This window comes from Dreissena polymorpha, chromosome 10 (genome assembly GCF_020536995.1).
Source record: "Dreissena polymorpha isolate Duluth1 chromosome 10, UMN_Dpol_1.0, whole genome shotgun sequence".
NCBI lineage: Eukaryota > Metazoa > Mollusca > Bivalvia > Myida > Dreissenidae > Dreissena > Dreissena polymorpha.
In genome coordinates, this window is record NC_068364.1 from 83,718,622 (window position 1) to 83,862,800 (window position 144,179).

The 144,179-nt window shown below is 36.9% G+C and overlaps 3 protein-coding genes across 3 annotated transcripts; all 3 read left to right on the forward strand.

Moving 5' to 3' along the window:
* The first annotated feature begins 28,816 nt into the window (after positions 1 to 28,816).
* On the forward strand, positions 28,817 to 31,297 carry LOC127849288 (uncharacterized protein K02A2.6-like). Its single transcript, XM_052382008.1, has one exon. It carries the CDS (start codon positions 28,817 to 28,819, stop codon positions 31,295 to 31,297), a length of 2,481 nt encoding a protein of 826 aa, XP_052237968.1.
* Positions 31,298 to 32,089: 792 nt separating this feature from the next.
* On the forward strand, positions 32,090 to 75,064 carry LOC127847787 (ligand-gated ion channel 4-like). The gene is made up of 9 exons (XM_052379928.1): positions 32,090 to 32,678; positions 53,362 to 53,497; positions 55,228 to 55,373; positions 63,102 to 63,256; positions 66,434 to 66,645; positions 69,907 to 70,136; positions 71,390 to 71,486; positions 71,811 to 72,001; positions 72,265 to 75,064. The coding sequence occupies exons 2-9, from the start codon at positions 53,449 to 53,451 to the stop codon at positions 72,622 to 72,624; spliced, it is 1,440 nt and encodes a 479-aa protein (XP_052235888.1). The 5' UTR covers positions 32,090 to 32,678; positions 53,362 to 53,448; the 3' UTR covers positions 72,625 to 75,064.
* A 24,512-nt stretch (positions 75,065 to 99,576) lies between these two features.
* On the forward strand, positions 99,577 to 104,131 carry LOC127849289 (BTB/POZ domain-containing protein KCTD7-like). The gene is made up of 3 exons (XM_052382009.1): positions 99,577 to 99,733; positions 99,951 to 100,186; positions 104,026 to 104,131. Exons 1-3 carry the CDS (start codon positions 99,722 to 99,724, stop codon positions 104,129 to 104,131), a joined length of 354 nt encoding a protein of 117 aa, XP_052237969.1. The 5' UTR covers positions 99,577 to 99,721.
* Positions 104,132 to 144,179: the final 40,048 nt, after the last annotated feature.

Here is a 144,179-nt window from a genome sequence, read left to right on the forward strand (position 1 = left end):
TGTAATTGGTGTATCTTAATCGAGTAAGTATATTATAACTTAATCGAGTAAGTATGTTGTGGCTTAATCGAGTAAGTATAGTGTAGCTTAATCGAGTAAATATGTTTTAGCTTAATCGCATTAGTATATTATACCTTTATCGAGTAAGTATATTGTAGCTTAATCGAGTAAGTAAATTTTAGCTTAATCGATTTAGTATATTGTAGCTTAATAGAGTAAGTATATTGTAGCTTAATAGAGTAAGTATATTGTAGCTTAATCGAGTAATTATATTGTAGCCTAATCGAGTGAGTATATTGTAGCTTTATCGAGTGAGTATATTGAATCTTAATCGAGTAAGTATATTATACCTTAATCGAGTAAGTATGTTGTTGCCTAATTGAGTAAGTATAGTGCAGCTTAATCGAGTAAGTATATTTTAGCATAATCGAGAAAGTTTATTCTACCGTAATCGAGTTTGTATATTTTAGCTTTATCGAGTAAGCATATTGAAGCGTAATCGAGTTAGTATATTGTAGCTTTATCGAGTAAGTATATTGTAGCTTAATCGAGTAAGTGTATTGAAGCTTAATTGAGTGAATATATTGTAGCTTAACCGAGTAAGTATAGTGTAGCTTAATCGAGTAAGTGTATTGTGGCTTAATCGAGTAAGTATATTGTAGCTTAATCGAGTAAGTGTATTGAAGCTTTATTGAGTGAATATATTGTAGCTTAACCGAGTAAGTATATTGTAGCTTAATCGAGTAAGTGTATTGTGGCTTAATCGAGTAAGTATATTGTAGCTTAATCGAGTAAGTATACTGTAGCTTAATCGAGTAAATATAGTGTAGCTGAATGTTGATGTCATGTATCTATTTCGTTACAAGAGTCAATGAGTCGCGTTGGTAAATGTCAAGTTAAATTGTTCGTTTCGGAGTGTGGTTGAGATTTTTCCAGGTCCCTCCGTGCAATTATGGCATCATATACATGGAAACCTTATTTCATGTATTATTATTAGTTTCGTAAGTTAAATAATGTGCATTTATATTATAGAATGCATTATTCCAAGATTTATTACTTATTTTCGTTCAGATTATTAAAAAAAGTACAATATTTTACCTAAAATATTGTTCATTAATAAACAGGAACAGAAAGAAACATAGCATTTATGGTTAGTCTTTCGATAAGTGCATTCATTCAACAACATTATTTTGCTTGAAACAGTGCAGATAAAACTAAAAAGTGGCTGATGTTTGATTCACACATCTAGGAAATGGACTGTGTTTATGGCATATATTTTCTTTTTCTTATGCAACTTTAGACTCGCCTGTTTGATCTACAATTACACTTTATATTGATTTAGAACCATACCTGATGTTTTTAAGATTTGACCACTTATTTACTTAATGAGATCTGGAAAGAAAACCTCTACGCACAGGACAGGAATTTTTTTAATTCACTCACATATTCTGGCAGACTGATTATATGGTATCGAAAAAAATATTTTAATTTGAAACTAGAGTCATTTATGGAGACAGATTCGGGTTGTGACGATTGTGTCTTTCGACGCGTGATTTTATTCGAGATTGGCACATAAAGATGAAACGGAGAGCTTTAGATAAAGCCTCGCTCTGGGAAAACGGGGCTTAATGCACGTATATAAAGTATCATCCAGGATCAGCTTTAAAAGTCCGCACATGCTAATAAGAGACGACAGTTTCCGTATAGACTTAAACTTTGTTCAGAGGAGACATCCTTTAAACTAAAAGTTCCATAAAAGCACATGCACTATGCACAATTTTGCCTGAACGAGTGTCCAGGAAAAATCAGGCATAGAGCCAGCCAGCAAATAAAACTTAGTAACCTTTCCAAATCTTAACGAGGAGAGAAAATATCCACATTTGGAGGGTATCGGGATCGTAAACAGAATGCTGATACATATTGAATCGTACATCAAGGTATTTGCGTTGATAGCAGTTGGTGCATAGTGTGGTTGTTGGTTCAAAGGATAATGACATAATTTCAGAATTGTCCGTGCCAGGGAAACCTTTCTTGTTTGGCAAACGATTTCCACAGTTCGGTTTACCTCCATATTGATAGTGTTGCTTTAAAATCACTTGTTTTAATTGTTTATAGTTCAATTGTGAGCCGAATTAAAGTAAATATGATGTTGTATTTGCAATAACAATTCAATAACGCATCTCTCAACCGCGTTGTTCAAGGTAATGTTCTCAATGTCATTAGTTATAAAAACTGTTTGTGCAATAACTATTCAATTAATGAGTCTCAACAATTATTTCATGGACATGTTTATAATTACCGCGATGGTATTTTACCGGTAACAGTATACCAAATAACTGATATGAGTAATTATTTTATTTTAAAATGTCGTCGTGTCGATAAAATCTTATTTTAAATTTCAAAAACATTAACGGCATTAATTTATTGTATTCGCTTTGTTCCTTTATGGGGCAGTGATGTGGTGTATGTCTATTGTTTGCCTGACGTTCTTTACCAACTAGTAGCTAGACCTACACATACATTAATTTCAGGCCCGTTCTGTGAAAACGGGGCTTAATACATACGTAAAGTGTTTGCAATCCGCAAGGGTCAATACGGGGCGACACTTTCAGCAAAAACTGGTTTTATTGTTAAGAATAGACTTCCTAAAAACGATAATTTCCGTAAATCTTATTTTGAATTTCCAACTACATGAACGGTATTCAATTATTATTTTTGCTTGCTTCCTTTATGTGACAGATTAGTATTGTATGTCTATTGTTTGCCTGACGTTCTTTTCCAACTAGGAACTAGGCCTATACCTACATATCAGGCATGTTCTGTGAAAACGGGGCTTAATACATACGTAAAATGTTCGCAATCCGCAGGGGTCAATATGGGACGACTCTTTCCGCAAAAACTGGTTTAATTGTTAAGAAGAGACTAACTTAAAACGATAATTTCCGAAAAAACGGAAAGTGTCGTCACATATTAGCCTGTTCAAACTGCAGTCTGATATAGGACGACGCTTAAATTGCATGCATTAAGCCCTGTTTTTCCAAAAAAAATGCTCATTTTATAAACCGGGTCTCTTCTTTTTCGGGCTATTAAATTGTCACATCCAGCCAGTTATTTGCATTTACAAGTTATTTGCTCCTAGGGGATGAATCTATACGCAAACTTGGTTAAGAAACAATAAATTACCGCGTCGTCCTGATTTGAATTGTTATTCGGATCATATTCGTCAAAACTTAGAATAAATAAATAATACATAATACAAGGATTTAAATGCGACCAAATTGCCAAACGGTGAATTTACACGAGTATAAATGAGGACGTCGACAATATACTTAAATATAATAATAATATATCCGCGCCGGTTATACAGCCAAACCTGCATACTTGCATGCGCAAACGAAATACAAATTCTTTTCTACGGCAATTCCGTTGGACTTATCTAAATTACACGGGGATGTTTTGGGATAAAGAAAGGATCATTCTTATGAATTCATTCTAATTCGTAGTCGGTCATCGTATGTCGTTGTGTCGACACAAGTCTATTTTAAATTTCCAAATACATAAAACGGTATTCAATTGTTTTCGCTCGCGTCCTTGATCTGGCTTCATTTATGGGGCAGAGTTGTGTTGTATGTCTATTGTTTGCCTGACGTTCTTTTCCAACTAGGAACTAGGCCTACACATACATTAAAGGCTCTTTCTGTGAAAACGGGGCTTAATACATCCGCACAGGTCAATATGGGACGACTCTTTCCGCACAGGTCAATATGGGACGACTTTTTCCGCACAGGTCAATATGGGACGACTCTTTCCGCACAGGTCAATATGGGACGACTCTTTCCGCACAGGTCAATATGGGACGACTCTTTCCGCACAGGTCAATATGGGACGACTCTTTCCGCACAGGTCAATATGGGACGACTCTTTCCGCACATGTCAATATGGGACGACTCTTTCCGCACATGTCAATATGGGACGACTCTTTCCGCACAGGTCAATATGGGACGACTCTTTCCGCACAGGTCAATATGGGACGACTCTTTCCGCACAGGTCAATATGGGACGACTCTTTCCGCATAAACTGGATTTTTGTTTAGAAGAGTCTTCCTTAAAACGATAATTTCCGTAAAAGCGGAAAGTGTCGTCCCAGATTAGCCTGTTCAAACTGCAGGCTAATATGGGACGACGCTTAAGTTACATGCATTAAGCCCAGTTTTTCCAAAAGAAGTCTCATTAAAAAAAAACGGGTATCTTCTTTATCGTGCTATTGAATTGTCATATCCAGATATTCGTCCTGATTTGAATTGTTATTTCGATCTTATTCGACAAAATTTAGAGAGACCAAACGAAATGGGTAGTGTGCTGAACAATTAATAAAACAACAACAACAACAAGCACCATTAGATAAGATCATGACATCTTTGCTTTTCCTTTGGAATTGTAATAATCGAGCGATACATTCTTTAGAATAAGTAGCATTTTCAGAATCATTTTATAATTTATTTTCAGATCCATTAAGCCCCGTTTTCCCAGAGCGCGGCTCAAATAAATGTGACAGATCGTTCACTTATTCACACTGTTTCCGTTTATTTAACTGATGATATGATTACATATTACAACAGCATCTGACTTGTGGAAGATTTTGGCTCATTGATGGAGTTTACAGACATCATAAGATGAACGAAATGTTTATTGTGGTGTTGTAATGTATCTGTGATGTTCGATTGAGAATGCAATTATGATTCGGCATGCAATCATGCCATTGTTCTTGTAAAACTATGAGTGTTGCTCCCACATTGGATTCAACAACAATTGAAGTAGAATTCCGCCAAAACAATGCTCATCATGTTAAGCAATTTATTATATACTAAAAAACGGATATGATGTCAATGCCGATATATTGAACGATCTTTTCAAAAATCAAGTGATAAAAGTTAGAGCTAATTAAAGGGACCTTTTCACGTTTTGGTAAATTGACAAAATAAAAAAAATGTTTCTGTTAGGTAACAGTAATAGTGAACATTTACCATGCTCTAAAATACCCGTTGTATTCATCTTTTGACGATTTAAACACCTCATAATTATAAAGCGTTGCAACGCGAAACAATTGAACATTTTTGGAGAGTTCTGTTGTTGTCGTTATTTTTTGTGATACTACGAGTATTCCTTATATACAGTATAAAATACATCACTAATTGTATGAGCAAGGATGGCCGAGTGGTCCAAGCGTTATACTTTTACTCCAGGGGTCACATATGCTATTCCACATGTTTTATTGTATGCAACACACAACTTTCAATCGAAACTAGAGTCTTATATCGAGACATATTTTGCTGAGACGTGAGTGTTTTGACACGAATTCAAGACTGGAGCATAAAGATGGGTCGGATAGCTATATAATGAGCAATGTTCTGAAAACAACTTGGTTTCATACATGTGCGTCAAGTGTCGTCAACAACTTGGTGTCATACATGTGCGTCAAGTGTCGTCAACAACTTGGTGTCATACATGTGCGTCAAGTGTCGTCAACAACTTGGTGTCATACATGTGCGTCAAGTGTCGTCAACAACTTGGTGTCATACATGTGCGTCAAGTGTCGTCAACAACTTGGTGTCATACATGTGCGTCAAGTGTCGTCAACAACTTGGTGTCATACATGTGCGTCAAGTGTCGTCAACAACTTGGTGTCATACATGTGCGTCAAGTGTCGTCAACAACTTGGTGTCATACATGTGCGTCAAGTGTCGTCAACAACTTGGTGTCATACATGTGCGTCAAGTGTCGTCAACAACTTGGTTTCATATATGTGCGTCAAGTGTCGTCAACAACTTGGTGTCATACATGTGCGTCAAGTGTCGTCAACAACTTGGTGTCATACATGTGCGTCAAGTGTCGTCAACAACTTGGTGTCATACATGTGCGTCAAGTGTCGTCAACAACTTGGTGTCATACATGTGCGTCAAGTGTCGTCAACAACTTGGTGTCATACATGTGCGTCAAGTGTCGTCAACAACTTGGTGTCATACATGTGCGTCAAGTGTCGTCAACAACTTGGTGTCATACATGTGCGTCAAGTGTCGTCAACAACTTGGTGTCATACATGTGCGTCAAGTGTCGTCAACAACTTGGTTTCATACATGTGCGTCAAGTGTCGTCAACAACTTGGTGTCATACATGTGCGTCAAGTGTCGTCAACAACTTGGTGTCATACATGTGCGTCAAGTGTCGTCAACAACTTGGTGTCATACATGTGCGTCAAGTGTCGTCAACAACTTGGTGTCATACATGTGCGTCAAGTGTCGTCAACAACTTGGTGTCATACATGTGCGTCAAGTGTCGTCAACAACTTGGTGTCATATATGTGCGTCAAGTGTCGTCAACAACTTGGTGTCATACATGTGCGTCAAGTGTCGTCAACAACTTGGTGTCATACATGTGCGTCAAGTGTCGTCAACAACTTGGTGTCATACATGTGCGTCAAGTGTCGTCAACAACTTGGTGTCATACATGTGCGTCAAGTGTCGTCAACAACTTGGTGTCATATATGTGCGTCAAGTGTCGTCAACAACTTGGTGTCATACATGTGCGTCAAGTGTCGTCAACAACTTGGTGTCATACATGTGCGTCAAGTGTCGTCAACAACTTGGTGTCATACATGTGCGTCAAGTGTCGTCAACAACTTGGTGTCATATATGTGCGTCAAGTGTCGTCAACAACTTGGTGTCATACATGTGCGTCAAGTGTCGTCAACAACTTGGTGTCATACATGTGCGTCAAGTGTCGTCAACAACTTGGTGTCATACATGTGCGTCAAGTGTCGTCAACAACTTGGTGTCATACATGTGCGTCAAGTGTCGTCAACAACTTGGTGTCATACATGTGCGTCAAGTGTCGTCAACAACTTGGTGTCATACATGTGCGTCAAGTGTCGTCAACAACTTGGTGTCATACATGTGCGTCAAGTGTCGTCAACAACTTGGTGTCATACATGTGCGTCAAGTGTCGTCAACAACTTGGTGTCATACATGTGCGTCAAGTGTCGTCAACAACTTGGTGTCATACATGTGCGTCAAGTGTCGTCAACAACTTGGTGTCATACATGTGCGTCAAGTGTCGTCAACAACTTGGTGTCATACATGTGCGTCAAGTGTCGTCAACAACTTGGTGTCATACATGTGCGTCAAGTGTCGTCAACAACTTGGTGTCATATATGTGCGTCAAGTGTCGTCAACAACTTGGTGTCATACATGTGCGTCAAGTGTCGTCAACAACTTGGTGTCATACATGTGCGTCAAGTGTCGTCAACAACTTGGTGTCATACATGTGCGTCAAGTGTCGTCAACAACTTGGTGTCATACATGTGCGTCAAGTGTCGTCAACAACTTGGTGTAATACATGTGCGTCAAGTGTCGTCAACAACTTGGTGTCATACATGTGCGTCAAGTGTCGTCAACAACTTGGTGTCATACATGTGCGTCAAGTGTCGTCAACAACTTGGTGTCATACATGTGCGTCAAGTGTCGTCAACAACTTGGTGTCATACATGTGCGTCAAGTGTCGTCAACAACTTGGTATCATACATGTGCGTCAAGTGTCGTCAACAACTTGGTGTCATACATGTGCGTCAAGTGTCGTCAACAACTTGGTTTCATATATGTGCGTCAAGTGTCGTCAACAACTTGGTGTCATACATGTGCGTCAAGTGTCGTCAACAACTTGGTGTCATACATGTGCGTCAAGTGTCGTCAACAACTTGGTGTCATATATGTGCGTCAAGTGTCGTCAACAACTTGGTGTCATACATGTGCGTCAAGTGTCGTCAACAACTTGGTGTCATACATGTGCGTCAAGTGTCGTCAACAACTTGGTGTCATACATGTGCGTCAAGTGTCGTCAACAACTTGGTGTCATACATGTGCGTCTAGTGTCGTCAACAACTTGGTGTCATACATGTGCGGCAAGTGTCGTCAACAACTTGGTGTCATACATGTGCGTCAAGTGTCGTCAACAACTTGGTGTCATACATGTGCGTCAAGTGTCGTCAACAACTTGGTGTCATACATGTGCGTCAAGTGTCGTCAACAACTTGGTGTCATATATGTGCGTCAAGTGTCGTCAACAACTTGGTGTCATACATGTGCGTCAAGTGTCGTCAACAACTTGGTGTAATACATGTGCGTCAAGTGTCGTCAACAACTTGGTGTCATACATGTGCGTCAAGTGTCGTCAACAACTTGGTGTCATATATGTGCGTCAAGTGTCGTCAACAACTTGGTGTCATACATGTGCGTCAAGTGTCGTCAACAACTTGGTGTCATACATGTGCGTCAAGTGTCGTCAACAACTTGGTTTCATATATGTGCGTCAAGTGTCGTCAACAACTTGGTGTCATACATGTGCGTCAAGTGTCGTCAACAACTTGGTGTCATACATGTGCGTCAAGTGTCGTCAACAACTTGGTGTCATATATGTGCGTCAAGTGTCGTCAACAACTTGGTGTCATACATGTGCGTCAAGTGTCGTCAACAACTTGGTGTCATACATGTGCGTCAAGTGTCGTCAACAACTTGGTGTCATACATGTGCGTCAAGTGTCGTCAACAACTTGGTGTCATACATGTGCGTCAAGTGTCGTCAACAACTTGGTGTCATACATGTGCGGCAAGTGTCTTCCCGGATAAGCCTGTGTATAACCAAGGACGAGACTGAGCGAGTATTTCCGTCTTCTCTGGATTATTGTTAAGAAGCAAAATACAATACAAGCTGAAAGTATCGTCCCTGGATATCCTGTGCGGACTGCACGGGCTAATCTATGAAGAAATTCACATTCATTAAGAAGCTTTTCCCAGACTGCATAAAGCCGCCAACCAGCAAAACAACAAAACTGTGTAACCTTGCCGACTAGGGACGAAAATATTCACTTTTGGCAGATTTGGGATTCGTGAACCAATTGCTGATATAGTTTTCAATATTCTTTGATCTTGTAAGCCACAAAAACCAATAGTGTGAAACAAGTCGTCAACACTCGCGTGTTAATCCCTTTTTCCGAATCTCCAATACAGACTTCACATCTCGGTCGGACTATAAGTAAGCAACACGCACCACACTTCAACGAAACACTTCCAAAGTAACGTATTATAACTTTTTATAACGTATTTCTGGTTGTAGTGGTAAACTGGGAGCTACTAAGTTTTGATGTATAAACTATTTGTGTAAGTGTTTTATCGGTTGGAATTACTCTCAATTTCGGAACCAATCTGCAACTGTAAGTACAAAGTTATATTTGGTTATCGCTCAAATAACTGACGAAAGATGTATGCGTTTTATTCAAATTATGATTATTAAGAATTCTTATTTACAATGCCATTTGTATTAATATTGAATTACAGTGTCCTAATTTGATATTTAATGCATCTTTAAATATTCTTTGCTGAAGCCTTCGTTTGCGGATGGCACATAGCCTCGTTTTGGGAAAAGCGGACCAAATGGATGTGCTTAAAATATCTTCTCAGACGAGCCAATGAAATCCGCACAGGATAAGCAAGAGCGGCACTTTGTTCCTACACTGCTTTTCGATTAGTAGCGAATTCCTTTAAGATTGAAAGGATTCGAAACGTGTCGTCCCTGATTAGACTGTGCGAAACCTGACTGATCAGGGACGACACTTTACGCACATGCATTAAGCACAGTTTTCACAGAGCGAGTCTCACACACATCTTTCAACAGTTATGAACATTGACAAAATCATCATCAAACAGCGACATTTGCTTTCCATACTACTGGAAAGCATGGGCACTAATTCAAATGAAAAAACAAACATTTGTTGATCAATGGAACAGGAAAATAAAAATGTGTTGTAAAATATAAGAGCCTGGTGGAAACGGTGATGAAATTAAACATAAGCCTCTGTCGTCCGCCACTTCAAGATTTTATTATATTTTCCGTTACTCGAAAGTCTTTCCTTAACGAAAATCTAGTCTTAGCGTAGAATTGTGTCTGTGATTTGCCTATGCGGACTGCAAAAGCATATCAGGAACGACACTTTACGCACATGCATAAAGCTCGGTTTTCCAAAGTGAGGCTAAAGTACAAAACTAGTAGATGTTTAACTGAGGATAATGTGTGTTCAACATTTTGCCTTCATTATACAATTCTCACATTAAATCGAACCCATTTCGTTTGCGACGTAATGATGGATTTAAAAGCTCATATCCCGTTTTTACAGACAATAATGAGACGTGATTGTCATCCGCCAATGTCTCGTCATATTTATGTATGCCTTTCTTTACTGATCATTTTCTAGAACATTTCCAAATCGTTCTAACACGAACATGATTTTATTAGAATAGTTCCATTCAGAAGCAAAGTCTTTTATCGTCTAATTTGTAGACGACATTATTGTCTATGTTTTATGTGAGCGACTACTTCACAAATGGCCGATGGTTCCATTACGGAAATGGTAGTGTATTGCCCATTTAGCCGATACCAATAAAATTGAATAAAGATTCGACAAATTAACGTTGAGTTTTATGTGAGAATTGATGTATCTTTTGTAAAACGCACGGGTCCTTATTTTTGGTAGATTATGCTCCATGCTAGAAAGAATTTAGTGAGGATCAGTGTTGTTAGAAAACAATACAAAAAACTGTGTTCAAAACATAAATCAGATTTGACCCGTCCAAAAAGAATCAGATGCCGCGAAAAGAAGTCTTCAAGCTGACAAAAATGGGAATCCGTCATATTAAGAGTTTTCTTTCTTATTAATTATTTGCAATATTTTGTGATTAGATATGTGCAAATAACCCTTAATGCACAAGAAACAAAAACATAAAGCACTTTTCTTGATATATTAAGTATGATTGAACCATAAATAATTATACAATTAACTTAATTTCTATTTTGATTTACATTGATTACCGAGTATCTTCAAGATCATAATTGCCTTTCTACTGAGCGTCTTAGACGTTTGCCCTTTACTCATTCAGAAAATTCAACTATCGTGCTACGCAAAAATGCCAATAATGCAATATCGCCGTCGATGTGTAGAAACACCACGTCATTGGGGACACAGTTAAGAGAACTGACTGTTTAAAAACGTTTTCCTAGATTTAAAAAATAACTAGTGAAATAACACTCCTGACGAAGATAAGGATTAAAATATTGGTTCATTAATGGATACGCATCATCCGAAATCGGTTAAATAATGATGCGTTGTTAACGTTTTTCCGAGATATACATTGAAATATACTTGTATAGCTAACATAGCGTTTATAATTCGCCTACTTATACTATAGCGTGCGCGGTATCGCTCTTGCTTTTCCTTCCATATGTCACAAGTCCGAATTCCGGTTGAGGAACGAGTTTTTCTTAAATTTTGTCGTCTTGATATTGTAATTAGTTTAGCCTATCAAAACATTATACACTTTTAAGTTGACATATTTACTGATATTTTCAAAAATACTAAAATTTCTTTAAACCGAATTTTTGAAGGTGCACTTGAACATCTTCCTATCAGAAACAAGAAACAAACAACACATAATTATAAAGTCTTTTAATTCAACACCCTCAGAAAGCCCATGTATACAAAGTTTTAATGACGGTCTCTGATATCTACAAACCCCAGCACGTCATTTCAACTGATATCTGATATCTACAAACCTCAGCACGTCATTTGAACTGATATCTGATATCTACAAACCTCAGCACGTCATTTGAACTGATATGAGAAAACGTCAACATCAACATTTCTATCCGCACATTATCAGGATATATTACTATTAAACGACCACTGCACTGAAATTTTCGCAAACTTAAGTAATGTTTCATTTAAGATATTCATATTTTAGATAAAGTTGCCATTAAATGCTTCTTCGAGATCATTTATTGATGGTTCTTATATAATATTCCGATATGTTTCACTATTTTGTGTTCAAACTTGCCTTTACAATGGGCTTTTTTGTTTCCACATGGATTGTTTTCAATGGAATTTTTTGTAATTAATATACAAAGAATACTTTATTTTGTATTGGAAACAGCTTTCGGGCAAACAATATACGAAATGAACATTCAACAATTAAAACATGTTGTGTGGCATTCTCTTTATTAGCAAGTACGCTCCTAAGGGTTTCACTTTACATGACACGGTCTTTCTGACTGCAAACTAACACCATCATAGAATTTCGTAGCCTCCTAAAGGAAATGAGTTAAAATAAGTCACGGGTGATCATTGCGCATCGTGCCACATAAAATAGCAGTTACTTGTCTCTTGTTCTTATATCATTTTGCGATATGTGAAGGTCGGCGTAATGTAAACATCGCCTCGTAGTTTCAATTATTTAATTGATTTTAACGCCATATAGAAATGTAATTAAAAAACGTCCAGCGAAAGTACCGATAGAGATTGACGTCCAAAGAAATTGTTTTTCTACAAAACTTGATCGAGATTTAAAAACATGTTAGCCTCCCTCTGTGAAACGGGGTTTTATACACATGGGTACAGTGTCGTATCAGATAAGTCTGAGCAGGCCGCACAGGATAATAAACGACCTCACTTTCAACTCAGACCAGAGTTTTCGTTTAGACAATATTCCCATTTAACAAAAACATTCTATACATGCGGAAAGTGTCTTCCCATATCAGCCTGTGCGGACTGCAAAGGTTAATGTGGGACAATACTTTACCCACTTGAATTAATCCGACTTTTATCCCAGAGAGGCTCATGTCAGGTTAACAAGTCAATGAAAGGACGTAATGACGTACATATTGTACATGGGATATAGATTTCAGTGCATCAATATCCACTCTGTATCCCACCGTTTCCGGTTGTGTTGAAAATGGGTGTTTGTTCCTGGTAAACATATTTACAATGATGACAATTAAGTAAATAATCTCGCTGGTATATTACTCGTTACAGTATACAACAGAGATATGCAGTTCTATACTCTTAAAAAAATCGATTTTTTGTAAGGCATTGTTTTGTAAATTACACTCGCTTTGTTATATTTCTCTCGACATTTATGCAGGGAAATCAGTGATGTACACCAAGCAATCATTGTTGTGTTTTCATAATGGAAACTAATTCAAAAAGCATCGAAGCCTCTAAATGAAGAATGTTGACTAAAAGCATATGGATTTGAAATAGTATAGTGTGACCATACTGCCCAGTAATACGGATATGAACGAGGCGGTCGATACAATATCACAACTGTATTAGACCTCCGCAGCTAATATTTGCACCAGTAATACAGCTAAACGTTCGCACTCGCATCCGCAATGGTGGGAAAAGTTCATGAGAAAACAAAATAAATACATGTGATCTTTTGCATTATATATACATATGAATTATATTTCGAGCTAGAGGCTTATATTTGCACATAACAATTGTGTGTGTATATTACATTTTTGTAAGCAGACGTGGCAACTGACTTATTTGTTCACGCATACAATAACCACCAAAGCGAAAATCAAAAACTTGTGTTACGTGTTATGTTCTTGTGTCATTCTTATCTATGGTCGTTCATCAAATGTCGTCGTATCGATAATATAATTATATAATTTTGTATTTCATAAACATAAAACTATATTAAATTACCTTATTCTTTAGCTTCCTTTCTTGGACAGAGTTACGTTGCATGTCAATTGTTCACTAACCTTTCTTCTCCCATTTGGAGTTAGGCCATGAACTACATTCATATGAACCTCGCTATGGGAAAACTGAGCTGTATGCATATGAGTAAAGTCTCCTCTCACGGTATCTTAGTGTAGTTTCGAAACCGCGCACCAAAAAGGGGATCCGACTTGTTTGCCTTGATCATTCATTTTTTGGCGAAATGGATGTACCATTTTGTGTGTGTGAACGTGCTTGTTCTACTGCAATGAGTTGTGTTTATCTGATGTTAATTGGCTCACTTTAACATGAAAACGCTTAGATAAAAGCTACACATTAAGGTGGTGGTTGCATTAGAAAATCAGAACCGCTCTGAGAAAACCGGGCTTAGTGCATGTGCACTCTATACAACATTATCATTAGACTTGGACAAGATTTGCTTTCAGAAGTGTCCGTGTATCCGTTAAACGAAAAATTGCATTAAAAGCGAAAAGTGTCGTCTCCAATCATCCTGTTCGAACTGCATAACATGGGATATCACTTTACGAAAATGCATTTAGCACTGTTTTCCGAATGCGAGGCTAAACTGCTTTTCTTGAGAAAGAAGGCACATTTATTTTAGCTGTGAAGTAAGGTATATCTGCAGTTTACGGACAATGTGGGACAACAGTTTTTGCGTTCGATCTTTCGTTCCATATATTATATTGGCATAAACAAAACCAAAATAAGTTATATTATTTTTTCAAACATCAGATTCATTCAATTCTATGTATGGTATCAAATCACAGGAACGTGTTTTTTTATAGTTCAGATTTTATCCCACTTTTACAGCGATTTCGGTTGATTAAAGTCCCGTCGATTAAATTTCTGCTATAATCAACGGCACGAAATGACGTCATTTTTTCGACAAAATGACGTCATTAATCTAGCGAAGTCATCCAGCTAAACTATAATAATAATAATAATAATAATAATAATAATAAAATCTTTATTTAAAGAAGATAGACTTGTTAAGAAATACATCAGATGAAATTACATAATATGCAATTTATATAATACATTTCTTATTTTCAACAAGGTCTTCTAACAAGAAACAATTTACAACAAATACATCATATTTCATCTTGAGCAATAAGAACAAAACATAAAGAATCATATATGCATACACATATAATGATATATATTATAATTAAAAACAAAATGACAGACATAAAACTACAATAACCATTTATGCAAGAACAGTATTTAAACATTAAACTAATGTTATTTACTAAAACAACATGAAGCATGTTCAGTTTATTTCATAAAGTGTGGAAGAAAGATAAGCTTTTAATTTTTTCTTAAATGTAATTAAATTGTTTGTTTGACGTATAGATTGGGGTAACGAATTCCAAATTGTTTTGCTAGAAAATTCAAACGATTGTTTGAAATAGTTTGTTTTTGGTATTCGCACTAGCTTTAAATCCCCCTTTTCGCAAGATCGCAAGTTATAGTGAATATTTTGTGATGGTGTCAAAAGGTCACGTATGTATGTTGGGGTTTGATTGTGAAATGCTTTAAATACAATAACTGACGTGAAATAGTGATTACGCTGTTCGAAAGTCAACCATTTTAGATCTTTAAATAGTGTTTTTGAATTTGTGCTGTACTTTTTATTTAAAATATGTGCACCACAACGCTTTTGTATTTTGACTATTCTATTAATTTCCGTTTTGGCCGCTGAACTCCAGGTAACGCATGCGTAGTCGGATATAGGTGAGATATAACCATTATAGAAGAGCTTACGCATTTCAAGGGTTAAATATGGTTTTATTTTTTGCAAAAGAAACATTCGTGATGACATTTTTGAACAAACGCTGTTAATGTGTAGTTTCCAAGATAGAGTATTGTCAATATAAAGGCCAAGAAGTTTTTGACAATTTACTGTTTTGATCACTGTATCTGAAATTTTAAGTTTTAGATCTCTCATGTTTTGAGCTTTCCGTTTTGACCCTAATACCATACAAGTAGTTTTTAGTGGATTAATAATCATGTTATTAGTTTGGCACCAATCATTTACAATTGAAAGATTTGTTTGTAGCTTATTTTGAAGTGTTTGAATATTTGTTCCCACAGTGTGCAATGTTGTATTATCAGCATACATTGCAGAATCACATGTAAGATCTAGCGAAAGATCATTAACGTAAATAAGAAATAGAAGAGGTCCTAAAATAGATCCTTGGGGAACACCAGCAATGATGCTTTTACAAGTAGAGGTAGTGTTTTCTGCTTTGATAAACTGAAATCGATTGCGGAGATATGAAGAAAATAGGTCGCATGAACTATCATTAAAATGATAAAGTTTTAATTTGTGTAAAAGAACCCTATGGTCCACAAGATCAAATGCTTTTTTAAAATCCAAGAAAATTGTACCTACCAGATTTCCATTATCAATTTGTTTAAGCCATGAATCAACTATATTAATCAATGCTGTTTGACAAGAATGATATTTGCGAAAACCCGACTGGGTTTTGTTTAATAGACCTGTAGATTCTAGATATATATGCAATTGTTTAGCTATATGCTTTTCAAATATTTTAGATATGGTAGGTAAAAGTGATATTGGTCTATAATTATTGGGATCTTCTACCGATCCACCCTTGTATAAAGGTATTACGTTTGCAATTTTAAGCATGTCGGGAAAGGTTCCATGTGATATACAGTTATTTATAAGAGCAGTGATTGGTTGTATAATGAAATCTTTGCAAAGTTTAATAATGCTGGGTCCTATACCATCAGCCCCAGCAGATTTGTTTGAATGAAGTTGATTAATTAAAGTACTAACTTCTGATGTGGTAATAAACTGAACAGAGAAATGCTTAGACTCTAGCTTAGCATCCAGATATGTTTTTAGTGAGTGGAAATCGTGTTCAGCAAATTTAGTCTTTTTAATAAGTTTCGAGATGTCAACAAAGTGATCATTAAGTGCATTAGCTACATTTGTTTTACCAGATATTATCCGATCATCCTTCCTTATTACATTTGGCAAAATAGAGGATTCTGTGTGTTCATTTGATGCTAATTTAATAGTTTTCCAGAGCGATTTCGCACTTGTTTTGTTTTGTACCGCATTCGAAAAATATTCTTTTTTAGCCATTTTGATTGCACTGTTACATTTATTACGCCACAACTTATATTGTGGCCAATTAGATTCACGTTTATATTTATCCCTTAAAGACCTTGCTTGTTTTACGTTTTCGTTGTACCAACCAGGTTGTTGTAATCTCTTCACTTTTTTATATTTGATAGGGGCATTCTTATTAAGGACTGAGTTTAATATGTTATAAAATACTTCAAATGCCTCATTAGCATCCTCTATTGTTTCAACCATATCAAAATTAGCATTTGCTAAGTCATTTTGAAAATTGATTTCATTGAATTTGTTAAAACATCTGTACTTAATAATTTTATGATCATCTGTTTTAACAATTTTACCTTTGACGCTTAATGTAAAAACTACTGGGTAATGGTCACTTATGCCTATTTTTGGTATGATTATCTCAGAAATGTTGTCATATTTTGAATACAAATGGTCTAATATTGATGATGAACGTTCCGTAACCCTTGTTGGAAAAGACACGTGTTGTTTTAAATTAAAATCAGTGATAAGTTTTTCCCATTTCTTATTGTTAAATATGTTTTGGCTTAAACAATGAAAATTAAAATCCCCGGTTGAATACATATTACAATCTTCCATGTCTGCCTTATTTATCTGTAATTCAAATGAGTCAATCCAAGATTGAGGGCTATTTGGTGGGCGATAAACAAAGTTAATTAGATATGGTTTGTACTTTACAATGTTGATTTGTAGCCAAATAGATTCAATATCGTCACTTTCTAAATCATGTCTACGTACAAAAGAGATGCTATCTTTTATATAAACTATTATACCGCCTCCAGCAGAAATAGCCCTATCACGTCTTACAATGCTGTAACCGGAAATGGATATTGTATTAATCTCCGTTTTATCATTTAAAAATGTTTCACAAAAGCCTACTATATCTAAAGAACTATTTTCGTGTAAGTAAACACGAATTTCATCCAATTTAGGCAATAAATGTTGGATATTCAAATGCATAATATGCAAACCTTTATATGTAAATGGAATATAATAATCATTATTTATGTTACATTTTAAAGTAGATTGTATGTGAGATTCCATAAGAACGTTACTATCCAGGGATGATATATCAGTGTCTAAATTATTTATTGTGCTACATTTAATATTATTCAATCTTAAGCAATGTGGTTTATGTTGATTTGTATCATCATTAGCAATAATTAAACTACACTTACATTTGTGCGAGTCACATTGGTTACATACCGACGAAAGAATGTCAAATTTATTTGTGCTATATAACGATGTAGTACGTCTGTCATCAGTAACCTATTGTCTTTTGGGTAGTCTGCAGTCACGTGTAACATGATTTTGACGTCCACAGTTCGTGCAGTGTCGACTGTTTTCATGATTGACGTGTCGACGAACGTACCGGAAGTCACGATTTTCATTATGACAATCCTGATATTCACTCCGGGTGTCCAGGTGTGCGTTCCTTAGATCATGCTGCCTGAAGAAGTTATGGTGCCCATTACGGAAGTCATGATGCCCTTTCCGGAAGTCATGATAACCGTTCCGGAAGTCACGATGCCCGTTCCTAAAGCCATGAAGCCCGTATTGGAAGTTCGGTTTAGCGCTCCGGTATTCACGATGCCCGTTTTTGAAGTCACCGTTAGAAGTTCGCCTCCGCTGATTTTGATCAAGTTGACGATGTTGTTGTTGTTGCTGCTGCATTCTTTTCTTAGTTATATGCACTACTTCATTGATTGCTGCCACAAGTGAACTTGATCCATAATTACTTGGGTGAATTCCATCAGGTCTGAATAGTCGATTCGCCAATTGTCCGTTTCCGTACACAAAACAATTATAACAATCGATCAGCTTTACCGGAAGTTCGCTTGATACATCTTCTAGCATTGAGTTGAAATCGCGTACATCAACATCACGTCGAGGACTTATTTTACAAATAAATATTTCACAATTTGTTTGATCTTGAATGCATTGCGAAGTCTGCAAGATTACATCTTTGATTATTGAAATTGGCTGGCCATTCGAGACATCATTCCCACCAGCAAATATTATTATTTTTGATAAGTCAAAGATATTCATTTTTCGCAGCTTTTCACAGATATCCAGCATTGTCTTCCCTGGCAAAGTGCATATGTCCACAGATTCGCATAATCCTCGCTTATTTATGCCTCTCAAAATTGAATCTCCAATCAGTAACGTCTTTGACGTTTGTGGCGTAATGTTCGATCTATGCTCGCCTTTATTGGTTTCTTCTTCAAAATGCACAGTACTTTCTTGTATATCGGAGATCGCTTGTGGGCTAGGCTCAAGTGTCATTTGTTCGGTTTCTAGTAATGTGTCAAATAAATTTGTTTAAATAAAAAGGTTAACTGAATAAAACGTGGGATAAATAGAATAATAGATTAGTGTTGATTATAGATCAGGTTTATCCTGCTCGTGCTTTTTGTTTTCTAAGCCTCGCATGATAAGCCTGATCTATAATCAATACTAACCTATTATTCTCTATATATGCCCACTCGTATACAACTAAAAAAATGCAATATCCTATGCCAACTTCGATTCAAATTATCTTGTAAAGTTTATATTTGACTATAATGTTTCATTTCGAACATATACCTTTTACAATTAACTTAATATTCAAACGTAATTAGAACAGCAGGAGGAACACAAATCACTTGATATGAAAGTACATTTATATAAAAAGCATCAAGCAAGAGATAACTGTCGCCTGGTAATGAAAAGTCTGCAGACAGTACGGAACTTGAACCCGGGACCTTTCGCATACAATGTGAGTTTTCTGCCGAGTAAGCTTACCGGGTCGCTTACACAGCTTAGTCCCTAGCCAAGTTGGAATTCGTCCTCGAATTCGAGTTCCGGACTGGGTGCACACATTTCACCAACCGGCGACAATAGTGCCAAAGTAAAGCGGGATTGGTAAATATCGGTGCAAGCGGCCCGGCGAGCTTACTCGGTAGAGCACAATGTAAGCGGGTGGTCCCGGGTTCGATTCTCGGACTTGCTGAAAACTTTTCACCACCTGGAGACATAAGTATTGTTTGCAATATCGGAAGCGCTTAAATCACCGACCAAAATCCCCCTTTAGTTTACATATAATAGCGAGATGAATATATATGCGGATTGCACGGGCTAATGCAGGACGAAATATTAGGCGCATTCATTAAGAAGCTGTTCCAGACAGATTAAAGCCGCCAACCAGCAAAAGAACAAAACTGTGTTACCTTTCCGACTATGAACGAAAATATCCATTTTTAGCGGATTTGTGATTCGTGAACTGATTGCTGATATAGTTTTCAATATTCTTTGATCTTGTTTGCCACAAAAACCAATAGCGTGAAACAAGTCGTCAACACTCGCGTTGTAATCCCTTCTGCCGAATCGCCAATACAGACTTCACATCTCGGTCGGACTATAAGTAAGCAACACGCAACATTTTTAAACGAAACACTTTCAACGTAACGTATTATAACGTTTTAATACGTCTTTCTGGTTGTAGTGGTAAACTTGGAGCTAATAAGTATTGATGTATAAACTATTTTTGTTAGTGTTTTATCGGTTTGAATTACTCTCAATTTCGGAACCAATCTGCAACTGTAAGTACAAAGTTATTTTTGGTCTGCACATTATAATTTTCCTAAAATAAAGGAAAAACGTGTATGCGTTTCATTTAAATTATGATTATTAAGAATTCTTATCTACAATGCCATTTGTATTTATATCAAATTACATTGTCCTTATTTGATATTTAATGTACCTGTAATTATTCTATGTTTGGACCCTTCGTTTAATAATTTCACAGGGCCTCGTTTTGGGAAAACCGGGCTAAATACATGTGCTTAAAGTGTATTCTCTTATAGGCCTTTGATATCCAGGGACCACACTTTGCTCTTACACTGCTTTTCGATTAGAAGCGACTTCCTTTAAGATTAAATGCATTAAAAAAGTGTCGTTCCTGATTAAACTGTGCGAAACTTGGCTGATCCAGGACGACATTTTACGCACATGCATTAAACACAGTTTTCTCACACATATCTTACAACAGTTATGAAAATTGACAAAATCATCATCAAACAGCGACATGTTCTTTCCGTTTAACAAGAAAGCATGGAAGCAATTTTAAATATTAAAAAAAACATAAGTTGATCAATAAAACATAAAAATAAAAATATGTTGTAAAATATACCAGAATGGTGAAAACGGTGATAAAATTAAACATAAGCCTCTGTTGTCCGCCACTTTAAGATTTTATTATATTTTCGTTACACGGAAGTCTTTCCTTAACTAAAATCCAGTCTGGGTGGAATTTTGTCCGTGATAAGCCTGTGCGGACTTTAAAAGCTTATCTGGGACGACACTTTACGCACATGCATAAAGCTCGGTTTTCCTAAGTGAGGCTAAAGTACATACTATTAGACGTTTAACCGAGTCTTATGTGTGCTTATCATTTTGCCTTCATTATACAATTCTCACATTAACTCGAACCTATTTCGTATGCGACGTAATGATGGATTTGAAAGCTCATATCCCGTTTTTTTTTCAGACAATAATGAGACGTGATTGTCATTCGCCAATTTCTCGTCATATGTATGTATGCCTTTCTTTGCTGATGATTTTCTAGAATCCAAATCGTTCCTATACGTACATGATTTTATTTGAATAGTTCCCTTGAAGAACAAAGTCTTTTATCGTCTAATTTTGAGACGACATTATTGTCTATGTTTTAAGTGAGCGACTATTTGACAAATTGCCGATGATTCCATTACGGAAATGCTACAGTTTATTGCCGATTTATCTGATACCAATAGACTTGAATAAAGGTTGGACAAATTGACGTTGAGTTTCATGTATTGATATATCTTTTGTGAAACGCACGGTTCCTGATTTTGGTAGATTATGCTCCATGCTAGAGAGAATTTCAGAAGATAAGTGTTGTAAGAAAACAATAAAAAAAAAACATTGTTCAAAACATAGATCAGATTGGACCCGTCCAAACATTATCGTAGGCCGCGAAAGTCTTCAAGCTGACAAAAATGAGAATCCGTCATATTTAGAGTTTTCTTGCTTATAACTCATTTGCAATATTTTGTGTTATATAATTACATACTTACATGCTTGCAAATTTCCTTTCATGAACAAACAATACAACAGCAACATAAACCTAAAGCAATTTTCTTGACATATGAAGTATGAATAAACAATATATAATGCTACAATCAACAAAATTTCTATTTAGATTTACATTCAATACCGAGTATCTCCAAGATCATATATGCCTTTCTTATGGACGTCTTAGATGTTTCCCCTTTACTCATTCAGAAAATTCACCAATAGCGCAATATCGCCGTAGATGGGAAAAATACTAAAATCTCTTTAAACCGCATTTTTGACTGTGCACTTGAAAATCTTCCTATCAGAAACAAGAAACAAACAACAAATAATTCTGCATTCTTTTAATTCTGCACTCGCAGAAAGTCGAACGATACGAAAGATAGAAGAATTATGCTTCACTGATTATCTACAAACCTAAGTGTTCTTTTCCTTTTATATAATCATATTTTAGATAAAGTCGTGATCATTTATTGACCGATAATTTTTACGATTTTGTGTTTAAACTCGCCATAATAATAGAATTTTGTGTTTCGACATGGAGTTTTTTTCCATGGAATTGTTTGTAATTAATATACAAAGAATAGTGTATTTGTGTGTAAAAACAGCTTTTGGGCAAACCACATAGTGAACATTCAACAATAAATACATGTTGTGTGGCATTCTCTATAGTTGTAAGTACCCTCCTAAGCATTTCGCTAAACATAGCATGGTGCTTCTGACTGCAAATTTACACCATCGTAGAATTTCGTGGCCTCCAAACGGAAATGAGTAAAATCAGTTACGAGTAGTCATGACATAACGTGCCAGATAAAGATTTCATTTACTTTTCTTGTTCTCACATCATTCTGTACTATGTGAAAATCGGCTTTATGTAAACATCGCCTAGTAGTTTCATTTATTGGTTTGATCAAAAATGCCATATTGATAAAAAAAAGTTATTTAAAAAAATCCAGCGAAAGTACCGATGGAGATTGACGTTCAAAGAAATTATAAATATACAAAACTTGCTCGAGATTAAAAATATACAAAACTTGCTCGAGATTATAAATATACACAACTTGCTCGAGATTATAAAACACGTTAGCCTCCCTCTGGGAAACGGTGTTTTATGCGCATGCGTAAAGTGTCGTACAAGATAAGCCTGTGCGAACACCAAGAAATCATGGTTATGTTCAATATTGGAGACTATGGCGGCAAACTTGCGCAAAGACTATTAAAATAGTGTAAAGTTGTGGGGTTCCTTAATGAAGAATGTTGACTTTATTTTTGTAATAACATTTAAGGTGTTATAATAAGTAACATAAGGATTTGAAATAGTATAGTGTGACCTTACTGTCCATTTACACAAATATGAAAGAGGCGGTCGATACAATACCACACCTGTATTATACTTCCGCAGCTAATATTCGCGCCAGTATTACAGCTTAGCGTTCACGGACGCAGCCGCAATGGTGAAATGAGTTCATGACCTAACGCAATAAATAAATGTTAAATTTCGTATTATATATACATATGTACTATAATTCGAGCCAGAGGCTTATATGTACACTTTACACATGTGTAAAAATGGCATATATGTAAGCAAATGTTGAAACTGACTTATTTGTTTACGCGTACAATAACCACCAAAGCGAAAAATTACACTAGTTTTACATTGTTGTGTCCTCGGATCATTATAATTCATAGTCGTTCATCAAATATCGTCGTATCGACACTAAACATATTAATGTCATTGTAAAGAATTAAACTAAATAAAATAAAATAATTGTATTCGCCCGCTTCGTTTTTGGTAAAGAGTTTCGTTGTATGTCGATTGTATGGTATGCCTTCCATTCTTCTCAGACTTGGAGTTCGGCTATTCATATAAGCCTCGCTATGGGAAAACGGAGCTTAATGCATTTGTGTTAAGTGTCATCTCACTATCTGTAAAAATTGAATTTTCGCTAAGATAAGACTTTTTCAAACGAAAACTTCCATCAAGGCCCAAAGGGTCCTCCTTGATAAGCGGACTGCACATGCTAAGCTGGGACGTCACTATACGTTTCCCTATAGCGAGTCTCATATATGGTGAATTATGTTACTGCTGTTTGTGTTTTTGCCATCGTATAGTCAACATAATGTTAACATAGGCTGTTTAATTCGCGTCAATGTACTTAGACTTTCAATAAACGCACATGCATATGTCACAAAAAAATTATGTTACATGTACTGATAAACATTTTACAACAGCGACAAAAACATTTTTTTGCTCTTCAATCAGGATGCATATATAAGCTGTATCATTGACGACGTGCATTTTGTTTGCATGATTTTATAAACTAATCCTGTCTTTTCTTTGTTTTGAATTGTCATAGTCAGTGATTTGCATTTACAAGCTATTATGTGCTTCCAGGGGTTGAATCGATACTTGGTTAAGATACAATACATTACCGAGTCTCCCAAATTCGAAATGTTATTCGGATCGTATTCATCAGTACATAAACCAAATAAAATGGGTATTGTGCTCTACAATTAACAAGACAGAACCCGCAAAAACAAAAAAATTGCATTATTTTGGATAATGACATCTGTGCTTTTCATTCGTAATTGTAATACGTGAGCGATCCATGCTTTAGATGCGCAGTATTTTCAGAATTATTTCATAACCTTATTTCAGATCCATTACGCACCGTTTTCACAGAGCGCGCCTTAAATGAATGTGACAGAGCGTTTATTTATTCACACTGTTTGCGTTTATTTAACTGAAAACATGATTGCATAACAAACATGTTCTGACGTTAAGAAGTCATTGCCTCATTGATGGATTTTACAGACAATATTGTAATCGCGGTCTCTTGGTGTAGTTTTGAAACAGCGCCCCAGTGAAGGGATCCGACTTGTTTATCTTGAACATTCATTATTTGCGAGATGGATGTTGCTAACACATTTTGTATTGTGGACGCGCATGTAACGGGGATATGACCCTGTTCGTCTGATGTTAATTGGGTTATGCAACATGAAAACACTCCGATAAAAGCTACAAATTAAAGAGGCTTTTGCATAAGATCTTAAGCCGCGCTCTGGTAAAACCAGGGTTAGTGATTGTATACACAAATACACAAATACACAAAACATCACCAGGGACGAATCATTAGGCTTTGACTGGATTTTCGTTTAGAAAAAAAATCCGTAAAAGCGGAAAATATCGGCCTGTTCGGACTGCATAATCTGGGATAATATTTAATGCATTAAACCCTGTTTTCCCAACACAAGGCTCAAGTGCATTTCTATATATATATAAGTTGTGTGGTAAGTTACATCTGCAGATGACGGACAATCTTTTGTTGCATTAATCATCCGAAATTGCATTAAGTTGATTTGATTATAAGTTGTAATTGAATCTCACGTTTCATTCCAAACATTTAGCTTTTACATTTAACGTTATATTCAAACGCAATTAGAACAGCATTAGGAAACAAATCACTTGATATGAAAGTTAATGTATATAAAAAGCATTAAATTGCAGATAAGTGTCGCCGGGTGTTGAAATGTATGGAGACAGTCCGGAACTCGAACCCGGGACCTCCCGCTTATAAAGTGAGTGCCTTACCGAGGAAAGCTAACCGAGTCGCTTGCACAGATAATCGCCAATCCCGCTTAAGTTCGGTACCGTGACAATCTCTCCTGACAAGTTGGATTTTTTTGTCGAATTCGAGTGACATAGAACAGTGAAAAACTGAACCCGACGAACCCACGGACAGGTTCTATTGCGCCATGGTCCCCGTTTGACTCAATTGTCTCCGGGTTGTGAAAAGTGTTCAGCCAGTCCGGAGTCGTACCCGGGGCATACCGCTTACAAGGCGAGTGCTCTACCGAGTGAGATAACCGGGTCGCTTACACAGCTTTTCACAAATTCCGTTTAGTTTCGGTACCTTGACATTCATCCTTGCCAAGTTGGAATTCGTCCTCGAATTCGAGTTCTGGACTGGCTGCACGCATTTCACCAACTGGCGACAACGGTACAAAAGTTAAGCGGGATTGTTTATTATCGGAGCAAGCGGCCCGGTTAGCTTACTCATATTGTAAGCGGGAGATCAAGGGTTCAATTGCCGAATTTGCTTCACACATTTCACCACCCGGAGACATAAGTATTGTTTGCGATATTGGAATCGCTTAAATCACAGACCTAAATCATCGTTTAGTATACATATATCAATGAGATGCACATATATATTGTAGCTCTTCCTGGTTGTCGATTTGTCTACATATGCCTTCGGTTTGTTGATTCGATTATTTGGACTTCGCTGTTGTTGACATTTGTTTCAGAATGACATTCATTGACGTGTAACTTTCACAACCTCATTGGGAATATTGTCTTATGGATATTCCCATGTCTTGTTGCTGTAAACGGTATAATGCACACATTGCGCGCCTTCAAATTGTATCTGATATGTTTTATTAATAAAACACACGTAGATGAAGAAAAGGTTTTTGTGGTTTTTTAATGTGTCTGTAATGTTCGATTGAGAATGCAATTATAATTGAGGATGCAAATATGCAATTGTACTTATAACATGAGTATTACTAAAATATCCCGATCAACATTTGAGCGAACATGTCAAGTAAAATTTCGTTTAAACGCCGCTCATCATATTTTATAATTACGTATATAGTAAAATGTATATGATTTCAATGCCCATATATTGAACGATCTTGAATAATCTAGTTACACAAGTAAGAGGCTATTAAAAGTAAGGTGTGGAGATTAATCTCTCAAATAATGATACAAAGAGTAGCACATACACACTGATAAACTGAGTAGTGTTGTTGAAAAGTTTCATTATAAGGATTGCGTTACAAAATGAGATCTATAAAGAAAGCCTCTACGCACAAGACCAATAGATTATTCCGACAGATTCGACGAAAATATAAAATATTGGCATAAACCAATAACTTGCCAAAGCTGTGCAATCTTTATTTATGTGCCAAACACTCATCTATTTATTAATTAATTCACACATGCTATCAAACATGTTTTATTGTATGCAACTTACAACTTTCAATCGAAACTAGAGTTTTCTATCGAGACATATTTTGCCGTGACATGAGTGTTTTGACACCAAGTCGAGATTGGCACATACACGTTATGACGGACAACTTGAGAATGAGCCTCGTTTTGAAAAAAACTGGGCTTAATACATGTGCTTACTTCATGTGTGTAGTGTTGTGTGTAAATGAATAGTTGAATGTAACCTGTGGTGTTTTGTACGACTAAGAGTTTTGGTAATGAACGCTTTCTGAGTAGCATGGTCTTGTTGTCTTTAAAACCCGTAATTGGCCATTTATAACGTGCTTGTACGAGCTACAACACTAAACTGGCGACGAGGATGGCCAACCTTCCTCCATTTCCTTCGTTCAACATCCATGACAGCGGCGACACGTCAAATTCTTCGTCAAATTCAGCCGGCGTACGGTGGCGTAAGTGGACGGAAAAATTAGACAATTTAATCTGTGCACTGGACATTGATATTGACAAGCGCAAAAAGGCTCTCCTTCTGCATTACTGTGGCGAAGAGTGTTTCGACATATATGACTCGTTCACTGATGAACAAAAAGGGGTAGGTTCTACTAAAACTGTACAGAATGAAAACGGTGATAACATAGAAACCCCTGACGAATATGGAAAATTGTGTTCCTCATTCAAAAACTATTTCACTCCGAAACAGAATCTTACCTACGAAATCTATAAGTTTAGGCAGTCGAAACAAGAATCTGGTGAGTCGATCGACACCTTTTACACAAGGCTAAGAACCCTTGCAGCGACATGTGAATTTCACAACAAGGACACTGAGATCCTTAACCAAGTTATACAAGGATGCACGTCTACACGCATCAGACGTCGAGCTCTGCGAGATAACTTTACTCTTGACAGACTTATTGAAGAGGCTCGCGCATTGGAGGTTTCCGAGGTTAGAGCGTCTGACATGGAGGGACGGCAAGCAGCTAACGCTATCCACACTATCCCTGGTGGTTCGCGTGGTCGTGGTGTATCTTCGCGTGGTCGTGGTGTGTCTTCGCGTGGTCGTGGTGTGTCTTCGAGTGGTCGTAGTGTATCTTCACGAGGTCGTGGTTCCTACAACAACCCATCCCAGGCATCAAGAACTGGCACTGACTGTCGTGACTGTGGTGGCAAACATGTAGACCGGAAGTGTCCGGCATTTGGGAAGAAGTGTCATCATTGTGGCAAATTAAATCATTTTCAAACAGTTTGCAGATCAAGATTACAACATGTGAACTATACAGAAGCCAGTACTTCAGAAGCTACACAAAATAGTTCTAGTGATGAATCTGTATTTAACCTTTGTTGTACAAATTCTAGCATACCCTCTGTTTGTGTTAATATTTTTAACAGTGATGTTAAATTTTTGATTGATACTGGTTCTAGTGTAAATATAATGAATGAAAATATTTACAATAACATGGGCAGCAAACCTTCTCTTCAACAGCCTGTACCATTGATTTTTGCATACGGTGCATCTCAACCTTTAGATGTTAAGGGTTATTTTAGAACAACCATCAATTATAAGGGTAAAACAGTTACTGCTGACATGTATGTTGTAGGTAACACTGACTCTAGGCAGTCCAGCTGTCTCCTTGGGGCCAAAACTGCTCAAGCTCTGGATATGGTTCAGTTTGCATTTTCTTCGTTTGCAGCTTCAAGTTCTATTCCAGATCAGTACCCTTCTCTGTTTGATGGCAAGATGGGCAAGATAGAGGGCATCTCTGTGAAACTGCACATTGATCATGATGTTCCCCCAGTGACACAGGCGAATTCCATTCCATGTACGCAAAGATGTTGAGGCTGAACTCAAGCGTCTTGAAGACCTTGATGTTATTGAGCCTATTTCAGGTCCCACACCCTGGGTAAGCCCCGTTGTAGTTGTCCCCAAAAAGTCAAAAGGTGTTCGTGTTTGCATTGACATGCGTGAGGCTAACAAGGCTATCTCTAGGGAGAAACACCCTATGCCAACTGTGGAAGAACTTATGTCAGATTTGAATAGTTCTACAATATTCAGCAAACTTGATCTGTCCAACGCATATCACCAACTTGAACTTGATGAGTCCAGCAGATACATCACTACTTTTGTCACTCATGTTGGTTTACGGCGCTACAAACGTCTATTGTTTGGTGTGAATGCTGCATCTGAAATTTTCCAGAAGACGGTTGCAGACCTCCTTGCTGACATCCCTGGTGCAAAGAACTTGGCAGACGACATCATTATTCATGGTAAATCTCAGTCAGATCATGATCGAGCACTTAGCCTTACATTGGAGCGACTGAACAGATGTGGTGCCAAACTCAACAGAGATAAATGTGTCTTTTCTGTAAACAAAATCTCTTTCTTTGGCCATGTTTTCAGCGATACAGGTGTTTCGGCTGATCCAGAAAAAATTAAGGCTATTGTAGGTCACTCAGCTCCTCAAAACCCAGCTGAAGTAAGATCTTTCCTTGGCATGACGCAGTATGTTTCTCGATACATACCTCACTATGCAACCATGACTGAGCCACTCAGACGTCTCACTAGGCAAGATGTTCCTTGGGATTGGTCAAGTGATGCCCAAAATGCTTTTGATAGTTTGCGATCTGCTCTGTCTAGTACTAAGGTGATGGCTTACTTTGACCAGAACAAGTCAACTGAGGTTCTCGTTGATGCATCCCCTGTTGGAGTCGGAGCGATTCTCACTCAGGAAGGTAGAGTTATATGTTACGGAAGCCGTGCACTCACAGACGTGGAACAGCGATATTCACAAACAGATCGTGAGATGTTAGCTGTTGTTTATGGTGTTGAGCACTTCCATCTGTATCTCTTTGCTTCTGAATTCAAGGTGATCACAGATCACAAACCCCTTCTAGGTCTTGTGAACAGTCGTAAACCTGCTTCTGCGCGCATTGAGAGATGGCGTCTTCGGTTGATGCCGTATCAGTTCACACTCGAGTATCGTCCAGGTAAAGATGACCTGAATCCTGCTGACTATATGAGCAGGCACCCATTCACGAAGCCAAAACGTGATAATGCAGCTGAGGCTCATGTTGCTTTCATTGTCCAGAAGGCAGTACCGAAAGCTATGTCCTTACAGGAGATTCAAACCGCAACCAGAGAGGATGCTACACTGCAGAAAGTTATGACAGCCATTCAGTCCGGCAACTGGTCTCACTCCGATTGTACGTCCTTTGTCAGGTTTCGAGATGAGTTTTCGATAGTAGATGGTGTTATTTTGCGTGACCACCGCATTGTTGTTCCCACTTCCTTGCAGCAGCATGTTGTCGAAATTGCTCACCATACCCACCAAGGCATGGTTAAGACAAAGCAACTAGTTAGGGAGAAGGTGTGGTTCCCCGGCATTGATAAGATGGTTGAGGATGCGGTTAGATCTTGTATCCCATGTCAGGCTTCATATCCCGGTCCAAACAAACGAGAACCTATCTGTCCTACAAAGCTTCCTTCTAAGCCATGGGAAGAAGTTGCTGTTGACTTTGCAGGTCCTTTCCCATCTGGCCAATACTTGCTTGTTGTAATGGATGAACACAGCCGGTTCCCAGAAGTGGAGATTGTTTATTCGACAGCTGCCAGAGTTGTTGTACCTAGATTGAAGTCTATCTTTGCTCGACAAGGATTTCCCTCTGTCCTGAAGTCAGACAATGGTCCTCCATTTCAGGGACAGGAATTTGCAGAGTTTGCTTCTACCTGTGGGTTCAAACACCGAAGAATTACTCCTCTTTGGCCTGAGGCCAACGGAACTGTAGAAAGGTTTATGGCCACACTTAACAAGTTTGTTAGGGCTGCAGTTGCTGCGAACCGTGATTGGAGAGATGAACTTCATGATTTTCTCATGCACTATAGAGCAACTCCCCATACATCCACTCAGATATCCCCCTTTGAAGCCCTTGTTGGGAGAAAGATGAGTATGGGACTACCTGAAATCTCAAAGCCTGTCTATCCTGTTTCTGTCTCTACTCGTTTGGCGATAAATGATGCAAACAGTAAGCAAAAGATGAAACAGTATGCAGACAGCAGACGTCACACAAGTCCGTGTACATTGATAGCAGGTGACCAGGTGCTGGTCAAACAGCGTAAGGTTGACAAACTTACACCTCCATATAACCCTGACCCTTACACAGTCAAAGAGAGACGTGGAAGCATGGTTATCGCTGATAGGAATGGTCATACCATTACTCGCAATTCCTCACATTTCAGACCTGTTAATGCTAGTATTCCTGATCCTGATCCTGATCCTGAGGGTGAACCTGAAAGCATTGTTGAATGTCCAGTCCCTCAGTTACCTGACCTTGGTTCGAGTCAATCTGATTTGTCTCCTACAATGACTCCTGTTCCCTTGCGCAGAAATCCACCTAGAGCAGCGGGAATGCCTAAGAGACTCTGTGATTTTGAACTGACATAGGTTAGCAGTGTCTGTTTTATTCAAGATCATGGTATTTGAAAAACCATTGGAAGTTTTGATATAAGTTTAATTTTTGTTTAAATTGTTAACATTGTTAAATGATTGTTTTATCAATGTAAAATAATAATCATTTTACGCCATGATCATTTATAGGCAATGACAAGCTATTAAACTTAAGACATTAGGACTAAGTTAATAACATTATATTGTTGTATAATAATTAAACAAAGTATCAAAAGGATTTCCCATTAAGCATATGGCTGCTAATGTTTATTGTCTAGTCAAGTAATCTTTGATTATATGCCTGAACCATGAGTGTATGTTGAATGTGAGTTGTTTATTATTACCATTATGACTTACCTCCCACATAAATACTTATGCTTTGAACAATTGTGTGAAACTTTAGATTTCCTTGATATGTTTAAGTAAAGAAACTTTTATCAGAGTTATTATGAGAGTGGAGATTTGATTAATCTATAAGGACTGTGAAGTTTTGTGTTTTATTTACATGGACATTGAAACAAATTACTTTGATTACTTATTCTTTTAAAATGTTGCTCAGTAATTTGTTTAATTTAACTTTATGCAGTTTTTCTTTAAAGGTGGGGAGGAATGTAGTGTTGTGTGTAAATGAATAGTTGAATGTAACCTGTGGTGTTTTGTACGACTAAGAGTTTTGGTAATGAACGCTTTCTGAGTAGCATGGTCTTGTTGTCTTTAAAACCCGTAATTGGCCATTTATAACGTGCTTGTACGAGCTACAACACTAAAATGTGCGTCAAATGTCGTCCCGGATAGGTCTTAGCATAATCAAGGACGAGACTGAGCGATTCTTTCCTTCTACTCTGGATTTTGGATAAGAAGCAAAATAAATAAAATCTGAACTTATCGTCCCTGGATATCCTGTGCGGGCTGTATGTGCTAATCTAGGGAGAATTGCTCATTGATTAAGAACCTTTTTCCAACCCGAAGAAAGCCGCCAACCAGCAAAACAACAAAACTGTGTAACCTTTCCGACGAGGTACGAAAATATCCACTTTGAGGCGGATTTGGGATTCTTGAACCTATTGCTGATATGGTTTTCAATATTCTTTGATCGTGTTAGCCACAGAAACCAATAGCGTGAAACAAGTCGTCAACACTCGCGCTGTAATCCCTTTTGCCGAATCTCCAATACTGACTTCACATCTCGGTCGGTTGTGTGTAAGCAACAGGCAATCCTGTTCAACGAAACACTTCCAACGTAACATATTATACCGTTTTAATACGTCTTTCTGGTTGTAGTGGTAAACTTGGAGCTAATAAGTATTGATGTATAAACTATTTTTGTTAGTGTTTTAATTGTTGGAATTACTCTCAATTTCGGAACCAATCTGCAACTGTAAGTACAAAGTCATATTTCGTCTGCACTCAAATAACTGGCAAAGTTGTATGCGTTTTATTCAAATTTCGATTATTAAGAATTATTATCTACAATGCTATTGGTATTAATATTTAATTACAGTGTCCTAATTTGAGATTTCATGTATCTGTAATTATTTTATTTTTGAACCATTCGTTTGATGATGACACAGAGCCTCGTTTTGGGAAAACCGGGCTAAAGGCAAGTGCATTAAGTGTTCTCAGATAGGCCTTTTAAATCCGCGCAGTCTAAGTAGAGACGACACTTTCTTTAAGATTCGGTGTATTCGAAAAGTGTCGTCCCTGATGAGACTGTGCGAAATCTGGCTGATTTGGGACGACACTTAACACACATGCGTTAAGCACAGTTTTCGCAGAGCGAAAGTATGATTTCTAGACGTATACGTCCATTCTTTTCGACAAATGCGATTATGTTTAAGTTTTAAAGCGCAAAAAGACGGATTTCTACATTGTAACCACCAGATACATTCTAACTGGCATAGATAAAATTAAATATATAGCCTATTTAATCATTTCGACAAACGCGATTATTTTTAAGTTTTAAAGCGCAACAAAGACGGATTTCTACCTTGTAATCACCGTATATATTCTAATAGGCATGGATAAAATATGTTTCTTATTTATACTTAAATGTGTTATGCCAAATAAGGTGTGTCGCTGTAATGACATATAAAAATATGAAAATCACTTTAAACCGCATTCTTGAAGGTGCACTTGGAAATCTTTCTATCAGAAACAAGAAACAAACAACAGATAATTCTGCATTCTTTTAACTCAACACTCGCAGAAAGCCCAAGTATATAAAGATAGAAGTTTTTAATGACGTTTTCTGATATGTACAAACCTCAGCACGCAATGCGAACTGATATGAGAAAACACATCAACATCAACACTACTATCGGCACATTATCAGGATATTCACTATTAAACGACCACCGAAAATACTTTGTTAAACGGAAATTTCGCAAACATAAGTAATCTTTCCGTTAATATATTGATACTTTATACAAAGTTGCCGTTAAATGTTTCTTTATGATCATTTATTGAAGGTTCTTATATAATAGTCCGATATTTTTTAATATTTGTCGTTTAAACTTGCCTTTACAATGGGATTTTTTATTTCCACGAGGATGTTTTTCCCATGAATTTTATTTTGTAATTCGTATACAAAAAAATCTGTATTTTGTGTCAGGAACAGCTTTCGGGGAAACGATATACGAAGTGATCATTCAACAATGAATATATGTTTGTATTCTGTATATTTGCTAGTACCCTCCTAAGCATTTTGCTTAATATGACACGGTCCTTGTGACTGCAAATTTACATCAAAGAATTTCTTAGCCTCCAAACGGAAATGAGTTAAAATAAGTCACGAGTGGTCATTGCACAACGTGCAAGATAAAACTGAATTAACTTGCCTTGTTCTTACATCTGCGCTATGTAAACATCGGCTTTATGTAAACATCGCCCCGTAGTTTTAATTATTGGTTTGATTACAAATGCCATATAGAAATTAATTTTTTTTTAACAGCGAAAGTACCGATAGAGATTGACGTGCACACATATTGTTATTGTTCAAAACTTGATCGATATTTAAAAACACGTTGGCCTTCCTCTGGAAAACAGGGTGATAAACACATGGGTCGTACCAGATTAGCTTAGGCAGTCCGGAAATGGGTCGTACCAGATTAGCTTGTGCAGTCCGGACATGGGTCGTACCAGATTAGCCTGTGCAGTCCGGACATGGGTCGTACCAGATTAGCCTATGCAGTCCGCGCATGGGTCGTACCAGATTAGACTGTGCAGTCTGCACATTTGTCGTACCAGATAAGCCTGTGCAGTCCGCACATGGGTCGTACCAGATAAGCCTGTGCAGTCCGCACATGGGTCGTACCAGATTAGCCTGTGCAGTCCGCACATGGGTCGTACCAGATAGACCTGTGCAGTCCGCACATGGGTCGTACCAGATAAGCCTGTGCAGTCCGCACATGGGTCGTACCAGATTAGCCTGTGCAGTCCGCACATGGGTTTTACCAGATAAGCCTGTGCAGTCCGCACATGGGTCGTACCAGATAGCATGTGCAGTCCGCACATGGGTCGTACCAGATTAGCCTGTGCATTCCGCACATGGGTCGTACCAGATTAGCCTGTGCAGTCCGCACATGGGTCGTACCAGATTAGCCTGTGCAATCCGCACATGGGTCGTACCAGAGTAGCCTGTGCAGTCCGCACATGGGTCGTACCAGATTAGCCTGTGCAGTCCGCACATGGGTCGTACCAGATTAGCCTGTGCAGTCCGCGCAGAATAATAAGGGACCACGATTTTAACTCAGACTAGACTTTCGTTTAGATAAGATTTCCATTTAACAAAAACATTTCATACATGCGGAAAGTGTTTTTCCTGATCAGCCTGTGCGGACTGCACAGGTTAATGTGGGACAATACTTGACCCACTTGAATTAACCCGAGCTTTAACACAGGGAGGCTCATTTCAGGCTCACAGTGATGGGACATAATGTCGTACATATTGTACATGGGATATAGACTTTAATGAATCAATGTCCGCTCTGTATTCCACCGTTTCCGGTTGGACAGTAAACGGGTGTTTGTTCCTTGTATACATATTGACTCCCACGTAAAGTTATTTGGAATGTTTGCAGTTTGTATACAGTGTGGGTGTTCGTATATATGAGATATTGGCAGAACGTTCGGTGACAGGGAACTGTTTGGTATGTAGCAACGATTGTGACAGCGTGGTTTTACTACCATATTGATGCATCAGAATTATGTAACTGATTTCATAGTTAAAGTTTCTATAACGCTCAAAATCAACGAACATTTCGTTAAGTATTTCGTAAAATAAAGTTAACACCTTAACAATCAGTGTTCCTTATAGCAATATCCAAAATTTCAACGCTAGATGTGATATGATTACATAGATTTTTGTAGATACAAAATGCTCGTGTTTATTTATTTGTGGCCACAATTAATTCCCGCGAATATATCTATTCATACGACACACGAACACCATTTTAGTGTCCATGTGTCGTATGAATAGATATGCAAAACATAATGAAAACGAGCATTTGGTATCTACAAACATCTATTTTACCAGTCCACATCTGACGTTGAAATTTCGGCAATTGCCAAAAAGAACACTGATTTTTAATTGGTTAAGTTTATTTTACGAATTATTGTATGAAATGTTCTTTGATTTTGAGTAGTAATGTTACTTGAGTTTAATAATGTGACGACACTGATCACTTTCCGTTGTGTTTGCTATACAAATTATGCACCTCCTTTAACAAGCGAAGTAGATGTCCCCAAAGTAATTAATTATGAACGCTTGGCTGGGATAATTGTAAAGGTAATGCGTTTCAAGAACGATTGCATGACAATGTTGATAATAACCTCGCTGGTACTTTACTCGTACATTATACTAGTATATACAAGTACTAAACAACTGAAATGTGCAGTGCAAAACTCATACAAATCATCTCGAGTTTTACTAAGACATTTGTTTTTGTTAATTACGCTCGCTGTGTTATATTTGTCATCCCCTTTGTGCAGGCAAAGCAGATATGTACATCAAGAAATCATTGTTATGTTTTAATATTGGAGATAACAGCTGCACAATTAAGCGAAGGCGGTTGCAATCAAGAAACTTTGCCGGAAAAAATCAGCCTTGATGAACAGTGAAGATTGATTCGTGTCAAAGGTCTTTTACATACCGCTTGACATACATTTTTAAATATATTATATGCATTCACCTCAGAAATCTCTGAGTAAGGTCGTGGGTCCCTAAATTAAGAATGTGGACTAAAATTGAAGGTTGTAATTTAAATAGCATACAGATTTGAAATAGTATAGTGTGACCTTACTGTCCAGTAATACGGATATGAACGAGGCGGTCGATACAATACCACAACTGTATAAGACCTCCGCAGCTAATATTTCAGACTCGCAGCCGCAATGGTGGGATAAGTTCATGAGAAAACGAAATAAATACATGTGATATTTTGTATATGGCATCAACGTGCAAGAATATAGAGAATACTATGTTAGTGTGATTGTGTACTTAAATTTATCCCACGAGTGAAGAAAGGTTTACATGGCGAGGCTAAACACACTAACATAGTATTCTATTTATCCTACAAAATAATTTTAAAAATGTTACGAATCTATATGAAACGATAATGTAACAAAAATCGGGGCTGTACCTTTAAGTTTTTAACCTATGTTTACTCGCGTATTAATTTACAAACATGTCGATCTTCTTGCGCAGGAACGCGAAATAGTTCGAAAGTTAAACGTACGATTGCTGAAAAATAAAGGGATTAAACATCATATACCTCTCAAATTTATTCAATTTATTGCAATACAAATTTGTATTATTAAATATTAAGTATTAAATGAAAATTAACAAATAATTTTCCGTCATAAAAGGTGAAGGTCGCCATTTGCAATCATAAATGAATCATGTACAGCATATGTGGCAGTGTTACTACACAACGAATGGAACTGGAACGAAAAATTAAATAAATATCACGCGAATTACACAGAGAAGTTGAAATTGGTAACATTGAAAACTGCCCCATGAAACTGAGAGTGTGTCTGGAGATTCATCGAAGATGAGACGGACACGTGATTCTGTTCCGAGTGGGTGGGGAAAGAATGGACATCAATGTTTGGAATATTGACGGGCCGGGGTTCGGGTGTTGGTTTGAAAGCGCTAGACGTGAGAGATGGTGCTACATCGCGATCATCGTGATTTTCAAGCCTTGATGGTGATGGTGGGGACGTTACAGTTGCAGTGACTGGATACCGTCGTTTCCCAGACAGGATGTGTGATCCGGCCTTCTGTGTAGATTCAGAAATCGCACTGTAATTCAATACAGATTGGATGTTTTTGTGGCCAGTGAAATGCATAATGTCAGTTGGTGCGACGTTTTCGTCCCTGAGCACTTGGACCATTCGCTTGCGAACAGAGTGGTTAGTCAGGCGCTGACGGTTCAGCCCGCACTGCTCAGCCATCCTTTGAACCATGTGTCCAAGTTTATTGAGGCCGACCCTCTGCATAATAAACCACTGGTCATCTGGTCCTGTCAAAGCCCGAGTCCTAGGCGCAATGTAGAATGGACTTCCTGGTTGACAATATCCTCTGGGTCGCTTGGAGGCAAACAACTTGTAGGCTGCGATGGGGCATCTGTCGTCTTGTGTCGCATACATCCTAGGTGGCACTTTCCTGATGTTTGAAATGTCACCCCCTTTCCTTGTTTTGGTCTGGCGCTCATCCAGTTCAAGGAACTCTGTGCCATCTGGTAACGTCTTCCCAGCTAAAAATAATGAACATTGGAAACCTTGAAAAGTGAGACAATTTAGTTTTTTAAGAAATAAAAACAAATGGCAAGCCTCGCCATGTAAACCTTTCTTCACTCGTGGGATAAATTTAAGTACACAATCACACTAACATAGTTTTCTCTATATATGTTATATTATTAATATTATCTGACATTTTTATTTTTCTGTTTAGAATTTTCACTTGCTCAATACTTTTTTGAAGCAGACAACAGTACTTCTGTGTGTAATAGTGATTGATTTATTTATTTTATTCTTATGATTATTGTCATTGATAACAATTTAATAAAATAAAAACAAATTCTACATTTTTTTTTTTAATTGGTCAATATAATGATAATTAAATATGATACATTTAACAAGTAAAATCGTCTACTAGTCTTAACTGCATTTGACCTTTAACCAGGGGTGAAAGGCCAAAAAAGTAGTCCCTGTGTTCTAAAAATAACTGCTATAAACCGGATCTAAAAATAGCAATAAAAAAACTTATCTTTTCTTTATGAGTCGTATTTGTTCTATAAAATCATTTAGCTGTAGGATAAAAACGTTAATAAAAAGGCGCGTAAACAACGTTGACGCCGGAAATGCACGACGTCATTTCCGTTCATAATAAAACATCTGAAAATAAAAAATGGCCGCTGAAGAAGACCGTGAGGTTGAAATCTTCGGCAAAAAATAAATACAGCGTTTTTGTTTGAATACAACAAGGCTAATAGAGACTTTGTTATATATATAACAATGATGATGGACACTGTGTTGGAAAACAACACCTTCTCATTCAACGACGAACACTTTATACAGACAGAAGGGACGGCTATTGGCTCACGCCTCGGGCTGAACTATGCATCAACGTACATGGGTGCTTGGGAAGAGGAACTCTTCCGGCGGTCAGAAAAGCAACCATTCGCATACTTCCGGTTTGTGGATGATGTGTGGGGCTTATGGACGCATGGTATCGAGGCACTTAAAACTTTCCACACACAAGGAAATGGAATCAACCCTCGCATTAAACTCGAGCTCCGCTATTCTTCAGAAAAACTAGAGTTCCTGTACACGGTGACATCAATACGGAACGGGCGCCTTCAAACCGACCTATATACTAAGCCTACCGATAAACACCTGTACCTACACAGTAATTCTTCGCACCCGGAGTCAACAAAAAAAGCTATACCGTATGGTCTGGGTGTGCGTGCGAAAAGAATCTGTTCAGAGGAGGTTGCCTACCGGAAGCACAGACAGGCGGTGAAAACACAGCTCGTGAACCGTGGATATGACGGGACGTTTGTAGAGACCGAATTGATAAAGGTCGACAATAAAAATAGAGAGGACCTTTTGCGCGAAAAGACAAACTCGGAGCATAATACAAGGATTCCGCTGGTGATAACGTTTTCGCGCGCACTACCCAACATCGGCCGTATCATCCGTAGACACCTACACACGCTGCACACGTCTGATAGAATGAAGGAAGTGTTCTCTGAGCCCCCATTAGTAGCCGTCAGACGGGATTGCAACCTGCAAGACATCCTAGTGCACAAAAAACACAATAGGATGTTCTTCCGAAAACCCAATATGAGCGGGCCCTGTGGGGCGCAGAGATGCGCCATTTGCCCGTACATGATGAAGGCGGAATATTTCACAGATCCCAGCGGCAGAAAGTACATCGTCAGAAACAATGTTGATTGCAAATCATCCAATGTTGTGTACGCGGTCAACTGTCGTCGCTGTCGCAGGTTCGTGTATGTGGGAGAGACCGGCGGAACTCTGTACCAGCGACATCTATTGAATCTGTCGCGTATTCGCACACAGCACAGTGACCCGGTAGCTGAACATTTCTACACCGACGGACATTCCATGGATGATTTCCAAATAATGGGACTCGAAAAACTCAGCGGGTCGGACGAGTACCGCAAAACCATGGAACAATTGTGGAAGTCAAAACTAAGGACATACCGACCATATGGCATCAACGTGCAAGAATAAAGGTTACTAAAAGGGCGCGTAAACAACGTTGACGCCGGAAAAGCACGACGTCATTTCCGTTCATAACAAAACATCTGAAAATAAATAATGGCCGCTGATGAAGACCGTGAGGTCGAAAGCTTCGGCAAAACATAATACAGCGTTTTTGTTTATATATATATATATATATATATATATATGTATATATATATATATATATATATATATATATATATATATATATATATATATATATATATATATATATATATATATATATACCAATACATAGTGCCAGTTACGCGGTCTCTGTAGTTTTCAGACTGTACTTACGAGGTCAATATAAAAAACGGGGTCTATATACAACCCCGCAATCTAGGCTCCTTTAATTACTATGAGGGGGGTGTAGGGGAGGTAATGCAATCAAATCTCACAATAAGGTCTTAAATCGAAAACCACAATCAGGTCTGAAATTGAAATTGTATATACCTCGCAAATAAGTTCGCTATATATTTCCTTGTATAAGACGTTAAATAAATGACGTATTTATATACAATAATAATAGTAGGTACCCCTATATACCTTAATTCGTGTTTATATCGGATAAAAAAGGGTATGGAGATACATGTATTTAAAGTGGGAACCCCATAACCTATTTCTAAATCAGAGACCCCGTAACTGGCCATATGTGTGAATATATATATATATATATATATATATATATACATATGTACTATAATTCGAGCCAGAGGCTCATATGTACACATTACAATTGTGTGTAAATGACATCTATGTAAGCAAATGTTGCAACTGACTTATTTGTTCACGCGTACAATAACCACCAAAGCGAAAACTTACTCTAGTTTTCAGTGTTCTCGGAACATTATAATTCCATGTCGTTCATCAAATATCATCGTATCGACACTGTATAATATTTATGTAATTGTACAAACATTTAACTTCATAAAATAATTGTATTCGCTCGAATCATTTGTGGTAAAGAGTTTCGTTGTATGTCGATTGTATGGTATGCCTTCCATTCTTTTCCAACTTGGAGTTACGCAACGAACTACATTCATATGGGCCTTGTTATGGGAAAACGGAGCTTAATGCAGTTGCGCAGAATCCTCTTACTCGATTATTGATCAGAAGAGACTTCCTTGCAACGAAAACTTCCATAAAGGCGGAAAGTGTCGTCCTTGATAAGCGGACTACACAGGCTAAGCCGGGACGTCACTATACATTCGTTCATGTCGATGTTCTGGATAAGCGGACTTCACAGGCTAAGCCGGGACGTCACTATACTTTTGTTCATGTCGATGTTCTAGATAAGCGGACTGCACAGGCTAAGCCGGGACGTCACTATACTTTTGTTCATGTCGATGTTCTAGATAAGCGGACTTCACAGGCTAAGCCGGGACGTCACTATACACTTGTTCATGTCGATGTTCTGGATAAGCGGACTACACAGGCTAAGCCGGGACGTCACTATACTTTTGTTCATGTCGATGTTCTGGATAAGCGGACTACACAGACTAAGCCGGGACGTCACTATACTTTTGTTCATGTCGATGTTCTGGATAAGCGGACTTCACAGGCTAAGCCGGGACGTCACGATACATTTGTTCATGTCGATGTTCTAGATAAGCGGACTTCACAGGCTAAGCCGGGACGTCACTATACTTTTGTTCATGTCGATGTTCTGGATAAGCGGACTTCACAGGCTAAGCCGGGACATCACTATACTTTTGTTCATGTCGATGTTCTGGATAAGCGGACTTCACAGGCTAAGCCGGGACGTCACTATACATTTGTTCATGTCGATGTTCTAGATAAGCGGACTTCACAGGCTAAGCCGGGATGTCACTATACTTTTGTTCATGTCGATGTTCTGGATAAGCGGACTTCACAGGCTAAGCCGGGACGTCACTATACTTTTGTTCATGTCGATGTTCTAGATAAGCGGACAACACAGGCTAAGCCGGGACGTCACTATACTTTTGTTCATGTCGATGTTCTGGATAAGCGGACTTCACAGGCTAAGCCGGGACGTCACTATACACTTGTTCATGTCGATGTTCTGGATAAGCGGACTACACAGGCTAAGCCGGAACGTCACTATACATTTGTTCATGTCGATGTTCTGGATAAGCGGACTTCACAGGCTACGCCGGGACGTCACTATACTTTTGTTCATGTCGATGTTCTGGATAAGCGGACTTCACAGGCTAAGCCGGGACGTCACTATACACTTGTTCATGTCGATGTTCTGGATAAGCGGACTACACAGGCTAAGCCGAAACGTCACTATACATTTGTTCATGTCGATGTTCTGGATAAGCGGACTTCACAGGCTAAGCCGGGACGTCACTATACTTTTGTTCATGTCGATGTTCTAGATAAGCGGACTGCACAGGCTAAGCCGGGACGTCACTATACTTTTGTTCATGTCGATGTTCTAGATAAGCGGACTACACAGGCTAAGCCGGGACGTCACTATACTTTTTTCATGTCGATGTTCATATCAATCTTTGATGAAACATGTTACTGCTGAGTGTGTTTTGCTCGTTTAGTCAACAATGACACCTGTGCTTTTCATTCGTAATTGTAATACGTTAGCGGTCCTTCTTTAGATGCGCATTATTTTCAGAATTATTTCATAACCTTATTTCAGATCCATTAAGCCCCGTGTTACCAGAGGGCGACTAAAATGAATGTGACAGATCGTTTATTTATTTACTCTGTTTCCGTTTATTTAAGTGAAGACATGATTGAATATTACAACAGCATCTGACGTCTGGAAGCCATTGGCTGATTGATGGAGTTTACAGACATTGTTGTATTCGCCGGTCTCTTGGTGTAGTTTTGAAACAGCGCACCAGTATTGGATCGGAATTGTTTATCTTGAGCTTTCAGTGTTTTGCGATATGAATGTTCCAAACACATGTTGTTTTGTAAACGTGCTTGTTCAACTAGTCGTGTTCATCTGATGTTAATTCGCCTCATGCAACATGAACACGCTCAGATACAAGCTAATAATTAAGCTGCTTATCAGAAAATAAGCCGCGCTCTGGGAAAACCAGGCTTAGTTCATGGGCGATCCACACAGGATAATCAGGGACGAATCATTACACTTAGACTAGATTTGCGTTCATAATAGACATCTTTTATACGAAAACATTCCGTACAAGCGGAAAATGTGTACCCTCATTATCCTGTGCGGACTGCATAATCTTGGACAATACTTTACGCACATGCATTAAGCCCTGTTTTCCCATAGCGAGGCTCAAATACATATCTTGAAAAAGAAATCTAGTTTCTACTTGTTAATTAAGTGGTTAGTTACAGCTGTAGTTAGCATACACTGTTTGATTGAAGTATTTACATACGATCGTTCGTCGCACACATTATTTTGGCGTAAACAACAATAAGGTATGTTAAATTATTATTCAAACCCTAAGACCGACAGTATTGTTCATTTTTTTGACCGCTTTTCAATCACAACAGCGTGTTTGAGGTACATATCAGTTCTCCTTTATAATGCATTCAATCACAACAGCGTGTTGGAGGTACAGATCAGTATTCTTTCATAATGCATTCAATCACAAATAATGCATCAAATAATACAATATCTGATTCCAACGTTAATTCATAATTATTATCTTTTAAAGTGGTTTTGTCCCGATGACTCGAAACTCGCCGGGACAAAACAACAAAAGTTCGAGCTATCCGGAATTCGAGCCAACCGATTTTGAATATATTTATGTCAACTAACATGAATCTGCAATACATTTAATTTTCCAGTTGAAGAGTATTCGTAGTGTCTTAACTCCGTACTACTGCTTTTTAATTAATAAGAAACAAATATATATACTGAATGTGTTTATTAATCAATTTTTTAAACAGTTACACAAACAATCAAACAATATCATACATGTATATAAGATCAGCCCTTTTTTACGTAGCGCACTTACGGGTACATGTAGAGCACAGCACTGAGAAACAAAACATAGATAAGCATTATATGCACATCTACAAACAACGCCAGATTGTATGCAAATGTCATCTTTTACTCAAATCAAGAGAGCCATCAGACAACCATTTATATGAATATATAGCAATACAAAATCTGTGCTTCGGGGGAGAGTTCGAGCTATCCGGAAAATCGAAGAAGCGAGTTCGAGCCATCGGGTTTCGACTGCATACAAATTGTCTCGTAAGAATATGAGTATTACTTAAATATTCAAATGCACATTGGAGTGAGTGTAACATTTTATGAGACGCGTGAGGTACATTATGATTGTGCTGGTATTTTCCGCGGCGAATTCAAACGAAAAATTCAATAACAGCGGACAGTGTCGTCCCAATCTACTCTGTGCGGACTGCACTAGCCAAGATGGGACGACATTTTACGCACATGAATTAAGCCCGTTTTTCCAGAACGATGCTCATTTCATAAACTGGTCGCATCTTTCCCCGGATATTGAATTGTCATAACCAGTGATTTGCATTTACAAGCCATTTGCTCCCAGGGGATGAATCAATACGTTAACTTGGTTGAGAAACAATAAATTACAGAGTCGTCCAAATTCATATTGTCATTCTGATCAAATTAGGTTGAAAAATACAGATACCAAACGAGATGGATAAAGTGCTTAACAATTAACAAAACAACAAACACACATTACTTCTGTGCTTTGCATTCCTTACTGTAACATGTTTAAGATCCATTCTGTAAAATACACAACCTGTTCATTATTATTGTACAACTATATTTAAGAATTATATACATAAGCATAATTCTAGGAAAACGGGCCTGCATGTGTGTCAAGTACCAGCCAAGATTAGCCTTTGTAGTCTGTACATGCCTATATGGGGCGACATGTTCCGCTTTTATGCAATTTTCATCTTAAGTAAGTCCCTTCTTTGGTTTCATTTCTGATTGGACTGTGCGGACTACAGTGGCTATTTTTGGAAGACAGTTAAGGCAGAAAATTTCACCCCTGATAAGCCCGTGCAGTCGACTGCACAAGCTAATCTGAGACGACCCTTTCCGCCCATGCATTAAGCACCGTTGTCACAGAGCGCGGCTGGTACATGCATTAAGCACCGTTGTCACAGAGCGCGGCTGGTACATGCATTAAGCACCGTTGTCACAGAGCGCGGCTGGTACATGCATTAAGCACCGTTGTCACAGAGCGCGGCTGGTACATGCATTAAGCACCGTTGTCACAGAGCGCGGCTGGTACATGCATTAAGCACCGTTGTCACAGAGCGCGGCTGGTACATGCATTAAGCACCGTTGTCACAGAGCGCGGCTGATACGACTGCGATTGAGCCTTTACATGTTCACACTGCTTACATTTATTTGATTCGCGTTCTGAGAAAACTGGGCATATGCATGTGTGTAAAGTGTCGTCCCAGATTAGCTTGTGCAGTCCGCACAGGGTAATCTGGGACGACACTTTCCCCTTTTATGACATATTTCGTTGAAATGAAGTCTCTTCTTAGCGAAAATCCAATTTAGGCGGAAACGATCCGTGCTTTAGGGCGCGGTTTCAAAATTGAACCTAGCCATCTCGAATACAATAATGTCTGTATAATTCATCCAAAAGGAATGGTTCCCACACATTAGATGACTCTTTATTACGTAATCTTTTTGTGTGCAGTCCGCACAGGCTAATCAGGGACGACACTTAACGCACATGCATTATAGCCAGTTTTCTGAGAACATGACTCATTTTATTGAAAAAAAAGATAACGTTATAAAGAGTCATCTGATGTGTGGAAATCATTCATTTTGGATGAATTTTACAGACGTTATTGTATTCGAGATCGCTAGGTTTAGTTTTGAAACCGCGCCCTAAAGCACGGATCTTGCCTTATTTTCTTGCGCTTTCATTTTAAGAGATAGATGTATCTAACAAATGTTGTTTTGTGAACGTACATATTCCAATGATATGACTCTTGTTCATCTGATGTTAATTGGCGTTATGCAACATGAAAACGCTATGTAAAATGCTGCAAATCAAGGTGGTTATTGCATTAGAAAACTAGAAATGGCGCGGCCGCGGCCGACGCGTATCCCCACACCGCAGCTTTTGACCCAGGCGTCAGATCAAAATTCCACAAAGTGCACTGTCGCACATATACTGATAGCTACCATGTGTTTAAGTTTCAAGGTTCTAGTGCTGATAATGTAGAAGGAGATAGTGGCCAGGACGGATGGACGGACGGACAGACAGCGGAGATAACCACATAATCCCCCGCTCCAAATCGGAGCGTGGGGATAATCAGACGTGCACTGGGAAACCCGGGCTTAATGCATGTGCGTTAAGTTTTGTTGAGATTATCTTTTGCAGTCCGTACAGCAGTGCAATCATGGACGAATCTTTTATCCCTGACTAGCCTGTATTGACTGCACGGGCTGATCTGGGACGCAACTTTACGCATATTCATTAAGCCCTATTTACCTAGAGTGCGTCTAAAATACGTTACTTGGAAAATAAGGCTTAGAAGCGTTGTTAGTTACAGCTGCAGTTGACGGACAATGTTTGATTTGTAAACGATATTGGGTCGCTCATATGATAGTGGTCCAATCAAAACTTGTATATGTTGTGCTATTATTTGAACGCTTAGAACTTTTCTTTCAATGTTTCGACCGGTTTTCAATCACATGAATGTGTTAGGCGTTCGGTTAAGATCCCTGTTCATGCCTACTACTTATGTGTGTCGTTAAACACAACTCAAAGAAACGATGCAGTATCTGATACCAACGTGATTATTTTTTAAAGTTTTTGTTGCTGCTTTTCTCATCGGATTTATATAATAATCTAATGTATTGATGTTTATGGCGGATTCAATATAAGAATGAATTACGCTGAAAACGTCATTTATACGTATAAAACTAAAATGTTCCATTATTTAGTTTTTCTCAGTTAAATTAAATTAAATGGACAAAATTTTTATTTTATAAGTACATTCTAAATATAGCATTTAGTTGATTCGATAGTAGCTTGTATTTTAATCGTATGTTTCATTTCAAACATGTAGCATTTACTTCTGCCGTATTTTACTTCAAACGCAGTTTGAACAGCAGGGAAATGACTAGTAATTTTATATCAAAAACATCAAACAGACGGAGATATGCATCTATTTGCAATTTTGGAAGCACTTAAATAACAGACCTAAATCGACGTTAATTATACATACAATAATGGGAGACATCATAAACAATGTCTTCATGATAATTATTTGAACAGGAAACTCGAGGTCTTGTTTTATTTCATTGCTAGGCGTCACTTAGATGTTGTACACGCTTGCTGTCTATTTATTTACATATGCCTTCGTAATGTTTGTTGATTCGATTGAGTGGGCATCGATGTTGTTGACAGTTTGTTCACAGTGGCATTCAACGGCGTGCTACTCCTACAACGTCATTTGTAATATTAGTTGCGTTCTGGAAACGCTGGGCTTAATCCATGTGCGTAAAATATCTTCCAAGATTAGCCTGTGTAATCTGCACAGGCTAATCAGGGACGGCATTTTCCGCTTTTGTGGTATTTTTAGTTTCAAGGAAGTCCCTGCTTACCGAAAATCAAGTTTACGCACATGCATAAAGCCCAGTTTTCTCAGAACACGACTCATATTCTTAAAGAAATTTCCAACTTATGTTGGACCGAACTTACACCGAAGGGAATACTGCACACATTGCGTGCCTTCAAATTTTATCTTATAAGTTATATTGATAAAACATACGTGGATGAACGACATGTTTATTGTGGTGTTGTATCTGTTATGTTCGATTGGGGATGGAAATATGATTGAGGATGTTCTTATGAAATTGTAATTGTACACATATGAGTGCTGCAAACAAATCAAAATTACAATTTGACTGATTCTTATGAGAGACCAAGAAAAGAAGAATACCGCTAAAATAATACTTACCATATTAGGCAATTTACTAAACATGCACATTGATATCAATGCGAATATGTTAAACGATGTTAGAAAAATCTAGCGACAAATGTAAAAATTAAATGTGCAAATTAATATTTGAAACATTAATATTAATAGTAGCACATACATGTTGATGCATTGCTGAACTAATCTATTTATGAACAACGTAGCACATACATTCTGATACACATTGTAGCACATACATATTTAACACATATCAACATATACATATTGATGCACACATTGGCACACACAAATTGATGCACACAGTAAGACATACATACTGATACATAGAGTAGCACATACATAGTGGTACAGAGAGTAGCACATACATAGTGGTACAGAGAGTAGCACAAACATAGTGGTACAGAGAGTAGCACATACATAGTGGTACAGAGAGTAGCACATACATAGTAGTACATAGAGTAGCACATACATAGTGGTACAGAGAGTAGCAAATACATGTACATAGTGATACACAGAGAAGCACACACATAGTGATACACATAGTAACACATACATAGTGATTCACAGAATTGCACATACAAAGTGATACACAGAGTTGCACATACATAGTGATGCACAGAGTAGCACATACATAGTGGTACAGAGAGTAGCACATACATATTGATACACAGAGTAGCACATACATAGTGATACACAGAGTAGCACATACATAGTGTTACAGAGAGTAGCAAATACATATTGATACACAGAGTAGCACATATATAGTGGTACAGAGAGTTGAGACATACATATTGATACACAGAGTAGCACATACATATTGATACACATAGTAGCACATACATATTGATACATAGAGTAGCACATACATAGTGATACACAGAGTAACATATGCATAGTGATACAGAAAGTATCACATACATATTGATACACAGAGTTGCACATACATATTGATGCACAAAATAACACATACATATTGGTTCACAGAGTAGCACATACGTAATGATACACCGTTTCAACAATGTCCAAGTATTACAATGTGACGTTTTCAGACAATCATAACTTGAAGTCACTATTCTAACACTGAATTCGTCATATTGGAATCATTGTGTTCATAATTGCAACTGAAAGGCCTGTTGCAAATTTCGAATATTTAGGCTAGGCGCGCGTATTCGATGGATGATCATCACAATTTAAAACAAAATCACTTATTTGTCTATCAAAACAAATTTATTTTACACCGATGATTTAAGCAATGAGTTGTCTATATAAGAACATTTAAACATTAATACATACTGATCTAGATAGGAATAATGTTATTGGTTCAAAACTAACATATTTTAGCATAATTTTATCTAGTTAAGAGAGTTTTTAAGAACAATAAATCACAGTTTAACTTATTGGTCATGTCAAAACGTATTATTATAATGTCACTGTATTAGTCATTAAACTCGTGCGATGATGTGTGTGCTGGTCGCAGCTGACATGCCACCCACGATATAAAGTGTGTGCTTGTCGCAGCTGACATGCCACCCACGATATAAAGTGTGTGCTAGTCGCAGCTGACATGCCAACCACGATATAAAGTGTGTGCTTGTCGCAGCTGACATGCCACCCACGATATAAAGTGTGTGCTGGTCGCAGCTAACATGCCACCCACGATATAAAGTGTGTGGTGGTCGCAGCTGACATGCCACCCACGATATAAAGTGTGTGCTGGTCGCAGCTGGCATGCCCACTACGATATAAAGTGTGGGCTGGTCACAGCTTACTTGCCACCTACGATATTAAGTGTGTGCTGGTCGCAGCTGACATGCCACCCACGATATAAAGTGTGTGCTTGTCGCAGCTGACATGCCACCCACGATATAAAGTGTGTGCTGGTCGCAGCTAACATGCCACCCACGATATAAAGTGTGTGGTGGTCGCAGCTGACATGCCACCCACGATATAAAGTGTGTGCTGGTCGCAGCTGGCATGCCCACTACGATATAAAGTGTGGGCTGGTCACAGCTTACTTGCCACCTACGATATTAAGTGTGTGCTGGTCGCAGCTGACATGCCATCCACGATATAAAGTGTGTGCTGGTCGCAGCTAACATGCCACCCACGATATTAAGTGTGTGCTGGTCGCAGCTAACATGCCACCCACGATATTAAGTGTGTACTGGTCGCAGCTGACATGCCACCCACGATATAAGTGTGTGCTGGTCGCAGCTGACATGCCACCCACGATATAAAGTGTGTGCTGGTCGCAGCTAACACGCCCCCACGATATAAAGTGCGTGCTGGTCGTAGATGACATGACACACACGATATAAAGTGTGTGCTGGTCGCAGCTGACATGACACCCACGATATAAAGTGTGTGCTAGTCGTAGCTGACATGCCACCCACGATATAAAGTGTGTGGTGGTCGCAGCTAACATGCCACCCACGATATAAAGTGTGTGCTGGTCGCAGCTTACATGCCACCCACGATATAAAGTGTGTGGTGGTCGCAGCTAACATGCCACCCACGATATAAAATGCGTGCTGCTCGCAGCTAACATGCCACCCACGATATAAAGTGTGTGCTGGTCGCCTCTGACATCTCACCCACGATATAAAGTGTGTGCTGGTCGCAGCTGACATGCCACCCACGATATAAAGTGTGTGCTGGTAGCCACTTACATGCCACACACGATGTAAAGTGTGAACTGGTCGCAGCTGACATACCACCCACGATATTAAGTGTGTGCTGGTCGCAGCTTACATGCCATTCACGATAAGATATGTGTGCTGGTCGCAGCTAACATGCCACACACGATATTGTATGTGTGCTGGTCGAACCTGACATACCACCCACGATATTAAGTGTGTGCTGGTCGCAGCTAACATGCCATACACGATAACATATGTGTGCTGGTCGCAGCTAACATGCAACACACGATATTGTATGTGTGCTGGTCGCAGCTGACAAATTCACCCAGCGTTCGATCCATTTGTATAATAATATTTTAAGAACCGATGTTTTATTTTCGCAGTGCATTTGTTTGTGTAAACACTACGAATATTCGCTTATTGTATGCTGTTATCTATCTGAACAAATAACTGGTGGAAACAGACGTGAACGTTAGAAATCTACATAATTCAATATCTTTTCCAGATCCTTTATTTCAAAAACTTTCACTTAGCAGAAAGTTAAACATTTCAAAAAGAAAGGAAACGATATAACTAAAATACCCAGCCACTCTGCAATGTGTTTGGTTCATGCAAATAGTTAATTGCATCAATTATAGGCTCCAGTCGGCGATTAGTTGACTTGAATCTGAGAAATAATTCACCAATATATTAGCGCAAAACTTTCGGAGCGATTCGTAGCTATTTGGCAAAACTCGTAATCATCTAACGATTTATTGATAAAAAGTCATCGTGCATTCGCAAGCATTATAAGCGAGTTAGCTCACCTGAGCACGAGGAGCCCATGATGAGCTCTTGTGGTAGGTCGCCCTCCGGCAGCCGTCTTCGTGTGTCTTCGTGTGTCTTCGTGTGTCTTCGTGTGTCGTGTGTCGTGTGTCGTCAACAATATGCTCTATTACATAATTATATTAATTTTAATTAAATATTTTATATTAAGCATGAAATACATAAAACAAACACCTACAATGAACTGTTTTATCAATTATTTAAAACTCAAGATTCAAATTGAAAAAGAAATTGCCCTAAACAATAATACACTTCATATATTTGAACAAAAATGGAAACACATTAAACTTTCATAACTAAATCCAGTATGCTTTCAACCTACTTTATGCAACTCATCCTTATTTATAACTATGCTGTTTTTTACAAACAACCAAAAAAATACATATTAACCTTTTTATTTATTTTTAATCAAAAGGAAACCACAAGAACAAAAAGTATATATTAGCATGGTCATATACATGCATACATTGTAGTTATTTTATTCAATAAAAAAAGGCTGCAATACATTTGCACCTGTTGAAGAGTAAAACAAACAAACAAACAATATGCTATATAGCTCCTCTTGAACCGTTTGGCGGATTTTCACGAAATTTAACAGGACTGATTTGTGTTGACCCGCATTTCAATGTGTTCAAATTGTCCCGCTCTGCCGCGTACGTAGACCGCAGGAGCTTTAAATATATGAGTCGCGTTCTGAGAAAACTGGGCATAATGCATGAGCGTAAAGTGTCGTCCCAGATTAGCCTGTGCGGTCCGCACAGGCTAATTAGGGACGACACTTTCCGCCTAAATTGGATTTAGAAGGGACTTCATTTAACTGAAAAATGTCATACAAGCGGAAAGTGTCGTCCCTGATTAGCCTGTGCGGACTGCACAGGCTAATCTAGGATAACACTTTACGCACATACATTAAGCCCTGTTTCTTAGAACGCGTCTCATATATGTGTTCATTGGAAAGATATAAAAAAAACACTGATCACGCTCCTGATTTCACAAGATTTATACAAACTTTTATAAAGTAAATAACTAAAGAAAATCATCTCTGGAACTGTAAGGAACACTGTTAAATATTTGGTGTGTAACATTGTCTACTGTACGTGAACTAGGCTTGTTCAAATCATACCGCATGATGCGGCGTCTCATCAGGGTCTGCGCTGTTTGTTTAAAGAAATTTCTTTAAGAAATATTCTAAATATAGAATTAAAAATACTAGACATCCCTAATTTTGGAAATAAATTGATCCAATTTAGAAGGATGGGAGAGTCCACTAGGCATAAATGGGTTAAATTAACTGTTCGTCAAACTGATGTTGGTATTGTATACAGTTCAAACGCATGTTGTTAGTGCATTAGAATGTTCATGTCGACGAGCTGAATACATTTAACCAGCTCCGCAATTCAGTCTTACCCGTTTAAAATAGTTCCCATCAAGCAAATTATAGAACATGTTTATGAAAATTTACAACAAACATATGGAATTATTGCACACAAATATGAAAGTTGAAACACACAAGTACTTCGAAAATATTACAACACAAATATCATAATTATATATAAAAAATACAGGACAACAGTGGTCGTTATTATAAGAGCATAAATTTGAAACCGTGGGCTTATAACTTGGCTCCAGATATCTCTCCTTGAATATGGTTTCCTTCAATTGTGTAGTTTAAATACAATTGCCGTAATTTGTTAAGGTTTCTGGGATGCATTTACACCGCCTTTAACATTTCCGTGACCTAAATGGATAATATAAATTAGAATCTGCAATCTGATATCAATCCTTTTCCAAGCTTTTACGCTTCAGTAGCCCTCATCCAAAATCAGGACACTATCAGACAATATAATGCTCTGAGCGTGACAGACGCTTCTCTCCACGCGATATTAACTCGACATTTCAGAGAGCTGCGTCTCAATTTTGTCTGTTTACTTTCAGAGACCGGCGTTTCTCCACTAATCTCATATCCTTGCTTCGGAAAAGCTAACATGACACGACCGGAAATTGATTGACCGGGCTCTCCTTATGGAAGATATAATGGACTGCTCCGTATTGGTGATCTTAATATTACAAGGTAGAGTCCACTTTGATTCTCGGGTAATGTTCACGCGCAGCTTGATGGCAGCAGTTATAGCGATGACGAGGCGAAAGTCTCGTAATCAATCGTCTAGATGATCTAGATGTCATTGCCAATCGTCTAGATGATCGAGATGTCATTGTCATTCGTCTAGATGATCGAGATGTTATAATCAATCGTCTGGATAATCAAAATTTCGTGCACCTAAAGCGTCTTAGACGCGTTGAAAGGCAGTTGTTTGTTTAAACGATTACGAGAAACGTGCAAAAAAACGATAAGAAGTTTTAATTTTGAAAGGGATTGTTTTTTCGATTTAACCAACTGTTATTTGAAACTTTAGAATTCATATAAGCGGGCGAAGTACATGTGCGCAAAGTGTCGTCTAAAAATAGCCTGTGCAGTCCGCTTACCAGGGACAACACTTTCCGCTGTAGGTTTCGTTTATAGGAAAGTGTCGTCTCTTATTATGACCACACAGGCTAATCTGGGACGACACTTACGGACCTGCATTTCGCCCAGTTTTACCAGCACGAGGCTTCAATAGGGGAATTATTAACATAACATTCTGAGATGCAAGTGAGTATAGGCTCCATTCAAAAGCTAAACAATAATTATGGAATATTTGTCCATTTAATAAACTTGAATAAAAAACAAGTTCTCAAATGTGACGCGTTCTGCGAAAACGCGGCTTTGTGCATGTGCGAAAAGTGTCATCCAAGATTAGCCTGTGCAGTCCGCGCAGGCTAATCCGAGACGACACTTTCCGCTTTTCTGGTATTTTTCGTTTAAAGGAAGTCTCTTCTACACGAAAATCCAGTTAAGGTGGAAAGTGTCGTCCCTGATTAGCCTGTGCGGACTTCACACGTTTTCTCAGAACGCGACTCTTACAGATCTGCAGGCACATAACATTATAATTTTTTATAAAAAATGAAGGGTAATACATGTTCACTGATTGCTTTTTGTGTAACAATATTTAAATAAGTTTTAAGAACATATTATTTTACTTTGAAAGAACAAAGTTTCCTACTACTACTATAATTATTCAACGCAAATGATAAAACTAAATATATCATTTTATTTTAACTTGGTATCGGCATCGAAGTTGCGATTTTGGGAACATTTCCATTATGCGTCATATGTAACCGCGCGTAACCCTGCTTACCCTCGTATATGCCAACATGTCGCCGTTTTTTGTGTGTGAGAGAATTAAAATTTCGTGACACTAGTACATGTACATGCCTTTGAGCGTCGCTCTGTAGAGATGGGGATTATGCATGTACGTAAAGTGTCGTCCCAGATTAGCCTTTGAAGTCCGCACAGGCTTATCGGGAACGACACTTTTCGCCTTAACTAGATTTCTGCAAAGAAGAAACTTTCTGTACAATATCATACATTTAGCAGCGTAAAGTGTTGTCCTTGTATAGCCTCTGAGGACTGCACAGGCTTATCTGGGACGACACTTTACGCACATAATTAACTCATTTATGCCTAGCGTAAAGAAATAAGGCCTTGGCAAACATCATGATGCGGCGTCTCATCGGGGTCTGCGCTGTTTGCTTAAAGGAATTTCCGTAAGAAATATTCGAAATATAGAAATTAATACACTAGACATCTCTAATTTTGCAAATAAATTGATCCAATTTAGACGGATGGGAGAGTCCACTAGGCATAAATGGGTTAAGTCCCCTTTTAATCAGAAAGAGGCTCATGTCTGTATTTTTTTCCAGTGTGTGCAGTATTATGTGACGAAAACGAGTACAGGCTGGTCAGGGATCTGTTCGTGGCGTACGACAAAAGGGTACGACCTGCCGTTCACTGGAGCCAGTCTGTTAACACTACGTACGGGGTGGCACTCGCCCAAATCATCGATGTCGTAAGTCAAATCATTGACGTCGTACGTCAAGTCATAGATATCGTAGGTCACATCTACGCAGTCGTTAGTCAAATAATCGATATCGTAAGTCAAATAATTGATGTTGTAAGTCAAATCATTGACGCTGTACGTCAAGTCATCGATATCGTTGGTCAAATCTAAGCTGTCGAAAGTCAAATAATCGATATCGTAAGTCAAAAAATCGATGTTGTTAGTCAGATAATCGATATCGTAGGCTAACTCATCGATAGCGTAAGTCAAATAATCGATATCGTAAGTCAAATCATCGATATCGTAGGTCAAATCGACGCTGTCGTTAGTCAAATAATCGATATCGTTAGTCAAATAATCGATGTCGTTAGTCAAATAATCGATGTCGTGAGTCAAATAATCGATATCGTAAGTAAGATAATCGATATCGTAGGTCAAATTATCAATGTCGTTATTTAAAAAATCGATTTCGTAAGTCAAATTACTGTGTCGTTAGTCAGATAATCGATATCGTAGGTTAAATTATCGGTGTCGTTCGTCAAATAATCGATATCGTTAGTCAAATAATCGGTGACGTTAGTCAAATAATCGATATCGTAAGTCAAATCATCGGTGTCGTAAGTATAATAATCGATCTCGTAGGTTAAATCATCGATGTCGTTAGTCAGATAATCGATGTCGTAGGTCAAACCATCGATGTCGTTAGTAAATTCATCGATATCGTAGGCCAAATCATTATCGTCGTACGTCAAGTCATCGATTTCGTAGGTCAAATCTGCGTTGTCGTTAGTCAAATAATCGATATCGTTAGTCAAAAAATCGTTGTCGTTTATCAGGCTAATCAGGGACGACACTTTCCGCCTAAATTGGATTTTCGTGTAGAAGAGACTTCCTTAACACGAAAAATACCATAAACCGGAAAGTGTCGTCCCTGATTAGCCTGTTCGGACTGCACAGGCTAATCTGGGACGACACTTTACGCACATGAATTAAGCCCAGTTGTCTTAGAACTCGACTCTTATAACTTACGTAGGTTCGAGATCACTTAGTTGACGCAAGCGTGTTTATATTTATAATAATATAGCGTTTACCTGTTTGTAAGTCAGTTATTCTGGACCAGAGAGTCAGGCTTCAAACTTATTTTAAAGCTTGTTTATTCCTGTATTTATAGACCCATGAAACTTTAGTCTATAGCACAACGGTTTGTTTTAGAACGGTTAATACGCTACATGTGAAGTGACATTTGTCGTACAAGACCAGCAGCTGGAGTTTCACTTCTTTATATTGTGAAACAAACTCAAATAAACATGGTTTGCGTTTTTCGCAAACGCCGTATTATAAGTAGAATATGCACACTTTCCTATAATTGGAAACACGAATTCGGCGTCTGGTGAATAAGCGTTTGACGCCTTTCAAGGTAATTTGCTTTTTTCTGGCGTGGCAACTATGGCTCGCACAATATGAGTCTTGTTATGAGAAAACTTGTCGTAATGCAAGTGCGTAACGTGTCGTCCCAGATTAGCCTGTGCAGTCCGCACAGGCTAATCAGGGACGACACTTTTCGCTTTTATGACATTTTTCGTTTGAATGAAATCTCTTCTTAGCAAAAAACAATTTTAGGCGGAAAGTGTCGTTCCTGATTAGCCTGTGCGGACTGCAAAGGCTAATCTGGAACGACACTTTACGCACATACATTATGCCCAGGTCTCTCAGAACTAGACACAATAATTGTGAATAGTCGTTTATAAACAAACTATTATGGTAATGTGTTGGGAGGCTTGTATACAGAAATGTTGTGAAATACCAAAGTGTCGTCCTTGATAAGCCTGAGCAGAATGCACAGGTTAATATCAAATGACATTATACTCAAATGCATTAAGCCTCCTTTTCCCAGAATGCGACTCAATCATATGCGGCCTGAATGACCAACAATCTGACCCAAACAATGACTCCAATATACCACGTCTCAAACAATAAAATACCATAAAAGCGGAGAGGATCGTCCCTGATTAACTCTGGGTGCCACTGTACACACATAAATACAGCTCCTTGTTTCTCAGAGCGAGGCTCGTGTTTATATCGTACATACATACGATGTCACATCTTGTATAAGCAATCAGTCACGTCCTTGTTCGCTATCGTACACACATGCGATGTCACATCCTGTATAAGCGATCAGTCACGTCCCTACTCGCTATCTTACACACATGCGATGTCACATCTTGTATAAGCAATCAGTCACGTCCCTGTTCGCTATCGTACACACATGCGATGGCACATCCTGTATTAGCGATCAGTCACGTCCCTACTCGCTATCGTACATACATGCGATGTCACATGTTGTATAAGCAATCAGTCACATCCCTGTTCGCTATCGTACACACATGCGATGCCACATCCTGTATAAGCAATCAGTCACGTCCCTACTCGCTATCGTACACACGTCCCTACTCGCTATCGTACACACATGCGATGTCACATCCTGTGTAAGCAATCAGTCACGTCCCTACTTGCTATCGTACACACATACGATGTCACATCCTGTATAAGCAATCAGTCATGTCCCTACTCGCTATCGTACACACAAGCGATGTCACATTCTGTATAAGCAATCAGTCACGTCCCTATTCACTATCGTACACACATGCGATGTCACATCTTGTATATGCAATCAGTCACGTCCCTAGTCGCTATCGTACACACATGGGATGTCACATCCTGTATAAGCAATCAGTCACGTCCCTATTTGCTATCGTACACACATGCGATGTCACATCTTGTATAAGCAATCAGTCACGTCCCTGTTCGCTATCGTACACACATGAGATGTCACATCTTGTATATCAATCAGTCACGTACATACTCGCTATCGTACACACATGCGATGTCACATTTTGTATAAGCAATCAGTCACGTCCCTACTCGCTATCGTACACACATGCGATGTCACATCTTGTATATCAATCAGTCACGTCCCTAGTCGCTATTGTACACACATGAGATGTCACACCTTGTATATCAATCAGTCACGTCCCCACTCGCTATTCGTACACACATGCGATGTCACATCTTGTATATCAATCAGTCACGTCCCTATTCGCAATCGTACACACATGCGATGTCACATCTTGTATAAGCAATCAGGCACGTCCCTACTCGCTATCGTACACACATGCGATGTCACATCTTATATAAGCAATTAGTCACGTCACTAGTCGCTATCGTACACATATGCGATGTCACATCTTGTATATCAATCAGTCACGTCCCCACTCGCTATCGTACACACATGCGATGTCACATCTTGTATAAGCAATCAGGCACGTCCCTACTCGCTATCGTACACACATGCGATGTCACCTCTTATATAAGCAATTAGTCACGTCACTAGTCGCTATCGTACACATATGAGATGTCACACCTTGTATATCAATCAGTCACGTCCCCACTCGCTATCGTACACACATGCGATGTCACATCTTGTATATCAATCAGTCACGTCCCTAGTCGCTATCGTACACACATGCGATGTCACATCTTGTATACGCATTCGGTCACGTCCCTACTCGCTATCGTACACACATGCGATGTCACATCTTATATAAGCAATGACGCACGTCCCTACTCGCTATCGTACACACATGCGATGTCACATCTTGTATAAGCAATCAGTCATGTCCCTATTCGCTATCGTACACACATGCGATGTCACATCTTGTATAAGCAATCAGTCATGTCCCTATTCGCTATCGTACACACATGCGATGTCACCTCTTGTATAAGCGATCAGTCACGTCCCTACTCGCTATCGTACATACATACGATATCACATCTTGTATAAGCAATCAGTCACGTCCCTACTCGCTATCGTACATACATACGATGTCACATCTTGTATAAGCGATCAGTCACGTCCCTACTCGCTATCATACACACATGATATGTCACATCTTGTATAAGCAATCATTCACGTCCCTATTCGCTATCGTACACACATGCGATTTTACATCTTACAAGTATAAGCGGTCAGTCACGTCCCTACTCGCTATCGTACATATATGCGATGTCACATCTTGTATAAGCAATCAGTCACGTCCCTGTTCGCTATCATACATACATGCGATGTCACATCTTGTATAAGCGGTCAGTCACGTCCCTCAAAACACTGGACCTTTGGTTGTAGACAAGATGTACACTTGTTTGCTCCTTTTTTATTTTGTTATATTTCACAGTATGGTTTCGTTTTTTTTTCAGATATGGTAATCGCCAGTTATGCAATTAGGCAAAGTAAATACGCGGTCGTGCAGAGTACAAAATGTAAATTCCCGCCTTTGCAATCAACGATCTTTGTCAAACCTAAAGCAGAGATTATTTGTGTCTTGTTCTGAGAAAATTGGTCTTAATGCATGTGCATCAACACCCAAGAAGTCCCTCCTTATCGAAAATCAAGTTAAAGCGGAAAGTGTCGTCCCAGATTAGCCTGTGCGGACTGCACAGGCTAATCTGGGACGACACTTTACGAACATGAATTATGCCAAGTGTCCCAGAACACGACTCATTTTGTCAATACTCAACAACATTCAGCTTTAAAGATTTTTATTCTGTACTATTCTTGTTTCGTTCACGCCAACCTTGCGTCCTATTGTGCGCGCTGTATCTTTCAAAAGATGTCGTTGTATCCGCCAATACAGTTCGCTGACAGCTGGCCTTGGTGTTTGATAACTGGCGATAAAGCGATGTTCGAGATAGGACAGAAAGAAAGCAATCAATCAATGGCAGCTATTGTTGATGAGATGAATTATGATTCACGAATTTGATAGCGCTTTACAAATCGCGTAATTTGTATTGGGGGCACCATTGAAGTAATTACAGTGCTGGTTGAATTCATGTAGGAAAACGCACACTTTAAGATCATACCACGAAACATATACCTTATTTCATTAAAACATATAAAGAAATAAAAAAATACATATAAAGTATAAAAAAAACAATGCAATAATCAATATTTACTATAAAAAAGCACTAGAAATTTAAAACAAGACAGAAATGGAAAAACAAAATTATTCATTTTTTTAAATAATATTAACCCAGACCAGAGGGAACAGGTTTAAGTAGGTTCTACTTGAGTAAGTGAAAAGTGGTTGACGTTTGAGTAAATGACACATATTTTTGGTTTAAGTATGCGACCACTAATTGAGGTATGAGAAAATAAAAAGAAGTTGACGTTTGAGAAAGTTACAAGTAGTTGACGTTTAGGTACATGAACAATGGTGGACGTGATAGTATTTAAAAAGTATTTGATGTTTGAAAAAGTTACAAGCAGTTGATGTTTGAGTACATTAACAATGGTGGACGTGATAGTATTTGAAAAGTAGTTGAAGTTTGAGTACATGAACAATGGTGGACGTGATAGTATTTGAAAAGTAGTTGATGTTTGAGTACATGAACAATGGTGGACGTGATAATATTTGAAAAGTAATTGATGTTTGAGTACATAAACAATGGTGGACGTGATAATATTTGAAGAGTAGTTGAAGTTTGAGTACATAAACAATGGTGGACGTGATAATATTTGAAAAGTAGTTGATGTTTGAGTACATAAACAATGGTGGACGTGATAATATTTGAAAAGTAGTTGACGTTTGAGTACATGAACAATGGTGGACGTGATAATATTTGAAAAGTAGTTAACATTGAGTGCATGAAAAATGGTGGACGTGATAATATTTGAAAAGAAGTTGATGTTTGAGTACATGAACAATGGTGGACGTGATAATATTTGAAAAGTAGTTAACATTGAGTGCATGAACAATGGTGGACGTGATAATATTTAAAAAGTATTTGATGTTTGAGAAAGTTACAAGCAGTTGATGTTTGAGTACATGAACAATGGTGGACGTGATAGTATTTGAAAAGTAGTTGACATTGAGTGCATGAAAAATGGTGGACGTGATAGTATTTGAAAAATAGTGGACGTTTGAGTATTTGAATAATGGTGGACGTGATAATATTTGAAAAGTAGTTGATATCTGAGTACATAAACAATGGTGGGCGTAATAATATTTGAAAAGTAGTTGATGTTTTAGTACATGAACAATGGTGGACGTGATAATATTTGAAGAGTAGTTGAAGTTTGAGTACATAAACAATGGTGGACGTGATAATATTTGAAAAGTAGTTGATATCTGAGTTCATAAACAATGGTGGGCGTAATAATATTTGAAAAGTAGTTGATGTTTGAGTACATGAACAATGTTGGACGTGATACTATTTGAAAAGTAGTTGATGTTTGAGTACATAAACAATGGTGGGCGTAATAATATTTGAAAAGTAGTTGATGTTTGAGTACATAAACAATGGTGGACGTGATAATATTTGAAAAGTAGTTGATGTTTGATTACATGAACAATGGTGGACGTGATAATATTTAAAAAGTAGTTGCTGTTTGAGTACACGAACAATGGTGGACGTAATAGTATTTGAATATAGTTGATGTTTGATTACATGAACAATGGTGGACGTGATAATATTTAAAAAGTAGTTGCTGTTTGAGTACACGAACAATGGTGGACGTAATAGTATTTGAAAAGTAGTTGAAGTTTGAGTACATGAATAATGGTGGACGTGATAACATTTGAAAAGTAGTTGATGTTTGAGTACATGAACAATGGTGGACGTGATAATATTTGAAAAGTAGTTGAAGTTTGAGTACATAAACAATGGTGGACGTGATAATATTTGAAAAGTAGTTGATGTTTGAGTGCATAAAAAATGGTGGACGTGATAATATTTAAAAAGTTGTTGGCGTTTTAATACATGAATGATGGTGGACGTGATAACATTTGAAAAGTAGTTGATGTTTGAGTACATGGACAATGGTGGACGTGATAATATTTGAAAAGTAGTTGATGTTTGAGTACATCAACAATGGTGGGCGTGATACTATTTGAAAAGTAGTTGACGTTTTAGAAAGTGACAGGCAGCTGATGTTCGAGTAAGTAATATAACTAAAAACTTGTTAGCATTTAAAAAGAACGTTTGAGTTTGAGTAGGTGAAAAGTAGTGAACGTATAAATGTATGAAAGCTAGTTGAAGTTTGACTAAGTGAAAACTAGTGGACGTGTAAGTACATATGTATATGGGTAGCTGACGTTTGAAAAAGTGACAAGTAGTTAACTTAACGTTCGAGAAAGTAACAAGACGCTTGCGCTTGTTAAAGTAAAACATTATGTCCGTGTTCTCATTTATAAAAGAGTTTACTTTTAAGTAGGTGAAAATTATTGCCTGTTAGTATATGAAACGTCGTTAAAAAGATAGTTACAAGTAGTTGACTTTTGAGTAGGTATAAACAGTGCATGTGAGAGTTTTTGAAAAGTAGGTGACGTTTGACAAAGTGAAAGTAAGTCGACGTTACAATAATATGAGTCGTATTCGGAGAAAACTTGGCATAATGCATGTGCGTAAAGCGTCGTCCCAGATTAGTCTGTGCAGTCCGCACAGGCTAATCAGGGCCGAAACTTCCCCCCTTAATTGGATTTTTGCTAAGAAGAGACTTTATTTAAACGACAAATGTCATAAAAACGGAAAATGTCGTCCCTGATTAGCCTACGCGGACTGCACAGGCTAATCTGGGACAACACTTTACGCTGATGCATTAAGCCAATTTTCTCAGAACGCGACTGCTATAATATTTCAAAATTCTTTATTGTTTGCTTTATCACGTACGTTTTCTCTCAGGACGAGAAGAATCAAATCATCACGACAAACTGCTGGCTCAACCAGAACTGGCTCGACCCGAAGCTACGCTGGGAGCCCCACAAGTACGGCAACATCACCGTCATAGGGGTGCCTTTTACAGACGTTTGGAGGCCCGACGTCGTCTTATATAACAAGTACGTATATCACGTGAACATGTGTTGTTGTCGCTGTGTTTTGTTTTTTTTTAACCCATTTATGCCTAGTGAACTCTCCCATTCTTCTAAATAGGATCAATTTATTTCCCAAATTAGGGATGTTTAGTATTTGTATTTCTATATTTAGAATATTTCTTACAGAAGTTCATTAAAGCAAGCAGCGCAGACCCTGATGAGACGCCGTATCATGCGGCGTCTTATCTGGGTCAACGCTGTCAAGGCCTTTTTTCTAGACGTTAGGCATACATTGGTTAATAATTTTGGTTTCCTGTGTTTTCGTTGTGATTTTTATCGCGAGATGCTTGCTATTGAGTGCGTTGGAATGAAACTAGTACAGTGTGTATGCACTGTTTCGTTTTTTTAAAATTGAGACTTCTATAAACTGGTTGGAATGATTAAGTTCGTGTGGTAAAATACGTTAACTGTCTTCACGTATGCATTAAATACAAAAACTAATGTATAATTTCCATTAAAAAGATACAATTAGCAGACTTGACAATGATTTCCTATGGTTCCAATGTGGCATGGTTCCAATGTGGCTTTGTTGGAATCCGTCTCTTCATGAATGTGAATTAACTATTTACTGAAGCATCCAGACATATTGTCTATTAAATATACACGGTAAAGAACGATTCTTAAAGAAAGAAAATTACAATATCAATTTAAAGTTTGATTTACTACACGATATTTTGTGCGTTCCATGTTTTTTTTTCCATTTGAAATCAACTGCGCACAACAATTTCCTTGTTCTTATTGGTTAGATCGATACAAGTGGAATAAGTAATCACAAACTTGACAATTCAATTCAAATATTTTATTTAAGTCTCACTCACATTGCATGTTCATGCTACAATTTGCACATACAATATAACACAATGGCATGAATGTAACCAGTGCACATACAATAAAACACAATGGCATGAATGTAACCAGTCATAAATGACTTATTAGAGGCTGTACATTGTAAAAAACTTTACATTTAACATGACTACAACATTTATAAAAACCAAGTTTTCAATCTTATTTAAAACATTTTTACCATTAAAACATACTTAATTATATTCTAACTAAGACTCTGTATATTACAGTAAAAGTATGATTATGTCCTAGAGAATAAAAATTGTTTGCGTTCGTATACAATCTTAAAGCAGGTTTTGGCCGCAACGTATGCGTTATTATCATTTTAAAAAGTCGCAAGTAATTTTTCATCTGACACATTTTCATAACTGACACTTCGCATATTATTTATTACAGAAATAAATTCTGTTCTACACTAATTGAACAATGGGCAATGGTATCGTACGTGCTTTTCATCTTCTACAACATTCTGGAAATAAAAACAACATCTACAATATCGTACTTATATTTGGCGACATGTTCACATAAAACAGTATCGTACCTATATTGGGCGAAATGTTAACGCAAAACAAAATCGTACTTATATTTGACAACATATTAACGTAACACAAAACCGTGCCTATATTTGGCGAAATGTTTACACAACACAATATCGTACCTATATTGGGCGAAATATTAAGTCAACACAATATCGTACCTAAATTGGGCGACATTTTCACACAACAAAATATCGTACCTATATTTGGCGACATGTCCACACAGCACAATACCGTACCTATATTGGGCTACGGTTAAGGAAAGAGGATCTAAAGAAATAATACATCGGTCCGTCTTCACTTTAAATAATATTGTTGATCACCTTTAAAAGCAGTCAGATTTGTCAACTTTAATTAGTAATAAAGTAAAATAGAATTTAAATACTCTTTTCCCACGTCATGATGATGCACTTGATGGAGACAAATGTAGATTTGAGTCGCGTTCTAAGAAAACTGGGCAAAATGCATGTGCGTAAAGTGTTGTCCCAGATTAGCCTGTGCAGTTCGCACAGGCTTATCAATGACGACACTTTCCGCCTTAATTGGATTTTTGCTAAGAAGAGACTTCATTTAAACGAAAAATGTCGTAAAAGCGGAAAGTGTCGACCCTGATTAGCCTGTGCGAACTGCACAGGCTAATCTGGGACGACACTTTATGCACATGCATTAAGTCCAGTTTTGTCAGAACGCGACTCATTATTGAAATTTATCCTCCCATATTTAGTTCAGGAATAGTTTCTTTTTTCACAGGCCATATGTTAATATAGTTTAAATCGATGGAATGCTAGCATTTTGCTCGTTTCATTTGTGTAATAACTGACTTGAAAAAGAAACAGAAACGCCTATAAAAATAAAACACAAGATCCCTATAGTTCAGAGTAAGTTTGTTCTATTAAGTTTAGATACAATTTCTATCTTAAAGGCAATACCTGTTATGTTGTTGATGACGTTTATATATATATATATATATATATATATATATATATATATATATATATATATATATATATATATATATATATATATATATATATATATATATATTTATTTATTTATTTTATGCTTTCCGGTGGTTTATAGAGAAATATCAGTGAAATAAAATTGGTATTCCATTGTTTTAAACAGTGAAAAATAACAATGAAAAATATCGATATTTTTCACTGTTTTACTGTGAAATGACGTCATTTTTTCGACGAAATGACGTCATTAATCCAGCGAAATCATCCAGTTAAACTCATTTACAATGTAAATAAACGGTAAAAAAGCATAAAATAAAAAGAAAATTTGTTGGATTCGATGGAATATCGATTTTATTTCACCCGTGATCATAGAAAATATATATTTTCACTCGTGGCTTCGCCACTCGTGAAAATATTGTTTTCTATGATCACTCGTGAAATAAAATCGATATTCCACCGAATCCAACAAATATCCTCTATATATATATGCGATGACGTTGATATATACTCGATGACGATGATATGTAAGTAATGGCGTTGAAATATACTCGATGACGTTGATATGTAGATGATGAGGTTGATATATAATCGATGACGTTCATATGTAGGTGATGACGTAAGAATCCCGTTCTCATGCCGTTGTCATTGTTTTTCGAACGGTAAATCACAGCTTGAAAGGATGGGCAAATGGAAATTATTTATGTATATGGAGAAACATACAATTGTTCTTTGATTAAGTATTGCTAAGATTTAGCAGCAGGAATTCCAGACGGATTTCACAGCAGTTTGTTCTCACATTTCAGCGCGGACTCCACGTCGACGTTAACGTCCGTCAGCTCGAACGTTATCATCAAGTACGACGGCAACGTGACGTGGCTCTCCATGTCCATCTTCCGGTCCTCGTGCACCATCGACGTCAAATACTTCCCGTATGACGTACAGAACTGCACGATGCGTTTCGCCTCCTGGTCGTTCGGTATCGACCAGCTCAATATCCTCAGTCACTCGGACGAGGGTAAGTAGAGCCAACTGTCTCAAATAACTCGCATATTTAGAGGGGGGTCGGTGGGTAACTGGTCTTCGATCATACAAACGTTTCGCCCACCAGCATGTTCGTAAGGCTCTCTAGATTGCGAAATGAAAAATCGTTTTGTTGAAAGTGATGTTGGACTGAGAAATCTAAGATGGCGTCTAAGAATGCCGCAAAAATAGGATATAACTACTAAAAATACAATATTATTTTTATAAGATGTCTGTTTGTAATTTGTTTCTGTTTAAACTGGCATACCGTAATTACTCTAGGTTTTCGGACACTCTTAGTTTTCGGACATCCCCTTTTGAGGCCAAAATGATCATTTTTCGCGACTCTTAATTTTCGGACATGTACGTTTTCGTCCATCATTAATGACTCTTAATGTTCGGACAGTTTATTTTACAGCGCTATTTTATCAGATTTCGGCACTGTATTCACCTATCTTTTGACGCTTTGATCATTGGCGTCGCACTGGAGTGCGGCGACTATATATGTAATGCATTTTTTTCGCTTATGGGAGGAGAAGTTATTTTACGGATCAATGTATATATTTTTGTTTTAAGAATATCTTGCATAGTGGTGATTTTTTGTGTAAATTAGTGTAAATAAGGACTTCATTTGTGCCTATTACATTTATTACAACATTTATTGCCAATAATGCAAAGCTAATTGTTTTAATTAATAACTGATCCACAACTGATCACAGGGGAAAGATCACAGGGACTGAGCAAATGCGCGAAACTTTCTGGTTTTGTATAAAAACAAAAGATGTTTTGTATAAAAACAAAACATAATAAAAATATACTTATTCTGTGTTTTTTTTAATTTGCTTATTTAGTGGAGAATCAATGTAGTACGATATTTGACGACCTATCGCGCAAGCAAGTTTATTGGAAGGCGTAGTGGTACGAAAACGTACAATGTATAAGTTTATTAAGATACATATAATAACGATCGCTATACACAATTTCACCAAATAGCAGTACATAAGTTAATGTCAGCCGGTAGAGCGTTAGACGCAACAGTCATCTAAAGGCCCCCGGTTCAATCCCGGGTTCCGGTACGAACGGAACAGTTCGGCGGATGAGAATATTTTCAGTCAGGTTAATAAATATAATAAAGCTTTATTTTATGTAGACATTTTAAAATCCATTTTACTACAATTGGACATTTTTATTTAAATGAATGGATGCAACGTGGTGACAACGTTAATAAAAATTTCTTACATCACTTAAATATCTTATAAAAAATACATGTGTTTTTATATAAACAAATAAATGCAAACAACACATTTATTATCCATGTATTTTTATGGTCGTCTATCATAGGCCCTAAGTACTATCCCTACCACATATAGAGCGCGAAGCGCGACACGTATTATTGATTGTAACAATGAGGTGCGACAAAGGAAGCAGCCGCTTATCAAGGAGGCTGTGTCCCAGCAACCCGTTCCCTAGAGTCAAGCACTCCTCGGAGTTTTTTTTAGAACCACATATAGAGCGCGAAGCGCGACACATATTACTATCCAGGTGGTATGGGCCCTTTAGCATTATCCGACCATTACGTCCATAGTTATCTTCCTTAGAATTTGAGAAATTTTGAAATCGTTGTTCGAAGTCCAAAATTTTCATCCGATTGTTCCCAAACTTGCACAGGTTTTTTTTATAAATGAGGACCCAACCCAAACTCTATATGAGCAATATCGGACCATAAGTCCAGAATTATGTCTCTTTGAATTTAAAAATAAAAATGAAAAACTGCTTGGTTAGGTGATTTTGTCAACATTTTTCATCAGATTCTTTCCAAACTAACAGTGTCTTCATATCAGTAGGCATTTTTACCTCATTTAAAATGAGAAACATCGGGACAAAAGTCCAGAATTTTTTTCTAATAAATTTGACAAAAAAAACAATTTCCACTTGTTTAAAAGATTTCACAACTTTCGTCTGAATCTTTCCAAACTTGTTAAGTGTTTTTATATCAGTATTACTCGAACCCTATTGAAAATGATGAATATCGAAGCAATAAATCTATTATGATCTTTTACTGAATTTCAAAGTATTGTGGAATGCAGCTTCTTTATACAATTTACAGTTGTCATTCAATTTTTTTCCAAACTTTTACAATGTTTTCATATCAATGAGTACTCAACCCCTATCGTAAATAAGCAACGTAAGAATAAATTCAGAATCATCTCCCCTTGAAGTTGAGAAACATATGAAATTACGCTGAAAAGATGAAGCAGATTTTTTAAAACCTTCACAGTTCTGTTCCATTAATGAAAACTGCACACGGATGCCAGTAAAAAAAGAAAACCAATGTAAATAAAATGAACAATGAAATATTTGGGGGTTACAACACAAAATGACAGATAATGGTTATTTGGGGGTTAGAACACAACATCTAAATAATGGTTATTTGGGGGTTATACCACAAAATCATAGATAATTGTTATACCAGTATCTTTTTCTATTTTGTTTAAAATAATCGGCCAATATATTAATATTTACAGTAGAAAAAAAATCGTTCCATGTAACTTCATTGAGTGCCTTTTAAACTGAATTTCCCGACGCCCTTTGATGCTTTGCATCAATACTTATCTTGTAGGGTTTTACAAACGAATTAAGGTCATAAAACCTGGGAGACGCATGTCTGAGGGCCATGGACCATAACATTTTCGTAATTGGGTAAATAACCATGTATATCGGTAGAAAACAATCGCTTCATCCAACAGCATTTAAAATGATATCTTCCTATTAAGGAAGCAGTATGTTTAATGTTTTTACTTTTGTGTTCTGTATCATTTCAGACAAGAGTTAGCAAAGCTGTGAAGTTGTTTTAATTTAAAATAGAAACTATAGTGCGCATTGCTTTATTGCTTTTATTTCAATATAATTATAATTCTCGGGCATTTTATTTGTTTCTAAATTTTCGGACACTGGAATTTTTTTAATTACGTATCTAAATTTTCGGTCACGAAAAAAAATAAAAAATTTAAGTTTCCTTAAACTTAGGGTAATTACGGTATATATTAGGTATAGTATTTGCATTGTGATTAAATGTAAACATTTTTATAAACTAAGAGTTATTATACATTGTGTTCATAAAATGTTTGCTCAAAAAGGCAAACAGTTATTTAAATGTTGAACAAAATATACGTTCACATGCAATACCTGAGATAAAAAATGCATTATTTTTAAATGTGAGATATAATTAACAAACAAGAATAAAACCTACTAACAGGTGACATCTCTAACTACGTGCCCAGCTCGGAGTGGGCGCTCGTCCAGTACAGGCCGCGGCGACAGCTGGAGAAGTTCTCGTGCTGCCCGGACCTCGTGCCTTTCATGAAGTACGACATCGTCATAAAGCGGCGCCCGCTGTTCTACCTGTTCAACATGGTGATGCCGTGCGTGCTCATCACACTGGTGGCGCTGCTGGGGTTTTACATGCCGCCAGAGAGCGGCGAGAAAGTACGGCTATTGTCGCTATGTCTGGCGGAGAGAAAGTACGGCTAGTGTCACTGTGTCTGGTGGAGAGAAAGTACGGATTGTGTCACTGTGTCTGGCAGAGAGAAAGTACGGCTAGTTTCACTATGTCTGACCTGGCTTTTTCAGTACGATGCAAATAAATCATGAGTAGGCACAAAGTTTGTATTTAGTTTATTTTAACCTATTCATTTTAGCTCGATTGCATCGAAAGCCTAAGTCCTATAAAAAATTCTCTTGAATCCGCTTCCTCTGTAGAACCAGTGCTAGGTTTCTAGTGGGGTCATTTAAAGAACGCCTCCAAAGTTGGGATCGAACCCGTGACCTCTCAGACGCTTGGAGGACACAATATCCAGAACTCGATGGGAACTTATGGTATTTCGTATAACATTAATTGACTCGCCTTTCTAAGGACAATATAAGGTCATTATGAGTTGAAACATAACAGTTCAGTCAAATAGTGTTACTCGGATTTCCCGTATGTATTGTTTAACTCTATTTGGTACATATACATACAAAACAGTTTTGCAACATATTGGGTACTCAATAATTTTCCCCATATGTTTTGTTTAACTGTATTTGGTGCACATTCATATGTTTTCGTATGTCTTGTCTAACTGTGCTTGGTACAACTGCAGTTGTTTTGTATGTTTCGTATAACTGTACACGTTACATATTGAGGTATTTCGTATATCTAGTAACACTGTTCACATGTATATGGCACCAATTCAGATGTCTTTGTTTGTCTTATATAACTGTATAGGCTCAATATGCATGTGTCTTTGTATGTCTTGTCTAACCGTTTTTGTAGATATTCAGGTGTCTCGTTTGTCTCGTATAACTGTTTGTGGTAAATATTTAGTTGTCTTCGTATGTCTCGTTTGTCTTTAAAATCTGTTTATGGAACATATTCAGGTGTCTCGTATGTCTCGTGTGCCTCATTTGGGTCATATTCAGGTGTCTTCGTATGTCTTCTATAACTGTCCATTCTACATACTCAGGTGACGGAGGCTTGTCTTACTGTCTATGAAAGATATGCAGGTGTCCAAATCTGTTTTGTAGCTGCCTATGGTACATATTCAGGTGTCTTCGTATGTCCTTTAAAATAGTATACTGCACATTTTCATGTGCCTAGAAGGTCTTGTATAACTGTTAACGGTCAATATTCATGCGTATCTGTATGTTTTGTATAACTTTTCTTGGTAGAAAATCAAGAGTCATGTATGTTATCTATTCAGGTGTCCATGGGTATCACGACGCTGTTGTCTATTGTCGTATTCCTTATGATAGTCTCCGAGAGTCTACCGCCAACCTCGGACGTTGTGCCGCTCATCGGTAGGATCATACTCGGCAATAAATGTTCCCAGTTCTAGGAAAAGGGGCTTATAGCATGTTCGTAATTGATTTAAGTTTAAAAGAGATTCACTTTAAACTAAAACTTCAAGAAAATCACAGAATGCACAGACTAATCTAGGATGACAGTTTTCGCACATCCATTAAGCCCAGTTTTCACAAAACGAGGCCCAAACATGCAACATGCATTAAATTGCCATGTTCACATAAAGACCGAATAAAATGTATTCTTACACATTCCAGACATGACAGAAGTATATAGACTATGGTGTATATTACAGATTTCTATTATAGTGTTTATTGCAGGCCTCTACTACGGTGTTACTATCGCCATCGTGTCCTCAGCCACGGCTATGACGGTGCTCACGGTGAACATCTACCACAAGGGCACGCGCGGCATTGAGGTCCCCGTCACCGTAAAGAGGCTCTTCTTCGGTCTGGTCGCCAGGATTCTCTGCATCAAACTTGACCTTCCATCTCCGCCTTACTCGGGACTGGTACACTTAGCACTTTAATATTGAACCTAGCTTTGTAAAAAACGAGTAGCAATGCATGTGCTTAAAGTATAAGATTAGCCTGTCCGGATTGCACATGCTTATCAGGGACGTTACATTCCTATTTATCTATGATGGATTGTATATGTTCAATAAATTATGGATATTAGAAAACAAAGTATTTCTCTTTTGTATGCAATATATTGTTTATATTCACAAATTGAAACTAGGTATATGTATGTATGTACGTGCTGTGTATACTGCAGACGCGGATCCCCTCACACGACCACTGCGTGTATGAGCGCTCTTCGGACACTGACATGGGAACGCAGAACGGCGGCCTGCACGCGCGGTTCCCGGCCTCGGTGGTGCCCCCGGACGGCGGGCCGAGAACCTGCTCCACAGACGCCCACGAGCAGCAGCTAGTGCGGGTCCTGAGGAAGGTCTACCAGACAATAGAGCGCAACGAGATCCGGATATCCGAGCAAGACCGGCGTGACGTCATCCGCCAGGAGTGGCAGCAACTGGCTCTCGTCATCGACAGACTCATGCTGATCATTTTTATTTTTGCGACCGTCACTGTGACGCTGGTTGTAATGGTTCCGCAGGAATACGACAAAGATTGAGCCGCGTTCTGGGAAAATTGAGCTTAATGCATTTACGTAAAGTGTTGTCCCAGATAAGCCTGTGCAGTCCGCCTAAAGTAGATTTTCGTTTAGAAGACACTTTTCTCGTAAAGCAATCAATCCGTAACTGCGGAGTGTGACGTCCCTGATAAACCGATGTGGACTGCAAAGGCTTATATGTGATGACGCTTTTCGCACTTGCATTAAGCCCAATTTTTCCACGGAAGTACTTCACTATATTCAGTAGGTTGAATATCCCCGGTGCTGTGATACGCGAGTTGGCAAGTGCACACACACACACACATTTCGACAGTGTGAAGAAATCAGAATTTTGTCGGGCTACGTTTTGAAAACAAAATGTCTGTGATGTAAGGAGATGTAATCCGTGCATGTATGACATGACACGTGGTATGTCTTACATGACACGTGGTATATATGACATGATACGTGGTATGTATGACATGACACGTGGTTTTGAGAATGACCAAATAACGAAACTAAGCAATAATGCTTGCACGAAAACAATATAAAAACAAAAGAAAAGAAAAGAACTATAGTATTATTATTGATCATTTCAAGGAAATGAGAATTGAAGATACGAAAGATTTGTCAAAATTGAGTTTCCTACGTAGTTTAAATTAGACAATTAAAGCAACAGAAGACGGAATAACAATTGGTTAGGTTATATACATCTATTAGTATTCTGTGGTTTTAGCAGTATACAAAAGATTTAAAAAAACAAACACACACAAACAAATAGACGATTCTGTATATAGTTGTATAGGTTGCAGTATTAGTTTTTTTACTCTCCAAACTATCTATGATAAGGGAAGACTTTTTGGTAATTACTGAAATAAACAACACAATATAACTTTTGCATTTTAATCTTGAAACCTTTCCAACAAAATATTCGAACTAATCTAAAGTAAAACGTAGCCAAAGTAATTCTTGGCAGCTTTTACCAAGCTTCCATGTATTTTAAAGAACCAGACAATACGCACGCACTGGCGAAGTGAAATAACCCTCTCGTCGATTTAAGTGATGTATTTATTCGGACAGTAGTAAGTGTCGGACAATAAAATACCAAATGATAAACACACTTGTCTTATTGAATAATGCGTGTTAGATAGGCTCAAAACCAGACATTGGAATACATCAAAGGAATAATGAAAATATTGCAGCGCAAGCATTCGATTGGCAGCAATAACAGTATTGTATGTGTCATATGTGTGATAGAAAGCTGGCACGTGTACTAGCTCTGTTTTTGAAAAGTTGTACAAGCAAGCCTAGTGTGCTCGCTTACAATATGGATGGTGTCTGACAATTACTACGAAGGACATGTTAACACCCGACAAGCGGTTCTACTTAGGCGCCACAGTTAGACGAAATCGACACGACAGAAGTGTTATTTTTAAATGACAGGGCTATTATAACATGAATTGCTAAGTTATTCGAGTTACTTTGTATGTCAAGGCGTGAACATTATCGCGTTAGTGGGTATACTGTAGCTCATTGGGTCATTGTCGACCCCGGATGACTAGAATCGACTTAATGTCACCCCAGGGTGACATGAATCGGCTTCTAGTCATCCCCGGGTGACAAGAATGGGCTTCTAGTCACCCGTGTATTTTTTATCAAACGGCACCGCATTCAGGTGTCTGTTATAGGCTATTGTGGCTTTTGAATATTTTAGTTAATTTATTGTTTTTTTTAGACATTTAGCTCTACTTTCGTTTTTGTAGTATTTTTACTCAAATTCCCTCGCATATGAACGACCAAATCATGTATTTTTTGTTGAAAAAAGTAAAATTGTTGCCGATGATGACTTATTGCTGATTTCGAGGGTGACTAGAACCGGCTTGAAGTCAACCCGGGTGACTAGAATCGGCTTGAAGTCACCCCCGGGTGACAAGAATCGGCTTCATGTCACCCCCGGGTGACTTGTGGGCCATTTCAGGTCGACAATGACCCATTGAGCGATATTGTGTGGCGGCCTGGTTGACTCATGAGACAGAGCACTCGATTGTGTTGATTTATCGACAGCAAAGTTATCACCAGAAGTTGATATTAGTATTTTTAAATAGAACTGTATAGTACATGTATCTTTGTACAATTCAACATATTGATAATGTTGTCATTTTCTTATTTTATAGTGCAATTGTTATGCACTAATGATGTCTATTAATTTTACCCAATGTAACGATTATATATTGTATGTTTTATGTACACCTTTTAAAATGTGATGGAAGGTGGGTTGGTGTTTACTGATTGTACGTTCGTATGAGCTTCGCTCTGTAAAAACAGGACTTAATGCATGTGCGTAAAGTGTTGTCCCAGATAGCCCGTGCTGTCCACTCCGGGAATTTAGCACTGTTTGAATATGAAGGGTAAGGAATGAATTATCATGTAAAATATACAGTCTTTGCATGTAGTTACAGTGTTTTTTATGGGAATTTTGGGGCCGAAATATCGGCCCCATTCCCCTCCAGAAAAGTATATAGTTTCCCCAATTTTGTAGAAAAAAATCCCCTCCAGAAGATATTTTTTTTGAAGAACTGTTTAATGATAAATATATCTCAAATCGAGTCAACGATTGTCAATACAATATTAAAATTAAAACGCACACTTTGTGCGGTAACGAATCTTATAAAATCATATTTGAAGCATCTATATAAACAAGCTATGGTATGTAAGAAGTTAGAAGTAGGTAATAATCCGTGTTTATTTTAATTTTGAGTTGTACTAATATTGCATGAAACAGGTTAATACGAACTCAATTTACATGTCTTATGAACATTAAAGTTATTACAGTCGCCAAAATTACTTTTAGGTTATTCATAAACAGTGCATCACCTATTTGTGAACATGTATTGTTGCTAATTTGTATTCCCCATTTATATTATCCTCTTTCTAATAAATGTGCATAAAGTGTCTTCCCAGTTCGCAGAGGCTAATCAGGGACGACCCTTTCCGATTAAATTTGAATTTTTGCATTTAGACGAAAAATACCATAAAAGCTGTCTGCAGAGGCTATTCTGGGACTATACTTACGAGCATGCAGCAAGCATCGTTTAGCGAAAGCGATTCTCAAATGTTCCTGCTTTGTACTTTTCTTTAGACCACAGTTCATCAAACTCATGCCGTCTTTAGAAGTGACTTACCAAAATATAATGCATACTTAAATTTCCGTCCATAAGAATGAAATACCGACATTTTCAACAACCGAACAGTGACATATTGAGGAGCGCTTAAATCAGTTGCGACATATGAAATTGGCCAAATGTATGCATCCGTATTAAATCATGAAACCAAAACTTAAACGTTTTAGTTGTCAGAAATTGTTTGAGTTAAAGCAAATTATCGAGATTTGTGGAAATAGTAAATAACCGGAATCAAACCTCCAGAGCAATCATTTTATGACATGCCATACCATGTTTACCATGTAATATAACCATTACGAATATTTTTATCTTACACACGTGTAATATACTTTTTAAGCGTTTTTATTGGCTTAGCTTTCGTACGATTGACCAATCGCATTTTGTTATTTTGCTGAAATTACGTTGCAACGTCAAATGACGTCACGAAATGTAAACAACATTCGGGATTTATCATTATGTTTACGTAAATATTTATTTAATTTGCTCATTTAAAAGCATGTGATAAGAAAGACCTGACACTCGTTGTCATATCATACCATAATTTATTAAACTCATCCAGGAAATTCGTAAGTAGGCTCGCCAAAGGCTCGCTAATTAACAAAATTCATGGACTCGTTTAATAAAATATGGTATGATATGACAACTTCGTGCCAGATCCTATATATATATCATCAAATAATTTAATCCGCAAAAGTATGATTGTAATTAAAAATTGCAGAGGTCCTGCCGTGCTTGAAACTGCGTTATGCGAGGACACATCCCAGCACTCGTACCTAAATTACTAGCAATATTCACGAAAGTTGGGAGAAATTTTTAATTATGGCTGTTAATGTTTTAGATACGAATTACATATATTTTACCTTTTAACGGCCGTGTATCTTTATTGCAGAGTGTCAACAATACAAACAACACTAGATCTTAAAAGTATATATTTTACATTTTGAAACTTAATTTGCACATTGCAATTGCAAGCAATTAACAAAACAATAATACACATTAAATATAAAAACAACGCAATTACAATAAGACTCCAAATATATATCCCCATAATCACATTAACATTTTGTTATCAATATCATAACCGTCAAAGCAGAAATATGTAAACAACTTATAATATAATATAAATCAAAACATCATTTTAGCAGTTACACCGTTTTAATCATGAATTCATTTACGGTTGTCATTAATTTCCGCCTGTTTCATGATAATGCTGATTGAAAGTTGATATGGTGTGCTATAAAAGATAAAAGAGCCTCGCTCTGGGAAAACGGGGCTAAATGCGAGCGCGTAAAGCCTGTGCAGTCCAAAAGGCTTATCAGGGACGACACTTGCCGCTTTCATGGATTTGTTTGTTTAAAGGAATTATCATCTTATGGAAACATATTTTAGGCTGAAAGTATCGTCCCTGATTAGTCCCTGATTAGTCCGTGAAGACTACACTGGCTTACCTTGGACGACGTTTTACGAACGTGCATTACGCCCCGTTTTCCTACAGCAAGGCTTATGCATATTAAGGAATAAATTACCGAACGAATAATTGCGATCCGTTATAGTACATTGCGATCCGTTATAGTACATTGTGAGCCGTTATACTATAACGCCGATTTCTAACGGCAGCTTAATTTCCTGCTGTACAAATATGCGCATATAAATCCCGGTTGGTATTTATACTCAATAGAAATTCGTCTTGAAGTATTTACCCAGCGTTCACTCAATTTGGACTGGTATTGACAGCCGAATACAGCGAAACAATTAAACCAAGACATGCATGTTTTCTTTGCCGATTAATTCTAGACACTTGAACAAGCCTTAAATTGTTTTTATAGATTACTTTTAAGGATACTGAATCGTAAACGACCCCCCACAACCTACTGTCTGGGTGCGTCTGATGTAATTCGCAGATTTCAAATTGATAATAGTTTCCTTTATCAATTGATCTGTCAATAGCTGACAAACTCGACTGTCCAAATACAAATGATGGCATTATATTACAGAGGAAAATCGCAAACACTTTATAATTCACATACTCCATTAACGAGAAAAACATTAATTTGGCAAAAGGAGAATCACTACAAAACGTTAAAGATATAATCCGAGGTTCGCATTGAAAGCTCTTATAAAAACGAGACACAGGGCCGTACCCAGGATTTTTTTACTGGGGGCCCAACCGGGGAGGGTTTGGGAGGGGTCCCCCTCCCTGTATATATACTTTTTTTAATTTGGCACATTGCAAGGTGAATTTTAATGCTTATAAAAACCGTATTTTGTGATATGAATTAATGGAATATAACAAGTAAATCAGCACATTTCGGAAGTCTTAAGCTTTAAACATTGGTGTGAATTCACAACAATATTAAAAGCTTTAGATTTCCGAAACTTACAGGTTTAAACTGACGATTATCGACATCAACTCTTGCTTCCACCATTTTTTTCTCAGATCAATATCGTCTCAGGTTTTATTTAATCTGATTTTTTTGGAAAGACCTTGCCATTTTTGAGAAAAAAAATGCGCGAAACGGCTTATTTTTGGGGGAAATAATGAAAGTCTTAAATAATCAATTTATCATGTTTTACTGTTTTCAAACAAATTCAAGCAAAGGGATAATTTAATTATACAATATTTATCTACACTGGATGAGGTTAACTTATATAATGAGACCAATTTGTTGTTTCAATTTTCATGCTTTTACCAATGAGCCATTAATAGGCTAGTATTACTCAATTCTCGGTACTCAATTATTTTAAATACTGAATTCTGCCAAATTCTGTTGCTTGGCAAATTTATGAATCTGTTTTTCTTTTAAACAAACATGTTAACTATCTCATCGAAGTCTTTTTCAGTGATTTCCTTTCAAAAATTATAAATACTCAGTTTTAATACCTTTGTCAGTGTTTTTGTTCCGGTTCAAATTCAGTGCCCTATTCTCAATGCAAAAAGTATATATTGGGACCTAAAAATTCCCAATAAAAGGTTTCACAAAAAAAAACTTTTAGAAGGGAAAAATACGTCTAGGGCATTCTCAAAGAAGGAAAAAAACCTGCGTCGGCAATTATCAGACCATAGTCTACGACCTCCTGTAGCATTTGCTTCCATTCGCTACACTTATCAAAATACATGTTTCATCCACCATCGATAGATGAAGCATTCATGATCACAATGGGGGACTGATCGGGGATGTGTGTACAAGGCGATAAGAAAACATTGCCTAGAGGCTTATCTCGATTGGCTTATTTAACTTAATTTAACTTTAACTTATTTAACAGTTGTTAAACATTATTATATATACTGTAAACACTGTATTTTGTATGATCGTTATGATTTAATAAAATAAGAATAAATATGAGTCAACTATGCGTGTATTGTAACAGAAACCTGTATGTACCTTTCATATTTGTTGGAAGAACAGGCCCGTCTAAATTTGGTATGTTGATTCGCTTTGATACGGTAAAGATCGAGTCAATTATTGTTTCTCAAGCACTTCGTCAGATTAACAATAGATTGGAAAGCCCAAATGTTACAATTCTTAATATAATCTGCGGGAGATTGATACAGTAGACGTTATGTAATAAAGAAGGATCGTGATCATTTAATAAATATAAACCGCATTATTGGAAAACGGGGCTTAATGCATTTGCGTTAAGTGTAGTGCCGTCAGTTGTAAAGAAGAAAGTGTCCTCACTGGTAAGCCTATGAACACTGCTAGAGCTAATCTGGGACGACACTTAAGGCAGTTGCATTAAGCCAGATTTTCCACAGAGCGAGGCTGTTAAAACAGTCGTATGAATTACTGAGTTGATTTGTTTAGAATTAATTAATGAGTATGTAAAGTATACAGTTAAGTGTCAAAACTTGAAATCATATACGATACACAGAGATAAGTAGTGCAGGAACCATAACTTCTTCTATAGGTTTAAAGGGGCCTTTTCACGTTTGGGTAAATTGACAAAATTGAACAAAGTTGTTTCAGATTCGCAAATTTTTGTTTCAATTATGATATTTGTGAGGGAACAGTGATACTGAACATTTACCTTGCTCTAAAATAGCCATTATATGCATCTTTTGACGATTTAAAAAACTGAAATTATAAAGCGTTGCAACGCGAAACGAATTAATAATTTGGAGAGTTCTGTTGTTGTCATTATATTTTGTGAAACTACAAGGATTACTTATATAGAGTATAAAATACAATTGTGAAATTGTCTGGAAGGATGGCCGAGTGGTCTCGGTCGTAGACTTTTTACTTCTGGGGTCAGTGGTTCGAGCCCTGCTGAGGTTTTCTTTTTTTATTTTTTTAATTTTATTCTTGATTTTTTTACTGGAACGTTTTAGATGCAATGTTTACATTTATCAATATAAAGCATTTAATGACAAACTTCAAAACATGCCAAAATCTGTGAAAAGGCCCCTTTAAGATAAGGATTTCTAAAAGAAGTTACTTATTGGATACAATTTTATGTGGGAAAGAATTAAAGTTAGCCAAACAAAAATAACCCGAAATGCACTTTTTATCTGGTTCCAGTAAAGACGCTTTCGCGGAAAGTGTCATTTCAGACGACAACGCCTTGTATCTTAAACAATGGCCGAAACGATGCGTTAGAAAAGATCGGTAAACTTTTCATATTAAGAGGAAATGGCCATTATTCGTGAAGAGGTAGTTCGTCAACGTTTTGGATGTGTTTTGATTAGTTATTTAAACAAAATTGAGCGTAAACAATTGCGTTTTATAAAAATGAGGCTTTCTGAATTAGTACAATTTTTTTTCAGAACACGCCACATATGTTACTAATTGGTTATCATATCCAGTACAAATCGGTGCCATGTTAAAACTGACCAGACATAATCCCATCCCATCGAACTGACCAGACATAATCCCATCCCATCGAACTGACCAGACATAATCCCATCCCATCGAACTGAGTGTGGATTCCTCACGTGTTGTAATCAAATATAAGCATGTAGACATACCTTGTCCAATACGTATGCGTTATTATTATCAATCTCAATTCATAATTGTAGGAAGTTATTAATGTAATAAAAATCTGCATGATACATTTACGTAAGACTTGCCACACAACAACGGCATCCCGATGGAAACATGATTATGAAAGATGTTTCTGTAATGCTGTGATGCTGCATGTCTGATTTACGATTGACAGGTTTACTCAAGCACATTGAGATTCCAGAAATCTTCATTGCTTAACGTAATGCTGTTTAGGCAGTTGTGGAATTTATTTGGAAAGAAAACCTAGATACACACGCTAAACAATTAAATGGCGAATACAATTTAGTTCACATACTTTTTTAAAACCAGCATTAAACTACCGTCACCAGCATTAAGTGGTTCCATAACTTAACCTTATAAATAAGCATTTTACTTCCAGAGATTTCCAGAGATTTACTAGTGGGCATTAACACTAGCTCCATTCAGGAAACAAACCGGGCTTAATACTTGTGCGTTAAGTGTTGTCCCAGATTAGCCTGTGCAGGCCGCACAGGAACGACACTTTACGCCTCAACTGGATTTTCGTTAAAAAGAGACTTCCTTTAAACAACAACTCAAAAATGAACCAAAAGTATGGACTGCACATGCTAATCTAAGACGACAATTTCCTCTCGTATTGATTTTTCGCTTAAATGTCTTAACAAAAATCCAGTCGTCTCCGATTAGCCTGTGTGGACTGCACTTGCTAATCGTGAAGACCCTTTACGTAGATGCTTTAAGCACACTTTTCCCATTACGAGATTCAATTATATGCTCACTTATTATTCTTGGTATTGAATCTCTGTTGATTTTATCGCACCAAATACATGGTGCATGAATATCATTCGGAAATTTAGGAGCATATTTGTGGGAAGGAATGCAATAATGGTCTCCAAAACGCGACATTCAATTAAACCCGTTTGTCCATTTGCGGTATCTGTCAGCGAAAGCGTATTCTTAAATCGATCGCAAAAATATATGAAATTGTGCATGATAATTCAGTAAGGTACGGTGGCGTAAAGAGGACTCATTTACGTTCGCTCGCGATATCTATGACGTCATCAAGCGATAGCTAGTACGTGTGCACGCGATAGTTATCACGTGCGAACGCATTATTCTGATAAAGAAACTTGCCGAAATATCAACACTTTTAATTCAAGTTCATCGTTAAATGTGTCCATTTTTTCGGTAATCATTGACCTGACATATGTTATAATTGTTCAGCTATCGCGTGCGCACGTTATAGGAATCGCGTTTGCAAGTCATCGCTATCGCGTGAACACGTTATATATATCGCGTGCGCACGTCATAGAGATATGTTCCCTTTATACCACCGTAGTAACTTAGTAAGGGTATGCTTTTGTATGGCATAATTGCAATTTCTTCAATAAAATGGTTTAACAGCAGTTCATTTAGAACGTTGCTTAGGTACATGTATAAAACCCGTTTGGGAATTGATTTAAAACGTGTTTCTTGTAAAAAAAGGATGTTTGAATGTTAAATGTCAAACTTTTTAAAGTAACTAGACGAATCTTTAACCCAATTTTGTAGTAATTTGTATATTTACTAGAATACAAACTTGTAAAACTCAAAATTAAAAAAGAATCAATTGATTATATTATTATAATCCAAAACATAGATATGTTTATGCATGTTCAATGTTTGGCATGCACGAATGTTTATAGGAATTGGTAAATAATAAATATTACGCTCTACAGTTATTTTTTCACGTCTGTTGATATATTTTTTATGTTAGAATAACTGAAAATTATTAAACAGTTTTACTCGTATACGAAAATGCATGTTCAGTACGAGTCAATGTCATACGTGCTATTATGCTCCCAGAAGTACGTCTTTTTTTTTAAATCTGTGACACAAAGTAAAAAACTTCTCATTTGGCAATCTTTGAAAAAGTCTCTCTATATGAAAATGAAATGAATACTCGGTTATTTCATTCTTATGAACGAATTTCGACAATTGAGGAAAGGCGTTTTCATGTCAACGAAAAGCGCCTCCCCCCGTTTCTGTATCTGGACTGCGAAACATACGCAGGATGTGTGCATGTATTACGTTGGTATTTAAAGGGATCTTTTCACGGTTTGGTAAATTGACAAAACTGAAAAAAGTTGTTTCAGATTCGCAAATTTTCGATTTAGTTATGATATTTGTGAGGAAACAGTATTACTGAACATTTACCATAGTCCAATATAGCCATCATATGTATCTTTTGACGATTTGAAAACCTAAAAATTATAAAGCGTTGCAACGCGAAACGATTGAATAATTTGGAGAGTTCTGTTGTTGTCGTTTAAATTTACGAAACTACGAAGATTGCTTATATAAGGTATTAAATACTTCTTTTGTGTATACTCGGCGGAATAGCCGAGATGGCTAATGCGTTTTTACTTCAGACTAACTCCAGGACTCCGGGGATCACTGGTTCGAGCCCTAGTACCGGCTCCTTTTTTTTCCCTTGTTTTAATTTTATTCTTGATTTTTTACTGGAGCTTTTAAGATCCAATAATTACATTTATCAATATAAAGCATTTAACGACAAACTTCAAAATATGCCAAAATCTGTGAAACGGCCCCTTTAAGGTCTTTCATGTTGACGGTAATTCTGTCATAAAAATTAAACATTTGAAATTCGTCTTAAAACCGTGGATAGGTCTTAGCATGAAATCCCACGAATACTAACTCAATGAATACACATTATTTTACAGAAAACATAACACATGTGTAAAGTTGCGAATACATAAATCTCAGAAATTATATTTAAAAAGTAATACTAAAAAAGAAATAATATTGTTTAAATATTTTTTTTTAAACTCAGCAGGTATTCCATCTAAGCCGCTGCCTTTCATATTTATTATATAACGAATTCGAAATTTGACTCCTGTGAGTGTAAAAGTCTCATTTATCGAATTCACATCACCGTTTATGGTATCTGTACTATTGTTTAAGCAATATTCTGCGCATGATCACTGCATAATAAACTACTGTAGTAGTCGTGCTCTTCATTAGCCCCGAAACTAGTAGTCATGGTGTGTTTCGGCATGGCTAGCTTAATTGATTTTATCCACATGAAATGCGTTAATTTTGTTCGAGTCTGGATGGGTTCCTCTCTTTTTGTTTTAACTCTTAAATTTAAGTACGTGTATTGCAATACTTGTTAAATATATTGCTGCAATTTTTATACTCCTTGCAATAAGATGTTTAATTTGAGGGTCGAAAACTACGTTTATATATGTGTGTGTGTGTGTGTTTTTAAAAAAATATCACAATGTTTATCCACCAAAGTGGCTGTAATGATCGTTTGTATTAGGTAACAATAACATATTTTTTGCTAATGGGTTTGCAGTATTTTTATTTATATCTACACGATCATTGACAACATTGGAATTGATAAAGGGTCAACGTTGTTTTGTTTAAAGGTTTATTCACGTGTTGTGGCACAGATTAAATGCACTTTCACCAACGACCCTGAAGTGATGACATAACCGCTATTACTGTAAAATATATGTTTGCGATAATATATGATCAAATTCTCTAGTTCTATTTATAAAAGTCAAGGAACATCAACTTACCGCGAATCAGTGACTTTTGATCTGGTGACAAACATGATCTGAAATCGTACGAATAAAGTTCAGCATCAAAATGTGTGAAAATAGCGTCTATAATTGTGTATGATTACAGCCGTCAGACGCAGTGACAGAGGAATCTCCTCTCGACTGACGGCTCATCATATTCTGTGAGAAGGACAACGAAAATGGGTTTTCTCAAATAAGACACATATCAAACACGTCTGAGACATAACGATATCTCTAATTTTAATATAAAAAAAAACATTTAAAATCAAAATGCACTTTACCCTGTCTCTGTAAAAATACTTAATAACCTTATAATATAGCATGTATATGTATTTTTATTATATGTATCTAATATATATAACGTATCATTAGATTATTTCGGGAACACGGGACTTTATACATGTGCGTAAAGTGTCTTACAGGAATAGCCTGTGTAGTCCGCACAGGCTAATCAGGAACGACACTTTGAGCCAAAACTGTTTTTTCGTAATAAAAGAACCTTTACACAAGCAATTCCATAAAAGCGAAGCGTCGTCTCTGATCAGGCTGAACCTGCATTAAGTCACGTTTTCCCATAGCGGTGCCCGTACAACATATGATGCGCAAGGATTAGTACCGGACATCGCAGGACCGAGGGGCTTTTGCAATCAAACAAACGATGGCAGCAAGTCCGGACGGTGTCTTGGTAAATTATCAAAACCATATGCATACATCTTTTTAGTAATAATTCCCATGGTGTTGAGTAATAATTATCATGGTGTGGAGTCAATGAGCAAGTGTGAAAAAGTGTTACCTTAGCATGCCTCAAGATTGTATGGCTTTAAGCAACGCAACATGTTCCTTTCCGAAAAACAGTGTTTTATTAGCAAGAGGTAGCAAAGCATTTTTTCGGTCTGTTAAACGGAGTAAAAGTTGCGATACAAATTAATTTATTTTGTCAGACTTGTGTTAACATTGTTCAGTATGCTTACCCGAAGTTGCCTTTTTATACAGCTTTATAACTTGCACATCAGACCATAAAATGCATAATCATCCTTTACACAAATACTTATTTGGTTTTCAATGCGAATCAACCAACTTGGCATGGAAATGTTCAAATGAAAACTCATAAAACGCCACTGAATTATCGTCCAGGACCCTTCTTAGGAATCCTTAATGTCGTCAAATTATTACAATATCTTCGTACTGGTTACCATAACGACCATGTTCATTGAAGTGTAAGTGCCGGCGTTCAGAAGAGGCGTGATTGATGGGCCACTCTTTGCAGAGATCTCGGCGTGCTATTGAATCTTTATTATCAGTTAATTGAGCTAAGATCCATTTCGAGCTATGAATGAATGCTATTTGTCAAGGACGGCTTTCTATTTAGCGCACTGCAAAAATAATTAACAGTGGCCCTGTGAAACCTTTCATATAAACAGTGTGTAACTTCACACACAAAGGACAAAATTGAGAGAACTTGTTTAATATTTGTAGTAAGCCATTCAATTATCTGAACGAGACATGTGTCTACAGGGCGTGGATACAATATATGGCTAAGCTATGAGACAGTAATTTTCAAACCGTTGTATGACCACATTTTACTTCTGACAGCGATCAGACCCGATCTTAGACTGAAATCTTCATGGAGTAAAGAGCATTTTTCTTGCACAGTTCACGGATCCGATACCATAATTCAATACACCGTAAGAAAAAAAAAACATTCTTACCGTGCACGCCGTTACAATATGCATCAAAACTAACTGTCCAGTGGCGTTTGAAACCTTTATTTACATACATATTAACTAACCGACATTTTAAGCACACGAGTGATTTCATTGGTCCAATAAGTGGCGTGTCTTTACATGAATCGGGTCTCATCGCTGTCAAGTAGGTCACGCGAGTTGCGTATCGTGTTATTTATTAACATTTGACCCAGCATTTGTAAAAATATAACAAGATATGTACATTTCCAGAAATGAAATTCATTTTTGCGTTGAATAAGACTGGATTCATGGAAATCGCTGCAAAATTGATGAAGTAATGGCTGTTCAAAGCGATGCATCCCGTTTTCGGGTCATTTTGAGTTGAATACCTTGTTATATTTTTTTTTTTTCAGAAAAGTTATAATTTGATTATTTATCATTCAAAATGTGTTGTTTTTTTCTAATTAATATCATAGCCACACGCTAACCACCTGTGGTTCCTGACAATGCATAAACTAAAAAGTATAAGAATTGGCTGATATCACATTATATAAAATGTCAGCAAACATATTTGTTCTTAAATAGTTTATAACTGTATCGATGTTGTTTTCGTCGTAGCTGTTTTAGATGGTGTGACTTAAATTTTGTTCGCCGATTTTATGCTACTCAAAAATTAGCTGCCAATATACATACGCAAATGCGCGCGTTTAGAAAATGTAAAACTACAACAACGTATTGATGTATAAATCGAATTATTTTATAAATAAGCTATAGATATAAACGTAAAATAATGCAATGTTTAAGATTGACAAGTATGTAATGATCAGAATGCCGTATTTATTGACAAAAAGAAATAATACTTGTATGCACACTACAAAAGTCAACACTTTATCGTTGTAACTCTATCATAGTAACTCAAAATAAGTGTGGGTGTGACAGCTTAATGTGTATGTGTATAAATATGGAAACACATCAATATGTGATAATATTTCATGAACAAAAATATATGTGATGTTTAATTAATAGAGACATGCATGTAACGCACATCAAAAGTTAAGAATATCATTTTATACTACACTGTTATTTACATCGTCAAGCTTGTCCGTATCACACGAGGTATTTCAGTGAAATAGGGCTTAAAGCATGTGCGTAAAGTGCAGAAGGCACAGGCTAATCAGGGACGACACTTTTCGCTTAAACCGGTTTTTCGTTTAGAATAGACTTGCTTTAAAACGATCAATACACGCGTAAAGTATCGTCTCTTAATCGCCTGTGCGGACTGTACATGGTCAACAGGGATATCATAGACGCACATGTTATAAGCCAAGTGTTCCCAGAACGCGGCTAAAATAATTCGAAGCACAGAAGGCAATGTCAATGTATGACGCCATGACAGGGACCGTTATACTTTCCTCACAGTGCGTATTATCAGAACAATTACCATTCCGTGGTACATCTTGGACTGACGGCGTCTTAGAGACCATATATATATATATATATATATATATATATATATAGAAGAGAAGAGAGAGAGAGAGAGGAGAGAGAAAGAGAGAGAAGAGAGAGAGAGAGCGGGAGGAAGAGAGGAGAGAGAGAGTAGAGAGATAGAGAGAGAGAGAGAAAGAGAGAGAGAGAGAGAGAGAGAGAGAAAGAGAGAGAGAGAAGAGAGAGAGAGAGAGAGAGAGAGAGGAGACGAGAGAGAGAGAGAGAGAGAAATAATAAGAAAATATTTCTTTGGCTCTAAACGTTTAAAGAAATTTAAAGTTTATCATAATGACATTGTACCTTTCATTGTCACATTGACACTGAGGTGAACAAGGGATTGTATGCGACATATACAATTATATTTGAGAAGCGCTCTGTGAAAAAGGTGTTTAATGCATGTGCGTAAAGTGTCGTCCCAGATTAGCCTGCGTCGTCCGCACATGCTTATCAAGGACGACACTATCCGCCTAAACTGGATTTTCGCTGAGAAGAGACTTTCTGTAAGCGAAAAATACCATAAAAGCACATACACTTAACGCACATGCCTTAAACCCTGTTTTCCCAGAGCGCGACACAAACATATGTTCATTGATGCCATGCTAGATACCGCTTTTATGATTGCAATAAGTCTTAGAAAACATCTCTGGCTAACGTCTCCCTCTATATTCCGAGTGATCCACGTGGAATTCATGCTTTTACTGAGTGCCTTCATTGTTTGCATGACGCACTAATTCGGCTTGGATTCCAAACATATTTCATGATGTTTGAAAATATATTTCCATTAGGAACAATCTGAACCATAAACAAATACTACATTTTCGAAATGCCCTCCTCTTCCGATTCGTATCTGTGTACATAGTCTATAATGCCGTACGTGTTGTTTTTATTCAATGCACGGCACACACTATCAGTATCGTATGCAGTCGAATTGCCCTTTTCAATGCTATATATAATTAAATTGAAGCAGTTCGTTTCAACATTTATTTTAGACAGATTACATTGAAAGCCTTATGTTTATTGCAACGTTCTCGATCCCGTTTCCTGGGTAGAAACAGTACTTGGTGCCTTTGTGAGAGATCGAAGGAAGGCTTCCAGTGGGGATCGAACCCAGGACCTTCCGGTCGCTTGGCGGACACCATATCTACTTCGCCACGGCGACTTGAAACTTGAAACAGTAAAAGTTGGAAATCCTCACTGTCGTGTGGACACATTTTTGTGCTTCTACAACTATGTGTAAACATGACGGTATCGACGTAAACGTTGTCGTTTTGAATTGTATTGAAGTGAACAACATTGGATTAATGATACCATACTAAGAAAGTTAAATTATTTGATTTAATATTCGTCGTTCATGATCATGTATAATTGATGAAATATTATGAAGACAATTGTTGCCATAAACATCAAAAAAGAGCATTCGAAGTAATGCTTTTCAAGGTTCTGTTGCCTTCATAAGTTAAAGGTAAATGAAATTAAGCAATACTATGTTGCAATAATGTGGCAATCTGTTGTAATAACGTGTCATTATGCAACAATTATGTAACACAGTGTTACAACCACGAGACGCTATGCAGCAATAACGTGACACTATGTTACAATTACGCGAAAGTAATTAATACTGTTCTGCTTACGATTGTAAAAGTGTCTTACTTTATTTTATACTATACAGTTGTTTGCCGTTTTCCGTGACAGCATATTTTTGGACGTACATGTTTGGCATTGTTTCGTCATTGTGTTAACAAAACTTCTAGTTGTATAGTTACATAAGCTTGTTATGTGTCGAAGTATGATCCAGTTATGATACAGCTTCCTTGATTCTCGAGGCTGAGCAATGCCTGATAACAACATTCTTGACGGTCTTTCACATATATGTTTGTAGCATACGCACTAAGCTATCTTAATGTTGCAACTATTTTGGCAGTGATTCTTACATACAGACTAAGCTATATTAATGATGCAACTATTTGGCAGTGATTCTAACATACAGACTAAGCTATCTTAATGTGGCAACTACATGTATTTGGCAGTGATTATAACATACAGACTAAGCTATCTTAATGTGGCAAATATTTGTCCGATATCCTAACATACAGACTAAGCTATTTTAATGTTGCAACTATTTCTCAGTAATTCTAACATACAGACTATGCTATCTCAATGTGGCAACTATTTGTCAGTGATTCTAACATACAGGCTATGCTATCTCAATGTGGCAACTATTTGTAAGTGCTTCTAACATTCAGACTTAGCTATCTTTATGTGATAACTATTTGGCAGTGATTCTAACATACAAACTATGCTATCTTAATGTTGCTATCTTAATGTGACAACTATTTGGCAGTGCTTCTAACATACAAACTATGCTATCTTAATGTGACAACTATTTGGCAGTGATTTTAACATACAAACTATGCTATCTTAATGTGACAACTATTTGGCAGTGATTCTTACATACAGACTAAGCTATCTTAATGTGGCAACTATTTGGCAGTTGTTCTAACATACAGACTAAGCTGTCTTATTGTGGCAACTATTTTGCAGAGATTCTTACATGCAGACTAAGCTGTCTTAATGTGGCAACTATTTGGCAGTGATTCTTACATAAGACTAAGCTATCTAAATGTTGCAACTATTTGTCAGTGATTCTAAGCTATCTTGATGTGGCAACTATTTTGGCAGTGATTTTTACATACAGACTAAGCTATTTAAATGAGCCTCGTTATTGGAAAACCGGGCTTACTGCATGTGAATATAGTGTCGTCCCAGATGAGCCTCTTTAGTCCGTCCGGGACGACACTTTTCGCCTGTATTGTATTCTTCGTTTAAAGGAAGTATATTTTTTAGAGAAAATCCAGTTTATGCGAAAAGTGTCTTCCCTGATTAGGCTGACCGGACTAAAAGTCTATCTGGGCACTTGACTCACATTTATTTATTCCCGTTTTCCCAGACAAGGCTTAGCTCTATAGGGAGCTTAAGTTCTAAAATAACAAAACACGGGTTCACTGTGATTGACCGATGCGATCCAGGTGTTGTTTTAAACTAACAAAGCATTGACGTAAACAGGTAGCCCAACAGTAATATCATCTATCGATGATTAACGAAAGCAAGTAAATCATAGAATAAGCGTAACTTCTATGTGAGCCTCGATCTGGAAAAACGGGGTACGAAGCTTTACGTACATAAGGACTTTTCAGAGCGACGCTCATATAATTGACGATACAAATCTATGGAATACATAACACTAAGTTATGTATGAGCCAGTCGTTTATCGTTTAAAAACAACATCTTTGTGAACCTTGAAATCCTCTGATCAATTTATAAGAATGCAAACAATGTTGCTTCGCGTTTTTGGATTTGACACGTATTTTGCTGACATGACTTGAATGTAAAGCAAATTGTCAAGGATTAATATTTATCCTCACTTTCAGTAAATTGTATAAATGGGTTGACAAATAATGGAAGAACGAATATTTCATGTATGTTCATTGTACAAATTTTCAGCACATCCTTCATATTTCTGTGATGTAAGTACATAATTCATATATTTATGATCATGTATTAATATAATATGCAATCCACGTAAATACATTAAATGTGTAAACAATTTAAAGAATTTTTAATGAAACAATGTCGTTTATTGTCAACTTTAGAGTCTATATTTATAGAGTCATTGTTTATATGGAAGGCATTAACAAAATACAATTGAAATCATTTTTTTCGTGTCACTTTAAAAGTTTATTAGCAACAGTCTCGAATTTCAAGAGTCCTAACCGGGTTATATAAAAGTTTAACGAATACTCGAACCCGTAAATGTCAGTTATTCAGTCAGTGAGATTGTCTAATCTGCATCGCTCGAAACTGTTGCAATTGAACCAGCTAACCTTGTCTGTATTGATAGATTGTTGCAATGGAACAAGCATATCGTGTCTGTTTTTATATATTGTTGCAATGGAACTTGCATACCATGTGTATTGATAGATTGTTGCAATGGAACTAGCATACCGTGTCTGAATTGATAGATTGTTGCAATGGAACTTGCATACCATGTCTATATTGATAGAGTGTTGCAAATGGAACTAGCATACCATGTCTGTAATAATAGATTGTTGCAATGAAACTAGCATACCGTGTCTATATTGATAGATTGTTGCAATGAAACTAGCATACCGTGTCTGTATTGATAGATTGTTGAGATGGAACAAGCATACAGTGTCTGTATTGATAGATTGTTGCAATGAAACCAGCATACCATGCCTGTATTGATAGATTGTTGCAATGGAACTAGCATACCGTGTCTGTATTGATATATTGTTGCAATGGAACTAGCATACCGTGTCTGTAATGATAGATTGTTACGATGAAACCAGCATACCATGTCTGTATTGATAGGTTGATGCAATGGAACTAGCATACCGTGTCTTTATTGATAGATTGTTGCAATGGAACTAGCATAACGTGTCTGTATTGACAGATTGTTGCAATGGAGCTAGCTAACCGTATCTGTATTGATAAATTAAACAGTCGAAACTGTTGCAATGGAACCAGCTAACCGTGTCTGTATTGATAGATTGGTGCAATGGATCTAGCTAACCGTGTCTGTATTGATAGAGTAAACAGAATTATTTGTCAAAATTTCCAGAGGATATCCATGTAAGTTGTTTCATCCACATTCGATACCAGAAACCATCCCTTTCTCATTAAAACGCCCTTATCGGTTTAGTACAGTGTTTTTTTCATAATAAATGCTTTATACATAATTTTAAAGTGTGATACTAGTTTCAAACAACCTATATTAATTTATTAATGTATTAATTTATTATACTTCATCATATGATATTACGTTCTGCATTGTCGACAAATAGAAGGAATTTTATCAAAAAATAATGCGAAATTTTATGTGTACTTGGCAATTGACATCACGCCTGGACGATGATCGCTCCGCCCACTTAATCACTTGGCTTAGCGGTTATCAACCCTAGATAAGCCAACACCAAAATGGCTTCTTTGCCTTTAGTCTGCATATACGGAATATTACGCTAGTCAATTGTTCCAAGAGTTTGTATCACTCGAGTGGCTTGTGTGATGACGTATCACACGAGAGGCGGAGCTTCGAGGGTGATGCGAAATAGCACAAGCCACGAGAGTGATACAAACTCTTGGAACAATTGACTAGCGTAATATTTCTTTTATTATATACAACAACTAACGAAAACCGTTAACAATTGCATTTTTACTTTAACAAAACTGACAAAACAATGGCTAAAACGGTACGCCATAGTTTATTTAAGACGCGTATGAATACAGTTTATGTAAATTAACGTGTAAATATTCGAACCGGGAAAACACAGGTTTCCGATACGCTTACCTTAATGCCATCGTTAATCCAATGTTTATAACAATTAAGTTGACAACTTTAAATTTTAATCCGATGTTTATAACAAAAACGTTGAAACGATATGCACTTCCACTTCTATCTTCCATGTCTTTATCGAAACTAACTTTAAACTACACTATTTTATTGTATTCCTATCGAAATATACGTTTATGCATGATCAACACACATTCCAAAATACGTGTTGAATTCGTTCTATGTTTTTTAACAAATAGTTTACTGTAAAAAAAACACCACGTCTGACATGTCCTTAAATTCCAGAGAGTTTATATAAAACCATTGTGTTTCGTCACAGAAATGACATCACACGATGTACTACGTAATATATTTCGTAATATAAAATATTTCTATTTTCGGTGCGCGTAATGTGACGTCATTAAATGGGTCGAAGTAGTCCGGCTAGTATGGTAATACGGAATTGGAAACAGCGAGTAGCGTAATACGGAATTTTTATTTCAACGATTGATACAACCTGTATTTTGTAAAAAGAATTTAACAGGTATATAATAAATAGATTTACGCGATATTCCCGATGATTTTTATGGACTTTCACACCATATAACACTTGTTAGAGGGGTTTGTGTCATTTAGTTATTCTGCAAATGCAAAAAATATACGTTTATAGAGAACGTCAGCTATTTATAACGGGTTAATTGGTACATTAAACACGCTCTCAAACGCTTGCGCACTTACAGAAATCGAACCTGTTAGTACGTGTAATGGTGGTATTAGCAATAAATTAAGACGTCTTCACCGGTATTTACCGATGTTATTTACGAAAATATTAACGAAACATTCCTCCCGTGTATTTGACACGAAATAGCGCTTTATAACTGGGATTTCGGTTAACCTTTACGCGCTTTCTGACGCCGAGTGGGTACCTGAATCCCACATGTTATTGCGTATAAAAATGATATTAATCATATTAAACATTGCTTATGGGACATTTATCAATCACTATAATTGAAAGTGCAAAACAACACAATCAGTTTGGTCATTGTCTGATATAAATTAGCGTTGTATGAAGGGGAATTCGGCCAGGCTACTTAATAAAGCTACCAGTATCAGACGCTCGCGCAGGTACCGACTTCCCCCAAGTTAACGCATTTATTGGTTATAACAGTAATAAGAACTCTTATACAATGGCATTTGTCGATACGCTTTTATTGAAATAGTATAATAAAACGGTTTTCAATTGTTTCTTATAAACAAAAAAACTCGATTTATAACGGGTATTTCGTTAAGTTACGCAAAGTGGGTACCAATATTCTATATTATTTTACATCCACACTAGATATAATTTCATACTTAATAATGCTTAGTTATTGCTTATATGACATTTCCAGTTTTTTAAATAAATGAATGTTCTATAAGGGGTATCTCGGTAATTCTACACATTGAAGCGTCCACTCGCTTTTGTTAAGACCGCATTTCCGCGTTGGAAATGGTATACATTAAATTCATCTAACTTATCTTTCTGGATACCGAATGCCAGAGTTACATAAATCGTATTACCACCGTTTTGCCATATTTCATTTTTTATCTGAACAAAATAACGAAACTCGTTGAAAAAATGAGAACTAGGCATTCGATCTCCAAGTGTAAATTACAAGCGTTTATTGGTGACACCAAATGTCTGCACATGTGTAGATACCGTTATTAAGATGATAATATATCACGTGTCACCTTCTAATAACATGTATAATGACAATTTAGTGCATTACTATCAGAGTAACAAGATAAGTATTGATGCAAAGCATCAAAGGGCGTCGGGAATTTCAGTGTACAAGGCACTCAATGAAGTTACATGGAACAATTTTTTTCTACTGTAAATATTAATATATTGGCCGATTATTTTAAACAAATAGTAAAGATACTGGTATAACCATTATCTATAACATTGTGTTATAACCCCCAAATAACCATTATCTATGATTTTGTGTTGTAACCCCCAAATATTTCATAGTTCATTTTATTTACATTGGTTTCCTTTTTTTACTGGCATCCGTGTGCAGTTTTCATTAATGGAACAGAACTGTGTAGGTTTTAAAAAATCTGCTTCATCTTGTAAGCGTAATTTCATATGTTTCTCAACTTCAAGGGGAGATCATTCTGAATTTATTCTTACGTTGCTTATTTACGATAGGGGTTGAGTACTCATTGATATGAAAACATTGTAAAAGTTTGGAAAAAAATGAATGAAAACTGTAAATTGCATAAAGAAGCTGCATTTTACAATACTTAAAAATTCAGTAAAAGATCATAATAGATTTATTGCTCCGATGTTCATCATTTTCAATAGGGTTCGAGTAATACTGATATAAAACACTTAACAAGTTTGGAAAGATTCAGACGAAAGTTGTGAAATCTTTTAAACACGTGGAAATTGTTTATTTTGTCAAATTTAATAGAAAAAAAATCTGGACTTATTGTCCCGATGTTTCTCATTTTAAATGAGGTAAAAATGCTCATTGATATGAAGACACTGTAAGTTTGGAGAGAATCTGATGAAAATTGTTGACATAATCAACTTACCAAGCAGTTTTTCACTTTTTTTTTTAAATTCAAAGAGACATAATTCTGGACTCATGGTCCGATATTGCTCATATAGAGTTTGGGTTGAGTCCCCATTGATAAAAAATCTGTGCAAGTTTGGGAACAATCGGATGAAAATTTTGGACTTCGAACAACGATTTCAAAATTTCTCAAATTCTAAGGAAGATAGCTATGGACGTAATGGTCGGATAATGCTCAAGGGCCCATACCACCAAGAAAGTAATTCTTGTCGCGCTTCGCGCTCTATATGTGGGTCTTAAAAAAAACTAGGAGTGCTTGACTTTAGGGAATCGGGTTGCTGGGACACAGCTCCTCCTTGATAAGCGGCTGCTTCCTTTATCGCATCTCATTGTTACAATCAATAATACGTAGCGCGCTTCGCGCTCTATATGTGGTAGGGATAGTACTTAGGGCCTATGATAGACAACCATAAAAATACATGGATAATAGATGTGTTGTTTGCATTTATTTGTTAATATAAAACACGTGTATTTTTCATAAGATATCTATGTGATGTAAGAAATTTTAGTTAACGTTGTCACCACGCGGCATCCATTAATTTTTAATTAAAATGTCCAATTGTAGTAAAATGGATTTTAAAATGTCTACATAAAATAAAGCTTTATTATATTTATTAACCTGACTGAAAAAAAAGTAAGCCGCCGAACTGTTCCGTTCGTGCCGGAACCCGGGATTGAACAGGGGGCTTTTAGATGATTATTGCGTAAACAACTTCAGTCTAACGCTGAGTAGCTGGTAAACTGAGCTATTCCAGCTGACATCATTGTCATTGTCATGCTATTTGGTAAACTTGTCTATAGCGATCGTTATTATATGTCTATTAATAAACTAATACATTGTACGTTTTCGTACCACTACGCCTTCCAATAAACTTGCTTGCGCGATAGGTCGTCAAATATCGTACTACATTGATTCTCCACTAAATAAGCAAATTAGAAAAACCACAAAATAAATAAATTTTGATTATGTTTTGTTTTTATACAAAACCAGAAAGTTTCGCGTATTTGCCCAGTCCCTGTGATCTTTCCCCTGTGATCAGTTGTGGATCAGTTGTTAATTAAAACAATTAACTTTGCATTATCGGCAATAAAGGTTGTAATAAATGTAATTGGCACAAATGCAGTTCTTATTTACACTAATTTACACAAAACATCACCACTATGCAAGATATTCTTAAAACAAAAATATATACATTGATCCGTAAAACAACTTCTCCTCCCATAAGCGAAAAAAAGCATTACATACAAGTCGCCGCTCTCCAGAGTGACGCCAACAAAACTCAGCATGAATTAGGCTTCATGCTTGGTTTTATTTCTCTCAAAGTAATGCAGATGAACATTGCTGCTATTAATCACCTAGTAACTGATAAAACATGAACTATTATGTATTGACCAGATCGATAACATATCGGTAACTATTTAAATCTGCTAGTATATTCGATAAAAAGATATTGTAATTGTATTTGTCAGTGTTGACGTTCAGTTGTTCGTGGGGACGACCGCTTGTCTTTGTACATCTCTTTCACTTCTCAAGATCTCTTTTCGGCTTTGGAAACGAAATAAATTCAATACCACCAATCGATCTGTCAAGATATCGATTGTCCGAGTTACATAGTCCACATTGACACCGTTTAAACATTTTGAATATGCGTTTTTTTAAAGAGAAAAACGAAAGAAACTCGTTGAAATAAAAGTGAACCTATACATAGCTTGTCTGGGAAAATGGCGGACAGTTCGTTGCTAACTCGCGCGCCCGAATAGTCGATCGCTTATTGGTAGATCAATTCTTAGATAAGGATTTGATTGACATGCGGCGTCATGTTAATTCAAGTTACATAGAGAAGATGGGACTTTTGCGTTGTCGGCAGTTGCATTAATATTAAGCCAGCACTGTATAACGAAAAAGTCCATCAAACTTAGGTTTACAAATTTCAAAGACAAAACAGTTTATTCTTGTATTTACTTCATTGCATCTTTCCTCAGATAGTTGTAATTCATTAGCTCTGGTAATATTAATTCATTGGAGTACTTTAATTGCAATTATATTGAAATTTAATTTATTCCATAGAGTTTTAGTGTTGATTACAATATTGTGAGATGAAAGTTGATCTCGAGTCTTTTATTACATAAGCAATCTTTCTGGAAAACCGGGCTTAATGCGTGTGCGTAAAGTGTCATCCCAGAAAAGCCTGTGGCGTCATCAACGGCTAATCAGTGAAGAAACTTTCCGCCTTCACTGGATTTTTATTAAAAATATAACTCATTGAAACGAAAAAAAATCCATAAAAGCGGAAAGTGTCGTCCCTGATTATCATGCGCGGACTTCGCAGGCGAATCTGGGACGGCACTTACGCTCATGCCTACAGCAAAGTTGTCCCAGAGCGAGGCTCAGATTCGGACCAAGTGCCAGTTTGGACCCCTTTTAACCGGTTGAAATACAAATGGAATGCAGTCGACGTTCTCATGTACCCCCAGCTTTAATAGTGTTTAATGTTTAATGTTGTGTTTTCTGTCAAGTCATGTATTGTATGGAAAATTCGTCTTTTGAATCAAAGACAACAGACAAGAGTATTTAGACAAGAATAATTCTCATGATAATGCGTCTAGAGATTCGTTATTCACATCGGAGCCTCGCTCTGGGAAACCGAGCTTCGCTCTGGGAAAATCGGGCTTAATGCAAGTGAGTTAAATATTGTCGCATATAAGCCTGTGTAAGCTGGGACGACACTTGCAGGCTAAACAGGATTTTTGTTAAGTAGAGACTTCATTCAAACAAACAGAAGACAACACATGATTGCCAATACTTGACGCGTAAATCTAATATTAAACCATTAATTGAAGTGCAAAAGTCGTAAGTATCGCAATTTTATTAAAATAACTAGCGGTAATGTTAATGCACACAATATAGTCCATCTTTAAAAAATAGTAAACTATCAAGTAAACGGCTTATTTTTTGAAGGATCTATGCGTGAGAAAGACCTTTCCCTAAACAGATCGCTAGATATGAGTCTCGCTCTGGGGAAACGGTGCTTAATGCATATGTGTAATAAGTTTTCACATATTTGCCTGTGCAGTGCGCACAGGCTACTCAGGGAAAACATTTTCCGCTTATTTGGTATCTTCGTTTAACGAAAGCATCTCCTTAGCATAATTCTAGTCTAGTCGGAAAGTATCATGTCTGATTAGCAAGTATGGACTTCATAGGCTAATCTAGGACGACACTTTACTCACAAGCTTTAATCCCAGTTTTCCCAGATCGCGGCCTCTTGTTATCGACGCATACATTTGGCGCGTTAAGTAAGTCTGAGATTCGCTATATACGCCCACTTTTGTATCGTCCCTAAGTGGATTGTAATAAAACAGATACTCGCAGCACTTATTATTACTTCGTTACACGTAACACGCGATCCAATTACTTTGCGACAGTTTTATTATGACACATTTATTGTTATGCGTATTTTGAAGAAAAAGAACTCGTTGTTATGTTGGCTGACAAACAAACACAGTGTGATTAGTTTATCAAACAACTTTGTCTTTAAAGCGTTTTATGTAAACATTTTTTATATTGTTTTTATATGCTATTATAATGCTTGAAGAAAACACCGCTTTTCACATAAAACATGCAATCCAATGCAAATATCGCAGAGCTTCAACAATCCCCATTGAACACATCATTTCACCTAATGTCGGGTTTTGTTAATTGACATTGAATGTCTTTAATGCTTAACGATAATGCTGTGTATTTCTATAAACGTATACAATTGCATAATGCATTCCATTGGGTATTATCCATAGTGCAATAGAACATCCAGAGCATTTTATAATGCTCGCTGATTGCCTCGACAAGCACACATTTTAACTGTTGTATTTTGTATAACTTAATTGCAATACAACGTGTTTTATCATCAATTCCGTGTGTTCTGATATTAGGCCGTTAACACAGTCTGCCCCATGTATTTTGCTTACTTTTAAATATGGCTCTATCTGATCTACTTATTCGTATTGTTTAACTAGTACATTAACTGTGTATCTTGATAGAATATACATGTGCACATTTAACATAACAGGACCTTTACTTTGAATAGCGCATATCAGCATACTAGCGAGATTTCGCTACTGAACACATTCACTTTGGCACGTTCGCACTACTGTGCAATATATTTCTAACACCATCTCTGAGGAGGATTAGCGGAGAAGACCTCAGGAACTTCCTTACTCTGGACATAATGGCGGATACGGTATTCACATTTTAACCATACAATTTGTTTTTAAGTGAAACTGAATTGTTAATTTATTTGGAAACATTTATTTTACAATGATGAAAGTAAAAACTCGGCTTCACGCTTTTATTTAGTGTGTCTATTATAAATAATATTAAGAATTAGGTCGTAAATGCATTGACCTGTTTATATGAACATTGGTTTCATAGCATTCACTTATTTTTCTTTCCTCTAGATTTCCAGTGTTGTTGATTTAAATGTGGGCGGGACCCACTTCACCACAACACTTTCCACTCTCACCAAATACCCCGACAGCATGTTGGCGGCCATGTTTAGCGGACGTCACGTGATCAACAAAGACAAAGATGGCCGATATGTAATCGACTGTGACGGCACAGTATTTAAACATATCCTGGAGTTCCTTTGCTTCGGAACGCTCCCAACTGGCGAAGTGGCTGGGGCCGTGCACAGGTATTCGGAATACTTTGGTCTTTATGAGTTATCGAAGATTTTGTGTGAGTATCAGCAGGTCAAACTTGTCCTCCATGTCAGGGACATGCAACAACATCATCCCGAATATATAAAACTGGTTCGAAGCGTTGTTGACAATTTAAATACCAAAGCACTTCATAAGGATACTATAGCGTTTATTGTTATTAAACAACTTCGACCAAAAATGTTTTATAATTATTGTTTTATATATTCCCGTGATGTTTTACCGAAATTCACATTCCGAAAAAGGACTTTTGAAGTGTGTATTTCAAATACCCTTATAGACTTCGGGCATTTTGAAAACAATCAGTTGGACGCCATATTCTTCCTAACAACAAACCACCTTTAATCTCGAGGTTATGGTTGTAATGTTCTGTATAGCAGCGGTACGTATAACGATGAGATCGGCTGCTTCGATGTTCTGTATAGCAGCGGTACGTATAACGATGAGATCGGTTGCTTCGATGTTCTGTATAGCAGCGGTACGTATACCGATAAGGTCGGCTGCTTCAATGTTCTGTATAGCAGCGGTACGTATAACGATGAGATCGGCTGCTTCAATGTTCTGTATAACAGCGGTACGTATAACGATGAGATCGGCTGCTTCAATGTTCTGTATAGCAGCGGTACGTATACCGATACGGTCGGCTGCTTCAATGTTCTGTATAGCAGCGGTACGTATAACGATGAGGTCGGTTGCTTCAATGTTCTGTATAGCAGCGGTACGTATAACGATGAAATCGGCTGCTTCAATGTTCTGTATAGCAGCGGTATGTATACCGATGAGATCGGTTGCTTCAATGTTCTGTATAGCAGCGGTACGTATAACGATGAGATCGGCTGCTTCAATGTTCTGTATAGCAGCGGTATGTATAACGATGAGGTCGGTTGCTTCAATGTTCTGTATAGCAGTGGTACGTATAACGATGAGATCGGTTGCTTCAATGTTCTGGATAGCAGTGGTACGTATAACGATGAGGTCGGTTGCTTCAATGTTCTGTATAGCAGCGGTACGTATAACGATGAGATCGGCTGCTTCAATGTTCTGTATAGCAGCGGTACGTATAACGATGAGGTCGGTTGCTTCAATGTTCTGTATAGCAGCGGTACGTACAACGATAAGATCGGTTGCTTCAATGTTCTGTATAGCAGCGGTACGTATAACGATGAGATCGGCTGCTTCAATGTTCTGTATAGCAGCGGTACGTATAACGATGAGGTCGGTTGCTTCAGTGTTCTGTATAGCAGCGGTACGTATAACGATGAGCTCGGCTGCTTCAATGTTCTGTATAGCAGCGGTACGTATAACGACGAGATCGGTTGCTTCAATGTTCTGTATAGCAGCGGTACGTATAACGATGAGATCGGCTGCTTCAATGTTCTGTATAGCAGCGGTATGTATAACGATGAGGTCGGTTGCTTCAATGTTCTGTATAGCAGCGGTACGTATAACGATGAGGTCGGTTGCTTCAATGTTCTGTATAGCAGCGGTACGTATAACGATGAGGTTGCTTGCTTCTTGATCTGCAAGGACCATGTCCTCTCAATCATTGATACCTTCAACATGCATACTAAATAGGAGGGAACCATCGATACCTTCAACATGCATACCAAATAGGAGGGAACCATCGATACCTTCAACATGCATACCAAATAGGAGGGAACCATCGATACCTTCAACATGCAAACCAAATAGGAGGGAACCATCGATACATTCAACATGCATACCAAATTTCGGAGGGAACCACAGTGAAATGATCGGCACAGTCGAATAATGAACTAGTTTGCAATACAATTTTAATCTTAATCGATTGAAATGAGCGATGTATGTATATTTACAACCACGGAACGTTGACAAGTATTGTAAGAGCGCTTTCTACGTCGATAGCCTCATAACGTCGAAATTCATACCCAGAATGCTTGTAGCTAGTGTATTGATCTCTTAATAAAACCCTGCTTGTGTAATGACTTGTTGTTTTCACAAGGTGAGCTGCTCATACGTAATAAGATAATGCTTAAATAAAGCCAATCTTTTACCGTTTGAAAATAGAAGTCTGTACACTTTAAGATTACAATTTATGTTGAACTTAGTGTACTAATGTTGAAGTAACAGCAAATTTTGCTCAGGCCAACATGTGGCATTGTTATTGTTATTTGGACCCTAATCGTTGCATATGGGAAACATGTTGTTTCATTGCATACTTTGCTCACGACGATATGGGCTGTCATAGAGTACTTTAATCACGACAAGATGTTGTTTAATTGGATACGTTGATCATGACGAGATGTTGTAAACTTAACTTATGACAAGATGTTTTGTCATTGCATACTTTACTAGAAGCATGATGTTGTGTTATTGCATAGTTTACTCATGACCATTTATTTTGTCGTTGCACACTCATGCCAAGATGTTGCGTTATTGCATATTTTACTCATGACTTGGTGTTGTGTAATTACAAATTGACTCATGACAAGATATCGCGTCATTCTATTCTGTATTCATGACAAGATGCATTGTCATTACAAACTGACAAGATAATGTGCCATTGAATATATACTATTATATGATGATATTTTCTTTCTTTATCAACATATTTAATAGCTACATGCTATACATTGTTTATTACTCGATAAACTAACATACGTTTGTGCAGACAGTCTACATTAAGGCAGGTATTTTAGTACCATATAGAATACACATGTATATTCATATTTCACATATTGTGACGATTAAGGCCGGTACTTTATCTTTTAGGTTCATTATTCTTTGAGTTCATTCCTAGTATTTACATAAAACGAAAGTACGTTTCTATTGTGCAAGTATTTGACTTTTTGGTACGTTCAACTCAAAAAGTGTGTGCATTTTGGAGTGGGCATTGTATTTTCATGTACATAGTTTAATGAACTTATATTAAATACGAGTTGGTTATAAACATGCACAATATGTATTACAGAATATAGAAGAAGTATACGACAATTACTGTTTGAAACGGTAGGGTTGTGTTTTTATGACATGAAATAGTAGGGTTATGTCTTTCACAAGCGGGTCACGTGAACTATCAGTATATAAAGCGCTGCTGCGTTCGATTGCCGACCAGATCACAACATTTAATACGTTGCAGCAAATAGAGACCATATATCATTGAATTATCTGTGAGTTTTTGATGTCTTTTGAGTGGGGTGACCCAAGCAACTTTGCGCATATACCATAGCTTGCCGGGAAGCCTTGAGACTCATATATTAGTCCGGGTCACAGGTTTCCTTTGGTAATATTAGGCAGTGCACGTTTCTGGTCTCTTAGGTCAGCCTAAGCCAGAGATATGTCTGTGACTTTAGATGCCTCTTGAGTGGTGATGACCCAAGCAACTTTGCGCAATATACCATAGCTTGTTGGGTAGCCTAGAGGCTCATATATTAGTAAGGGTCACATGTTAAAGACACCCGAGGTGATCCAAGTCAACCAAGACACCCGTGATGACCCAAGTCACTCAAGTAACCCTTGGAGACCCAAGTCAACCCCAGACTCCCGAGGTGATCAAGTCACCCGTGGTGACCTAAGTAACCCAAGACACCCTAGGTGATCCAAGTCACTCAAGTAACCCTAGGTGACCGAAGTCACTCCAAGACCCCTTAGGTGACCCGAGTTAGCCAGGTTATTGAAGACATCTAAGTCACATAGGAATACGAAACCGGCTTGTATAGTGATTAAACGTTCATCACTCGTATACTACAATAATGATTAATCATTAATAGTGTAAATATTCATTGATTCCAGTTAAAATTGAAGGAATTGAATATCTCATGATCATTTGTTTCAGATCTCCGATTAACGTTTTCTTGTGTATTGAGAATACACGGTTGCTGTCTAGACAAACACGCATATATGTCAAGGTGACCAAGACACTACCCAAGTACCGAACTTAATATACTAAGAGTGTAATGCTGAATTAGTTACTTTTCTGTACTCATAACATACCAGTAAAAAATCAGTCTGCCTTAAATAAACATGTACATGTTGTATTTATACATTACCAAACAGACTGTGACGCGTCTCGAGGAAATCGCGTGTCTGCACTGAAGTAGGACTGGCTTTAAAAGGCCAAAACTGCTGTTGCCGTAAATTGCTTTTACACTCCCGTTGTCACATATAAAAAGACGTATTCCTTATTGTTATATATTGATTTTAATACACGCACTTATCTAGGGGTACAAACAAATCATTGGAGTCTCATCCAATATTAGCCTGTGCGGACTTCACATGCATTAAGCCCCGGTATCGCAGAGCGGTGCACATATTCAAATTCACCCACCATCTCGTGATGTAGTTTGCATGCTCATATTCTAATTCACCCACCATCTCTTGATGTAGTTTGCATGCTCATATTCTAATTCACCCACCATCTCTTGATGTAGTTTGCATGCTCATATTCTAATTCATCCACCATCTCGTGATGTAGTTTGCATGCTCATATTCTAATTCACCCACCATCTAGTGATGTAGTTTGCATGCTCATATTCTAATTCACCCACCATCTCGTGATGTAGTTTGCATGCTCATATTCTAATTCACCCACCATCTCGTGATGTAGTTTGCATGCTCATATTCTAATTCACCCAACATCTCTTGATGTAGTTTGCATGCTCATATTCTAATTCACCCACCATCTCGTGATGTACTTTGCATGCTCATATTCTAATTCACCCACCATCTCGTGATGTAGTTTGCATGCTCATATTCTAATTCATCCACCATCTCGTGATGTAGTTTGCATGCTCATATTCTAATTCACCCACCATCTCGTGATGTAGTTTGCATGTTCATATTCTAATTCATCCACCATCTCGTGATGTAGTTTGCATGCTCATATTCTAGTTCACCCACCATCTCTTGATGTAGTTTGCATGCTCATATTCTAATTCACCCACCATCTCTTGATGTAGTTTGCATGCTCATATTCTAATTCACCCACCATCTCGTGATGTAGTTTGCATGCTCATATTCTAATTCATCCACCATCTCGTGATGTAGTTTGCATGCTCATGTTCTAATTCACCCACCATCTCGTGATGTAGTTTGCATGCTCATATTCTAATTCACCCACCATCTCTTGATGTAGTTTGCATCCAAACGGCGCTTAGCGAGGTTTTAGTAACTTTCGCAGATTTCACCTTGACATCGTATGTCTCAGATGCATATGCTTTATAAAAGTCTGCTTAATACTTTTTTAACGTTTTCAGAGAAAACGGACAGTTAACCAAATATATACTTCTTTCAATTCTAATCAAATTTCACATTTTCTGTACATATTGGATTTCATTATTATTTATATAATACGTAGCGATGTTTCATCTAATATCAAAACATGGTACGTGTTACATAACACGCTGTTAACTGTATGTTCATCATTAATAGTGTACCATGTACGTCTTGTTAATAGTGTACCATGTACATCTTGTAAATAGTCTGTCATGTACATCTTGTTAATTGTCTCTCATGTACATCTTGTTAATAGTATACCATGTAGATCTTGTAAATAGATGTGTGGTCATGATAGTGTGTGGATTCGCAGATATAATTTATCAATAATATAATATTGTACCGTACATAATTGCGTTTTTTCTTTTCATATGTTAAAGTTAACAATCCGCTTTTTTTATAAATATATATATACGATATATACGATACAATTGTTTAAAGGAGCAGCATTTCGTATGGATGTCCGTTCAGTTCTGTCGGTCGGTATCCATATAGGTAGTAATGGCGTTTGCTTAATAATCATGAATGTAGTGTAAGGTGTAATTACATAAGTGGGTTGTGAACGCAGTCAAAACAGTTGAAACATCTTATATGCACTTACTATAAAGTAAGCCGTGTTTATGCTTCTGATATTCCGTGTTGAATTTAAATACATACTACTTAAAATGTGCTAATAAAAGAAATAGTATAGATTCGCATTATGTTACAGTCACCTTCCAGTAAGATGTTACACGGGCATCATCTTTCCGTCGAACTTGTTTGGGGTTGGTTGTCTGTCGATCACTGTATTCACTGTCATGCGAGGGGATTCTAAGTGCTCTGTTTATCTTACCTGACTCATATGAGCCGCGTTCTGGGAAAACTGGGCTTAATCAATGTGCGTAAAAGAGAATTTCTTTAAACTTCCATAACATCGGAAAGTGTCGTCCCTGATAAACCTGTGCGGACTGCATTAAGCCAAGATTTCCCAAAACGCGACTTATGAAGACGCCCAAACTCATCAGTAATCAACATTCAACAATCTTATGTGACCTCGGTCTAATTCAAATAGACATCCTAATGGTCCAGTTAGAGAATATTGGTGTTTTGTTTAGTTTGCCGCACGTGCATTTTATGTTTGGGAAGCATTCAGATCAGATCTACATTATTTAGTGTACTTTCAGTGTTTTTTTTTTATCTGCGAATCTGGTTAAGTGTGCATGCTTATATATGGAATTTAACCTCCATTGCTTTCTATTCGCCTTTACGATGCGGTGTTCCAGGTTTTAATCATGATTTCGATTTGCGATATTCTATAGTACACCTATGCAGTGTCTTATCTTGTAAAAGCAAGCCGTGACTTGCCTTAAAAAGGGACCTTTGTATGGTGACAGTAGGGACACTTTTTTACTGTTTTTATTTTTCCAATATTTATAGTTATGTTCACAATATGGTCTTAGTATTTTTCAGAAAGGTTTATTGTCCGTGTCTCAATATGCACTATAAAAAAATGCGCGGTCGTGCCCAGTACAAGCTATTAATTGACGGTGTTGCAATCTACGATATTTGCCAAACCTGATGCAAAGATCATTATTTCAATGCTGGATACCGTTCAGAATTTAAGATTGTTATATAGTTTGATTCTTGTTTTGTTCACGTCGACCTTGCGTCCTATTGTGCGCGCTGCATCTTTGAAAAGAGGTCACTGTATCCGTCAATAAAGTGCGCTTACAGCTGGTCTCGGTGTCTGATATCTAGCGATAAATCGACAGGCAAGGTAGAAAAGAAAAAAAGCAATCAATCAGTGGCAGCTATTGTTGATTAGACGAATTTGATTCACGAATTTGATTTGTATGTGCGGAACGATTGAGGTAATTACCGTGCTGGTTGGTTTCATGGAGAAAAACGCACGATTTTAGATCATACTGCGATAAATTAATGGTTACGATAAAACATAAAAACATCTAAATTATAGAAATACACATTATGAAAACAATGCAAAATTGACAGCAAATAAATCGGACGAAGTTGAAAAGACTTAATAAACTGTCTGTTCTGTTCTTGTCATATTGTTTATTTATATTCACGTTTGAGTGTGTGAAACAACGACGTTTGAGTGAGTGGAAAAAATCTGTTTTCGTTTGTCATTGATTGTTAGTCTTTTGATAGCTATTATGTGTGCATTATCATTAAGTATTTGCGTTATGATACATATCGTGTGTGCATAATCATTTATTTGTTGCTCTTTAAATGTTTTCCTCTACAAGGAAGAGAAGAATCAAATCATCGCGACGAACTGCTGTCTCAATCAGGACTGGCGAGACCCGAGGCTACGCTGGGCACGCGCAAGTACGTCAACATCACCTTCATAGTGTGTAGGCCTGACGTTGTCCTCTATAGCAAGAACGTCATCACGTGTACATTTCCTCATCTATAATAATAACAATATATTTCGTGTTCTCGTCTATAACAAGTATGTCACCACGTGCTGACGTCGTCCTCTATAAAACGAACGTCTATAACGTAAACGCATCGTCGTCTTTAACAAGTACGTCATCACGTGTTAATGGTGTTCTGTATTACATGTGCGTCTATCACGTGCACATGTCATTTTTAACATGTACGTTAATCACGCGCACGTGTCGTCCCCTATAGCAAGTGCGTTATCACGTGCACATGTCGTCCTCTATAACAAGTACGTCTAGCACGCGTCTTCTATGACAAGCACGTCTTTAACGTGACGTCGTCTTTAACAAGTAGGTATATTATGGACGCATGCCGTCGACTATAAAAAGTATTTTTATAACTTGTCGTCGTCTATAATAAGTACGTTTATTACGTGCATATGTCGTCCTCTATTAACTAGTAGGTCTATCAAAATCACATGTCGTCATCTATTAACTAGTAGGTCTATCAAAAGCACATGTCGTTCTCAATAACAAGTACGTCTATCGCGTACACGCGTCTTCCTCTATCAAAATTTCGTCTTTCACATGCACATGTCGTAGTTTTAGTATAATGGAATTATACGTGTGCAGTAAGTATGCTGTGGTATAATGTTGTGTTTAGTGACACTTAATTTAATTGGTTGAGCCGATTGATTCGCTATTTAATACCCATTAACTCGATTAATCTATGCGATCAAAACAGGCCACAATGCATACATGAAAAGATTTAGATGCAATTATCATACTGCAGTAGATTCCCAATGGCTCCGCTTTATCAAATCAATTTCCTATTCTAACATATCTCTTCTTGAATGTTAATGACGTATTTACGGGAGCCTCAAGACATATTGTCTATAAAATATTCACGGCTACGAAAGTTTCTTGAAGGAAGAAAATGTCAATATAAATTTAAATTTTCATTAATTATATAACCTTTTAAACGATTCATGCATTTTCTTATTCAAACCCACTGCGAACAGAAAAACCCTTGTTCTGATTGGTATGATCGATATAAATAGAAATAGGTTACCGCAAGTTTGACTTCTTCTGGCATATTATATGGGGAAATATTTTGCGACATGTTCCAACAATACAATATCGTACCAGTATTGGACGACATATTGTACAACACTATATCGTACCTATATCGGGCGACATGTTCACGCAGCACAATATCGAAGCTTTATTGGGCCACATTTTCATAAAACACAATATCGAACCTTTTTGTGCGACATGTTCACACTACACAATATCGTTCCTATATTGGGCGACATATTCTCACAAGTAAATATCATGCCTATATTGGGCCACATGTTCACACAACACAATAACGTACCTATGGTGGGCGACATGTTTATACAACGCAATATCGTACCGTTCTTGGATGACATGTTCAACCAACTAAATGTCGTACCTATATTGGACGACATGTTCACATAACTGAAAAATCGTACCTTTATTAGGTGACATGTTCACACAACACAATATTATACCTCTATATGTTCACACAATAGAATATCGTACCTATATTTGGCGACATATTAAATCAACACAATATCGTACCTATATTGGGCGACACATTCACACAACACAATATCTTACCTATATTGGGCGACACATTCACACAACACAATATGGCACCTACATTGGTCGACATGTTCACGCAACACACTATCGTACATATATTGGGCAACAGTTTAAAACAATATTGTCGTAACTATATTGGGCCAATTGTTCATACAACCGATAACGCACCAATATTGGGCGACATGTTCACGCGTCCTCGGCGTTAGGCAACGCGGAGGAAACTCCATGTTCAACGAGATAACGATCAATTTAACTTTGTTTGACTTCCTGATTTTCAAATAAAATTACAATTATTACAAGTACTTATATATCCTATCCAGTCGGCAAAAATGACTCCGCAAACTGGAAATCTGACATTCGAAATTTGGCAATCCTGAAAAAAGATGGCGACGATCACAGCTTCATTGCTGTATCCGTCCGTTAAACCGATTTTAATCGCTTAGAGGTTAAACGACCTTCGACAGCTAATTGGTGTTAATCTGAGGTGTAATGTCAATAAAGATGTAAAAAAACTCGGGAGTCAGTGTTCATTACATGTATTCCCTATAAGGGCAGTACGTGTAAGAAAAATAAATGAAATAATCGAGACGATTTATTTACATGCTAAAGCAGTGTAACTGTTAACAGATATTCACTTTCAGTTTTACCCGTATCAGAAAGTCCACATTAAAATAAATTATCTAAATTTAATTTCACTCGTCCAATGAAAGCTGTGTCCCATAATGCACTGTACTCTTTACACTTCTACATCAAAGTACTGACAGTACTGGTGTGACGATGCTTTTGAAGAGGATGGATATAAAAGCATCAATTTAAGTGTATCTAAATCACCACAATTGGGTATGTGGGTACGAAAATTTTGGGTACGAAAATTATGCCAAAAAAATTGGGTACGAAAACAAATTTGGTTACGAAACAAATTGGGTACGAAAAAAAATTTTGGTACAAAAAAAACGACTTGAATACGGGAGTTCGCCCATGAACACATGGTTAGGTTAACTAAATCTCCGCGATATGACCTCATATGTGTTTAAAACAGAAAACAATATCCAAAAAAACGAATGAATTAACAAACATAGTGTGTGCACTGATGTTGCTATGTAATTTCGGTTTGAAAAGTTTATTAAATATGCAAATTGAGAGAGCACGCATACGAGGGAGTTTCATGGATGTCGCGCGTGTGTGTTTCAGAGTTTATTTTCAGGTCCTACTGGCCTCTTCACGAGGTTACGGTAGCCCGACCTGATGGATGTCGCGCGGCTATTATGCGGTTTATATACCACACTTGCTATAACGTTTACAAATGGCAGGTTCGAAATAATTCGTTTTCTGTACACTCATGATCGCGTTAAACGTGAATTATACACGTTTTCATTCGCAATTTAATTACAGACGTACGGCAAAGGTCAAATACAATACAAAAAATGCATAGTTGTTTCATTGATCTATAAACATATAATGGATTGAATATAACTGATTTAAAATTAACGTTTTCAAAATATTATTAAATCTTTTTCTCAAAATATGCTATCCTATTTATAGCTGAGCTTCCTTTACCTTTATCAATGATAATCAGCGAGGCATGCCGATTAGAAAAATAATTGCAAGAAAATATCTTGCAAAACAGTACGTCAACTGCTCCCTGTTGTTTTTTTCTGAAATGACGTCAGCGCCAAATGGGTCAAAATCGCTTGTTTAATTATAATTAATAAAAGAAATAGCCGACAACAACTGATTAAGCATTTCCCGGGTACGGTAGAAAAATCAAGCTATCTCAATCGGACTGGCTCGGTCTTTTACATAGGTCGCCATTGTGAAGAATTGTATCATGGTATGATAACTTAGACGAGCCGCTTCGCAGCATCGTCAAAAATGGCATAGGCATGTGTTTATTCTTCAACATATATATCGTCAAAAAATTTTAAAATTATTTTTTCGAGTTATATTGGATTATCGGAAAAAAATGTGTACATAAGAAAAATCGGTACGTATACATTTATCGATACGATTCGGTTTATTAGCCACGGTATTTATAAAAAAAATAATCACAATGTTTTTATTTTTTGGCATGCACTGCTACTGCGGTGTTGCGCGGAGGTGTCCTGATAAGAACGGATATTGTCTGCATTTACCGACTAGACTTAAGTAATACACGCTGCGGGTATTAGCTAATTTTAGCGAGTACACCTCGCCTTCACCGCCGCGGAAGCAATCGCTAGCAGACAAAAGCCCCGCGGAGGATGCGAGTTTTTTTTTAGGAAAACGCGTGGACTGTACTGTATTTGTGGCGATGATCTAGTAAAGAACCTCTGATGGAATGAAACATGTGTACATCTTCACTATAAGATATATATTTGCACTCTATAAACAATGGTGGAGTGTCCAAATGTAGTAGTTTATAGAGTTGCTGTCTTAATTTCCTAAATTGATTCTGTTGTAGCTGATGAAGACGAACGTATATTTAAATTACTTTTGATTTCAGCGTTTTCAGAGCAGAACATTGCTATTTTTGCTAAAACAAACTTTTGTTTACATAAATGCATTCACAATGAACTTTTTTTCACCATTAGCAAAAATATCATTTCTAAAGACAGTAATGGCTTAAGCAATTATGTAAGCAAACCGTTCTTGTTCTTGTTTCACTGTTTTTTCACGTGCTCACTGTGAACATTTACCACAAAGGCATCTACGTGCCCGTCTAGCGGCTGTTCTTCGGCCTGGTCTGCATCATACTAGACCTTCCCTTCTCGCATTAATCGGGTCGGGATCTCTTACTTATTAAATGATGCGCTTCGCTATGTTAAAACGGGGCAAAATGCCTGCTTGTAAAGTGTCGGCCCAGAATAGGCTTGCAGACGAACATTCTTATCAGGTAGGATACGTTCCGTTTTTATGGTTTTTTCGTGAAAAGGAAGCATATTTTTTATGTGAAAATCCAAAAAAATGTGGACAGTGGCGTCCTTGATAAGCCTGTTCGGACTGAACAGGCAAATCTATGATGATCACTTAATGCACGCGCTTCACGCTTCATGCACTGTTTTCTCAGAGCAAGACTTAATAAAATATTAATTCTGCGCGCGCATTCACGAACCTGGTGCTCTGATTCGAAATTCTTACGTCGGTAACTCTCGAAGCTTAACCAAAAAATTATACCACCTGAACAAATATTGCGTTCCCGGCTAATACTAGAAGCGGTAATGCCAAATATGTTTTAATATTTTTAAATGTGCTATTTTAGTTTCACAATTATGTACCGAATGTTTATAGTTTAAACAAAAATGTTCCAATGAACAGCTTAGACTGTAACTCAGTCAGGTGACGCTCGTTATCAGCGATATAAACGCCATCTGAAAGTGGTTACTGGTTACCTTTGCTGTTGATAAGTTTGTACCCAAAGGCAGAGTAAATGTAGTGAAATGGAGAGATCCGTATGACAAATATAATGCATACTTCCGATCTACGTACCTGTCGAAAGCTGCAGGCAAACTCTTGTGACGTAAATTTCACAATGAATAATGGTTTATATTGTAGGACAACGAGTCTTTTATGTGTCAAATACTGGCATCGGATTTATGAAATAGGCGTGAATGGACTGTTCTTTATATAACAGTTGAATGAGATCTTTTGGAGCCAAAAGTTCAATAATTCAGCAAAACATTTGTCGCAGCCAAAAGTCTTTCCTCTACGACAATCGAGACATTCAGTTCATTCAGCGGACGGACGGACCAGTGCACTGCTTAGTGCAGCCATGTCTGTGGTGGTATAAACAAAGTCTGAATAAATATCAATCTGGTTATGTTATCCATGCCGTTTTTTCCGAGCCATTATTTGATAGTTTTGTTGTTATCCGCTGCAAATTTTCACGTGACGATAGTGCTTTGGTTTGCTAACATCTTCTTAATGCATATGAATGTTTCTAAAAACGAAAACAGAAGAAGTGAATATGTTTTTGTTTCACAGTTGACAAAATAAACAATATTCGTATGCTCTTTCACAACCCATTACATTTGTAATCCTTGGCGCTGGTGGAATATTTTTCTTATTATCTTATTATCTTTTTTTCATGTCAACTGTTTACTTAGATGATAAACTTAAATGCCGAATAGTCCGTTTACAATATTTGTTACATTTGTGCAGGTATCGCCCCAACTTGACCCGGAACACTCAGATTGTTAGGTATGTCAAAATGTTTATGCTGTGGTTCGCTGCCGTTTCCATTTTCAGCCGTTAACTCTCATTTGTTTCCAAATTTTATCCGATTTGGAGAAGCGCCGTGTATATTCGCCAAATTTAGTTCTTATCACAATGTTCCTGGCATGTAAGACACGTTCCTGCTATTAAACAGATATTGTGATTGTGTCGATTAAAGCAGCGTATTGTGGTTTGGGACCATGAGTTGGTGTGCTAAGTTTTTTTTATGAAGTTCAGTTAATTGTTGCATTTTATTCAAAGCTTTCCTGTACATGAATAGGGTGATTTGACACTGGTATTTCAATGTTTCGAAAGGGGTGAAACAACAATGAAAATATTCACTAATGTTCGTTGTTTTAATGGAAAAATACGTCATTATATATTTAATTCACGGCGTTATTATTCCCGCAAAGTTCTCATGTTTTAGAATTTCAAAACGTAATCATAGAGAGAATAAGCATGACAAATATGTTGGTTGTTATACATTATCGATTTTAATCCATTTTATCAAAGAACATCAATGTATTCACTATTGGCTTGCCCAATCGTGAACAAACATTTTTTTTCTGAAAAAGCCTGTGTGTCAATGTCTCTTTATTAAAAAGGGCGTGTTTATAGTTTGGCAAAACGATTTTGTTTATTAAAAACGTTATATATTCAGAATAGAATGCCCGCATTGTATTCTGGAAAAACACACACAAAAAATAACAATCCTTACTTAGGAAAATGGGAATAGTATATGTTCGTTAATTTAAAATCATAAATTGAAATCGAAGTTATAATGCCTTTGTAAGCAAAAACATAGCCAATGTATTTTACGTGTGTGTTCACCTTGTGTGTTTCCTGTAGACGTGGATCCCCTCCCACGACCACTGCGTGTATGAGCGCTCCACGGACGCTGACATGGGAACGCAGATCGGCGGTCTGCACGCGCGTTTCCCGAGCAGCAGCTGGTGCGGGTCCTGAGGAAGGTCTACCAGACAAGATCCGGATATCCGAGCAGGACCGGCGTGAACCTCCATGAAAGGCAGCAGCTGGCTAATGTACAGACTCACTTCGTTTTCGCGACCGTCACTGTGACCTTGGTTGTTATGGTTCCGCATGAAAACGACAAAAATTGAGACTAGTTTTAAGAAAACGGACCTAAATGCATGTGCGTAAAGTGTCGTCCGATATTAGCGTGTTCAGTCCGCTCAGGCCAATCATGGACGACTTATAATTGATTTTCATTTAGAAGAAAATTCCTTTAAAAGCGAACAATTCGTAAAAGCGGGGATCGTCGTCCCTGATTAGCCAGCTACGTTCTTGCATTAAACCCAGTTTTTCAATTGAAGTACTACACTTCAGTAGGTTGGTAAACCCCGGTGCTGTGAAACGCGAGTTGCACAAATACTTTGCCAGTTTAAAGATGTTTGGCAATGTATTTGAGAAATGTATGTGATGTATACTGATGTAACCCGTACTTGTATTACATTTGTGCATGACAAGTCTAATTCAGAATGTTCAAACAACGAAACCAAACAATCAAGCGCGAACATTTATAATTTAAAAATTAAAATAAACAATGGCATTAGTATTAATCAATGCAAGTTGATTAGCTATAAAGAAACGCAATATCTGTCAAGCATTATTTCCTTACATATCATACATCAAACGATTACGGTAACACAACAAAACATGGATTTGCAGTTGAATAATAATACATTGGTTTTCAGAGTTTACTTGTTTGAACAAATTCAAACAGGCTAAGAACAGAGTTAAAATTAATGTTTAAGTAGAAAATTCTGTATAATTGTATAGGCGGCATTATTTGTTGTTCTTATTTTCCAACCATCTACGATTAGGGAGGACTTTTGATTAGTTCATGAAATAAACAGCACACTATAACATTTGTATTCACATTTTTAAACTTAACATATTTGAAAAAATCTACTCAGGCAGAATAAAATTTTAAGTCGTACGTAGCGAAACAAATTCTTGACAGCTATAACCACGCTTGCATGCATTTGAAGTACCGGAAAAATCGCACGCACTTGTGGAATGAAACAACCCTCTCGTCGATTGAAGTGATGCATTTATTCGGACAGTAGTAAGTGTCGGACAATCAAATCCTAAATGATGAACGCTTTTGTCTTATTGAATAAATAGACTCAAAACCAGACATTGAAATATATAAAACGAGTTATGAAAATATTGCGCCGCTAGCGTGATATTGCCAACAATAATATTTCTGTATTTGTTCTGTCTGCTTGGCAAGGAAAGCTGTCATGGCGTGTTTTCTTTGTTGCAACTTTTAAGTGCGGCCTGGTTGACTTGTTAATTTGTGTTAATTTGTATTACACATGTGTAATGTGTAATAAAAACAAATATATAATGGTTGTATTACATGGGAAAAGGGTGTAGCATGTGATAAAATATATAATTTGTATTTTGGGTAAAATTCATATATTTTACAGATTCATACAAATTAACACAAATTAACACAAATTCTATAAATGAAAAAATGACATAATTAAAAATAAGTTGTATTGTATAAAAATAATATACAACTTCTTTTTCACAATTACTACGGCTAAACGAATTCGCTGTCGATCAATCGGTCGACACAATCGAGAACTCTTCCCTATACAACATTTGTAAGCGTTTTCATTGGCTTAGTTTTCTTTTATTAACCAATCGCATTTTGTTATTTTGCTGAAATGACGTTGCAACGTCAAATGACGTCACGAAATGTAAACACTATTCGGGATTTATCATTATGTTTGCGTAAATATTTATTTAATTTGCTCATTTAAAAGCATGTGATAAAAAAAATCAGACACTCGTTGTCATATCGTACCATATTTTATTAAACTCGTCCAGGAAATTCGTTAGTAAGCTCGCCAAAGGCTCGTTTACTAACAAAATTCCTGAACTCGTTTAATAAAATATGGTATGATATGACAACTCGTGCCAGATCTATTATGTATGTTAGATGTAAATGCATTTAATTAAAATTCTAAAGCAGTGTTTTCAAATAAATGATATGTCAATACACGCATATAAATGTGAATGCGATTATATGGTGGGATGTAGTACAGGTCGAAATTGAACAAAACAACGAGAAGTTGTATATGCAAAGTCATCTTTTGTTATGCGTGCTTGTAGTTTATGTAAGTAAGTACCAATATACTGGACTATCTGCCTACATGCCTACTTACGTACATGTACGCATGCACAAACGCACACACAATTATGCTAATGCAGTTTTGAAAGTCAATTGTAACTTAGTCTATATTAAGTTGAGTTTCGCAAGGAACGTGATCGCTTTGACAAACAAACACTTCAAACGATGGATACTAGTGTATACGCACTGCCAGATATAATGCAATGTTTACCATGCAATTTAATTATTGAAAAAAGCAAACATCAATATCTCAAAGGAATTATACTACATAAGAAGCTACTAAATGCATGTACATCATTTTTAACAATGCCCACTTGTGTTGCAAATTAAGTGTGCATGCAGATTTAACACTTAATTATATAATAACCATACCGTTCGATAGATTTAGACTAGATTTTGTTGTATTTGAAATATTGGGACGTTTGATTAATCTAAGAGGATAGTTAACTAAAGTCTGTGCATTTTTTCATGTTTTATGTTTGTATCATACACAGTCCGGTAATGCGTTCACAATACTATTTTATCTTTATTTTCCGGCTTAATATCTACTTGCAGATATGCCCGCCCTGTTTTTAAAACTTGACAAATAGTTTAAAATGTTATTGAGGGAGTAAATTTACATATGAGCCTCGCTATGGGAAAAAGGTGCTAAATGCATGCGTGTGAAATATGGCCCCACATTAGCTTGTGCAGCTCGCATGTGGCATTAACCTCTACTTTAATATGAAGGAAACGCATAATCATCCACATCATTCAGTATTTGCATGTTTTTAAAGCTGCGTGCTCTTATAAAGAGTATCTGTTTATTTTTATTTTCCATTTTTTATCTGAAAAAAAGACGCCGATAACATATCGTTTTTGTATTTATTTTTCTCTTAGGCAACCCTGTGTAATTCTGTGAATCAAAGTTGTATGCATTTGATTCAAACGCTTATACACACTCATTTAGTGTCTGGTTTTTACGATAACTTTGAATATGTGCCTCCGAATTTATTGCACTTTTGTATTGGTTGAACTTTTTCCAAAAATAATGTTGTTTTCTCTCGTTAATGTAGTGATATATATGTCAATTATAGAGTATTTTCGATTTTCCTCTCGAATATAATACCATATTTTGTATTTGCAAAGTAGAGGGTGTCAGATATTGACGGACAAACTGGTAAAAAACTTGTTATCCCTTTGAAATCTTCTATTTATTTCAGAAGCAGTCCAGACAGTGGATGAGGTGAAATGGTTTACGCTCTTCCATCCTTCAATGTAATCTATAAAAAGCAATTAATGACGAGTTTAAGTTTCCTGAAATAACCGGAAAAGAAAGCTTGCATGTCTAGGTTTAATTGTTCCGCTGTATTCGACTGTCAATATCAGCTCAAATTAAGTGTACGTTGTGCAAATACTTCAAGACGCACGAATATAAAGTATAATTACTATTGCATTTCATTTATATTCGCGCGTTTGGACAGGAAACAATACACGTGCCGTGGAACAACCCAACACCAAACACGTAGTCATATGAAACGGCGTTGTACCATACATGAACGGAATGGTGCGTCTGGTGATGTCTTCCTTCAAATGAATCTTGCTCTTGGAAAACGGGGCCTAATGCATATGCGAAAAAAGATGTCCCTGATAATCCTGAGCAGTTCGCTCAGACTGGATTTTCTATGAAAATACTCCATTGAAAGCCGAAAATGTCCTCCATGATTATCATGTGCGGTTTACACAGGCTTATAAAGGACGACACTCTACACACATGCACCAAGCGCCGATTTTCAAGAGTCACACTTGTGTATTTATTCTAATAAGCGCTTTGATAGCACACCATATCCAATGACCACTTTAAATCATCATTATCACATTATAACATAATTGAGATCTCGCCATCTGTCAATTAAATGATCGACCGACCAATCAGCGATAGATATTTTTGATGCATCGTCATTTTCCAGATTAGCCGAGAGTCTAGATTCTAATTTTCTCAACGATTTTTGTTTGTTTTCTTCGATAATATAACGTGAAAATGACCAAACTTGTATATAAGATCAATGAAACTTGAATAGTCGATAAAAAAAAAAAAATTAAACACATTAAAAGTCATAATTTAAAATTCAAACTTGATCCCAGCATTCGCGGGTATTACTGTTATTTAGGTTGGAATACTGGGAAACACTCCGAGTTCTGACAGAATGCCGTCTATGAAACGGAAGGACCTTTACGATTTCAAAATACATACATACATCGGCAGATTTAATTATTGTATACTATGATGAAAGCTCTGAATGTTTTATTGCGGTAATTGTCGACTTTCACAATGCTCGATATATGTGTTTCTAAATGCAGACTTACTGACAACAAAAACGTTCATCAAACCTGGTTTAAAGATTTAATGCTGCTGCACACAGTTGGCCCATTTCATTATGTCGGATTTTATTAAAACGCTTCCTCAATATGTCACTTTTCGGTGTTTGAAAATTCCACTAAATGCATGCAAATGGATGAAATACGAGTGCTCATTCTAATCTTTTTAGACACTCCTAATGAAGAAATGGGTCTGATGAACTGTTGTGGAAAGAGACATATAGATCAAGAATATATTAGTCTAGCTCTTAGCAAATGGGGCTTAATGCATGCGCGTTAAAATATCGTACCAGAGGAGCCTGTGAGCCTGTGAAGTCCGCACAGGCTGATCTGGGGCGACACTTACCGCTTTGAGTAAACTGTTCGTGTAAAGGAACTCTCTTCGTAACAAAAATCCAGTTAAGGCATGCATTTTTGTGTCTGATTAGTAGTGCCGACTGCACAGGCAATCTATGGAAACACTTACGGCACAAAAACGGCTCATATACTTGGGGAATACACATGCATAACAATGCAAGCCATGAATCGGTGACGCAATGTTTAAGTATAACAAACACGATATTCGGCGTCTGTAATAGTTGTAATGCCCGAACGGCGGGTAAATAAAGTGTGAATTAATATGTTTTAAACAATATATCTTAGTCTGAATCGAAAATAACAAGGAAATTAACTGAATAAAATTGCCAGCTCACGTCATACCATAAAACACATTCGTTCGAAGAACATGTGCTTCTGCAAAGCTAAATCGCGTAGAATGTATATGTATCGAGTCAATTATAGTTTCGCGACTAACTCTTGCAAAAATTTCGTCAGTTTGACAATATATTGACACGCCAAATGATTCAATTCTCAATTTAATCTACGGGATAATCACATATTAGACATTATTTATACAGGGGATCGAGATCATACAATATATATGAGCCTCGCTCTGGGAAAACAGGGCTTAATGCATGTGCGTAAAGTGTCGTCCCAGATTAGTTTGCGTAGTCAGCACAGGCTCATAAAGAACGACACTTTCCATCTTAACTTGGTTTTTGCTACGAAAATACTTATCTTAAACAAAAAATACGATAAAAGGGAGATTGTGGTCCTTGATTAGCCTTGCACATAATTTATACCAGACCCAGTAAACAATATGTGCCATATTTAATCTGAAAATTAATTATTCGCATTCCATCGAACTGAGCGCCGATGTCATTCGTATTGTAATCCAATATTTGCATGTAGACATAAATTGTTCAAGTCTCATACGTTTGCGTTATTATCATCAATCTCAATTCATAATTGCTTGGAATTATTGAAGTAAAAACTTAATGTTACAAGTAATATGCATGATAAATGTTCATGAGACTTTTAAGCCAACGACATTCCATTGGAAACATAAGAATGAAAGATGTTTCTGTAATGCTGTGTTGTTGCATGTCTGACTGAAAGTTGATTTACGACTGACAGGTTCAACAAAGCTCCGTGAGATTCCGGAATTCTTCACTGCTTCACTGCTTAATGTAATGTTATTATCTTCAGTTGTGAAAATTATGTGGACTAAGACAAATTCAAATGGTAAGTTAAAATTAGAAAAACCTATTGCAAATGCACACTTGACTTTCCACGGCGGATTTCAATCTGTCAACTAAGCGATGTGAGTTTAAACACCTTTTTAAGGGACGTTCGAGTTTGGGGTACATTCGGCTTCCAAAAAAGCATATACTACAAGGAGTTAAATTCATATGTATTTTGTATCGTGAAATATATTCATTCACGATTTCTAATTCAAAATTAGTCCCGTTTTTGAGTGTATTGCAAGTTATAGAGGTTGTAGAGCTGGGTCCTTACATAATGCAGTCTCAAGCACGGAAGGGACTTTAAAAATTCGAAATATATTATTACATGTGCGGTTTCCGTTATTAAATTAAATAAAGATTGCTCTGAATGTTTGTTATGGTAATTTTATAATATTATGTTCATAGTTCTCAAAGTTTTGGAATATAAAAACGTCTGCAAATTTTTGTTTCAAATGAGGCATTCGAATGTTCGTCTAACTCATAGGACATAACGAGTTGTAGTTCAAAAACATTAACCTAGCACTAGTGATCAGACATTAAGAGTTATAGCTCGACAACATTAACCTGACACTAGTGATCAGACATTACGAGTTATAACTCGACAACATTAACCAGGCACAAGTGATCAGACATAACGAGTTATAGCTCGACAACATTAACCTGGCACTAGTGATCAGACATTACGAGTTATAGCTCGACAACATTAACCTCGCACTAGTGATCAGATATTACGAGTTATAGCTCGACAACATTAACCTCGCACTAGTGATCAGACATTACGAGTTATAACTCGACAACATTAACCTGACACTAGTGATCAGATATTACGAGTTATAGCTCGACAACATTAACCTCGCACTAGTGATCAGATATTACGAGTTATAGCTCGACAACATTAACCTCGCACTAGTGATCAGATATTACGAGTTATAGCTCGACAACATTTAACGGACTCTATTGATGAGACATTACGAGTTATAGCTTGACCACATTAACATGGCAATAGTGATCAGACATTACGTGTTACAGCTCGACAACATTCACCTAGCACTAGTGATCAGACAATGCGAGTTATAGCTCGATAACATTAACCTGGCACGAGTGATCAGACAATCGAGTTATAGCTCGACAACATTAACATGGCTCTAGTGATCAGACATTATGAGTTATAGCTCGACAACATTAACCTGACACTAGTGATCAGACATAACGAGTTATAGCTCGACAACATTAACACGGCACTAGTGATCAGACATAACGAGTTATAGCTCGACAACATTAACCTGGCACTAGTGATCAGATATTACGAGTTATAGCTCGACAACATTAACCGGGCAATATTGATCAGACATAACGAGTTATTACTCGACAACATTAACCTGGCTCTAGTGATCAGACATAACGAGTTATAGCTCGACAACATTAACCTGACACTAGTGATCAGACATAACGAGTTATAGCTCGACAACATTAACCTGGCACTAGTGATCAGACATTACGAGTTATAGCTCGACAACATTAACATGGAACTAGTGATCAGACATTACGAGTTATAGCTCGACAACATTAACATGGAACTAGTGATCAGACATTACGAGTTATAGCTCGACAACATTAACATGGAACTAGTGATCAGACATTACGAGTTATAGCTCGACAACATTAACATGGAACTAGTGATCAGACACTGCGAGTTACAGCTCGACAACATTAACATGGCTCTAGTGATCAGACACTGCGAGTTATAGCTCGACAACATTAACATGGAACTAGTGATCAGACACTGCGAGTTACAGCTCGACAACATTAACATGGCTCTAGTGATCAGACACTGCGAGTTATAGCTCGACAACATTAACATGGCTCTAGTGATCAGACATAACGAGTTATAGCTCGACAACATTAACATGGCTCTAGTGATCAGACATTACGAGTTATAGCTCGACAACATTAACATGGCTCTAGTGATCAGACATTACGAGTTATAGCTCGACAACATTAACCTGGCACTAGTGATCAGACACTGCGAGTTATAGCTCGACAACATTAACATGGAACTAGTGATCAGACATTACGAGTTATAGCTCGACAACATTAACATGGAACTAGTGATCAGACATTACGAGTTATAGCTCGACAACATTAACCTAGCACTAGTGATCAGTTATTACGAGTTATAGCTCGACAACATTAACCTAGCACTAGTGATCAGTTATTACGAGTTATAGCTCGACAACATTAACCTAGCACTAGTGATCAGTTATTACGAATTATAGCTCTACAACATTAACCTAGCACTAGTGATCAGTTATTACGAGTTATAGCTCGACAACACTAACCTAGTACTAGTGACCAGAAATTACGAGTTATAGCTCGACAACATTAACCTGGCATTAGTAATAAGACAAAACGAGTTATAGCTCGACAACATTAACCTTGTACTAGTGATTTGAAATTACGAGTTATATCTCGACAACACTAACCTAGTACTAGTGACCAGACATTACGATCTATAGCTTGACAACATTAACCTGGCACTAGTGATCAGACATTACGAGTTATAGCTCGATAACATTAACCTGATACAAGTGATCAGACATTACGAGTTATAACTCGTCATCATTAACCTAGCACTAGTGATCAGTTATTACGAGTTATAGCTCGACAACATTAACCTAGCACTAGTGATCAGTTATTACGAGTTATAGCTCGACAACATTAACCTAGCACTAGTGATCAGTTATTACGAGTTATAGCTCGACAACACTAACCTAGTACTAGTGACCAGAAATTACGAGTTATAGCTCGACAACATTAACCTGGCATTAGTAATAAGACAAAACGAGTTATAGCTCGACAACATTAACCTTGTACTAGTGATTTGAAATTACGAGTTATATCTCGACAACACTAACCTAGTACTAGTGACCAGACATTACGATCTATAGCTTGACAACATTAACCTGGCACTAGTGATCAGACATTACGAGTTATAGCTCGATAACATTAACCTGACACTAGTGATCAGACATTACGAGTTATAGCTCGATAACATTAACCTTGCACTAGTGATCAGACATTACGTGTTATAGCTCGACAACATTAACATGGCTCTAGTGATCAGACATTACGATTTATAGCTCGACAACATTAACCTCGCACTAGTGATCAGACATTACGTGTTATAGCTCTACAATATTAACCTTGCACTAGTGATCATACTTTAAGAGTTATAGCTCAACAACTTTCACCTAGTACTAGTGATCAGACATTACGGGTTATAGCTCGACAACATTAACCTGACAGTAGTGATCAGACATTACGAGTTTTAGCTCGACAACATTAACCTAGTACTAGTGATCAGACATTACGATTTATAGCTCGACAACATTAACCTAGTACAAGTGATCAGACATTACGATTTATAGCTCGATAACATTAACCTGATACAAGTGATCAGACATTACGAGTTATAACTCGACAACATTAACCTGTCACTAGTGATCACACGTTACGAGTTATAGCTCGATAACATTAGACAGGCTAGTGTGATCGGAACGTACGAGTATTAGCTAGACAACATTAAGCTTGCCTCATGAACTTAATTTACATTAAATTATACAACTGAATTCTTTCATGTATTTGCTATCGTTTTTTTGTTCGATTATGTTGTGCACGAGTTGATTGAGTCATTAAAATATTATTAGCGCGATACGTTTCAGTCGGTTCAAATCGCTTCCATCACGGTAACATATATATTCCATCTAACGGTATGTTAGTATACACTGCATGTATGCTTGAAGGTCATTGGCATGTTAACCCATTTATGCCTAGCGTCTAGAAAAAAAGGCCTTGGCAAACTGTTTGCTTAAAGGAATGTCTGTAAGCAATATTCTAAATATAGAAATAAATATACTAGACATCCCTGATTTTGGAAATAAATTGATCCAATTTAGAAGGATGGGAGGGTGCAGTCGGCATAAATAGGTTAATAATGGCGACCGATATTACATCTACTTAAAGGCGGGTTCCCAATGCCGATCCGATCAAGTCGATCATCCCGATCACCGAAATTTCCCCGACCAAACCCGACCAAGCTCGACTAAAAAGGGTATACACGACTTCTTTTCGACTTCTTGCCGATAACACACGACCCCCACACGACTCATTCACGACGTCCACTCAACCATCTTTTCGATTTCCGCTCGATCTTCTCGACCTATACGCGAGCCCTATACGATCTCAGCTCGACCAAGTTGACCTCAGCTCGATCGCCACCAGATCTTCACACGACCAGATCGTGATGGTCGTACTACAGTCGTACAAAGCGATCTAAAACAACTCGGGTAGAGGTCAAACGGATTGGGTACAGAGCTCGTGTATGGTCGAATAGCAATCGGGAAGTGATCGTGTACGATCGAGTAGCCGTCGGGTTGCAGTAGAGTAAATCTGTGCATCAAATCGAATAGAGCTCGAGTGGATCGTGTTGCGATCTAAAATAACTCGGGTAAAGGTTGAGCGGATCGGGTACATATCGTGTAAAAGATGTCAATCCTATCGCCACGCGATTGCTTCACGATCAACTCGATCTTCTACTCGACAAATACACGACCACTTTTCGAGCGCTTCTCGATCCATTTCCTACTCGACCGCTACTCGATATTTTTAACATGTCAAAAAATATCGGATAGGAAGCCCGACCAATGCCGACCTACCCGACCGCCTCCGACCACTCATGCCGACCGAACCAGACCAGTACCCGACCGCTTGGTCGGGCTTGATCGAATTGATCTGATCGGCAGTGGGAACCCAGCTTAAGCAACACCTGAAAAAGCTACACAAATTTTTCTTTGTAAAAAGTAAGTACTTTTTTAATTAAGATAAAGCGATATCAAAGCGATAACAACAATAAAATCTACGATATGAATTTCTATTTACTTAACCGCCATTATTTTAACAAGCTTGTGTAATGTTGAAGGCACGAAATAACCAGGACGGCTGATTTATATACCACATTCGTTTCAATGCACATTCATTAATTAGTATTCTTTATTCTTTCTTATTCGCATCGTTAGCCTTACTAGTAATCACACAAGCAAGATTAATAGTCTGCAATTCAGTGAAATTTTATCTCGATGCTGATTTATTTTCTTGAGAAATTCTTGATATTGGAAAGCGGCGCGAAACAAGACGAACTTTTATTGGAACGGGAACAACTGCCATATTACATTTTACGTTTTATTCGTAACCCCCGTTCTCACAGAGCTCACGACTTTCGGACGATCATCCCGATCAAGCCACGATATAAAAAAGGTTTGGATTGGGGCGGATCGAGGCCGATCGGAGTCTTAATCGAGCAATTTGGCAAATTATGGTCTTCACTTCGACCGTACTACGATGCCCCTATATATATACACCGAATATTGTTGGCCACGATCCCGCTACGTTTGTTTTGGGCATGTTCAAAATAAGCGTGGCGAAAGCGTAGAGCTTTCCGATCATGAAGACTCTACCGCGATCATACTGCGCTTATGAAGACTCCACTACGTTTCTCCTGCGATTTGTCACGATCGGCCACGTTTTCGGCCACGTTTTGACCGTAGTAACAGCGGCGTCTATGTGTGAACGGGGGGGGGGGTGGGGGGGTTACTCGCATGTATATACTTATATCATCATGCGGCGTCTCATCTGGGTCTACGCTGTTTGCCAATGCCTTTTTCTGGACGCTAGGCAAACATGGGTTAAACAAAGTTTGTATAGTGCCACTTTACTAAATAACAAACCTCTGGGCCATGCAGTTACACACGATATTTGTTGAGTCGTGTTTCTATTGGAATCTTTATAAATCATATGCCCCTGTGACTTGGCCAGTTTTGATCCCAGGGGCATTTTTCATTCCGAACTGAGTTGCTACTGGGCTCCTCAGACACAAAATCAGTTGCACTTTTACATATTATTCTATAGCCATCATTGTTCCGTTTTTTTGGTATTATAAACTTAAGGCGACAAAACTTAATTCTTATGACTTCCTTTTTTATGATTTACTTTATACTGCATTAATATCCCACAGACTTGCCATCATTAAAAGCTGCGTGTCTTTAAAAAAAAAATTGTCAAAAAATTGAAACAACCATTGACAAATGTATAAGTTCTTAATATTATGTTTGAATAAATGCCATTTTACATATATTGTTTTGTTTCATCGTATGAAAACAACACAAAATCTCCAATCAATATCAAACAACTAACACTGGACACTACAACGGCCATGGTTGTTGTCTGTTCAAAGTAATATTTCGTGTAAAACATATACACGCTGTGTGTACGAATTTTACAATAGTCGCAAAGTACCCGCGTACTGAATAAACATACTCAGCCCACGTTTTCTTAAGGTTCATGGGGGGGATAAATTTCATTAAAACTTCTCTTTGGTTTTTCTTCATTGAATTTGGTACAATATGGTCAAACTATATATCATTTTAAAGCTTAAGACGGATAGAATAACATAAACACATTTTTGACATTCAATATTTGTGTGCTTTATTCATATTTTGGTTTCAAACCAATACATTTTTACACTAATTTACAAAATCTCAATCTAAAGTTAGGAAGGATATGCACTACCTTAAGTTGAATAAATACAAAGCTATATACATATACAAGGTCAAGTTAGCAACATTTCACAGAAAATAATTGCCATAAAACAACAAATGAGTTTTTATTCAACTGCCTTTTTTGGATAAATATCCTAAACAAAGTTCTAAAAATAACTAAAACGTAACTACTTTTTAAAAATCCAGGTACGGTGGATAATAAGAGTCACAATTATATTTCAAAGGCTTAACAATTTTGTTATTTACCTCTCAACCAAATTGCAAATTTTACACCATCTCAAATTGAAATACATTGCAGACGACATATAAAATTGTAAAGAAATAAAGAAATTGGCAAAACTATTGATTTTATAGTTCGATTCCTTCTACCCATTTTGAAAGCGTGGCCATCGCTGTGATCCGTAGAAAAACGTGCAAAACAAATCGGTCGAAACCACGTGCAGTGGTGAGAAAACCGGGTATGTGTATACACATACCTGAGAAAACACATGTACTTATTTTGACAATTGTGTGGTACTAGTAAAACAACTATTAACATTAATCAGCAAGAGATCGCACTAAATAACAGAAATGACCACGCAGAGATATCATCACTTACCCTATTGCAAATATTTTCCAGCTGAAAATTGTCACCCACACGACTTTTTTAGTTTATTTGTTTTGTTTTTCTGGAGCCGAAGTGCATCTTACAGAATATCCATCCAACTTCCGTTGTTTTCACTTTCGTTATTAAAAACTCCGTTTAAAAGAATTATTTCTACTTTTAGATTGTTAAAGCGATGTATTATTATATAGTATTGATAGAATTGTATACCGTGATGAATTGAACGGAGTTATGTATCGATCTTTCTGTCAGTCTGTAAGCGTACTATTTTATGCGCAATAATATAAGTACAGTGATTCGACAACGATTGTAAACATTGGTGAAATGCTTCTTACATATTTATTCCATTGAGTGTTTATGAGGTCTGATCGTGCAGTTTGCAAACATCAAAGGAAAGATTACAATCCAATGCATTTGTCATCGTCAACCGTTTGGAATGTCAATTAGGCGATGAGTGAGTTTTTAGCATGTTTCTTTCTATTTTATTAATTTAAAAATGGCTGCCCCCATGGTGATGAAATGACATGTGTTCGAGTTTTGATATTTTTAGATATGTAAACTTTTTTTACTATTTAAGCGTAACTTGACCTCGTCAATGTCGATATTATTCACTAGTTATATAATTTTCCGCCGAAATACGTGGAATAAACATGATTCAGATTTTTGAAAATAATGTATATTTTAGTGTTAAAATCGCTTTGTAGTTTGATTGATTTTGTGGATGTTATGATACGTTGATGTACAAAATTGGTAGCAGTTTGAAGGAAAAACATCCTTTCAAGCATATATGTATACATTTTCAATGTGGCACTCTTCCTTTAGTCAAATTTGAGTTCAATGCTAGGGGTCCCACATTTTTCAAAATGAAGCCTCTACATGAACCTTAACTTAATTGTTCGCCATTTTGGCCTGAAAACCTGCACAAATTCTGCAAACATTCGTACACAGGGTTAAAGGTGACGACACGCGACACATATGCATTAAGACCAGTTACGAAAAACGCTGCTCAGTTAATACATAATTGCCATTTGAAGCTTACCCATTCTTACGTTTCGGTCAGTTATAGGATAATACAGGAACATATGAGCCTTGTTCTGAGAAAACTGGGCTAAATGCATATGCGCACAGTGTCGTCCTAGATTAGCCTGTGCACAGGCTAAGCAGGGACAACATTTTCCGATTTTATGTTTTTTTTAGTTTCAAGGAAGTCCCTCCTTACCGAAAATCAAGTTGAGGCGGAAAGTGTCGTCCATGATTAGCCTGTGCAGACTGCACAGGCTAATCTTGGACGACACTTTACGCACATGAATGAAGCCCAGTTTTCTCAGAGCGCGGCTCATATAATTACGGCAATTGTCGAAATATAATACGGACATACTCATCGTTGATACAAGATTTGTTTATGCACACTCAACAGAGCGTGTCTCTCCAAGTACATTTTGTTATCATTTTTTGTTTCACGAATACGTTTTTAATCAACTATGAAAACATATCGGCTGTTACCTCCATCAGAGGTCCCATGAGTAAATGTTAACCCATTTATGCCTAGTGGACTCTCCCATCCTTCTAAATGCGATCTATTCATTTCCAAATTTAGGGATGTCAAGTATAGTCATTTCTATATTTAGAATATTTCTTACAAAACTTCCTTTAAGCAAACAGCGCAGACCCTGATGAGACGCCGCATCATGCGGCGTCTCATTTGGGTCTACGCTGTTTGCCATGGCCTCTTTGTTAGACGCTAGGCATTAATGGGTTAAACAAGAACATCGTTACACGAACTCTACTGTATGATTTTGGTTGCTGCAATGCAATCGTAGCTACTAGTAGTTTCAAAATATTAAACAGGTGACATGTGTGAAAATGTCATTGAATTCAGTGAACAAAAACATGAATTTGGAGGGTCTTATCGACTATTAAGAGGGTACTATATTTACAAAAAAGTTTTTATGTCAGTACTCGACTTATTTATTTTCCCCATTTATGCCTAGCGTCTAGAAAAAAGGCATTGGCAAACAGCGTAGACCCAGATGAGACGCTGCATCATGCGGCGTCTCATCTGGGTCTTCGCTGTTTGCTTAAAGGAATTTCTGTAACAAATATTCTAAATATAGAAATAAATATACTAGACATCCCTAATTTTCGAAATAAATTGTTCCAATTTAGAAGGATGGGAGAGCCCACTAGTCATAAATGGGTTAATTATTGCTCAACACGTGTATCTCGGAAAATATGTAGAATAATTATAATTGTTATAAACGATGTGTACTTGAATTGTCGTATTGAGCATGTATTGTACACTTACTCAGCGTATTGTAGTGATGAAAATGTTCACTCAATGGCACGTTGAAGTTCTAAAAATGTTCAATTGTTAAAAATGATCACTCTAGATACAGTAGTGCACGTTAAAGTATTACAAATGTTCACTCAAGTGCACGTTTAATTGTTGAACATGTTCACTCAAGTGAATGGCTAAGTTATCAAAAGTGTTAACTCAAATGCACGTTTAATTGTTGAACATGTTCAAGTGAAGTTTGAAGCATTGACAATTTTTGCGTAAGTTCGTGTTTAAGTTTGAATTCTAAGGATTACTCAAGGCGCGTTCAAGTTTGCATTTGAATGTTCACTCCAGTGCACGTTTAAAACTCATGAACCCGGTCAAGTTTGAATTCCACTGAAACCATTTAAATTATGTATATCCATTAGAAAAGTGTCTGTGCCCATGTATGTTTTTCAACTTTACTCTTGCTACTAGAAAAATATATTATTGATCAGTAGAAATATGCATTGTGTTAACACGAGCCCGTATTTAAGGTACCGTCAACCACGAATGACGAAAAAAGAAAAGTTGTAAAATACCGTATTTGTACAATTATTAGTTTATGTCGATTAAAATACCACGACAGGTATATTACATAACTTGAAAAAAGTTGTTTAGTTTTCAATGTTAAGTATAGTCGGTAATAAATTTTACTGGGTACCGGTACTAGGTAACTACCAGTTAACGCCAGTAGATTGATCATCATCGTCACGTGGTAAACCCAGGAATGCCAATTATGCATGCGAAGTGAATTGTAGATATAGAGAATACTAGGTTAGCGTTGAATACAGAGAAGTTTATGTTGCGAGGCTTAGAACGCCGGAAGCGCGAGCCTTGGCGAGCGCTTTCGGTGTTCGAGCCGAGCAACATAAACTTCTCTGTATTCAACGCTAATCCTAGTATTCTATTTATCCCATTTGATTTTTTCAACGTGACATTTAACATAAATAGATCTAATAACCTTAACAATAATTTTAATTCAGTCATAAAAGCGCTTAAAATCTAACAAATGTAACCATGCGTAGTGATATACATGTATTTGTTCTGGTACGCAAAATAGTCTTTAAAAAATTCACACACAAACTGTAAAACAAGTAAAAATATCACCATATGCCTATATTCTATTTTACGCAGTATGCGAATTTTAACACATTACGACCGCGAAAAGAAGATTTTACTTTACTATAATTTATTTTATTTTCGAAAGAAAATGATCAAAATCCAATATGGCGGCGATTGCTCCTGACAAAATGCTGTCGATGTCAACATACATGTACACCATCGACGACCTAGTTCTGGCTACCATAACTTTAAATGTCGCTTTTTATGATTTTTGACTGGCGCGACTTTGTACAGGTCTGTCAATACTAAATAAACTGTACGCTGAAGTTTCTTTAGCTATCGAAGACCTTGACAATTTTGACGAGTAAACAGACAATTGCAGCGACTGACACTTTATTTGACAAAATATACAGGGCAATACGTTTTCCGACTTCGGACGATGAATTTAAGGACGCGCAGAACGTGTTTTTTATATAATGTTAGCCTATGGGTATGCCGTGTGTGATCCGATGCATCAATGGCGCCTATGTTAAAATCATTTCCCCGAGAACAGGGAACGGCAAAAGTACAAACAAAAATCAAAACACGTAAGAACTAGTATCTTACCTTTAGTTATCCTTTAAAATCCATCTAATAATCCATTTAACTCAATAATTGACGATTTTGCATCTAGGGTCATTAATAATTATTTTAGCATAGTTAAATAAAGACCCTTATGCCATTCTATCACTTTATTCAAATGAGTTTATGAACGCGATAAACTTTCTTCTTCGTCACACGCTACGTCATTTACTCTACATTTCTGCTGTTCAAATAATAGCCGTTGGTAAACTCGGTTGCATTTGCAGATTTCTGCATACAAACATAATTATGTTTAAACTTGCACAACGTTTTATTTATCTATGGTAAATACACTTATTGTACGAGAAAATAATTTAATATATAAATACACAAAGAATGGAAAACATTCCAGTACACAACAGATAAATGAGTAGAAAATACCCGTGTAAAAAATGGGACGTTCCCAATTCCAGTGTGGTGCTATTTTTACCATCTTATACTTTACACAGTTCTATGCCTAACGTGAATTAAATAGGAAAGCAAACATAGCAGATTATTTATGAACTGTGCGATATGTGTATGGCTTGTTGTACATTCTTAATATTTAAGTTAAATGTCAAAAGTATATGCTTTGGTTATAAACAATGCACATTACACTAAATAATGTCGTATAATTTTGAAGCTCAAGTTTTGTCGACTTTGTTTCTTATGAAAAATCATTCAGTGGTAAAGTAAATATAAATAAAAAAATAACAAAACAAAAATCGTGTAATTTTATATTTTATTTCAACATTTCTTTTGGTGAATATGTCATATATATTTTTTTCTGCAAAATATGCACATTTTCTTTTAATGGGTGACCTTAAAATTCGATCAATGAACCAAACAATATCGACCTAATTTTAGCGCATATCGCATGACGTCATTTAAAAAGTAGTCCGTGCACGCGACAGGTATATTCCACAGTGTTGAATACAAGCAAGTATATCCCACAACGTGTTATACCGTCAATGTCGCGGTGAAAATGGGATAAATTTTACATAAACTGATCAATCTAGCTGACGGTACCTTTAAGCCATCGTAAGTCGATATGCCTAATTCAACAAATACATTTCATTTACTGAATAAGTATTCGCATATCGAGCGTCTTCATAGTAGATAGTTTGGTACAATTAAAAAAATTATGGATGTCTAGTATAGTTATTTCTATATTTAGAATATTTTTTACAGAAATTTCTTTAAGCAAACAGCGCAGACCACGAGGAAACGCCGCATCATGCATGAGTCTACGCTGTTTGACAAGGCCTTTTTTCTAGACGCTAGGCATAAATAGGTTAAATGAAACGTTGGTATGATTTGTTTTATAAATGTCACGTCTGTATCTGATTTAAAATTGCAGAAGCGGATTTACTTTCCGTACAGTTTTATTACCTGTACATTAGATGCATACGTGTATTTAATTACCATTTTGTTTTCAGGAAGCCAACAAACTACCATTTTATGTTCATAGAACATCCATAATTACGCTACTGAATTATTGCCAAGGGAACTTCTAATGAATCGTTAATGTCGGCAAATTAGCACATTATCTTCGAATTGTAATGACCATAACGACCATAACGACCATAACGACCATACCCATCGGAGTGCAAGTCTCTTCGTTCAGAAGAGGCGTGACTGATGAACCACTCTTTGCAGAGATCTCGACGTTCTATTGAATCTTTATTAGCTACCAGTTAATTGAGCTAAGATCCATTTCGAGCAATGAATGAAGGCTATTCTAAAAAGGATGGTTTTCTATTTAGCGCACTTCAAATATGATTAACAGTGGTCCTGTCAAACCCTTAATTTAAACATGTGTAAATCCATATACAAAGGACGAAATAGAGAGAAATAGTATACTGTAATGCAAAAACATTGCAAAAACATGTAAAAAAGAGGTATTCATTCAATTTGATTATGGAAGATGCGTATTATGTAAATGATCTTAAAGGTCCAATTATAGAACATAACGGACAAGGTCTATGGCTACGGACAGTATTCGACGAGTTTATTTCAAATACAAGATAGCTAGATTCACATTAGTGTATATGTGTGGTTAAATATGTACGCAAGTGATTTCAATAAGCCCCATTTTCCCAAAGCATGGCTCCTATGTAAAAGCATCAACGAACCCCAATTTATACAGACGAGTGTCTGTGATCAAAATCAACTCACATGACTGCTATTGGCAGAACTTATGACAAGTATATATTACTTTGAATCATTTAATTACATTTACCAGGCAATGGCCAGCGTACTATATCGTGTTGTATCTTGCGTATTCAACTTCGCCAACAATGAATGGGTCACGATCTAGGAAAATAGCGTTTAATCCATGTGCGTAAAGTGTCGTTCGAGATAAGCCTGTGAAGTCCACATAGGCTAATCAGGGACGACACTCTCCGCTCATACGGTATTTTTCGTGTTAATATAGTAAGTCTCCTAGCGAAAATTCAGTATAACCGGACAGTTTCGTCACTGATTAGCATGTGCCTTAAGCCCCATTTTCCCAGAGCGCGCCTAAAGTATGTTTTGCACATCTTTTCATTTACACAACATCGTGTCTGTGCTTTCGTAAGCATTTAAGTCTTGAAATCATTGAATGTTTATCTTTAAATTAAACTAAGAAATCACCTATTTACAAAACTTATCAGGAACCAATGTGTTGATATGTAACAGTGGTTTGCTGAATATACAAATTACCACAGAATATTCAATACATGTCACAATATGTATTGCTTTTACTGCTATAGTAAGTTGTAGTGTTATTATTTGTAAGTGCGACTGAAATACATCGCGATTGACTGTTCTGTTGTATTAGAAAACAATTCATAGAACATTCATTGGTTATAATGATATCACAATATTTGTCAAGAAAATATAATACTTACAATGATAAGAAAAACATCCAGAAACTCATATAATTAAAGATACATATATATATATATATATATATATATATATATATATATATATATATATATATATAAGAATTACCGCAGTTGAGACATATTTTATTCTACTAAAAATACTATTGCAAATGAAACAATATATACGGTGTTTATGTATGTAAATGCTTTAAAAAGATCACCAGAATAAATCAAAGAGATCAAAAAGAATTCTGAAAACACTATTATTTTCACAATCCTTTGTTGCAACAATCTATAATGTTTGCAACTTGCTTAAACAAACACATCCAATTAAAATTGAGCCCAACTCTGGAATAACGGGGTTAAATGCATTATGCTGATCAGGGACGACTCTTTCCGCTTAGACTTGATTTTAGTTTCGAGACTTCCTGTAAACAGAAAGTTTCATAAAAGGAAAAAAGGGACGACACTTAAATCACATGCATTAAGCCCCATTTTCGTAGAAAGAGTCTCGAATGAATAAGCTTGCCTGATGCAGGCGTGAGGCGGCCTCTGGGAACTCTATAAGGCGTGAGGCGGCCGCTGTGAACTCTAACAGGCGTGAGGCGGCCGCTGTGAACTCTAACAGGACAGTGAAGAAACTGAAAGACGATCTGGAGCAAGCTGAGCTGAGAGCATCAAAACTGAAGTGACAAAGGTGGGCAACTCTGAGAGACACCCTGTAGGAGGCCACACACCGTGGTTTCCCTTTTTATTTGCTCCATTTGGTTATATTATAGTAATCATGGTCATATGGATGGCCTTTTAGTGAAAACCATCTTGTAAAAATCTCTTTAAAGTTAACCTTTTAATGAATATCCACTTATGATACTCCTCTAGCGATATAGCGATAACCGTCGTGTAACAACTTTAATCATCTTCTACTGATGCTTTGTATTGATAACCATCTTGTTATTCAGTAGGAGTGACAGCTTTCTCAATCTTCTTCTGATGACTTTTACCCAATTGCATCTGAAGACATCATATTTTCTTTCTGTTAATCATAGATTAAACGACAAATTCTTATTTCAAACACTCACACTGTTTAATTTTAAGTTGTATGTAAGGCTTCAATATTCATTTATAATTACTACCAACGGTAAATTGTTAAATCCAACGTTTGAAAACTAACAACGTACCAACAATTTAGTTGTGACGGATTGTCTTAAAACTACTTCAGTTGAGAGCTAAACTCGCGTGTTCTTGATCGGAAGGCGAACATAATGATCTTCAATAACCCTGAAAGCCCTTTGATTGTCTGTTTGCACTGCAAATATTAGCCGCGTTTTTTTTTAAACTGAGCTTTATGCACGTGCATTAAGTGTCGACCCATATTAGCCTTAGCAGTCCGCATAGTTACATTAGGGCGACACTTTCCGCATGTATGGTATTTCCTTTTAAAGGAAGTCTCTTCTTAGAGAAAATACCATTTAGGTGGAGAGTGTAGTCTCTGATAATCATGTGCGGACTGAACAGAGTAATCTGTGACATTCTAGGCACTTGCATTAAGCCCAGTTTTCCCAGATCGTTGTCAAAAGACTTGTGTAAGATTTAGCAGATAGTACATGCATATCACACTCAATATAATTTGCAGTAGAAAAGATACAACCGTGAAAGAATGAACGTGTTTCTAAAACGCGCACCTGAAGGGGACAGTCGTATGTATAATATTGTGAAATATCCGGTGGCAAGGGGTGGTGTCAAGTAGAAGCTACAAAAAAACGCACACAACTCATATAATATCAAGGGGGTTAGGCGTGAAAGTTTGTGCGAATAAATGTTTAAATATCACCCAAAGGAGCATATTTTTGTTTTTCTTTAAACGTAAAAAAACACATTATACACGTCTAAATGAATTCAATATAGTTCATAAAAGTGTTTTATCCAAAAAAAAGATTATTATAACGTGGTTGCATAATTACACGTAATTGTACATGGCATATAAAGATGTACATATAGAGTTATATGTACATTACAAAAAAGGATGTACTACAGTTTCACCTCCATATTTCTTTTTAAATTGTATCATTTCCTATATTGAGCATTAGTCAAGTTATACAGCAGGCATATTTATTTTATGCTTTCCGGTGGTTTATAGAGAAATATCAGTGAAATAAAGTCGATATTCCACTGTTTTAAACAGTGAAAAATAACAGTGAAAAATATCGATATTTTTCACTGTTTTACTGTCAAATGACGTATTTTTTTCCGACGAAATGACGTCATTAATCCAGCGAAATTATCCAATTAAACTCATTAACAATGTAAATAAACAGTTAAAAAAGCATAAAATAAAAAGAAAATTTGTTTGATTCGATGGAATATCGATTTTATTTCACTCGTGATTATAGAAAATGTATATGTTCACTCGTGGCTTCGCCACTCGTGACAATATTGTTTTCTCTGATCACTCGTGAAATAAAATCGATATTCCACCGAATCCGACAAATATCCTCTATGTACACTCATATTGCAATACTGAACATGACAGTGATCATTCACCGAATGAACAATAAACGGATAAAATATATGACAAACGATAAGCACTCTTAAGATCATTCTTGTGCTAGTTCACATACAGGCGATATTGTTATGCCCCCGGATCGAATGATCGGGGTATGTTGTTTTTGGCGTGTCTCTCTGTCTGTCAGTGCATCTGTGTGTCTGTGTGTCTCTGTGTCTGTACCAAAACTTAAACATTGGCCATAACTTTTGCATTATTGAAGATAGCAACTTGATATTTAGCATGCATGTGCATCTCATGGAGCTGCACATTTTGAGTGGTGAAAGGTTAAGGTCAAGGTCACCCTTTAAGGTCAAAGGTCAAATATATGGCTTAAAAGCGGCGCAGAAGGGGACATTGTGTTTCACAAACACAGCTCTTGTTAGAGTTAGTATGTAGTAAATGTTCTTATAAGGCAGCATGCACATTTCAGGTTGATGACACATCATCATTTCCTCTGCGTTTCCTTTCAGCAAATTAATTGGTCAAAGTTAATTAAGGACGATCAAAATAAAACTATGTTAATATATATATGCGAATGGAAAAAAAACATCGGTTAGTGTAATCGTACGAATACTCTTTATACAATATTTGGGAACACACATTTTAATTTGTAATGATTTAGTTAGCCATTCATGCAAGTAAACTCGTACAAGTACTATTAATACAATTTTGTTGAGCATGCACTTCAATTTCTAGTAACAAAAAAGTCAGTCAAAAAGGATATTCAATGATTTATGTGCAATCATAAATGTTTTTTACTCAGTCTCAATGTAACACCTGACCTAGATTTGTTCAAACAATAAGGTAGTGAAAGAAATACTGCTTTGTACACGATTTACAATGGAACAGAATTTTCAATGAAATACTTATAGGTTACATCTGGGTTGGTGATATCACTAAATAATCCGAACATTATAATTTGCAATTTGCAGTTTTTTTTTAGTTTCTTTCATGCGTTTTCTGTTAAGGAAAGCCGTACACTCTTCAAGACTATTTTTGGTGTAAAGCGATACATTGCATTTTAATATTTGCAAACGTGCATCTATAAGACGTTGGTGTTTCTACTCGTACCTGAATAATAACGAATAAAACCTAGATCTAGATTAATCAATTGAAGCATACGGAGGCATCGCAGAGTCTTAGTTTCATTCAAAGTTTTAAGAGATTTATTCTCGCACGTTTTTTTTTCCACACCAAGAGATATTCATTCGTACAGTACACATTACGTTTACAACCCCTCCACTATTAAGCGTGTGTTCTTAACATTGCCTTGTTGATTGTATATGAAAATATTTAATAACCCAATACGTTTATTTGTTCACTAATAAAAGCTTCTCGGTTGACATTATGAATGTTTACAAATGTCATTATAGTTAAAATGCATTCTAAAATTGAAAACGTTGATAGTATAATGACGGCCACTACCAATTTGTGTTAACATTATTTTAACGCAAGTAAGAACAGTATTTTGTGTTATTGGTCTTCATGAAAAGCTTCACGTATATATATTGAAATTTTAACAAAGAATTGTGTTTCCAGGTAAACATGTACCTTTTAGACGTGTAACTGGATAACCCACTTAAATAAGCACGGCGTGCGTTTACACAGTAATCAATACAGTATTTTCCGAACATTCTACATTTTGGGTTATTATAAATAATGACACATACTTATTATCAAAATACAATACAAACACAGAGTTACTAATACAAAGGGCTCTTTTTTAGTTTACATACGAGTTCATCAAAACTTTTGTAAAGTATAATTCACCACCTGTTAATACTTTCAGTACAATATATTATTTTTTTAAATGAACGCAAACTAAATGAAGTTATTTTATTGTTGTTGTTCTTGTAAATGTGTTGTTTTCCACAAAAACATATATATTTAGTTTATAACATTTGTCTACATAGTTTACATACCAATACGTTTTGAAAAATGAAATCTTTACTTATTTTCCCGACATATTTTAATTGAATTACTACCAAAGCTGTCTATAATAATTGAAACAATATAAAACTGACCCCTTCTATTTAATTTGTGAAGTTTAGTACAGTAATAAACAATAACAAACATCACTTGTAAATTACAGTACATCCAATCATTATTAAGAAACGAGCTTTTATAAATTATGTACGACCGATCAAACCTATATAATTCTTACTATTACAGCATCATCTTCGAGATATAACAATGGTCGAAAAAGAAGAGTTTCATAAATATATTTATATTCGCATCTGAATACAATATTACCGAATATGTCACACATTTTTGGAATACAAAATTATCAATCAAGCCCTAGCAACTATTTTAAAACAGTAAATAAATACGTCGACTACAGAGTAAAATGTCGGGTTAAAATTCGAATTACATATATCTGCATTTACAATGTTACATTTCTTCAAATAGGAAACAATCTGTCTGTTTCATAGAATGTTAATAACTAAGTCTGGAATCAATTCGATTAAATTCGGTTTTGAATGTTAATAACAGAATTTCATCAGAACAGAAAATACAAAAACATTTTCCAGCATATGTGTTATATAAATCCACATTTCTTTTTATATAAATATACATAACAGTTCCAAAAGTGCACGCAAAACAAGACGTTTAACATAATAATATCCTTATAACAACATATTGACGGTGACGGAATGAAACAATCTACGATAAATACAATATGCACTAAAAGCTTTAAATGAGAACAATATGGAGTAAAGACTTAAACCACGTTAAAATCCAGGAAGAAGAATCAATAAAACAGACACACACGTTTTTAAATAGAGAACATTACAGAGTCTGAAGTACTAAATGCACATACGTGTGAATGATAACTCTCAACCTCATCGAAAAGACCGGTTTATGAGAAAATATATTTTTTGAATTATGTTTATAGGTATATTTGTATGTTTTCTCAGTGCAAAACAAATTATATTTAAGTAGTTTTGTAGCAATATCAATGTTGTATTAAAAGGAAGTCCCTTGCATGTAAATGATACATCAATAATAAAGAATGTGCATAAACATTATCATTGTATATATGATTCTTTACATTCATCGTGAAGAAATTATTTTAATGGGTTTATTTTATGAGTTTTTTTGGTCGATTTAACTATCACGTTTTTTTTTTAATTTTTCCTGACCTTTGTCGAGTTTCGGCTAGCTCAATTGCAGAGCGCTGGCCTTGAAATCCGAGGATGCGAGTTTGATTCCATGCCTAGGAACATCACTTGTGTTGGGAGTTTGATCCCGGGCCTGGGAACATCACTTGTGTTGGGGGTTTTCACTAAATACTGACTGCGGCCATTTTCTCCCTACCTCTGATTCAAGTAAGGTAGTTGTCAGCTATTCGAATACGTATGCGCACTTTAAACTGGTAAACCAGCTTATTCAGGAAAAGTGTGAGTAAGGTGGTGAACTGACGGCCTTTGTATGAGAATAATAGTGTGCAAAACGGTTAAACAACGCAACAAACAAACAAACGAAAGATGGGTGAAAGTATACGGCCCTCCGAGGTGCTGGAATCGTACGTCGATTCGCCATAATTTTCAGGGATGCTGTTCAGAATCAAATAAATAATCCTCTTTGACTAATCTCATTTCATTTGCACGGTCATGAGGCTCTCTAGGTTTTTCGTTTTCTGCATTAGGGGTTTTGGTTTGTTGATCACTTGTAAGAGACGCAGACGTTGACGGCTGATTGAGCGTTATTCTGGATGTCTGGTCTTTAAACATTTGAGCTGTCTCGTGAGACGAATTTATTTCATTTGCCTGCGAAGGGGTCGGGTTTTGCGAAACAGTCGCTGTTGGTTGGATTTGGTATTCTAGTTGTTCCGGCTTCTTAGTATCGGTGTTGTCTTTTTTAAGTCCACCTGTTTGGGTATAGTTTCTTCTTCTTTCTCAGTAGGTGTTTCCATGTCAGTAACTGTTGCAAGTTCATTTTTTGTCCTTGTTTCCTTTGGAACCAATAGAACATCATTCTTTCTTGTCTTTAGAAGCCTTTGCAAATCTGTCTTGGAATTTTGCGTTATTTCTGAAGTTAATTGAACAGGTGATTCTTTTAAGCTTGGAGTCTGAACTTTCCGAGGGAGAGGTAACAATTTCGGTCTTGTTTGGTCATTTGCGCCCGCTGGCCTTGGAAAACGTTGATCCCACAAGTATTGAGAACTATTAAGTCCCAAATATATTTCTGAAATCTAATAACGCTCTTAAAGCTTTTGTCAGGCGAGCCCAAATTTCATCAATGTCGGTATTTGTTAGATCATAAGTGTTCCGACCTGCCTGTATCCTCGGCACGACCACACCTTCTTCCCTGATGATAGTAATCAATCTTCCCCTATTTACGACTGTAAAATTACAGATAAAAAACTATTAATGGTCAGAAAACAACGCATGAAACAAAATAAAAGATTTTACACAATCAACATCGGCCATGCTATAAGCAATACTTTCTAGGGTAAACATCCAGTAAGAAAACGGGGTACTATTTCAGTGTAGCGAACATTAACATGAATACTTATCTGCTTTCAGTATAGCAATACTTGTCTGCCAAGAGAACAGTGTCAAAAATTATTTTAACCTTGTGCATATCGCTCTTGGAAGTCGTTGATTGGGCTCTGAAGAAGTGACCTTGACATGACGGTTAACATCCTTCTGCACCTGATAACGAAACACAATCGAACACAATCTATATGAATGATGCATTACGTATGTACATTTGAAACTGCAATCGAAAAAAGGTTTGATCATTTTTATGTCCCTCAGTCTATACCGGAGGACATATTTTTTGCACTGTCTGTTTGCTTGTTGGTTTGTTTGTTGCTTCAAACTTTAACATTGGCCATTACTTTTGCAAAATTGAAGATTGATATTTGACATGCATGTGTATCTCATTAAACTGCACATTTTGCGTGGTGAAAGGTGAAGGTTAAGGTCATCCAACAAAGTCAAAGTTCAAATATATGGGGGGGGACATAGTATTTCACAAACAAATCGTGTTTGTCATTGTTATCGCTTTTTACGACGTAATATTCTTCGCAAATATAAATACGCATTCTAAATAAGTATATCACTGAATATGAATCTACAAGACCAATGTCAAAACGAACTTTCAAACACTGCAATCTTTTCTGCACAAGCGAACTAGCAATTTTCAAATGGTAAAACGTTGCAAAACGTTTTCGGAAACACGTATCTTCCCTCAAACTTAGAAACACCGTTGTTTATCAGCATATTCATTCCATGTTGCTTTCTGATAGGAACAGAGGTACATCACCTCGATATCAACTATTTCAGTTTAATGAACATGTTTTAAATGTTTTCAAGCTTCTATGAGCCTCACGGAAAGATTTTTTGACCGCCCTTTATTTGCAGTGCGTCTTGAGCATATTAACCTTGTCTATGAACATCACAGAGGTCACATTCCTTAAAAAACACGCTTATTGGAAGTAAAAGACAGTGTCACCTAAAATTGTAGAAAAAGCTGGAAAACACTCTATATGTAACATATTTAGCCTAATTTGTTTTTCTTATGCTTTATCGGCCAAGTTAAATAAGTGTTTCGATTAATTGAAAATACAAGACAAAATGGGAGCGTATAGTTTTTCATTTACTGCTGGGAAAGCTTTCGACTACAATGTTATCAGACCAGTGTTATACCTAAGGGAGCACTAAGAAATTCATAACAATAACAATGCGCTAGAAATTGCGAATGATCGAATTCCGAAGGAATGACACAAACGTGTTCGTATCCTGCTCGTTGAATTATTTCTTTTTAGATTTAGTTATTGTATATCTTGACGTTAATAAGTATAGTGTTTTATTCAGAAATGTTTTTATCATGAATAGTTTCACGGTAAATTAAAATGATACCATCCAACCATCCAATAATTACATGTTCTCATATACAACATGATACATATGTATGTTTGTAAGACAAGATTGAATTCGCATCATGAGTATTTGTTCTCGGAATTCAACGGAATATATATATATATATATTTGCTATTGTTTTTTCCCCTTTGTTCAGTAGTTTGTGTGTGCCCTACATTTAAATACGTTTATGACTTCATGATGAACTGCAATTTCCTTCGTTAAAGTATTTTGTGTTCCAAAGGATAAATGGATAAAATATTTACTACTTCAACTGATATCTCCATTTCAAAAACATCTATTAGAAAAAAAAAACAACACACACTCGGGTTTATAATCATTTTTTAAGTTGGGCACTTTTGTTGGTTTCGGGCTTCAAGTAATTAAAATGTTTTAATGAATACCAGGGTAACTCATTAGTATATAGACATTAAGGAATCTTGAAATTGTGATAGTGTTAGTATGAATGAGTTTGGAGGTATGTCAGGTGTTTTGATCCAATTCATTCAATAGTAATTCTTTAATTATTACGACATATACAACACACCTTGTTGGCAACTATAACTCGACTATTACTCTAAATGAGCTATTTCTCAATGTGGTTATTTATCCGATTGTTTTTTTCCTATTGAAAGAGGCTGCGGACAGGGACATCCACTTTCATGTTATATTTTTATCCTCTGCGCTGACATTTTGTCGCTTGCATTGAGATATAACAAGAATATAAAAGGTGTAACCATTAATGGAACTGAACACAATTTGTCCCAGTTTGCAGACGATACTACAATTTTATTAGACGGTACTGAACAATCCTTAAATGAAACTCTCATTGTTATTCAGGATTTTTCATCTATATTAGGTCTAAATGTAAACTTTGATAAAGCAAACGTTGAATGGATTGGCAAGCACAAATATAGTTGTCATACCATAAAAA

What these genes read in the sequence shown, in the direction of transcription:
- LOC127849288 (XM_052382008.1), top strand. Translation starts at nt 28,817, where the DNA reads ATGCGTGAGGCTAACAAGGCTATCTCTAGGGAGAAACACCCTATGCCA.
- LOC127847787 (XM_052379928.1), top strand. Translation starts at nt 53,449, where the DNA reads ATGGAAGATATAATGGACTGCTCCGTATTGGTGATCTTAATATTACAA. An exon ending in TCGCCCAAATCATCGATGTC is followed by an intron (nt 55,374 to 63,101) that starts GTAAGTCAAATC and finishes GTTTTCTCTCAG; the next exon opens with GACGAGAAGAATCAAATCAT. An exon ending in GGACGTTGTGCCGCTCATCG is followed by an intron (nt 71,487 to 71,810) that starts GTAGGATCATAC and finishes TGTTTATTGCAG; the next exon opens with GCCTCTACTACGGTGTTACT.
- LOC127849289 (XM_052382009.1), top strand. An exon ending in GTGGCTGGGGCCGTGCACAG is followed by an intron (nt 100,187 to 104,025) that starts GTATTCGGAATA and finishes CATTTGTTTCAG; the next exon opens with ATCTCCGATTAACGTTTTCT.